This window comes from Stenella coeruleoalba, assembly GCF_951394435.1.
Source record: "Stenella coeruleoalba genome assembly, chromosome: 15".
Taxonomy (NCBI): domain Eukaryota; kingdom Metazoa; phylum Chordata; class Mammalia; order Artiodactyla; family Delphinidae; genus Stenella; species Stenella coeruleoalba.
In genome coordinates, this window is record NC_137161.1 from 49,015,648 (window position 1) to 49,146,746 (window position 131,099).

At 54.6% G+C, this 131,099-nt stretch overlaps 11 protein-coding genes across 19 annotated transcripts; 7 read left to right on the top strand and 4 right to left on the bottom strand.

Annotated features, from left to right (window-relative positions):
- Nucleotides 1-9,932: 9,932 nt before the first annotated feature.
- IL9R (interleukin 9 receptor) lies at nucleotides 9,933-19,690 on the bottom strand (the record flags this gene model as incomplete). The annotated part of the gene is made up of 9 exons (XM_079945442.1): nucleotides 9,933-10,720; nucleotides 13,646-13,730; nucleotides 15,046-15,151; nucleotides 15,628-15,829; nucleotides 16,154-16,299; nucleotides 16,772-16,950; nucleotides 17,045-17,183; nucleotides 17,453-17,589; nucleotides 19,494-19,690. 9 exons carry the CDS (start codon nucleotides 19,688-19,690, stop codon nucleotides 10,223-10,225), a joined length of 1,689 nt encoding a protein of 562 aa, XP_079801568.1. The 3' UTR covers nucleotides 9,933-10,222.
- A 6,743-nt stretch (nucleotides 19,691-26,433) lies between these two features.
- POLR3K (RNA polymerase III subunit K) lies at nucleotides 26,434-30,005 on the bottom strand. The gene is made up of 3 exons (XM_079899116.1): nucleotides 29,721-30,005; nucleotides 28,575-28,662; nucleotides 26,434-27,375 (listed from the first exon to the last, which is right to left on the bottom strand). Exons 1-3 carry the CDS (start codon nucleotides 29,913-29,915, stop codon nucleotides 27,248-27,250), a joined length of 411 nt encoding a protein of 136 aa, XP_079755242.1. The 5' UTR covers nucleotides 29,916-30,005; the 3' UTR covers nucleotides 26,434-27,247.
- An 86-nt stretch (nucleotides 30,006-30,091) lies between these two features.
- SNRNP25 (small nuclear ribonucleoprotein U11/U12 subunit 25) lies at nucleotides 30,092-32,892 on the top strand. The gene is made up of 5 exons (XM_079899117.1): nucleotides 30,092-30,289; nucleotides 31,071-31,161; nucleotides 31,387-31,492; nucleotides 32,106-32,180; nucleotides 32,629-32,892. Exons 1-5 carry the CDS (start codon nucleotides 30,248-30,250, stop codon nucleotides 32,684-32,686), a joined length of 372 nt encoding a protein of 123 aa, XP_079755243.1. The 5' UTR covers nucleotides 30,092-30,247; the 3' UTR covers nucleotides 32,687-32,892.
- A 502-nt stretch (nucleotides 32,893-33,394) lies between these two features.
- On the bottom strand, nucleotides 33,395-49,579 carry RHBDF1 (rhomboid 5 homolog 1). 6 transcript variants are annotated; one of them, XM_079899106.1, is made up of 19 exons: nucleotides 49,297-49,399; nucleotides 40,803-40,943; nucleotides 40,603-40,733; nucleotides 40,231-40,335; nucleotides 39,440-39,653; nucleotides 38,793-39,002; nucleotides 38,597-38,719; nucleotides 38,367-38,524; nucleotides 37,623-37,880; nucleotides 37,412-37,523; nucleotides 37,225-37,299; nucleotides 36,983-37,144; nucleotides 35,810-35,910; nucleotides 35,586-35,649; nucleotides 35,108-35,202; nucleotides 34,817-34,892; nucleotides 34,644-34,744; nucleotides 34,383-34,536; nucleotides 33,395-34,179 (listed from the first exon to the last, which is right to left on the bottom strand). In XM_079899106.1, exons 2-19 carry the CDS (start codon nucleotides 40,917-40,919, stop codon nucleotides 33,760-33,762), a joined length of 2,676 nt encoding a protein of 891 aa, XP_079755232.1. In that variant the 5' UTR covers nucleotides 40,920-40,943; nucleotides 49,297-49,399; the 3' UTR covers nucleotides 33,395-33,759. The 6 variants fall into 6 exon arrangements, with proteins under 6 accessions (XP_079755232.1, XP_079755230.1, XP_079755229.1 ...); XM_079899104.1 differs by lacking the exon at nucleotides 40,231-40,335 and having other exon boundaries at nucleotides 40,603-40,658; nucleotides 49,297-49,579; XM_079899103.1 differs by lacking the exon at nucleotides 40,231-40,335 and having other exon boundaries at nucleotides 49,297-49,579.
- A 3-nt stretch (nucleotides 49,580-49,582) lies between these two features.
- MPG (N-methylpurine DNA glycosylase) lies at nucleotides 49,583-62,626 on the top strand. Of its 2 annotated transcripts, none has more exons than XM_079899111.1 (4): nucleotides 49,583-49,636; nucleotides 56,541-56,774; nucleotides 59,477-59,681; nucleotides 62,078-62,626. In XM_079899111.1, exons 2-4 carry the CDS (start codon nucleotides 56,553-56,555, stop codon nucleotides 62,482-62,484), a joined length of 834 nt encoding a protein of 277 aa, XP_079755237.1. In that variant the 5' UTR covers nucleotides 49,583-49,636; nucleotides 56,541-56,552; the 3' UTR covers nucleotides 62,485-62,626. The 2 variants fall into 2 exon arrangements, with proteins under 2 accessions (XP_079755237.1, XP_079755236.1); XM_079899110.1 differs by lacking the exon at nucleotides 49,583-49,636 and adding an exon at nucleotides 54,183-54,533.
- Nucleotides 62,627-63,162: 536 nt separating this feature from the next.
- NPRL3 (NPR3 like, GATOR1 complex subunit) lies at nucleotides 63,163-94,639 on the bottom strand (the record flags this gene model as incomplete). 3 transcript variants are annotated; one of them, XM_079899108.1, is made up of 13 exons in its annotated part: nucleotides 94,358-94,639; nucleotides 89,959-90,028; nucleotides 85,479-85,608; nucleotides 84,133-84,207; nucleotides 79,389-79,542; nucleotides 78,138-78,219; nucleotides 71,640-71,777; nucleotides 70,590-70,746; nucleotides 67,884-67,990; nucleotides 67,317-67,446; nucleotides 64,765-64,918; nucleotides 63,874-64,066; nucleotides 63,163-63,328 (listed from the first exon to the last, which is right to left on the bottom strand). In XM_079899108.1, exons 1-13 carry the CDS (start codon nucleotides 94,473-94,475, stop codon nucleotides 63,163-63,165), a joined length of 1,674 nt encoding a protein of 557 aa, XP_079755234.1. In that variant the 5' UTR covers nucleotides 94,476-94,639. The 3 variants fall into 3 exon arrangements, with proteins under 3 accessions (XP_079755234.1, XP_079755233.1, XP_079755235.1); XM_079899107.1 differs by having other exon boundaries at nucleotides 64,765-64,954; XM_079899109.1 differs by lacking the exons at nucleotides 85,479-85,608; nucleotides 89,959-90,028; nucleotides 94,358-94,639 and adding an exon at nucleotides 85,189-85,262 and having other exon boundaries at nucleotides 64,765-64,954.
- Nucleotides 94,640-106,238: 11,599 nt separating this feature from the next.
- Nucleotides 106,239-107,739, top strand: HBZ (hemoglobin subunit zeta; the record flags this gene model as incomplete). Its single annotated transcript, XM_079943899.1, has 3 exons — nucleotides 106,239-106,333; nucleotides 107,149-107,353; nucleotides 107,454-107,739. 3 exons carry the CDS (start codon nucleotides 106,239-106,241, stop codon nucleotides 107,580-107,582), a joined length of 429 nt encoding a protein of 142 aa, XP_079800025.1. The 3' UTR covers nucleotides 107,583-107,739.
- Nucleotides 107,740-108,353: 614 nt separating this feature from the next.
- HBM (hemoglobin subunit mu) lies at nucleotides 108,354-109,047 on the top strand (the record flags this gene model as incomplete). The annotated part of the gene is made up of 3 exons (XM_079944983.1): nucleotides 108,354-108,448; nucleotides 108,604-108,808; nucleotides 108,919-109,047. Exons 1-3 carry the CDS (start codon nucleotides 108,357-108,359, stop codon nucleotides 109,045-109,047), a joined length of 426 nt encoding a protein of 141 aa, XP_079801109.1. The 5' UTR covers nucleotides 108,354-108,356.
- A 1,724-nt stretch (nucleotides 109,048-110,771) lies between these two features.
- On the top strand, nucleotides 110,772-111,553 carry LOC307198222 (hemoglobin subunit alpha). Its single transcript, XM_079944982.1, has 3 exons — nucleotides 110,772-110,890; nucleotides 110,998-111,202; nucleotides 111,329-111,553. The coding sequence occupies exons 1-3, from the start codon at nucleotides 110,796-110,798 to the stop codon at nucleotides 111,455-111,457; spliced, it is 429 nt and encodes a 142-aa protein (XP_079801108.1). The 5' UTR covers nucleotides 110,772-110,795; the 3' UTR covers nucleotides 111,458-111,553.
- A 2,054-nt stretch (nucleotides 111,554-113,607) lies between these two features.
- Nucleotides 113,608-114,387, top strand: LOC307198362 (hemoglobin subunit alpha). The gene is made up of 3 exons (XM_079945221.1): nucleotides 113,608-113,725; nucleotides 113,832-114,036; nucleotides 114,163-114,387. The coding sequence occupies exons 1-3, from the start codon at nucleotides 113,631-113,633 to the stop codon at nucleotides 114,289-114,291; spliced, it is 429 nt and encodes a 142-aa protein (XP_079801347.1). The 5' UTR covers nucleotides 113,608-113,630; the 3' UTR covers nucleotides 114,292-114,387.
- Nucleotides 114,388-116,327: 1,940 nt separating this feature from the next.
- Nucleotides 116,328-117,127, top strand: HBQ1 (hemoglobin subunit theta 1; the record flags this gene model as incomplete). The annotated part of the gene is made up of 3 exons (XM_079945542.1): nucleotides 116,328-116,422; nucleotides 116,513-116,717; nucleotides 116,816-117,127. The coding sequence occupies 3 exons, from the start codon at nucleotides 116,328-116,330 to the stop codon at nucleotides 116,942-116,944; spliced, it is 429 nt and encodes a 142-aa protein (XP_079801668.1). The 3' UTR covers nucleotides 116,945-117,127.
- Between the last annotated feature and the right edge of the window lie 13,972 nt (nucleotides 117,128-131,099).

Genomic DNA, 131,099 nt, shown 5'->3' on the forward strand with positions numbered 1-131,099 from the left:
CCCGGGCGTCCCGGCCGAAGCCCCGGCGGTGCCTGAGGAGACCCAACTGCTCTCAGCTGGGCGCAGAGTCGAGCCCGCGGGGAACGCGTGTGCGCAAGCTCAGGAAGTCTCCTCACTTTCTCCTCACAATTTCCTCCCGCGTCGGCACCTCCGGGCAGGTCCTGAGGAGACTGGACTCCTGTCAGCGAGGACACGGCCCCGCGTTGTCCCGAAGCCCTGGCGGGTCCCGAGGAGGCCGAGCTCCCGCCAGCCGGCCGCAAACCGAAGTCCGGGGGCGGAACTCGCACGCACGGTGGGGTCAGCCGGGTGGGTTGCGCGCCCCCTGCGGGACGCCCAGGAAGTGCAGGCCCCGCAGCGCTCCGCTTTCAGCCAGGCCGCACTCCCTGCGGGCCCTTGGGCTGCTCCCACTAAATTTTGGAAATTCAAATTGAAATCGAGCTGAATATCCTGGCGCGTCTTCTCAAAACATAGTTAAGGAGCAACTAATTGGAAACCATATGGAATGAAATGAATGCAGACAGAAGCTTTACAACTGACACCGAAAGGCACTCAAAATTATCCACAGGGTTTCCCTGGTGGCGCAGTGGTTGAGAGTCCCCCTGCCGATGCAGGGGACACGGGTTCGTGCCCCGGTCCAGGAAGATCCCACATGCCGCGGAGCGGCTGGGCCCGTGAGCCGTGGCCGCTGAGCCTGCGCGTCCGGAGCCTGTGCTCCGCAACGGGAGAGGCCACAACAGTGAGAGGCCCGCGAACCACCAAAAAAAAAAAAAAAAAAAAAAAATTGTCCACAAATTTAAATCGCAAAACTAACAATTCTAGAGGAGGGACTTCACTGGAGGCCCAGTGGTTAGGACTCCGCACTTCCAATGCGAGGGGCGCAGATTCATCCCTGGTCGGGGAACGAAGATCCTACATGCCCTGCAGCACAGCCAAAATAATAATAATAATAAAATTTTAATTAAAAAATACGAGCTAGTGGACTAGACAGTGATGGCGGGTGGCCTCGGCCTGCAGCGGCTTGAAGCAGTGTTTCAGTTCCCTGCCAGAGATTGAAGTCAGGCCGTGGCAGTGAGAGCGCTGAATCCTAGCCACTAGACCACCAGGGACCAGTGGCCAGTGACAAGGCCCTGGCCTATCAGCTGTGTAGAAATGAATTTCCACATAGAGATGGAAAATAGTGAAACAAGTAAAGTGTTTATTAGGAGGAAAAAGGGTACGTGTAGATTGACACAAGGGCAGGCTCAGAGAGAGATTTTGCGCCCTCATGGTAGTTTGAATCACTTTTATGGGGCATTTCTTCCAGGTTTCCTTTGGCCAATCATCTTGCTTTGTCTGGTTCTAAGTCTGTATTTGGTTTATCTCAGGGTCCTCCCATGTGTGCGCGTGCATCTCTTAGCCAAGATGTAGTCTAGAGAAGAGGCCTATGGGTAGGTTGGCATCACTTACTGTGGGGTGTCGCCCCCTCCCTATTTGACCCCCAGGAGGCTTTCTGCACCTGTGTAGTCGGAGAGGTCTCCTTGACCTTGAGAATGAGGAATCTGTGGTCTTTTATCTCTAATCTGGGCGGGGCTCAGCCTCTCCTATTAGCCTCCTGCTATTATCTCTATCTTGGAGTATCTGTCCACACGGGACAAACTCCAGCTGCTCAGCCTGGGGCCCATCTATCTCCTGCCTCAGGAACTCTCCTTCCTTGCTGGTGGGATGCACATACAGCCACGCTGGAGGTCAATTTGGCAGTTTCTTCCAAATCTAAACAAATCTCACTTTAGGATCCAACAATCACACCTCCAGTATTTAGACGACTGCTTTGAGAAACCGTATTCAAACAAAAACTAACATAAAATTATGCACAGCCCAAGACTGTTGTTTTGGGTCTGTGTAGGGATTTTTGGTTGTTTTTTTGTTTGTTTTCTTCTTAACTCCATAGACATTATAACTGTACATACAATCAATGTTTGTATTTACCACTGTTTTTGTTATTCATTCTTTCTTACAGCTCAGACTTCTGAAATATATCCTTCAGTAGAGTGAGGACAGGGTGGGACTAGTGAGGCACCAGGGGCACGACATTCAAGGAGGAGCTCCTGGGACTTCCCTGGTGGTCCAGCGGTTAAGACTCCGCGCTCCCAATGCAGGGGGCCCAGGTTCTATCTCTGGTCAGAGAACTAGATCCTGCATGCCGCCGCAACGAAGATCCCACGTGCCGCAACTAAGAACCGGCGCAGCTAAATAAATAAATATTTTTTAAAAATTATGCACAGCACATTCCTAATGGCTAAAAACTTAAAGATATCAGGATGTCCTTCTGTAGATGAATACATAAGGAAATTGGGGCACATACATGTCAAGGGGAGCAGAATGTGCCACCCCAAAATATGTCTCTTTGGCATAAGGATTATTGTGAGCTCATTTTTTTTTTAAATATTTATTTATTTGCCTGCTTCAGGTCTTAGTTGTGGACCGCAGGATCTTCATTGCAGTGCCCAGGCTCCAGAGCACATGGGCCTAGTTGCCCTGCGGCATGTGGGATCTTAGTACCCTGACCAGGGATCGAACCCACGTCCCCTGCATTGGAAGGCGGATTCTGAACCACTGGATCACCAGGGAAGTCCCTGAGCTCATTTATTTTTAATTAATTAATTTAATTATTTTTAATTAATTAATTTTAATTTAATTAATTAATTTGGGTGTGTCAAGTCTCAGTTGAGGCACACGGGATCTTTGTTGAGGCCTGCAGGATCTTTTTTTTTTTTTAAGTTGTGGCATGCGGACTTTAGTTGCAGCCAGCGGGCTTCTTAGTTGCTGCATGCGGACTGTTGGTTGCAGCATGCGGGATCTAGTTCCCCAACCAGGGATCGAACCTGAGCCCCCTGTATTGGGAGCTCAGACTCTTACCCACTGGACCACCAGGGAAGTCCCTCATTTATTTATTTATTTGTTTGTTTGTTTGTTTAATTTATTTATTTTTGACTGCACTGGGTCTTCGTTGTTATGCGCGGGCTTTCTCTAGTTGTGGCGCTACTCTTCATTGCAGTGCGCTCCCTTATTTATTTTTAAAAACAGCAGACACAGGAGAATCTCTGAAAAATGAGTAGAATTTGCCCTTTTGGGAGGGAAATTTACATTTATGCAAATCTCCATTTGAAATAAATCACATGAAACTGTTGTCAGTGGAGAAGGCCCGAACTTAAATCTGCATAAGAATCATACCCTTGTTCACTGTGCTTTGCCTGATAAGCTCCCTTACTGGCTCCCCCCCAACCCCATCATCTTTCTTTTGGTTTTAGCTGAAGATGGCATTTAAGGAAATAACTTGGGTCATTTAAGGGAGTTACTCAGTTTCCTGGGTATCTCCCATGTATACAATAGGTATACATGTTATCAAACTTCTATTTTTTTTTTGCCTATTAATCTGTCTTTTATTGGTGGGGGGTAAGGGGATCTCAAGCAAACCTAGAAGGGTAGAGGGAAAATTAGTTTTCCTCCCATACACATGCAATGGAATTTACCGACAGAAAGAAATGAACCATCAACCCATGCAAAAACATGGACGAATCTTACATATGTCACCGTGCAACTCGGATTGGGACTTGAACCCACGAAGGAGTGGAAGTTACAGATAAGCAAGGGGAAAACCTTTGCCCTCATAATCCTGGCTCTGGGCTTCCTGGGAGGACGGTGTGGGGAGTCGACTGGCTGGGGGAAACACACAAATCTTCACGCTTGGAAGACCCTGCCGACATAGGAACCTCACACCCCATCTTTCCACCCACACCTGCAGCACACACTCAGCCCTCCATAATCAGCCAGTTGCAGTTTTTAAGACATTCTTGGGACTTCTCTGGTGGAGCACTGGATGGGAGTCAACCTGCCAATGCAAGGGACGCAGGTTTGATCCCTGGTCTGGGAGGATCCCACGTGCCACGGAGCAACTAAGTCCGTGTGCCACAACTGCTGAGCCTGTGCTCTAGAGCCCGCAAGCCACAACTACTGAAGCCAGCACACCCTAAAGCCCACATGCCGCAACTGCTGAGCCCACATGCCACAACTACTGAAGCCCACATTCTCTAGGGCCCGTGTACTACAACTACTGAGCCTGAATGCTGCAACTACTGAAGCCCGCAGGCCTAGAGCCCGTGCTCCACAACAAGAGAAGCCACCGGAATGAGAAGCCCACGCACCGCAACGAGGAGTAGCCCCCCGCTCACCGCAACTAGAGAAAGCCCACGCGCAGCAACGAAGACCCAATGCAGCCAAAATAAATGAATAATTTTAAAATCTTAAAAAAAAAAAAAAAATTCTCATCCCCAGGCAGATAAAGGAGTGTGAGGCTCTTGAATTACCCCAAAGCTGTCCCAGGGGGCTGGAGCCAAGGTGGGGATGCCTGGGCTTCTGACCAGCAGGTGAGAGGAAGGAGGAAAGCCAGTCCCAAAGGCAGGGGTCCCCTTAAGTCTGTGAGCCCTGGTGCCCTGATGGGGTTCATTCCCAGTGGGGACATCGGCGGGGCTGCAGTGGTTCTGTGTTCCACCCAAGCCCCTTTGATGAAGCCACAGCAGTGCCAGGCTCAGGGGTCTCCTGGTGGTACCTCAAACTCTGACACAGCAGCTTGACAAAGGAACGAGAGAATGTGCTTCAGAACCTTCCGAAATGAGGGAGAGCAGAGTGAAATTGAAAGAGAAGAATCTGAGGAGCTTTTCCTATAAGGGCCCCTGTTGGGAGAGGCAGGGATGGAAAAGCAGGGAACTGGTGGACAGCAGCCCTCACCAAGCACCTCCCTCACACATGGGCAGTTTTGAAACACAGAGGACCTCATGCCCTCCTGGAGGAGAGCAGTCCCAAGACCCACATGCATCTCCTGGTTTGGGATGGGGATCAGGGTGGGGGACCCCTCACCCAGCATGTGTCTCTAGGTGACACTCTGGTCACCTGACACATCAAAGGCCACCTACGAGGGGACCCTCCCATGAAGACCTCTGAGAGGTGAGTCTGAGCAGGGTAAAGTGGGCTGGAAGGAGGGGGTGCAGGCCTTACCAGGGATGTCATCTCGAGGCCCCTCCAAGTGTCAAGGTCTCAGGGGGTTCCAGCTGCTGGACCTCATCCCTTCCCCTGGTCACACTGACCCCACCCCCCGCTCCCCACCAACCATCTCCTCAGCCTCCACACTGGGATAAGCGGACATCCTAACCATGGGGGCATCTCTTCTAAGGAACACAGGCCTGCGGGTGCTCTGCCCCCTCTGTGGCCCCGAAGTGCCCCTAGATCACACATGTTCTGGTGGACAGGTTGTCACCCTGAACAGGTGAGCATCTGCAGGCTGCAGGGGGATAAGCCAAGAAAATCATACCCAGTGGTGGAGATGATGAAGAGACACCCAGACCTTCGGAAGCAGCTCTCCTCCCCAACCCCATGAATCCTCCTCCTGGAACCCTGGACCCTAGAGCACCAGCCAGGGCTGGTGTGAAGCGCCGGGCTGACAGCTGCTCTTTGCTTGTGGTTGATCTTTCCTTTCTCAGATGTGACTTGGAGTCTTGGAAAGAAATGCTGATTCTGTGAGATTGGCTTTTTCAAGTGGTCTCCTTCCATCTGGTCCTGAAGCAGGTGGTTGGGGCCGAAGATGACTTGATGCTGCCAGGGATGGGCCAGAAGGGGGAGAAATCGGACCTGGGACAGTTTGCTGCTCTCCACCTCCCAGGGCTAATAGCCCCTCACTCACCTAGAACTGGAATTTCTAGTCAACCGTTTATGGCAGGAGGAGGTGGGGTAGGGGGAGGCCAGGGGGTCATTTCAGCACCATGGATGTCTGTGTCAGAGCCATATGCCCAGGTAGCTCTGTTCTGAGGGCTGGATCCCCTTGGACGTTAGATCTGGGCTCAGAGATTGTTAGTCTCCATTCCAGCTTCCATGCCAGTGGCCCATCTGGTTGTGCTGAGGCGTGTATGTACCATGGATGGAGGCCAGCCCTGGGGTTGACCGCCACCTGGCAGCAGCAGGAAATGTGGCATGAGCCACGGAGAGGAGTTTATAGGAAGGCCTCAGCTACAAGCCAAGTCACTGGGCTGTGAGTTGCTGCTCCATAAATCGTGGCTTATTTTCTGGAAAACTTCCTTGCGGGGGTAGCCTTGTCAACTCAGATTTTCAAAAATGTCTAATTTGATTTGCTGTGAACTAATGTAATATGATAGAACCTAATTTGATCTTATTGACATTGATGAGGCTGAATTAGCTAATGTCAGGCCCATTTCCAAAGTGCACAAAGGTTGCCGAGGAGGGGGCCCCGTGAGGTCAGACATCGCTGCATTGGAGGCCTCGTCTTTACTGCAGTTCCTGAGACCTGGAGGCCTGGGGTGCAGCTCGCAAAGACCACTGATGCTCTTGTTCCTTGGACAGCAAGAAAGACACCAGCTTGAGTCATGACTGCAAAGCACCTGCTACAGAGCCTGGGAAATCCCTTGCCCACCGGGGCCATGGCATGCACATCTGCAAGATCAGGCATTGCACATGGGACCTAGTTCCCTGACCAGGGATTGAACCTGGGCCCTCTGCATTGGGAGTGTGGAGTCTTAACTGCTGGACCACCAGGGATGTCCCCAGAAAAGTACATTTTTAATAAATTCTGGTTTGGGTCTAAATGTTAAATTTAAACTTAAATAATGCTGCAAGTTTTAATACACCTACTTTTCAGCATGTCAATTAATTTTTGCAACTGTGTTAACACTGTAACAAAAAAGGACCATTATAACACTCTTGAGGGCAAGAATACAGGGGCATCTGGCCCTCAGGTGGACGCAGGACTGCCATCCCCATGGCCCAAGAGTTTCTCCTCTTTCTCTGCAGGGACTTCTCTCCGTAACGCCCTGAATCTTTAAGAACCACAGGGTGCCATGAGTAAGAGTGCCCAAAGCCTTCATGCAGGGATGCTTTTATGAAATAAGTCCTGCTGAAATACTCCAGGAGAAACAGAGATACACCATGTGGCAGAGTCCAAGAGACAAGCGTAGAAGACTAACATCCCTGGGAGGACACCACACATCCCCACTGCGAACTCAGGGCTGCCAACACGATCCCAGCTGTGTCCTCCGGGATGCAGCGCCCAACACGCCCCACTCACAGTTTAGCAGTGGCCAGTTCATCCCCTCCAACAGTCCTGGTGAATCTCTGAAATTCAGTGTTCTGATTATTCAATGCCGTAATTTAGAAATTCCAAGTGAGGTAGAGCCCACCAGTCCTGTGCCTTGATCAGAAAATATACAGGTAAGGAAAAGCAAAGTAGAAGGTCAACCAAAGTCAACTGATTTTCTATATCACAGTGCTATGGTCGGAATGTTTGTGTTCCCCCGAAATCCACAGGTGGGAATCCTAACACCCATGTGATCGTGGTAGGAGGGGCAGCCTTTGGGAGGTGATTAGGTCATGAGGGTGGAATACTCAGGAATGGGATTAGTGCCCTTGTAAAGGAGACCCTAGCCCCTTTCCTCCATGTGAGATACAAGGAGAAGTCTGCCACCAGAAAGTGAGCCCTCACCCTACCAGGCTGGCAGCTGATCTCAGACTTTCGGCCTCCAGGACTGGAAGACATAAATTGCTATTGCTTATGAGCCACCCCGTCTGTGGTAGTTTGTGATAGCAGCCCAGATGGACTAAGGCAATCAGCAATGATGTAGGGGACAAATTGGAATTCGAAATGAAAAAAAAAAAAATTACAATAGCGCCCAGCAACAAAGAGTAGACCCCGCTCGCCGCAACTAGAGAAAGCTCGCGTGCAGCAACAAAGACCCAACACAGCCAAAAATAATAAATAAATAAAATAAATAAATTTATTTAAAAAAAAACACTACGCTAGGAGAAAAAAATGAACACGAAAGGCCATGCATTATATGACTCCATTTATATGAAATATCCACAGTAGGTAAATCCAGAGACAGAAAGTGGACTCGTAGTGGCGAGAGGTCAGAGAGAGGGTGGGGAGGAGGGTGACCGCTTAAGGGGCAGGGGATTTCCCTTTGGAGGGTGAAAATGTTTTGGAACTAGATAGAGGTGATAGTTGCAAATATTACAGACGTACTAAATGTCACTGAATTGTACACTTTAAAATGGTTACTTTCGTACTATGTAAACTTCACCTCATCAAAAGCCAAAGAAAGAGAAAGCGTCCCGCAGCCTCCCCTGAGCAGGGTGAGTTTGCTCCCCTCACCCTGCCCTGGCCTGGCCTCCAAGGTCTTCCCCGGTCCAGCTACATTTTGGACCTTTGTGCTCCAGCCACACCGTGCACTCAGCTCCTCCACCAGCAGCTTCCTCATCGAGTCCCAGGCCACCTTCTCTGACTCCTTCCTAGATACCTGGGGATCAGCGACCCCTCACCAGGGCTCACGGGGTCTTTCAAACGTTGCGATCTCCGCGTGCAGTTTCCAAGGGTCGTCTCGTCGGATAAGTGGAAATTAGCATTTTCTGAGCCCCACGACATGCAGGCACCTGGCTCAGGTACTGCCAGGCCTGTGTCCTGAGGGGCGGGCGCGGCTCACCTACAACCACCGGCCTCTGAGTAGCTCCTCACTCAGGCGCCACCAGGACCGAGTGTGTTAGTCAAACGAACACTGTCCCCGGGTGTGGAATCCCATGGGGGCCCAAGTCCACGTGAAGCCACAGGAGCCATGCAGCTGCTGTCATATACACAGGCTCCAGGAAGTGGAGTCACGCTGGTATTTTTACCCTTGGTTAGAGCGGATGGCGCCTGTGCCTCATTTCCATCTACACCCCTCCGCTCTCTGGATACTGAAGATACATGCGGGGTCCTCTTCATCCCTGCTGACCAGGATCTGGCTCTGCTGCGGCCCCCGCAAAACCTCAGGGCTCCACAGGCACACAGAGGGGACCTTTGCCTTCGGGGGCCTGGGGCTGCATGTGCTCCTCTCTGCTCAGGCTGCAGGGGACCCTGGACCCCCAGAGAGGTGCCCCCTCTGGTTCAGCACCCAGGGAGACAAACCTCCATCTATCCCACATTCAGTACTTCAGCACCTCCAACGCCAGGACAGTCTTGGTCCAGCCCTCACTGGGTGGAGGATCCCAGCACCAGACCCAAGTCCCGCAGCCCGGCGGTGGGATAGGGTCTCCTGCCTGAGGCCCCGAGTAAGAGTGACGGGGCTGCCCTGGGAGGGACCACGGCGCCTCAGGCCAGCAGAGAGGTGGACATGGCTGGCAGGGGCACTGCCCAGAAATTCATATGTTGAAGTCCTAACCCCCAGTACATGTGAACCTGACCATATATGGAAATAGGGTCTTTACAGATAATCCAGCCAAAATAAAGTTATTCAGGTTGGCCCTAATCCACTATGATTACATTGGTATAAAAAGAGGGGCTTTGGACAGGAACACACAGAGGGAAAACACCTTGTGAGGACTGGAGCTGCGCTGTCCCAAGCCAGAAATTACCAGAGGTGCAGGGAACCCTGAATCAGATCCTCCCTGGTGCCTTTTAAGCCACCTAGTTTGTGGGACTTCGTTATGGCAGCCCTAAGGGACGGACACAGGCGCCCTCTGCTCTGTCCCCCTCTCTCCAGACCACGGGGGTGGGGTAGAAGCAGGGCCCTTCAGAGGCCAAGACCACTGCTGGATGGTTACTCTGGCCACAGCACTCAGCCCCGGGGGCCGACAAGGAGGGGCGGGGAGGCGGCCTCCCTGGAGCTGGTCGCTGAGCCTCCCCCTGCTATTCGTGGAGCCCAGAAAGCCCAGGAATAGCCAGACGCCACCCTTCCTATGTCATCTGGGCCCCTCTCCCAGCCAACAGCAGTTTGAAACAGCTGCTATGTCCCTTTTAATCTCAGTAGGGGAGAGACCTCAGGAAGGCACAGAAACAGGACACTAGGCCTGGTCACGGTGTCTCACCTGTGTCCACGGGGCCCAGGCTGGCCCTTTAAGGGAGTGAGGGCAGAACTGGCTGTGGGCCCTGGGGTTAAGCCAGGAAGCGGGGAGGGAAGTGGTGGACGGGGGGCCAGGATGGCAGGATGCTGAGGGCAGAGCCCCCTCCCGACAGATGCAGAGGGAGGGGAGGAGGGGAGAGCCTCCTGCCTCCACCCGGACCGGACATGTGACCGCTGCATGGGTGGCCCTCCGCAGGTCCAGTGCCAGTCAAGTGTTGGCTCCAGGGACTTTGCTTCATGTTCCCCAGGATGGACGTGCTGCAGCACTGTGGGGACGGAGCCCACGGCCTGCCGAGAGCAGGAGAGCCTCATGCGGCCCATCCACCAGCGTCCTGCCTCTGACTGTGACCAACGCCTGCACAGTTACCTCCTGGCCGGGCATCCAGGCTCTGCTGGTCACAGAAAGGGCCACAGGCCAAGGCAGCGTCGGGCTCAGAGCTCTGCGCGCTTCCTGTGAAGGTGGAGGGGCAGCCCCACCTGGAGCAGCCCAGGGCACAGTAGTCGCTGCTGCTGCCCTGGGACTGCAGGGGAGCCAGCCTGGTAGGGCCTGCGGGGGCCCAGGCCTCCTGTGGCAGGTAGGCGGGCAGCGGCCCCCCCTCCTCCACACATCCTGCGGGCAGCGCATCTGCTGGGAGGCCGGTGCCAGTGCTCCCCTCCTCCTCCAGGCCCGCTAACGGCCCCACGTCCACCGGGTCATAGGTGAGCAAAGCGATGGCCTCCCGGACACGGGTCTCCCAGGCTCCTCGTGCAGGGCCTGTGCAGTCCGGGCTTGGCTCTGGACCAGCTCTGTGGGCCCCTATCCAGGTCTGGAACAGAGCACCGAGAGGAGGGAAGGCCTCAGGCAGTGTGTTCAGGACTCACTGTGGGAGCAGCCTCCCCTCCTCCAGGAAGCTCTCCAGAAATCCACTCCCAGAGACCAAGAGCACCTGTGCCCAGAACATTCTGTCTTCCCCCCATGGGCCAGCCCAGCCTCAACACAGAACCCCCATTCCCTTCAGGACCCTCCCCTGGCTCCCAGCACAGGCCTGTGCTCAAAGAGGCCTGAACCAGGGTACAGATGGTGACAGGGCTGAAGACACTGCTGCCTCACACACTGCCAGCAGCTGCAGAGCCCAGGCACCCTCACCCAAACCCCACTACACGCACGCACGCACGCACACACAGGAGGTGCTGTTGGGCCTGGCACCTTGGGGCCAAGGCCAGCAGACCTGGACCCTCTGTGGGGCCACAGGAGGCCCACTACCTCCAAAAGGAAGATGTTCCTGCATGTAAATCAATGACGTTAGAACACACCCTCACACCATACACAAAAATAAACTCAAAATGGCTTAAAGACTTCAGCATAAGACAGGACACCATAAAACTCCTAGAAAAGAGCACAGGCAAAACATTCTCTGACATAAATCATACCAGTGTTTTCACAGGTTGGTCTCCCAAGGCAACAGAAATAAAAACAAAATAAACAAATGGGACCTAATCAAACTTATAAGCTTTTGCACAGCAAAGGAAACCATAAACAAAACGAAAAGACAACCTACAGAATGGGAGAAAATATTTGCAAATGATGCGACTGACGAGGGCTTAATTTCCAAAATATACAAACAGTTCATACAACTCAATAACAAAAAGAAATCCAATCGAAAAATGGGCAGAAGACCTAAATAGGCATTTCTCCAAAGAAGAAATACAAATGGCCAAGAGGCACGTGAAAAGATCAACATCACTAATTATTAGAGAAATGCAAATCAAAACTACAATGAGTGGGCTTCCCTGGTGGCGCAGTGGTTGAGAGTCCGCCTGCCGATGCAGGGGACACGGGTTCGTGCCCCGGTCCGGGAAGATCCCACATGCCGTGGAGCGGCTGCGCCCGTGAGCCATGGCCGCTGAGCCTGCGCGTCCGGAGCCTGTGCTCCGCAACGGGAGAGGCCACAACAGTGAGAGGCCTGAGTATCGCAAAAAAAAAAAAAAAAAAAACTATAATGAGCTACCACCTCACACCAGTCAGAATGGCCATCACTAAAAACTCTACAAATAACAAATGCTGGAGAGGGTGTGGAGAAAAGGGAACCATCCTTTACTGTTGGTGGGACTGTAAGTTGGTGCAGCCACTATGGAAAACAGTATGGATGTTTCTTAAAAAATTTAAAAATAGAGCTACCATATGACCCAGCAATCCCACTCCTGGGCATACATCCAGACAAAATTCTAATGCAAAAAGATACATGCACCCCCATGTTCATAGCAGCACAATTCACAATAGCCAAGACATGGAAACAACCTAAATGTCCATCAACAGATGAATGGTTAAAGAAGATGTGGTACATACATACAATGGAATACTACTCAGCCATAAAAAAGAATGAAATAATGCCATTTGCAGCAACATGGATGCAACTAGAGATTATCATACTAAGTGAGGTGAGTCAGAAAGAGAAAGACAAACACCATATGATATCACTTACATGTGGAATCTAAAATATGACACAAATGAACTTATCTACAAAACAGAAAGAGACCCACATACATAGATAACAGGCTTGTGGTTGTCAAGGGGGTGGGGGTGGGATGAACTGGGAGTTTGGGGTTAGTAGATGCAAACTAGTGTGTATAGGATGGATAAACAACAAGGTCCTACTGTATAGCACAGGGAACTATATTCAATATCCTATGATAAATCATAATGGAAAAGAATTTAAAAAAAAAAAAAAAGGAAGCTGTTTCCTAGGTGGGACCAGGAGTCTCCATCGAGTGCACCACACACCACACCTTCCATCATTGTCCTGCCCCCGGAGAGCCAGCCCGTGGCTCCAGACCACCTCCCAAGGGGCTAACTAAGCCCTGACAGGTGCTATGGTTCTACAGAGAAGGGGCTGGGTGCCTGCAGCCCGGAAGATGAGTGCAGGCATCAGAACATTTACTCCCCATGCAGCCCTGACAAAGTGCTCGGCTTTAAGCTTCAAATTATATTTTTGGATGACAAGCTTGAAAACTAGACTCCCTGTTAAGAGAGAAAAGAGCCAGGCGGAAGGCAGCCACGCAAAGCTGGTGTGGGAGAACCTGGGCAGCACCACCTCCATCCTCTGCCCAAAGTGAGGGGCCCGAGAGGGTGGGGACCAGAGACCACCCATTGGAGCTCCTCCTCCCCTCCTCCTGCCTGTGGAGCAGGAACTACCAGGCCAGCAGGGAGGGTCCAACGGGGCCTCCAGGCTGTTCTCAGCGTCGCGGCCTGTGAGAGCCCACCAGGGCACCACGATGGGGGGGTGGTGTAGGGTCAACTCATCGCTACCCCAGGGGCCGGGAGGGGCCGGGCACTCCATGACGGCCACCAGAGTAGCCCAGGGACCAGGGAGGGCCCCAGAGGCAGCACAAGACACAGATGCCTTCAGGTGCACACAGCCCCCTGAGCTGGCACCTTAAACTGACCATTTACCTCCAAGGGCTGCTGCAAACCAGAAGAGGCAGAGATAATGTCATGAGAAACTTGACATTTTTTCCCATCAGCAATGGAATCAGAGACATGAGAAGAAAAAGAACTCGGCAATAGAGAATAAAGCTAATTTGTCTTTGGCCCCTTTGAGTCACAGTGCGTACATATACTACCTATATACTATATATACCACTATATATAGCAAAAAAGCTCAAAGCACTGACAGAGGCCCCCAACCTCACCCAGAGCCCACAGCCTGGGCGGTCCAGACATCTGGGCACCCCAGGCCCACCGGGTCACGAACCTGAAAGTCCCCGTTGTGCACACTGTACAGGGACTGGAAGAACGGGCCTGGGGACGGCACGTCCTGGTACAAGGCTGTCTTCATCCTGAGGTCAGGAGACAGTAATCAGAGGCCCAACTCCAGGAGGTCACTGCCAGGAACACGGCTCCTTCCACGCAGCAGGGACCAGCCCTGCCCCGTTAGTGCTGCTGTCGCCCTCTCCTCTCGTTGGGTCCAGGCCTGACACCTGGCACCTGCGGCCCCCTCGCTAATGACCCCACAGAACTGATTTATACCAAGACATGGGTCCCTTTAAGGTGAGTGGTGATGGCGGGTTCAGGGGTGGGGGTGACCAGCTGTGTCTTCAGCCGGAGGGGGAGACAGTACTTCCGGGAACCCCATCAGACTTCTCCCCGAGCACCGGATCTACCCACCCAAGACCCACTGCTCCTCCCCTGAGAACGGCGCCCCAGACTCTGACCCAGCAAGTCCAGATCAACCTCGCCAGCCTCCCTGGGGGCCTGTCCCGATTCCCCACCCCAGGGTGGCATCAGGGGCCACGAGTCACATCGCATCCACCCAATGTCCCCTCACTTTCCCGTCCTGAGACCCTGTCACACCCTGCACTTAGCTCTAGCTCTGCCTCTCCCGCCAGCTCACACACAATTGCCTCCCTCTGGACCCCACCCCTGGCCACCCTACAGGTTCTCCTCCTCACTTGTACCACAGAACTCCATTCTCAAAACATAAACCAGATCCCATCCCACGTGACCAGGCTTCAGGCGCTCTCCTGGGACCCGAGGGCAAGCCTGAGCCCTCCCTGGTCCTCTTGGCCACCCATCGGGCCCAGCACCCCGTCCCTCCCTCACCCTGGCTGCCTCTGTCCAACCTCCTCCCATCCTCTCTGCTACCCGTCCACGCCTGGCCGGTCTCCTGCGGGACGAGGCCCCATGTGTGATGGCTTGTTTCAGGAGGGCTTTTGTTCATCTGGTTGTCCGTGGCACCCATCAGGGCGGGAAACAGGGCCCCGTGAAAACCAGATGCCCAACACTGTCTGCATAAAACCACTGTGCAAATGAGCCAGTGCCAAGCACCTCCACAGGCAGGAGACAAGGGCCTCAGGCGACTCGGCCCCAGGGACTTTGGGTCCCTCCAGAGCTCTTTTGGGCCACACTGCCCACCACCCACATGCACCTGGCAACTGGGGACATCCCCACTGGTCCGGGTCAGAGGCCTGAAAACCCCTCCCCACCCAGGAGCATTGTGGGAGGGGGTGTGGGTTTGGGCCCTCAATGCACCGCCTACCCCACACCCACAAACGCACACACACGCTCATGCACATACGAATTCTCACACCCACATGTACAATAACACATTCACTTACATGCACACACTCCCACACACACTCCTTGGCTACAGACCTGGGTGACAGCTTGAACAGCAGGTAGGTCAGGCTGGTCAGCAGGAGAAAGATGGACACAGAGACCAGGGTGCTGTCGCGCTGCCCCAAAGCTGGGACCAGGAGACCTATAGCAGGAAGGGCCCAGGGCTGTGTTCCTCCAAACTCACCTGGCAAAGGCACCTGGATGGGCGCCTCAGGCCAAAATGGAAGGTTTATGTCGCGCCTCCGAGAGTACCCTGGGTGAATCACGCACCCCTGGGCCTTGCCTTTCCCATCCATAAGATCACCAGGGTCCGAGATCCTTTCCAGTACCTCTGTGCACAAGAGTCAGCCCAGCCCCCTAAGCAGACGAGGCCCTGCCCGGGCTCCAGAGACAGCAGCACCAGCCTGCTGTGCAGCTGGGGCCACACTCGCTCCAAGGAGACCGGGAGCTGCAGCTCCCTGGGAGGCCCAGCACTTGGCAGGTGTTTCCCCTTCACACAGACCTCCAGGGGAAGGCAGTCAACTGGGCCACGAGGGAGGGGGTCCCAGGAGGGGTAAGGGGTGGGACGCAAGGGGGCGGGGAGGCCCCACCCAGGCCCCTGAAGGCAGCAGCGCCCACCTTGTCTCTGGGGGGAGTGGAAGCGGGTGGGCTGGCTCCAGTCACTCCATGGGCCCTCATAGCGCTCCTCCTCCGCCACCGCGTCCTCTAGTGTGGCCATCTGGACACGCAGCCGGGCCTCATAGGTGGAACCAGGGTCCAATTCAGTGGCTTCAAGTTTCAACCAGGTCACCCCAACAATGTGATCCTTGTGCCGAGCCCGCTGTGGGGTGAACAGTTAGGAGGTGCTGGGGGTGAGACTGGGCCCATCAGCCCTCGAGGACGTGTACACACACACGTGGGCACACTTACACGTGTCCACACACTTACATGTATCCACGTGCATGCACACTCATCCACACAGGCACGCCCTGTGAACGCTCACACGTACACACAGGCACACTCACCACACCTGCACTCACTTACCCTTGTCTCTGGTCACTTCCCTCCTCACAATTCCAAGGTGACACCACCCTAGATGGGACGAGGAGTGACCCTGGCTGCTGCTCCCAGGAGAGGCCCCCACGGTAGGCAGACCCAGCCTTACCTCCCAGGTCTCCTCCTGCCTCTTGAAGGCCAGCTCGTAGCTGAGGAGTGAGGCCAGCGGCTCCAAGGCAGGATTGATGCTCCAGGTCAGGACACAGTGGTCAGAAGTGATGTTGCTCAGCAAGTCTGAGGGAGGGTCCAGCTTCACTGAAACAGAATGAAGCTGTGTGACGGTGTGGGGGCCAGCACGCCCAGGACTGGGGATCGCAAAGATTCCCGGGAAGGACGGGGCACGTGGCCAAGGCCTTCTCAGAGCAGAGGCCTCACTGGAAAACTGGTCCAGAGAAGCCCCAGGTGGGACAAGACAGCAGTGACTTCCTCCAGCCTCTGCAGACAGACAAGGTGAGTTTCAGATCTAAGCTGCTGCTGGAAGTTCTTCCTAGTGTCTTACTGAAGTCCTTCCTGCTGTGACTGAAGTAGATCGCAAGTGACTCAAACTGCAGCTCCTGCCCCAACTCAAAGCCCTGCACCTTCATCCTCCTCCAAAACCCTCCCCCTCCCCGGGGGCCCCGCCTGATGCTAGCCCTGGATCCGTCAGCAGGGACCGGGAGCACTGACTGGGCCGTGGGGGGTGATGTAGCCAGGATGCTCCCGGACAACGCACTGGCCCAGGCCTCACCATGTCTCCGGGGCAGGTACTGTGGATCCACCAGGCTGACCTGCTCCTTCCCAGAGACGTGACGGTGGAAGGTGATGGTGAAGTTGTCAGAAGGCACGAGCACCTCCTCGGGTGGCAGCTCCACTGTGCACACGCTGGCCCGGAAGACGCACCTGTGCTTGCTGCCTGGAGCGTGGTTGCTGGAAAGGGCACGTGTCGGCACCAAAGGGCCACTGCACCAGCCCGGCTCCCTACCCCCACCCCTGCCCTCTACCCCCTGCCCTCCGGCCTCACCTGGTGAAGAGCAGCCAGGGGCCGGCCCCCTGGCCCAGCTCTGGGGCAGACCAGTGGCAGTCAATCCTGAGGATGTTGTTGGTGTGGCACGTGAAAGTCCCAGGCCCTGGGAACAGTGACCCTTGCAAGCCCACAGTGGCTGCTTCAGGGCAGGGCTGGGGGAGGGGGAGGGCGTGGCAGCTGACCCCTCGGACAGGCAGGCCCCAGAGAACGAGCCCAGGAGAAGTTACCGCGGGCAAGGCTGGGAGACCCCAAGGGGATGGGCTCTGAGCGTGCAACCTGGGTGGGGCTGAAGCCCCGGTCCCGCACAGCCCAAACCCAACCCTTCCCCGTGGAGCCTGACGGGGGCACCCCTGTCCCCAGCTCTGCCCCCACAGCCCCCCCCACACACACAGTGCCAGTCCTTACCTCCTCTGTGCCCTGGGACAGAGACGCCCAAGCCGACCCAGGCGCAGATGCAGGTGCAGGTCAGGAGCCAGGTGCCCACCTCTCGCATCAGGACCGCGCTCTGCAATGTCCAACCTGGAAGAGGCTGGGCTGAGGGGCTGTGTGTGGAGTGCCCCAGTGGGTGCTCCCGTGAGGGGCACTCCGAGTGGGTCACCACCTACACCCTCACCCTGTCCCGTGAAGGAGGCTGAGCACGCTGTCCAAGGAGCACCGGCAAGAACCTCCAGCTCAGGCCTCCTGGCGTCACTGGACTCTGACTCAGCCACGTGTCCAGGTCTGCCCAGCGGGCACCTCTCTGGGCCCAGGTCCCCTCCCGCAGGGGAGGCACGGTTGGGGGAATGGGGTCGCGGACAACCACCACAGGGAAGCTCTGCTGGACCCCCTGGTCCCACACCTGGGCCGACTGTGTGAGGCGCGTCACCCACGCGAATTCCCACCAGAGCCACATGAGGTGGGGGACAGTCCCTGATCACTGACAAGGGAGCGGACCCCAGGGTCACACCGCTAGCTGCTCCCATCCTGGTGCTCTGCCCCAGGAAAGTGGAGGAGGATGGCAGCGGGGTGTCCATGCGACAGCCAACACCTCCCACATGCTGTCTGTCACACGCCTGTCCCCAGGTGCCCTGCAGAGGACAGCGCCCCCGGGAGCAGGGCTCAGTGCAGGGGTGTCAGCCCCAGGATCCCTGGAGACAGGGGCTGGGTGCTGGGAAGCGCCTGGGGGTGAACAGGCCGCTAACACCCTGTCACCCCATTTGCAGCTCCAGATGGTACACTGATAGCTCCTCTGCAGGAAGCAGGACCAGCCTGGTTATGCAAGCCTGATGAGTGATAAGGAAGCAGAAGAGAAGCAGACGTGCACAGACCGCAGCACGGAAGCGCTCCAGGAGCCCGCACACACTCACCCGGTAGCAGACACCCTCCCACCCCGCCCCCTGCAGCCTCTCTGTGGACCCACAGGATGGACCCCTGTCAAGGCCAACAGTCAAGAAGACCCCATCCTTCCCTAGACTGAAGCATCACCTGCTACAACCAGCCACAGCAGGAGAGGCTGCAGCGGCCACTGGATGGAGACAGGCAGCCTGGCAGCAGCTGGCTCTCAGGGCGCATGAGGACAGGATCAGATGGGGGCGGCTCAGGCACAGCCACCACTGCCTGGCTAAGAGCTGACCCAGGCCACAGTGGGGATGGCCACTGCCCCAGCGGTGGAGGGACACCTGCATCTGTGAGACTTGGGCCGGCACGGCCACAGGCTGACTCAGGAGCGTGGACTGGGGCGCTCCAAGCTCAGCCGGCCCCAGGGGCAAGCATGGGGAGGACAGGACCCACACGGGACACTCGTGCGAAGTAGCAGGCCAGGCCCACCCTGGGGAGAGGTGGGCAGGGCACACGGCAACTCGGCCATCTAGGGGGAGGGTCCCTGCTTTTCCTCTGCACAACGATTCTGTCCAAACATAGTGAGCCGAGCAGGGCCACCACCCTCCTATGGACGAGGAGGCTGAGGCCCAGAGACACCAGACTTGCAGGATTGGGGGCACTGGTCACCTGGCTTGGGCACTTGCCCCACCAGCTCCCACGCAAGCCTGTGAGCTTCCCCCACCCCGGGGCATCAGTCTCTCTCCTCAGGGAGCCTCGATACTGAGGCAGGGCTGCCCCCATCCTTGGCAACAGACACCGGGCCAGGTGGGGCAGAAACCCCACCTGACTACTCCCTGGTCCTGGAAGAGGCACTGGGATGGCCCCAGGGAGGCCTAATCACAGCTCAGACAAGACCAGGTCACGGGACGGCTGTGATGGCAGGAGGATGGGACCCAGAATCTGGGCCCTCGGGCAGAGCCGCCCACTACACCTCCCATCCTGCTGGGAGCCTGGCTGACATGTCCACCCAGCACTGTCCCTTTCCATCAGGACCTTCAGCACACAACCACTCTGGCCCCTTCTCAGGACCCCATCTCCTCCCTGGCCTCTGGGTCAAGTTCTGGCCCAAATGACCACTGGTCCCCACAGCTTGCCTGCCCTGGTTTCCCGGCCCAACATGAAGGCATGGGCCGCCGTGCACTGGACCCCTGCCTCGGGGCCCACAGACGCTGCCAGCCCAGGGCCAGGTCTCCAGAAGGACTCAGCCCCCCGCTCCCCTGAGCGCTCACCTGCTGCCAGGCGAACTGCCCGGCCAGAGCAGGCCTCTGTCGGGGGCTGGTGCATCGCAGCGCGCCCTCCGCACTGGCTTCATGGCAATTACCGCACCCACTTTCTGTCCCCTTTCACAGTCTGTATTTTTAATGGAGAGCGAGGGGTACCCTGTTACTCTCCCTGCCCACCCCAGAAGCTGGCAGACACAGAGGGGGTGAAATGGAGGCTGCCGCTTATCCACCACTGTCCTCTCTGCTGGGGCAGGAGGAAGAAATCCAGGTCCTGGCTCCCCAGAAGCAGCTGGAACCTGGGGGAGGCGGGGACTAGCCAGGAAATGAGGCTGGAAATGGGAGCAGGCGGCTCCTGCTCTGGGCCCCACGTGCGCAGGTGGGCGACTCCAGCACCCTCGGACCTGATGCTGTGGGGCAGAAGTGCTGGAGGACTCTGCTTCCCATGGTGGTGCCAACCCTGCTGGGGAAGGGCAGGGAGCAGAAGAGGTCAAGGCCAGCTGGGGAGAGTGCGGAGAAGGCGCAGAGGGCAGAAGAGGGAGGAGGCTCCACGGCGCACTTGCCACCTGCCTTCCTAGAGAGCTGAGCTGGAGGGGCGCCCGCCTCAGTGGGGTGGATGTCCGGGAGATGTGGAAAGGCCAGGCTTGAGCCAGGGGCGGCCTCGGGTGGACAGGGGCACAGAGGGCGGGGCCCAGAGCAGAGGGAGGAGGAGGTCCAAAGATGGAAGTCGGAGGAGCACAGAGAGGACCTGAGGTCCCTCAGGACGAGCCCTCACTGTCCCCTCTGCCCGGCTGCCTTCTGCGTGATGAGCCTTCATGAAGCCCCCGAGTCCCCTGGCTGTCTCCCCAGCCAGAGCAGACACCCCTGAGCCAGGCCCAGCCTGCTTAGGACAGGGGCGGGGACAGGGCAGGTAGTGGCTATGGGCACGGGCTGGAAGGACACTGACACAGGCCTGGGGCTAAATGGGGGGAAACGATGCCCCTGCTCTTCCCGTGCTGCCCCTGCAGCCCTGGCAGCGAGGCTCAGCCGGCATCGCCCCTGCATCTGGCTCCTCCAGGGCAAGAACCTGTCTGATTTATGCTGCATCCCCTGCACCCAGCCCCTCACTGTTGAAGAAGCACATCCTGAACCTCCCCACAGGCCCACCCTTGCCTGGGGTAGACAGTGTTATTAACGCCTTAGGTCCCCTGGGGGCTCTGAAACATTATTCAAGCAGAACCCTCTACTCCCCTCCCTTGCTCAGCTGAGTAACCCTCCCAGAATCCCACCCTCACCCACTGCCTCGTCCACAGCTCCAAGGGGAGTCCACAGACTCGCAGCTCCTCTTCTGTCCTAAAGCCCCCCAAAGGTGCCGTGGAGAGAAGGGGCTTTACCAAACTCAGGACTGGGCCTCAGCTCCACTTGTGGTTGTCATGGCTGAGACCACCTGGCCCCAGAACTCCCGCTCACTTGTCCCCACAAAGGTCAGGACCTACAAACTGCCTGACAAGCTCAGAGCCCTTCTGCCCAGAGGCACCCATGACCCCTACAGGCCTGGGAATGGCAGCCCAGCATCCTGTGATCACCACTGCAATCCTGCTGTCTCTGGGAGATGCCCGAGGCCAGGACATCAAAGGCGGTAAGATAAGGGTGGCCGCCCAAACGCCCTCCGCCCTTCTCGTCCAAGTGTGGTCCCCAGGCTCTTCCTGGGGCCTGGGATGGCAGGCCACCAGTCTCTCTGTCCCACAAAGTTCACGCTGACCTGAGTGGTTGAGAAGCCCAGATTACAGACTCACCTTCCCAGACGCATCTGCTAGGTCCCATGGCAAGTCTGACTGGCCCCCAACCCTGCAGCCCTGGAGGTGACTTGTCGCCCTACCACCCCTGCATCTGCAGCAAGTCCCTCAGCCTGATTCAGGAGATAACTGCACCGCCCGGTGACGTGAGCCTCTCACGGCAGGCTGACATAGGCCACCCACAACTGAAACCACGAGCGCAGAGCCGAGCAGCTGTCCCAAGTGGGGATGACAGGCGACCATCACCCCAATCATAAATCCTACCTTTCACTCCTCAGGAACAGAAAAGTTGCTGAACGTGGACTTTGGTGACCCATCCACTGATTGGCGGATGACTGTCCACCATGTTCCTCTCAAGAAACACCAGTGAGATATATTAAATTAGCAACGGGAGGTGAGAACCCTGACCAGGCACAGAGCAGGTCTCCTTTCCTAGGCTTTCTGGGAGGTGCAGCTCAGGCGATCCATGAGCACTGGGGTGGGTGGAGGGGGTGTTAAACATAAAAGTACTGCAGTCTCAGTTCAGGAAGGAAATAAAAAATGGGAGTCCCCTTTGACCTCGGAGAGGCAGCCCCTGTATGAAGCCAGGCACAAGCCCCTCCAGACCACGTCTAAGCCCCAACAAATGCACATTTAATGGCCTCGTTCCTCACTCTGAGCTTTGCGGCCTCCTTGCTGCTCTGGCTCTTTTCAAAATCTTTCTAGGGAACTACATAAAAACCTACCTCACGCCTTTACTGGTGGTGCAGGCCATGGTTAATAATCCTGCTGATGGACATTTGGATTGTTACCTACATACGCTATTTCAATTTAATTGTCATATATATAACTGACGTTATCATATTAGTTTCAGGTATATATATGCTACATGCTATTCTAAATGAAGGTAGGGACTTCCCTGGTGGTGCACTGGTTAAGAATCCGCCTGTCAATGCAGGGGACATGGGTTCGAGCTGTGGTCTGGGAGGATCCCACATGCCACAAAGCAACTAAGCCCATGCTTGGCCCACAACTACTGAGCCTGTGCTCTACAGCCAGTGAGCCACAACTACTGAGCCTGGGTGCCTAGAGCCCATGCTCTGCAACAAGAGAAGTCACTGCAGTGAGAAGCCTGGGCACTGTAACGAGGAGTAGCCCCCGCGCACCGCAAGTAGAGAAAGCCTGCATGCTGCAACAAAGACCCAAGGCAGCCAAAAATAAATAAATAAACTTTTAAGAAATTAAATGAAGGTTGTGAACAATTCCAGGCCTGGATCTTTAATCACCAGGATGAGTACTATACAAAAAATGGCTAGGGGGCTTCCCTGGTGGCACAGTGGTTAAGAATCCACCTGTCAATGCAGGGGACACGGGTTTGAGCCCTGCTCTGGGAAGATCCCACATGCCGCGGAGCAACTAAGCCCAGGCACAACTACTGAGCCTGTGCTCTAGAGCCCGCGAGCCACAACTACTGAGCCCACGTGCCAAACTACTGAAGCCCGCGTGCCTAGTGCCGGTGCTCTGCAACAAAAGAAGCCACCACAATGAGAAGCCCGTGCACCGCAATGAAGAGTAGCCCCTGCTCGCCATAACTAGAGAAAGCCCGCGTGCAGCAACGAAGACCCAATGCAGCCAAAAATAAATAGATAAATTTATTTTTTTTAAAAATGGCTAGGTGTGGAACTGTTGTGTCTAAGGTTGACCGTTGTAAAATACTGATAGATATTGCCAAGTGGCCCCCCGAAAATGTACCAACTTCTACTCCCACTAGATGTGTAAGAAAGACTGTAGCCCTCACCAACTGTATACATTATCAGTCTTTTAAATCTTTGTCAATCTAAAAAAAAAAAATCTTTGTCAATCTGATAGGCAAAGACATTTCAATGTTGTCTTAATTTGCACTTGATTATCAGTGAAGATAAGCATCTTTTCATACACTTATTGGCTATGTGTTCTTTGGGGCACCAAATAAGGTCACATTTCAGTGTGTCCTTGTGCCTACGTTTAGGTGTGAGTGTGCATGTCTGTATTCTGTGCATCAAAACAACTGAGGCACAGACTAGAGACCCCAGAGCTGGTTTCCAGTTTCTCTGGAGTCTGAGAAACCAGGACCCATGGAGAGATGGAATCAAAGGCTCAAGTCCATGAAACACCTTAAGAATGACCAGGGGCGTAATCATACTTCTTTCTAATATTTCAATTTCAATTAGCTTGGCCCCTATCTTACCTATTATAAGCACGTACTTTCATACTTACTGGTGCCATCCCTTCCCTAGTATCCCATCAAAAGAGCTTCCTTCTCTCTGTCAGGTTAGAACTTACTACCTTGAGACCAGCAGACCACACACCACCCACACCACAACCCCACAAGGAGACACCACCAAGGCTACAAAGGTGGGTTATCATGGACACTTAGATGTGGGAAGAAGGCCAGTGCCTCTGCCCAGAAGTGTTCTGACGGCACAACCTGACACCCCACCCCCTCCCATAACAAATGGAGATAAAAAGAAAAACATCCATAGATGGAGGGTAAAAGACCATACAACCAGAGTCGCCAAATACCTGCTGAAATCCAGCCCCTTGAAAGAAAGGAACAGCCAATAACAAACACCATTGGTCAGACATGTCCTAAGGATGTTATATGTGAAGCTACATAAATCCTCACAACCCTATGAGGTAGACCAGAGGTTAGCAAACTACAGCCCACAGGCCAAATCCACCCCACCCTTTAAAAAAAAAACCTGTGAGCTGGGTTTCCCTGGTGGCTCAGTGGTTGAGAGTCCGCCCGCCGGTACAGGGGACATGGGTTCGTGCCCCAGTCTGGAAGGATCCCACATGCCGCGGGGCGGCTGGGCCCGTGAGCCATGGCTGCTGAGCCTGCGCATCCGGAGCCTGTGCTCCGCAGCGGGAGAGACCGCAACAGTGAGAGGCCCGTATACCGCAAAAAAAAAAAAAAAAAAAAAAACACCTGTGAGCTAAAAATAGTTTATACGGAGAATTCCCTGGCAATCCAGTGGTTAGGAATCTGTGGGCAGTCCAGTGGTTAAGGCTTTCACGGCCGTGGGCCCAGGTTCAATCCCTTGTGGGAGACTTCCCTGGCAGTCCAGTGGTTAAGGCTTTGCCTTCTAACGCAGGGGGTGCAGGTTCGATCCCTGGTCGGGGAGCTAAGATCCCACATGCCTTGCGGCCAAAAACCCAAAACATAAAACAGAAGCAATATTGTAACAAATTCAATAAAGACTTTAAAAATGGTCCACATCAAAAAAATCTTAAAAAAATGAAAAATAAATAAAGTCCCAATCCCTGGTCAGGGAAATGAGACCCTGCAAGCCGTGCCTCACAGAAATTAATTAATTAATTAAGATAGTTTATACATTTTTAAATAGTTGGGGGGGAAAAGCTTAAAGAATTATACGACATGTGGAATTACTATGAAATTCAGATGTCAGCATCCAGCTTCACTGGAAGACAGCCATACCACCCACTCGTGTTATCTGCAGCTGCTCTCATGTGCTGACAGCGAAGTACTGGTGACAGGGCTTCCAGCCCTTGCTCTGCCGGCTCACAACTCAGCAGTGACCTTAACAGCATTTCAAGGGCCACCATACGGTTGTATCCATTCTCTTTATTCTTTTTTTTTTTTTTTTTTTGCTTACTATGAGTGCACACCCAGCATGTCAAAATAAGAAAAGTGGGCACAGAATGTCATGTTTTTAAGGCACAGGGCAGTGCAGACTATCTTGTCAGCAAACTGGATAGCAGAGCAGTTTATCACGCAACGATACCACAATGGTCGACGTTGCCAGACCGAGCACTCGTCACTGGCACGAATCTCAACACAAAACAGAATTCCTGGACTTCCCTGGTGGCGCAGTGGTTAAGAATCCGCCTGCCAATGCAGGGGACACGGGTTCAAGCCCTGGTCCGGGAAGATCCCACGTGCCACGAAGCAACTAAGCCCGTGCACCACAACTACTGAGCCTGCGCTCTAGAGCCCGCGAGCCACAGCTACTGAGCCGGCATGCCACAGCTACTGAAGCCCACGCGACTAGAGCCCGTGCTCCACAACAAGAGAAGCCACTGCAATGAGAGGCCCGAGCACCGCAACGAAGAGCAGCCCCCGCTTGCTGCAACTAGAGAAAGCCCGCGCGCAGCAACGCAACACAGCCAAAAATAAATTAATTAATTTAAAAAAAAAAGAGAGAGAGAAAGTGCTCACAGGCTGTGAGTCTGCACTGCACTATTCACCTACAAATATGCTGAGGAAAACATCTGCATCTCTCACCACACTGCATCTACTGAATCCATCAGCAATGTCAACAGTGAACTTCCCCTGCTCTCATGGCCTGAACCACTATGAGATACATGTTTGCAACGCTGATGACGAGGAACACTAACTCTGAACCTCAATTATGCAAAATGGTATCCATTCCTTTCATCAGTGGACTTGCATTACAAAATATTGTAGGATTATATTTTGAATTTCTTTATAAGACTTTGTTTTCCTAGATTTTGACTCTTGACCCACAAAACCCAAAATACTTACTATCTGGCTCTTTACAGGAAAAGTTGTAAACTCCTGAAATAGACTATTATTATCTCCATTTTACACAGGAGGAAACGAACTTGACAGGCAGGCAGGCTGACTTCAGAGGGCACGACCTTCGCCACTGATCCACGCTGCCTCCAACAACAAAAACGAGAACAGGCATCTGAGGAAACATAACTAACTAATGGCACAGAAAGAAGACACTGAAGATAACAGCCACAGGATAAAACCACATTTGCAAATCCAGCACAAACTGCTCTGAAACAGAAAAAATTGGACACAGTGAGCTCAGGACCTGGTCAACCATCATGTGACCCATACAGATTAATAGTTTCTTGGAAAGATAACAAGTTTCAAAAAAGTAAAAATCTGTATCAGAGGCATAAATTTAAGTCCCATTATTTCATAAGTGAGACTTCATTATGAAGAGAATAGATACAGGGAACTACATTCAATATCCTGTAATAAACCATAATGAAAAATAATGTGAAAAAGAATACATGTACACATAACTGAATCACTTTGCTGTACACCAGAAATTAACACAGCGTTGTAAGTCAACTATACTTCAATAACTAAAAAAAGAGAGAGATCTGAAAAAGCAATTAAGTCTGAGCAAGAAACCAATCCATCAATAACCAAGATCCTGTCCCCTGCTAGCCCAGGGTGTCCTTTTTCTCTTTAGAGTAGAAAGATAGACACAGAAAATATAAAGTGTAAAAAAAAATACTACCTATTAAGTTTATTGCAATCATAGGAAAAAAGAATATAAATCATAAAGAAATAGAAATCCATGTTACTCACAATTTTGTAACTAGTTTGGCCCTAAGTATAGTAGTCAGTTTTGGAATCCTGTTTTGGGGTTTGATGTCTACTTCTTCAGGCGTTTAAAACACTGAGAAGGTGATATTAGAATTTTAACTTTAATTAAATTTTCAGAATACATTTTGATTAAATAAGTTTGCAATTAACAGTTTAAATACTGAGAGACATCTAATGTACTAAACTACTAAGTTTTACTTTATTAGTCGTGCAAACAATGTAAATGTTTAAGAGTGTCGGCTGATGGTGAGAGAATGTCAACTGCCCAATAAATGTAAAAGATGCAGAACAGGACCTTAAAGTTATGGATACTCCTCTCCACACACACAGTCTCCTGGACATTAATGAGTTAATCCACTGACTGGGAGATGGGCTACATTTCCTCAGCCCCTGGCCAGCCACCCTAAAAGGGTTAGCTTTCCGCCACACTCGCAGCTGGGAATCCACCCTGGGGAATACGGTAAGCAGACGCTGACACAGCTGGGCCAGCCTGGCCCTAGTCCCGCCAGCGATGTCCACACTGAGCATTGCAGCACTTGTAGAAGGTGGTCATGGGCTCGTCTGCAGAGCGGGTCTGAAGCTGCATGAAATAGGCACGAGGGTGTTCGCATTTGGGACACGGCTCTGGCAATGAGAAAAACAAACAAGTGACCCACGTTTACTTAAAAAAGTGATGCTTGTGACCAACACACTTGTTAGAAGTAGGTGTTACGTGAAAGACAGCTCATCTGGAATCCCTTGCCCAGGGTGCCCTGCACCAAGATTTAAGGTTACCAACAGCGTTATCATTCCCACTGCGCTCTCACACTGAGGGAATGAGACCTGTGATCTTGGAAACAGTCCTCCTTTCCCTGGGTCCCTTTTCTTCAACTCTGGCTGAAGACTGGCTAGAAACACCATGTGAAAGGTGACACGGCTGCCGTGTGCATTACAGGGTCCATGCCCTGCAAATTCCCCTAAAAAGTGCATCTCCACCACCTGGTAATGGACAGGCCCTCTCATCTTCCCAAAGGAAATCCCAACGCACGACCAATCCACTTCCCCTTGAATTTAAGGATCCGTCTCGGCAGAAGTTGTCCAGGCTGTTCTTATCAAGATCTCAACATACATCCCACGCCTTTTCAAAGTGTCCCAAGGCACGTATTTACTTTCACTGAGATTTCAATTTGAGAACCTTGCTTTTGATGGAAATGCCTTCAAACACTCTCAAACACCATTTTGGTAAGTAATTCATCTCCTAATGACAAATTCTGCCAGTGCTGGATTTTTAACATAGCAGATCTGGATGTTCCCTGGGGGAAAAATACAGCAGTGATCATGTGCTAGCTCTTCCTCCTCTCAATACAAGTAATGTCTAGGGCTCTCCTTCCTTCTTTGGTCACATCTAATCTCTACCAGAAATGAATCAAAACTTGGAATAAATATTTATTTTACTGAATGTTTAGTGCAGTTTAATACTCTGTATCATTAACTTTTAGAAATCTGTATTAGAACAAAATCCTTAAACTGTTTTTTTATTACTCCAATCACATCTGCTAAGTGCCTGCTATATGCCAAACGCTCATTTGTGCTCTCACAATCTATGACTATGGATTAGCCCAGACAAATCAAGGACACCCTGAGACTCTTAAGTCAGGTCTGAAGGACTCCAAAGCTTGTGCCAATATTGTTTGCCTAACAAATACATTATTAGAGAAGAAAACACTTTCTAGTTTTAGAAGCCCACTTCACACAAGTACATCACAGACTCTGCCGCAGAGTGGCACAGCCAGCAGCCTCATCCTTACCCACAGCTCTGGAACAGAAAAGGTTTTCCCTCTCACCTGCAGTAGAGTCAACATTCTCCCAGGCAGCTGCTCCACCGAGCACATCATCCACTTCTTTCAGCTTTGGATACTTCCGATTTGTTACCTAATAAACAACAGCAGGTCTTCAGACTCTACAAGTAAGTGAATGGTACAAACCTGGGTCACCAAACCATACCCGTCCTCAAGTGTCTCCCCAGCCTTCGCTTCCTTCCTTCAACACAAGACTGGAGGAATACTAAATGAAAGCAGAGTTCCTGCTGTCACAGAGCAGGATGCTCCGTCAGAATTTAGAGGATCCGCAATTGGGATGTCCCCAAAAGAAGTGAGAAGATCTCTGCAAGGATTGGATGAAGCAACAGAGCAGGAGGAAAAAAATGGCTTAGGTGTGACCCTCTTCTTTTCCCACACCTCTAAAATACTTGGTAATCCAAGATAAGAGAACCAAATACAACTGAAGCCAAAAAGGAGTCCAGCCACTCTCCCCAGGCAGAGAGTTTTCTGTTTTCCAAGTTTTACCAGACGTCCTTGAAATGTCACCTTTTGCATAGTTTCAGACTCTAAACTCCTACAACACAGCTATACGGTGGAATAGTATACAAACATTAAGAATGAGGTAGTACCAACGTGCTCTACTTCTAAAAATTAAAGGTGTTCTAAAAAGGAAAGATGCACTACTGAGGGAGAGTAATAAAGTGTGCATCACTCACGTAATGAACATCCAATACATTCCAGTTGTTCAGACTAGAACATAAGAGGGAACAAGACTGAAAAATCCCTGCCCTCCCACAGCTTATGCCCTAGTATTAATAAACAAAGCGCATAAGTAAATTGCAAGGCGTATTGGAAGGCAAATGAGTCTTACGGAAAAAATAAAATTAGGGGAAGGAGCATAAAATTTAGAAAGAGGCTGCAATTTTAAATAATCCTTTAAGCAAAGACACGAGCAACGACTGACATGGGTACCTAGGGGAGAAGAGCGACCCAGGCGGAAAAGTCGTGCACAGGCTACAGGAGTAGTGCCCGTGCCGGGCGGGAGCGCCTCGGAGAGGCTGGCGTTGCGGGCAGAGGGCCCGCTGGACGCGAAATCTGCGCAGAGGATGGGCGGGGAAGGTTAGGGTCGGCCTCCGCGCTGTGCGCGCCGCGCGGCCGGCCGGGGCCCACCTTGCGGGTGACGTTGTGCACATAGGGGCAGGTGTTGCAGGCGAAGCGGTGGCAGCGCTGCCCCTCCTCCACGATCAGCCCGTTCCCGCAGCCCGGGCAGAAAAGCAGCATCGCGGCGACTAGCCCGGTTCTCCCGGCAGCTCTCGCGACCGTTCGGCGCCGGCGCGCCGACGCTCCGACGCTCCGAACTCCCATTGGTCCCGGCAGCCTCCCCGCCCCAACCAGCCCACCAATAGTCACGCCGACTTCGCGCTCCCAGGGAGCATTGCGGCGGGCCGACTCCCAGTAACTCACTTCTCATTGGTCCTCGAGGTAGCCCCGCCCCTCAACGCCCCGAGGGAGCGTCTGCGGCGGCGGTCCCCGCGCATGCGTGCCGCACCACGGTCGCGCGGCCGCTCCGCGGGAGGCTAGGCAGCCTGGAGGAGGCGGGGGCCGCGGCGCGGCGGGAGTCGCAGGAGGACGAGGAGGACGAGGAGGAGGCGCTGCCGCACTCCGAGGCGGTGGACGTGTTCCAGGAGGGTCTGGCCATGGTAGTGCAGGACCCGCTGCTCTGCGACCTTCCGATCCAGGTGCGCATGGGCCGGGGGCCGTCGGGGCGCGGACGGACCCCGGAGTGTCGATGGGGGCTGCGGCCAGAGGCCTTGGGATGGCGTCTCCGGTCGTAAACGAGGGTCTAGGCTCCGGCCCGGCCTGGGGGCGAGCGAGGCTCTCGCCTCTGGCGCGGAATTTAAAGGGGCGCCAAAAACCCCCACTAGTTAACACACATGACTTTTCATCAGTGTTTTTAAAACGCAAAGTTGGTTTACAAAAGCCTACGGCAAACAAAATAATATCATTTTCAAATAAAAGATCACTGTTACCGGTTTTTCCTTTCTCCTCAATCTTCAGTGAGTTTTGGCACTGTCATGTTTTAAAGTCCTTGTTATTTTGCCCATCGTGGAATTTTTAAATTAACTTCTGTTTTGTTAACGGTTGTATTGACATGTTTATCTTTTACCGTTTTTTGGTGCCCCAGCCTTGCCGGAGGCCCTGGATCCTGATGATCGGGGGCTCTCAGGCCGGAAGGTGGGGCCCAGTGTTCCTCCTCCCACCCAGCACCTGGCCCGGAGGAGCCAGGGGCTGTTCCTCAAGGCGATTCATTCTCCTTGCCCATTTCTCCCGAGCGTCCATCCACTTCATAGAAAACGTGGATAAGACATGAGATTAAAGTGCTGAAAAACCGGGAAATCCTAACATATATGCAAGAACCTCCCAAAAATGTGGCACCACTTTTTGAAGACTATCAGCTGTTTTTCTTTGTTGTTTGGAGTGGTGAAGAGAGCTCCCACCTCCAGCCTTGGTCTTTTCTAGGTTACTTTGGAAGAGGTCAATTCCCAAATAGCACTAGAATACGGCCAAGCAATGACAGTCCGAGTGTGCAAGATGGATGGAGAAGTTATGCGTAAGTGCTGCCCTCCCCCTCAGGCCGTGCAGTCTGAACCTTCACGGGAGAAGATGTTAGCAGGGCTGGACAGTGGAAACTCAGGGCCGTGCCCAGGGTTGTTGGGGCAGCCACAAGCTCCCCCTGCCCAGCCTTGAGCCTCAGGAAGAAGCTTCTGGGTTCCTCTCCTGCAATCTGAGGCTGTGGCTGTGGATTCCCACCACGGATCTTCTCCCATCTGTGCAGCTGTGGTTGTAGTCCAGAACGCCACAGTCCTGGACCTGAAGAAGGCCATCCAGAGATACGTGCAGCTCAGGCAGGAGCGCGAAGGGGGCATTCAGCACATCAGCTGGTGAGTGCAGCCACAGCTCCTCCTTGCAGCCCTTCCTAGGAGCTGGACTTCACAGGACCTCTTGCTGGACATGAGCCTTTTCATCACCTGGGCTCTGCTCCAGAGTGTGGCCTGGAGCAACGAGCTCCCTGTCCCAAGCCTCGGCCAGGGCAGGTGCTTCTGTGCCACGAGCCCTGCCTCAGCTGCTCTTCACTGACATCACCCCACCCAGGCAGCTGGGTATCTTCACGTGAGGACACCTTAGGGCACTTGCGGTGTGCCTGGAGGTGGTTTCCCTGGTTACAGATGGTGCAGCTGCCAGCTCCTCGCCTGGGTGCTCTCAGCTCTGTCTCCTTCTGGATCAAGTGTCCCGTTAACTGTGTCTTGGTACAGCCACCCGTTTCATTAGCAACGTGGGTTTGGCCCCCAGCCACCCCATGCATCCCTTTGAGAGCAGTGCGTCCTTGAACCTGCCTCAGGCCTGGTACACACAAGGTACAGGGAAAGAGCCCAAGGAGGAGGCAGGTGGCCTCAGGCCCCGCAGAGCTAAGCGCCTTGAGCCCTCCTCAGGCACAGTTGCATCCCAGCTGCCCTGCTCACCCTGCTCGTGGTTGACTGAATTCCCATCTTGCAGGTCCTATGTGTGGAGGACGTACCACCTGACCTCTGCAGGAGAGAAGCTCGCAGAGGACCAGAGGAAGCTCCGAGAGTAAGTTCAAGCTATGCCTTGAGCTGCAGGGAAGTATCTGGTCTGTGGCCCTCTGATTCCCCATGCCCTGCCATTCGGCTGGGGTCCTCTCCAGAGGCTCGTAAGGGAAGGAGGGATCTTAAATCAGTTCCTGGGGAATGTGTGAGACCAGCAGAGTCCCTGTTTGGACTGAGGTCCTCCTGCAAGGAGCTCCCTGGAGGCCTCCCTGCCAGGACGGGAGACAGAGAAGCAGTGGAAGGGGCCCTGCAGCTCCTCTCCAGCAGCGGTTCAGGGCTGCACAGAACCAGGAGGAGAGAATTAAGAGTGTGCATGGCCCTTGCCACCTCCTCACCTTCCCGGACACCATGCTCTTCCCACCTGGTCTCTGTTATCCCTCACAAGCCTCAGGTGAGGAGTCACAAATGTGCCCTTCGGTAGATCGGACGCTCTGTGCTTTTACTTCTTTCAGTTATGGTATCCGGAATCGGGATGAGGTGTCCTTCATCAAAAAGCTGAGACAAAAGTGAATCTCCAGACATGGAAAACCCTCTGTGCTGGTGGCCGAGCTTTTCCCCGAGAGGAGGAAGCCTTGGCCCCTGTGCCATTTTCCCAGAAGAGTGTTGAGATAGCCTCACCCCAGCTGGACCCACCTGGACTCTCAACGTGAACCCCGATCCCATGGCGGATCCCACAGGGCTGTGGGCCTGACCCTGTATACAGAATAAACCTATTTGCTTCTGAGTTTGGAAAGTCAAGCCACTGTACGGGGGCAGGCGGGACTGGCGCTGCCCCTCACAGTGAGGAGGCGAGGGCAGAGAACGTGCAGGCACGTCACATGGTCTGAATGCTGCACCTGAGCCCTTGGCCACCCCATTCCCCAAGCCATACACACCTGTCCCTGTAATCTCTGCAGCGAGGAGAAGGTGAAAGCTGAGCGGCTGGCTCTCTGTTTCTGCTTGTGGGGAAACAAAGGCCTGTGTCTGAGCCCAGCCATGGACAGGGCCTCCAGCTTCAGCCTAAGGGCTCACCTACAGCAGTGCCTTCACCAGCTCCTGGAAAGGGTGGTGGCTCGGGGCTGGAATTGGAGCTGCCAGCTGGGCAGGGAGGGCTGGGGTGGGGCACCTCTCAGTGTGGATGGGGAAGTGTGACTGCATTCATAGGTCCTTGTCCCTTTGTCGCCTACCAGTCCTTCTATAGAACGGGGACAGGGTGTGTGCACTTGGCTGAGGACTTCCCTGGGAGGCGTACGTGACACTGAGTTCCCTGTTCTGGGGACTTGTGAGTGGGAGGCCTGGGCACTGAAGGACCTCCCTCCACAGCCTCCAGCCAGAACCCGGAAAGGAGGAGGCAGCTCTGGTCAAGTTAGTGGCAGCTAAAACGCTCCCGGTCCATTTATTGGCCACATGAGGTGGTCGTCGAGAGGCTAGTTAGAAGGCAACCTCGGGAACTACTGTGATAAATGCCCGGAAGTACAAGGGGTTCAACAGCAGTGAACACGGCACAAGGGGTCTGTGCAAGGGGAGCAGGGCTCGCAGGCGGAGTCCCGAGCCTCAGGCCTGGCCCCGGCCCACAGGGCACACGGCCCCAGCACCCCACCAGCTCAGTGGAGCTGAGCGTCCAGCTCGTACTTCTCACAGAACTTGTCAGTGAAGGGGATGCAGGTGAGGAACTCGCACCACTCACAGCGCACAGGGTAGAAGTAGAAGAGGACCACCAGGCCAGCCAGGAGGCCCAGGAAGACCACCTGAAAGATGATGATCTGACAGCGCTTGCGGTACAGGTCAAACTTGCCAAAGCTGATGTAGGGCAAGAAGGCAAAGGAGAGGAAGAGCCCGCTGACGAAGCCCGAGATGTGGGCGAAGTTGTCGATCCAGGGCAGCAGCCCGAAGGTGAACAGGAAGAGCACCACAGCCAGCAGCTTGAAGAAGGCACGCCAGGGCCGCGCCAGGACCTGCCAGCTCTGGAAGAGCTCCACGAAGAGGCAGGCCAGGATGCCGAACTGCGAGCCGGCGGGGCCCACCTGGGGGCGTGTGGGTGCCTGTGAGCCGGTGGGCCTGAGCGGGTCGCTCCGTCCCACCTCCCTCCGCCCAGAGTGTATCGGGACAGGAGCCAAGTGGAGCTGCTCCCAGGCGGGGCACTGTAGGAACTAGACTCTGTGGTGGAACCAGTTCATGCTGGGCAGCAGGTGCACGTAGGAGGGCCCCACCCTGGGGGCAGCCTTACCTCTGCCCGGTATGGCAGGAAAATGGCACTGGCCAGGTTACCAGTGATGCCACTCAGCAGGTAGATGATGGCTATGCGGTGCCAGCCTGCCAGCTTCTCCAGGTCCCGCAGGACAGTCATCTGGAAGCAGACAGACACCAGGCAGTGCAGGATCCTGTGGGGAGGGGGGGCATTCAGCGGGGAAGGCTCACCAGCTACTCCTGGGGTCCCTGGGACCACCCACTCCACCCAACCCCGCTCAGCCCACATGGTGTCACTTGCCCAGCGTGCAAGAATAGGGACAGCCACAGGCGGTAGAACTGGTCGGGCACCTCGGGGTTGAGGAAGGGCAACAGGCCACACACGTCGTCCATGCAGTGCACCTGTGCAGAGTGGCCTGTCAGCACCCGCCGTGGTTGCGGGGACGGGGAGGGACCCTTACCCCGGAGGCCTACCTGAGAGCAGAGTGTGGCCTCCTCGTGGAAGTAGCCCCTCATGAAGTCACAGTACTCCCGGGAGGTGATCTCACACCTGGAAGGTCAGGCCAGAGTTGGGAGGGCTTCCAGGCCCAGGTTTCAGCCCCACTTGCCCACCTTTGTTGGCCCTGGATAGGCCTAGCCCCTTCCTCACCCCATGCCCCTTGGTATCTTGAGTTATTTGGGGACTGGGGAGGGGAAGAGGGCATAGCCCCAGGGCAACACTTTGTGCCCAGGACCAGCTGCACATGCCCACACAGGCAGCCCTACCTGCCCTTGGTGCCAATGCAGCAGGGCCGGCCTGTGATGACACAGTCCATGTGCGGGTGGTTGGTGTAGTTCCCAGCGCTGTTTTTGGTGCAGATCTGTGTCACAAACGGGGGTGAGTTGGGTCAGGGTCTCCCCTAACCTTGGGCCCCACGCTATGCTTGGTTGGGGCAAAGATGGACAGGCTCCTAGGATGGGACATAGGCTTCCTTTGACTTCAAGCAGGTACTACACCCTAAGCCTCAGTTTGACCATCTGTCAAATTGGAATAATGTCATTTGACCTCCCAAGGCTCCACGTGGTTCTGCTCAGAGAGGTAGGCTGTGGTGGATGGACAGGCTGGCTAACAGCCAGGGCAAAGCATCTGGAAGCACAGGGTGGTCCCCCAACGGGGACCTCTGGCATCGCTGATAGATGAGGTGTGGATTCCTCCCCCACACGATAAGGGTGACTCCCAAACAACCCCTCCACCCCGGCTCACCGGCCACTTGGTGATGTCATCTGGCCACTCATGGGGGTCCTCGGAGGAAGGCTCATCACACACCCTGCACGAGCCCAGGATGTGGTCAGTCCTTGCTTTGTGCCCTTGGCTTAGCCCCCTCCTGCCCGACTGGACAACAAGGAGAGCCATTGTACCTCTCTCCACCCGCACTCCCAAGGGAGACGTGGACAAAGGAAAGTAAGGGAGGGGCCAGCAGGACTGACCTGGGGTCCTGGTGACAGACAGAGCCAAAGTGCCTCTTGTGGTCAGCAAGGTCTGGGGCGCTGGGATGGAAGGGCCACTTCACCCACACTGCCAGCGTGGACTGTGGGAGGACACGGGCTCAGCCCTGGTCAGAGCCCACGTCCCGGTACAGTTCCCAGACGGGAGGAATCAGAAGCACTGATTCTGAGCTCTTCCCTCTGGCTCTACACCCCCACCGCTCTGATCTTAAAGTCTGGAAATTGCTCGCGTGTTGGGAGATGGTTATAAGGAATTCAACAGCATAGTTCCTATTAGCTTAAAAATAGAAACCACCAGCGTCCAAAATCAGAGAACTGGTACAAACTGCGGCACCTCCAAATAAGATGATAAAAACGTGGATAAAGTTTTTAAAATTCAGGGACTTCCCTGGTGGTCCAGTGGTAATGAATCTGCCTTCCAATGCAGGGGACACGGGTTCGATCCCTGGTCGGGGAACTGGGATCCCACATGCCGCGGGGCAACTGAGCCCTCGCGCCACAACTACTGAGCTCGTGCTCCTCAATGAGAGCCCGCGTGCCACAAACTACAGAGCCCACGCACTCTGGAGCCCGCGCACCACAACTGGAGAAGAGAAAAAACCCACATGCCACAACTAGAGAGAAGCCCACTTGCCACAACAAAGATCCCGCCTGCCGCAAATAAGACCCGATGCAGCCAAAAAAGTATTCAAAAAAAAATTTTTTTTTAATTTAGTGGGAAAAGGCAATACCATTTATAGAAACTTAAGACACGTGCACAAAAAACAAGATGGACACGTGTGGAAAGAGCACACCCAAATTAAGGACACATGCGTAATTCCCTGGCGGTCCAGTTAGGACTTGGCGCTTTCAATGCCGGGCCTGGGTTTGATCCCTGGCCGGGGAACTAGGATCCCACAAGCCTTGCAGCGCGGTCATTAAAAAAAAAAGAAAAAAAGAAAAAATTAAGGACACAGGGTCTACAGGGTGAGCGGCATGAGATGGAAGAGGTGCGGGAAAAAAGGAAAATGTTATGCAAGGGGCCTGGCACAGACGGACGGCATCATGTGCTGAGAACTAGGGGTTTAGGATAACCAGCTGGCTCTGAAGTCCCAAGGTAACCACAAACACAAGGTGCAGACAAGGGTGCGAGCTGAGCTGCGGGCAGGCACTCACCGAGCACTCCTCTTCTGAGGTCTGCACGCAGCCAGACCGGTCGTTGCGCACACAGCAGGCCGAGTGCTTCTCACGCTCGCGCGCAGCGTGGATGAAACTATGTACCTGCGGATCCTGGCGCATGCAGGGCGAGAACTTGGCACCCAGGTGAATGAGAGCCTCCTGCAGGAAAGAGGATGTGCAGCTGCGGCCGGGCCCTCGGCCAGCCCAGGGGCCCCGCCCCCCCCAGGCCCCACCCTCACCGAGCTGGGCCCGATCCAGAAGTTCTCCTGCTGAACGTACTTGACATTCTCATAGACCCCTCGGTTGCGCAGCACCTGGAAGTTTGGGGAGAAAGATCAGACGGAGCTCAGCCGAGCCCTCTCCTCCCAGAATGGGTGGGAGGGAGCCCAGAGCCCAGGGCTCGCCAGGGAAGGCGCCGAGGCTCACCGAGTCTACGGTCTCGTGCTGTGAGAAGCCTACGGGCGCCACGCCATAGATGCAAACGGCTAGAATGGTGACGAGCGAGTGCACGAAGGTGAGCCAGTAGGTGAAGAAGGGCCTGCGGGGCAAAGCGTCAGCAGAGGCGGCATCCCCAACCCGGAGCCCCACGCCCACCTGGAGCCTTGCCTCCCCGAAGCCGCATCCCCTCCACGCCTACCTGTGGTCGTCCATGTCTTCAATCTGGCGTTTGACATAGCTGTCGATTCGCTTGCGGTAAGTGCGGTTGGTTAGCCGGCCCACCATGCCCAGCCCATACGGCCGCTTCTCCCTGGCGAAGAACTTGCGCACCGGCATCGCGATGCGCTGGCCCCGCCGCTGACCCGCGGCGCTCACCACCTCCTGCCGCAGCCGCACCTTGGGCTGCGGGGCCGCTGCACCGCCCTCCTTCTGCTTGCGCCAGCCACGTTCCAGGGGCCTGGGGGAAGGGGTGCCGTCACTCCCAGCCCCAGACCTCCCACCTGCCGCAGTCCATCCCCGGCGGGACATGGGCGACACTCCGTGTCTGTCTTGCTCCCCACTATGTGACAGGCTGATGTCAGCCCACACCTCACCAGTAAAAGCATGATCCCCGGCTGCTCCTGGCATGGCAGGGAGGTGGGTTCGGACCTACATGAGGTTCCCTGGCTAATCTGCAAGTGTTAACTACGTCACCTCCTCCTTCCCCCGAGATTCTCTCCAGCCTGTGGGCTCTGGGACTGAGATCCTCTTCCAGGTGTGGGCAGTCCAGACTCGAATGGTGCCCACCCCTGGGTCCCCCAAACACAGTTGCCAAGCTGGGCTCCCAGTCCACAAGATGACCTCCTCCCGGGGCCCTCTAGGGTCGTGCCTTTGGGGCCAGCTGCTCCTGAGAGCCGCAGGACCTGCCCCCCGGCCCCCTCGGAGCCCGCCAGGAAGCACTCACAACATCAGGTGGCTGCGCTCCAGCTCGCTGCGGTCCAGGGCCCCACCCGTGAGGTCCGCCTGCTCTGGGGCTCTCTCCCAGTCCTTAAGCGCTGCCTCCGATGGGGACTCGAACACCTCATCTGGGTATGTGGACAGCTCCTCGTGGAGGACACCTTCCTGAGCAAACACGCGTGGTCAGTGTGGGAAGCATAGGCACAGGGGTCATGGGTGATGGTGCCAGGCTCTTACCCGGGCAAAGAAGGATGTGTCCAGCTCGTCGGGGAAGTCAGCCGTGTCTTCCTCCAGGAAGCTGGCAGGAGTGAAGCTTCGGCGCTGGACCCGGCGCAGTGTGCCATCCCTAACCGAGCGGCCCTGCCAGCGAGGGGGTGAGGACGCAGCGTGGTACTGGCTCAGCCCCCGCCCCCACCCCGGCCCCCGCACCCACCTTCACCAGCGCAGCGGCTGCCCGGAAGCTCATCTTGGCCACCGACTCGCGCTTGCGCCGCCGCGGGAGCCGGTTGAAACCCGAACGGGAGCTGGAGAAGGAGCAGAGGGAGGCGGCACCCGGCGTGACCGGCGTGTGCGGGGCACTCAGGCCATCGGCGGCATCATCCGCCAAGCGGAAGGCCCGGCCCCGGGCCAGGGGGTCTATGATCTGGAGGAGGGGAGGAGATGCAGGAGTCGGGGGCTGGGTCATAGCCAAGGGGGCTCCTCCCCCACCCGGCCCCGCCATGGAGAACACAGCTGCTGCTCGTCCCGCTGCCCAGAGGCTCCCTGGACAGCTGAGTGGGTACCACCCCACCCCACTGCACCAGAGGGGTCCCGTTCTCCGCCTGTATTTCCTTTACGCTGCTGTTCATCCTGGGATGCTCTCCCACCCAGAGGCTGGCCTGTGGTACAATCCCAGGACTTGTCCTCTCCCCCAAGCCCCGCTTCCCAGAGAGTATCTTAGGTGCCTTTACGGGACCATCTGACCACCCGCCCAGACCGTGAGCTCCAAGCAACCTCTGTGCTTAGACTGGCTGTGTCCCCAGCCCCAGCTCAGGGCAGCAGAGTGAGGGAACTGTGGGAGGCAGCAGCGGGAGGGCATACCTTCTGCATGCCCAGCTGGCATGGCCCCACGTACAGAGGAGGGGGCGTCTCAGTGCTGGTCAGCGACACGTTGTCCTGGCTGGGCAGGTCTAGCTCCCGGATGACCTGGGGCTTCAGCTTCCCGTAGCGCTGGCTGCAGTGACGGATGCTCTTGCGCTGCCACTTCTGGGTGCTGTCACTGTCCTTGCTCACTCCAAACCAGTCAGCAGTGCCCCTGCCAGGGGAGGGACTCAGCAAGGGGAGGCCAGCTGTCCCCTCTCCCCAGCAGGGGCCTCAGAGGCACTCCACCTGGGCAGCATGCCCGCCCCAAGCCTCCGGACATTCCAGGGTCTGGGGTCCAGGTGGGCTGGGTCTGATTAAGAGGATAGGTGGGTTTCGGCCCTGGCCACCCGCTAAACAATTAGCCAGCTCCAAGCTGCCACCAGCACCAGAGATGGCAGGCCTTGGTGAAATAGGTGAGTATTTCACACAGGCCCTCACTCCATCCCTGAGACGGGCATTTGTGGGGAGACACTGAGTCTGGAGACAGAGGTCAGAGTTCAGCCCTTAGCTCAGCCAGAGAAAGCGTGGCCCTGGGCAGCAGCTTGACCTTGGACACCACAGAAGTCAGGCAGGGGGCGCCGCACACCCAGGCAGGCTGCCCATAGTCCTTGGACATGCAAGCAAAAACACTGCCAGCACCTGCCGTCAGGAGCCCCCGGGGAACACCAACCACGCTGGCAGCTCCCGAGAGGTCACAAGCCATGCACACGCCAGCTGACGCCAACACACTCATGCCCTGCCCAAGGTACCTGAGCAGGGACCAAGAGAGAGACGAGCGCTGTGTGAGGGCCCTGCGGGCAGCAGGGGCACCCAACAGGGGCAGAGTGTGGACACGCCCAAAGCGCACCTGTCGGCTGTTCAGGGGGGACCAGAGCATTGGGTGGGGGGGGCGGGCGAGAGAGAGAGGAGAGAGCAAGTTCTGGGGGGAGCAGAGAAAGGCAGTAGGTGACAGCAGTCAGTCCCCAGAGCAGGAGGAGGACAGGGTGATGAGGGGACGGGATGGAGGAGAAAGCCCTTGCCCCACTTCCAGCCCCAGTGCCCGAAGGGGACCCTGTGTGCCTGCTTCTGTCCCACCGGCCCAGCCCCCAACCTGCCGCGGAGCAGCCGGGACAGCGAAGTACCTGCGGATGGTCTGTGTGATGGACATCTGGCGCTGCAGCGCCGGCCGCCGGGGCTCCTGGTGGGGTGAGGGGACGCGGGTGGGCTCGGCCGGCATGCTCACACTCCGCAGGAACGCCTGGCGTCTCAGGGGCTGGGCAACGGGGACCCAGTGAGGCGGCTGGATGGGCTGCACCTGCAGCCCCCGCTGGCCAGGGCCTACCTGCAGGAAGCTGGACTCCTCTGCTGCCGGGGGCACCACGGCCGGGATATCCAGCTTCAGCCACGGCGGCTTCTTGCGCTGCAGGCTGCTGGTGCTGTCCCTGCGGGCCTCACCCATGGTTCCAGGCAGAGCTAGGGGGGCCTAGGGGGCGTGGTGTGTTATTCAATAACAGCGCTGACAGGCACTTCCCTGGCATCCCAGTGGTTAGGACTCCACACTTTCACTGCCGGGGGCCCGGGTTCAATCCCTGGTCGGGGAACTAAGATGCTGCAAGCTGCATGGCGCAGCCAAAAAACAGCACTGGCAGATCTCTGAGGGTCCACGGGGCCCAGACACAGGAGGAGGGAGAAGGAGGGACAGCCCAACAGGCGTGGGCACGGCTCCGCTGCCAGAGTCCCAGCATGGGCTCAGCACCCACGCGCTTGGTTCCTGCCTCTGTCGTCCCGAAAGACACGGCTAGGCACACACTAGGTCCTCAAACAACATGCATTCCTGTGACGAATAGCTGAGGACCTACTATGAGCCACTCCTAGGTGCTTGGGACATGTTGGTGGAGAAGCAGGGAAACCGAAACAGACAAAATCCCTGCACTCCTCAAGCTTAGAGTCCAGACAAACAATAAGCTCACGTGTAGATACACTGTGCTAAAGGCTGCAACGTGTGACAGGGATAAAACAGCACATTAGGACTTTCCTGGTGGTGCAGTGGTTAAGAATCCGCCTGCCAATGCAGGGGACATGGGTTCGATCCCTGGTCCAGGAAGATCCCACATGCCACAGAGCAACTAAGCCCGTGCACCACAACTACTGAGCCTGCGTGCCACAACTACGGAAGCCCACACACCTAGAGCCCATGCTCCGCAATGAGAGAAGCCACCGCAATGAGAGGCCCGCGCACAACGAAGAGTAGCCCCTGCTCTCTGCAACCAGAGACAGCCCGCGTGCAGCAATGAAGACCCAACGCAGCCAAAAATAAGTAAAATTTTTTTAAAAGTTAATTAAAAGATAAAGCAAAAACCAGCACATTACAGTCGTCAGAGGAGCGATGCCTCTCTGTGCAGTGACGTCTGAGCAAAGGCTTTCGAGTTGATCTAGTGAGCAAGGTTAGGTGGCAGGGTGTTCCCCACACTGGCAATGGCCAGTGCAGAGGTATGAATAAGCACGAGGGCAGAGGCAAGCCTAGGGGCTGGCCCGGTCTGTACACGGGGCAAATCTCAAGCCTATTGGACACAGACCTCAGCTTCTTAACCACCATGACAGCTGCTCCAGAGACAGAGGGCTCACTATGCCCACGACAGGGTGCATGGTCCCTCCATCTCTCAGATGAGGGACCACCTGGCTTCCCAGGGGCCAAGGGCTCCTATAGCCAAGGGACCTCCTGGAAACTACCTGGTGAAAAGGCCGCTGTGACCACAAGGGGGCGCCACAGGCCCAGAAACAGCAGCAAAGCCCCACAGTGCTCCGAGACGCCTTGCTCTGTGCCACCTTAAGCATCTGAGACCCCTGTCCCACATTACCTGGGCACAGGGGGAGGGCCCAGGGCCCAGAGCAGAGAGGCCAGGGCTTGATTTGGGCCACCCCAGCCTGGCCACGTGACCGGGAGGCAGTGGCCACATAAGCATGGCTCCTTGGCACTTAATTCTTCCTTTACGAAATGGCAGTTTCAGGGCGTATCTGCTTCCCTGGCCCCAGAGAAGGATCACAGGGCCTGGAAACAGGATATCCAAGACTAGAAGGGTTCCTAGAACTACGGGGGCAAGGATAGCAGGGGCGTGGTGGAGACTCCAAAATTCCGCAGCCTCTCAGAGCTCCAGACCCTGAAGATTCTGACCTGCGGGGTCTGTGACCCATCCACTGAGGCCGCTAGAAACAGCTTCTACTTCGGAGCCTCCCTCTCAACTGCCTGGAGAGATACAGAGAAAATACTTTACAAACAGGGAAACTGAGGCCTAGAAAGAGAGGCCTGTCTTGCCCAAGGCCACATATTCAGGCGGCACAACTAAGGACACAGTTGCTACTGGCCCTTTACAGATCAGGGAAGGTCCAGGGGTCCAGAACCCTGCTCAGAGCCACCATCACCCCCAGCTCTCTATGGACCTGGGAACGGCCAAGGATGTTGCTCATCCCGCCCCCCCCCACCCCCCACCCCCGGCCCCATGACACAGACGCGCGATGGCACAGAACACTGCTATGCTGCTCACAAAACACGGAGAGCCCAGGATGCTGCTCCCAGCTCCTAGCGGCCCTCTGCCACCCAGGGGTAGGCCCAGGACAACACTCACAGCTTCTATTGGCCCTATGACAATCGGGGACCGGCCCGGGACCCAGCACACAGGTCCTACTGGCCCTATATTGACTGGAGACCAGGCCAGGATGCAGCTGGCAGCGCCTACTGGCCCTGTACCAAATGGGGCTGAGCCTGAACACTAATCACGGTTCCCACTGGCCCTACCCCAACCAGGAACAGGCCTGGAGGGAGGCAGTCCGGGGATGCCTTCTGACTCTTGGCCCATCCCTCACGTTCCAGGAGTCTTTCCATCACAACATAGCTCCCAGGGCCAAGCCTCTCTCCCCTGCCCTCACCTGCTCTGGTCTCAGGAAAAGGGCTGAGGGCAGCATTTGTTCCCACATCTCTGGAAATCCCTTCCTGGCCCCGCCTACACTGAGCCCCACAAGCTGCGGTCAGATGGAGGGTCCCTGGAGGGGATGGAGGCAGCGTCTGACATGAGGGCATCCTGACTGAGAACTGGGTCCCTCTGGAACCAGCACTCGGCATCCAACTCGCACCACAACCCAGCCCAGCCCTGCACGGCTGTGGCTGACCAGGCCACAGGTCAGCACCCTGGGAGGGCAGCGTCTTCCTTGTCATCCGCCAGCCGCCCCTTCACAGACCAAGGTGATTGTAAGCTCTCCCTGCTGGTAAGGAAATGACTGGGCAGGACAGCTCCAGGTCTCAAGCACTAATGGTGGAACCTCAGACGGTGTTAGGCTTATCGAGAAGGCAGAAGGTGCTGAGAGGCGCGTCCAGAACCTGCAGGGCTGGGACAGCACCCTGGGTGCACCCTCTGAGCCACGGCGGGCCGGGCCTGCCAGGTGGAGATCCGGGCGATCGGACTCCTCAGATGGTGCTGTGCCCATGCGGCCTTGTTGGGAAGGGGCCAGACAGGATGGGGACCCCCTTAGCATTTCAGATGGGGGAGGCTATGGTACCTTAAGTCTGCCCCTGCCACCCGAGCACCCCATGCCTCACAGAGTTTCATACGCTCCTGGTAAAGCTATTGTGAGGTCTAGAGAGGCCAAGTGTGGACCTGGGATCACTGCTGGTACCCGGCAGGCTGGGTGCCAGGGACGAGCCCCTACAGGAGCCTGCGCACGCCCAGCACCTCTAGGTGACAGAAGCTGGTTCTCCACTCAGGAGTGCCGGAACCGTTGCCAGCTGACTGGCTCAGCGCCACACACACACTTGCGACCCTCCCTGGCTCCCACTGTGCTCCCACAGCCTCTCCTCACACCTGGCTCTCCCAGTACACGCATTCTGCCCACGTGTTCAAGGATCCCCCGCCTCAGTCAGGCGGCCCCTCCCTGACAGGCCCTGGATTCCCTTGGCACAGTCGGGAGCACACCCACGTGTGTGCGGTCCGGTCCTGTCATGCCGGGTCCACAGTGCCTAGGACAGGGCTGCTCCAGAGCCACTGCTGAATGATCACTGTCATTTCAGAGCACGAGCTAGCAGGGGCCAGTCCCCATGAAGTGGGGTGACGGCAAATTCCCAAAGATGCCCCTTCACTTGGCTCTGGGAGGAGGAGCTACCACATGACCGGTGGGAACAGAAACAGCACAAGCGAGGAGGTGGGAAGCGGGTGGTGAGCACACACAGGAGCCAGATGCCCCCCCAACCCCCGCTGGCCTGGGCCCACCAGACACAGGAGCCGCTCACCTCACGAGGGAGGCACCAGCTCCCTGCCTGGACATACAGACCTCCCGGTGGCCCTTACCCCACCAGATCCCTCCTGTGTCTGGGGCAGAGGCTGGAGGGTGCCCCATAACCCCCACAGCTCCCTGCCCTCAGTGCTATGGGTTCCCGGCCTGACCCACCCCTGTGTGCCCAATCCCCCAGCGCCCCTGCGGCAATCTGGGCATCAAGGGGGTGGGATTTACAAGCAGGGTCGGGGGTGGCTCCACAGTGGACCCTGAGGGTGTGGGGGAGGGTCGGGTCCAGACCGGACAAAGAGTCTGGGCTGGGAAGGGGCACAGCGCCCGCCCAGAGGAGACAGTGGCTCAGTGTCTGGGTCTCCCCCAGGCGCACAGTGGGCTCTTGTTCCTAGACGGTCCCTGAGGGGGAATCCCAACAGCATCTCTGCTCTGCTGCCCCTCAGTGCGGGGAGAGACCACAGCCCAGGGAGGGCCTGCCTGCCGTCTGAGTCACTCTGGTGACATTCGTGGCTGCCCACCCGGGGCCCAGACCCACCAGGAGACACCCAAACAGGCAACTAGAAGCGCAGTGGGGAGGCTGACGAAGCAAAAGCTAACTGTGAGGACGGAGCTCTGAGCAGCTCAGGAGTGTGTGGTGAGGCTGGAGGGGATGCAGAGGGAGGGCCCGCAGGGTACCGGGACCACCAGGGCTGCTTTAAGCGGGAGCGAGGGGAGGGGGAGCCGCTGCAGCCAGCAGGGTGGAGGGCTGTGGGGCAGCCCTGAGAAGCAGCCATGCCTGCTCTGGGGATGATGGGGGACCCTGGGCAGGGGTCCAGGGGGGTCCAGAAGCAGGAGCCAGTGCAGGCAGGCCGGTGTCGGGGAGCCTGGCCTGAGACACTGTGCACTGACCCAGCTCCCCTCTACCACCTGCAACCCTGAGATAGCCTGAATTTTCCCCTCTGAAAATCAGGGGCCACAGCAGTGCTGGGCACACAGTAGGTGCTCGAGAAGCAGCAGCTGAATCAAAAAAAAAACAGGCTGGACCTAAAACGAATATAATATTGTAAGTCATCTATCCTTCAACTAAAAAGAAACAAACAAACAAACAAACGAGCAGGCTGGTGATGCCTGCCGGCTGTGGGGAGCTCCCCAACGAGGGCCTGGGAGCGCGTTCAATCAGAGCACAAGGCGTGGGAGGACCCAGGCCACACCCTTTGGGGAGGCCCAGTTTGGGAAGGTGTAGCCAAGAGGCAGGAGGAGACCGGGGAGAAGTTCTGGCCCACCCAGGCCTGGACAGGCTGTGGCCGGGGTTAAGCTGGACCCTCTATTTCTGCACTTAGGCCTGCCCCACACACTTGAGGGACAACACAGACCAAGGGCAGCTGGAGGTCAAGCAAGCGGCCCGGCCCCAGGACCAGACCCACCAAGCCTGGGGCCTACCCTGCCCAGGGGACCACTGGCCACCCATGTCAGTTGGAGCAGTTGGGCCCACCCCAGGACACCTGCCCAGACGTGTGCCCAGCTCACCTGAGCATGGTCCCAGGATGCGCCAGCTCCTCTGACCTCCCCACGTGAACCCTGACCTCTGACCCTCAGTGTCCTGTCTGACCCCTAGTCTGATGCCCAGCCCCAGGTCTCCCTTGGGAGGGGGGAATCACCAGCTGTCTGGCAGCCTAGAATTCAGTCCTCCACTACGTGCTACCATGTGGCAAAGCGAAAGTGAGCTGGCTGCTCTGTGCCTCTTGACCTCACCATCAGTAACCGGCATCTTGTCGGGAATGATCCTGGCCAGGCCCCCACCCCTCCCAGAGACCCCTCCACTTTCCTGTGGAAGATATGAGGTTCAGAAGGGAGCAGGGCAGACCTGACACCTGGCCAATGGCTTGCTGGGTGCCCCGTGCTGTCCCCAGGAGGACACATCGGATCCCTGCCCCCCCAAGGCGCCCATCACCAGCTGTCACCCCAGATGATAGGAATGCAGGGATCCAAAAACAGAACCACAGGAGGCTCTCTGCACAGGAGGCCCTGAAGGTAACTGCCCTGGGAGGGTGGTGCAGGAAAGGGAGCGCTGGCCCTGTGGACTGGGCGCTGCCCAAAGCCTCAGCAGACTATGACCCAGAGGGTCACTGGCCACCAGAATTAAAGCCTACGACCCGGCTGGGTCTGGCAGGGTGGACGCACCCTGGGGTCGGGGTGCCCCAGGCTCAGAAAGGTCAGAGGACCCGTCCGTGCCACAGTGGAGTAGGGCAGGGGCTCAGCTATAGCTTCTGGGTGGGACAATCTGGGATCTAGCTGGACCTCGGGAGTTAGGTGCAAGCCTGTCTCAAGCTACACAGTGAAAAGACCCACATCCCAGCAACAGGCCTGGACAGAAGGCAGATGAGCAGCCTAGTCACCAGTCAGAGGCCCCACAAGTGCCCCTGACCAACCCCCACCCCCACACGAGCTCCCGGTGCCCACATACCCTCTGGCTTAGCAACCCTTCTCAGGACACGTCAGCTGCTGGATAGTATCTGTAAGGCCGCGGGAGGGGACACCAAGCCCCTGAAGTCGATTATCGGAGCAGAAATGGCTTCAGTCAGCAGAAGCCTGGCACACCTGCCTCAAACCTGATTCTGGCTAGCCCCACTGACCTGTCACCACCCCTGCAGGAGTCCTCTGTGCCCATCTTACAGATCAGGAAACTGAGGCTCAGAGAGGCCTGTCACCACCTGTGGTCACCAAGCCTCCAGGGGGGTTCAAAGCCTGGGGCCATGTCTGCCCAGGAGCTGGGGAGGTGGCCACAGCCCCCCAGGGGAGGGGCAGACCATCTGGGCTCCTCAGGCTGGGGAGGGCTAACAGGCCCCTCTGGGCCACCACTCCACCCCGCCTCCACCCAGAGCATCTCAGTTCAGGGAGGAAGGAGTCACCCTCAAACACACCTAACCCAGAAAACAGGCAGAAGCTAAGGAATCTGATCCTTGGGCTGAAAGTCGATCCTGCCACAGACACCGATGACATGGAGGGACTGGAGCTGGGGAGGTGCGGGCGGGGGGAGCCCCTCACATCTGGGGAGAGGAGCTACAGGAGGTGCCCTGAGCAGCAGCTTGAGTCTAGAGGCCCTGAGGGTGGGCCCAGGAAGGCAGGCGAGGCCTGGGTGACTCCCTCTGAACCAAGGGCTCCCCTAGAATTGGAGCTCCCAAGGGCAGTGGTTTGCCGGCCGGCCCACTAACGCTGGACGGGGGATGCTGTCACTGCAGTGCTCCAGCTCTGGTGCTCTCAGTCAGCTCCCTGTGCAATGGGCAGAGATTGCTTGGAGGGTTTGGGAAGCAGCCTGGGGCCTGGCACATACCATCCAGGGCCACTCAACTCTTATGCCCCACTAGTAGCCCCTGCTTTTCTCAAGGAAAAGGACCCAGAATAACCCCTGGTTGCAGGGGGCTCAGCCTCAGGGACCCCTTGGGCCCCCACCATCTGCTGGGTGGCCGAGCTTCCTCCCAGCCTCTGGGTGGGGGCTCAGGGGGCTAGGGCTGGCTCCACAGGGGTGGGGAGAACCCAGCATCTGGCTGGGCCAAACCTGAAAAGCCAGTTTCATCCTTGAATCTTCTCTGCCAGGAAGTCCCCAGGTGGGGGTGGGGGGGCCTTTCCCAGCACAGGGCTAGGGCCTCCAGACGCAGACCTCGCCCACCCAGAGAGACACACAGACGCACCACCCCAAACTGCACACACAGAAGAAGGAACTCTGCTCAGGACCGTCTGGCTCCCCTGCCCATTCCCCACCCAGCCCCACAGACATGCCCCCAGCAGGGCAGACAGCCAGGCCCTCCCCCAGTGCCCTGAGCACCTGGGGTCCAGCAATCTCCCCAGCCAAGAGCAGGCCTGCTTTGAGGCACCGTGTGGTGGCCACAGGCTCAGCCCTGGCCTGCTCCTCTTGGCCACTGAGCACAGGGTAGGGAAAGTGTCCGGCAGCCTCCAGTGTTTAGAGCCGGGGAGATTGGGTTGTGAAGCGGAAGGTGGGGTCACTCCCTCCTCGCACCGCCCACCGCCCCCCCTCCAGTTCCACAGCTACTGCTATTATTGCTGAAATTATTCCCATCCCCAGGGAACACGGCTGGGACAGGGATGATCCGGAGAAGTCCCACCCTCTGAGCTGGAGTTTCGACTTGGAGACACCACCCACTGGTGGTGGCCGGGAAGGAAAGCGTAAGGGGGGGAGGGTACAGCTCAGAGGCGCCTGGGGACACCCCCGGACTCCGAGCCCTCCCGCTCCCGGGACCCTCAGCTGTCGGGCGGGGGATGGAGCCGAGATGTCCGGCCGGGTCAGGCCGCCGGGACGCGCTAATCCGGCCACGGGCTATTTTTGCGGCGCGCCGGGTTAGGAATCCGGGGCTGGGCCGCCTCCTCGGGCGGCTCGGGAAACTCCGGGAAGGAAAGTCCGGCCGCCTCGGGCGGAGAGTCGCCCGAAGCCGGGACGCAGCCAGACTCCGGCCGCTCCGAGCGGCTTCGGCCGTGGAGGGGTGGGGACGGGCCCCGCGCGCGGCGGACGCAGCCCCGGAACCCACCCGGCCCGCGCCCCGCGCCCCCAGCCCCGCGCGCTCACTCACCGCCGCCGCCGGCACCGGGGCCTCGGGGGTCCTGAGGGCTTCGGGGAGGGGCTGCCGCCGCCGGCCCGAGGGCACCCGCGCCGAGTCCCCGCCCGCCCGCCCGGGAATGCCATGGAGCGAGGGGCGTGCGCGCCGGGGGCGGGCCCGGCCGGAGGGGGCGGCCGCGCTGACTCAAGGCTCAGGAATGCGCGCGGCCCGCCCGGCCCGAGTCACCTCCTCCGGGAGGGCGGCGGGGACACCTGCGGCTGGGGGGTCGAAAGCGCCTTGGTCGGGGAGGGAGGACCTGGTGGCCCAGCTGGACCGAACCTGATGGTCAGCGTCAGCCGCTCCCGGACTCCGAGTGAGTCCTGACCTTATTCTGCTTTGACTTGTGCTTGAGAAGTGGGCGGGGGGCGCTGTGCGGAGGGGGAGGGGGCAGGCGGCCCTGGATCTACCGTAAACCGAACCGCCAGCCTCCTCCGAAGGCCGCGCTGCCCAGTCTCTCACCCTAAGCCGCACGGGGGCCTCACTCGCACACACATGCCCCTGCGTTCATGCACTTAAACACACACGCTCTGTACGCACTCACACTCATGCTCGCCCACGTGTTCCTTTACCCACACCTGTTTACACAGACTCACATACACACACCTCTGCATATACACACTGTAACACCTCCATGCTCACTCTCACCCATTTACACACGTGCACACAACCACTGATGCACACTCAGTCGCACCCGCACCAAAGGCAGGATCAGAGCAGTGACCTCCTCCCGGGGCCCCTGTGCTCCCCACCCGCTGAATCCCTGCTCCCCCAACAGGCACTCCCAGGCCAGGCTGGAACCCCTGGAGCAGAGGCGCAGAGGCGGCAGCACCATTTCCGGCGACCACTCTGTGCTCCTCCCTCTTTCAGGGCTCACCCACCAGCCCTGTGGGCCCATCCCTGCACTCCCTGAATCGAACACAAAATGGCCCATCTGCTGTAGGCTGAGGCCGCTGGTGGGAGTTTTCCAACATTCCTCTCCCTCTCTCCTGACATTGCAGGAGTCGGTGGGGCACAATCACCAGAGAAAGACCCGGGAATGGGGGAGGGGGTGCCAATAGCAGGGCAGGGCTGACCAGGAGCTGTGAGTGGTGGAGGGGCACAGACTTCCACCCCGTAGGGAGCAGAACTGGGACCATGGGTGTCCTAAGGACCCTTCTGCTGGGAACCAGAATACTGAGGCACATGAGGCCCAGCCCCTCCAGCTTTGGAGGGTCCACAAGTGTGTCTTCACAGGCCCTTTGCTGGTCTGGGACCAGGAGGCAGTGGTCCTCTCTGAACAGAGGTGCTGCCACGGTCAGGTCAGCAAGCTATGCCCAGGGTATGACCGCAGACAAAGCCCTGGTCCTTGGCTACACAGAAAGTAGACAACTTGCGGTGGCAGCCAATTCACAGTTGGCCCAGGAGCCTGGGAAAGGGACAGAATCCTCCAACTGTCTCCTCATCCATCCTCAGGGCAGAGTGGTGCCTGCACACTCCGGGTCATTTACGAACTCAGTATATCAACACAGTTCCTAGGTAGAGGGAGACAATGGAAGCTTTGGAGGGGCTGCAAGAGGACTCCTTCACTGCGGGGTGGGGTGGTGACTACAAGTGCCTTGGGGACACAAGGCAAGAAGAAGGCTGAAGGCTGCCCAGTGCCGATGCTCAGGGCTCTGGCTGCCCACACTGCCACCCCTCCCATGCCAGGCTCTCACCCACAGACAGGACAGTCTCTCCATGCCTGGCATTCTCGACCCCCGCCAGGAATAAGCATGCCGCGTCCACCTGGACGCTCAGCCTGGGCTGGCAGGGCCAGCGGCAGTGGTGTCATCTCTGGAGTCCAGGGCCTGGGCTCACCTCCAAAGCTTGCCGTGGCCAGGCATCCAGTGCCGCCAGGTCTCCTGCAGTGGGTACTGCAGGGTACCCAGGCCCCCTCCATGACCCAGACACTCATTCCCAGCTGCCAGCAGCATAGCCGTAGCTGGCTCACAGCTGAGACAGGTGCCCATCCCGCAGTCCCCCCCTACCTCAACCCCCGCCCCACCTGGAGTCACCTTCAGTGAATGAGAGCTGCCTTGCCCCAAGTAACATCCCCTCCCCAGAGAGGGTGGTCTGTGTGTCCAGTCACAGGTAAGTGGCTTCCCCCTGGTTCATTTGTTCAGGTTACCTCCAAAGGACCCTCTCAGCTCCAGTGGGACCCCAGCAGCCTCTGTTGCAAACCCTTGCCCCTTACAGGTGTGGCTCCCAAGTACACCTTGGCAGGCAAACCCAGGAATCCCCAGGTTCTGAGCCCACCGAGTCTCCTGAGCGAGGACCCGGGTATCAGAAGGACAGTATGAGCAGAGGCCTGGACCCAGTCCACAGGGACACGTGTGTGCACACACATGTGCTCTGTCTCACACCTGGCCCACTGCCCTGTGTTCTGGTGGAGGAGGGCCTGACACGGAAACCCCAGAAATCAGCTGCAATTGCCTAGTATGTGTGCAGGTGACTGGGGATGGGCAAGTATCTGGAGCACCCCCTGACTACACTTCACTCTAGGACCTGAGGGGGTGGCAGTCCTGACCACTGAGAGCAATCCCCACCAGCCACTCTGGAATCAGCTCAGCAGGCCAGCCTGAGCTTTGGGGGGCCTGAATGGGGCCGGGACCAGCCCCTGGCTATTTGGGGAAGAGGCAGAAGTGGGCCAGACCAGCCAGGGCCTGAAGTCACTGTCTATTTGAGGCAGCTGCCCCTCCCCATGTCTTGGGGCCTGGCAAGGGGGGCCCTTAAGTACCTGGCCTCAGGGCCCGGCAGCACTGGCAGCACAGCCCCAGGAAAGGAAGATGCAGCCCACTGCAGTCACTGCTCTGATCCTCTGCCCAAGGAGCCTCCGAGCCCCCAGGACCCGTCAGCTGCAGAGGGCCCCAGAGGCCGCCCTACTGAGATGTCACCCCCAGAAGGTGCTGCCCCTTCATGGTGTTAGCTGTCCCTACATAGAGAGAAGGACAGTGAACAGTGTGCTGGGTAGGAACAGTGCCGGCCTCTGTGGCTGGTGGAGCCGCTGTCCTTTCTCTCAAGGCTCCAGGGTCTGACGGCTCCTCCAGAGGCCATGGCAGGCCTGGCAGGGCACAGAGCAACTCACCCCAGTACTGGCCCCTTTCAAAGCATTGAGGGTGTCCTCACCTTCATCCTCCATGGACATCCTCCAAAGAGCCTCTCCCAGCCCAGAAGCAGGGCACTCTGGGGCTGAGAAGAGAAGGCCCCAGGTCCCTCCTCCCACCGAGACCACCTTCTTACCCCCAGCCTGCCTGCCCTGTAGGCCACAGTGGGAATGCTCAGCCCACCGCTTCCAGCCTGTGGTGGAGCCTCAGACCACAAACCAGGAAGTGGGGGGGGGTGGGGGGAAGGGGGGGCAGAGGTTGTGCAAGGCCCTGCACTCAGGCTGGAACATCTGGAGAAGGGGTTGCTGGCTCCAGCCCTGCCTCCTCCTCCTGGGCTGTCCTCCAAGCCTCTCTTTCCTCATCTTCAAGTTGGGAAAAAGATGTCCCTTTGGGAATGCGTGGACTCCCCATGATTTCTACAAGGACCATGCACTATTTGTGAAATGAAAATGAATACAAAACTGCACCCACCCTGCCCCTGCCCCCACCAGGGAGAGTGGCCCAACTGTAGCCTCAGTTTCCCTCCCAGAGCAGGGAGAGGGGGAAGGGAGGAGGGAAGGGAGGCTGGGCACACAGGAAGGCAGGAGGGGGAGTCATTGTTCGGGCAGAATGGCTGCAGCGGGTAAGGAGGAAAGAAAGGGGTGGGAGTCACATCCAGGCCCGCCTCACAAGCACTCATTGACGACACACCGCCCAGCCCCGGAAGGAAGCGGCACAAAGTGCCGCAGACAGCTGGGTGGCTTCCGGCAGGAGCTGAAAGGCTGTTGCCCCTCCCTCCGCAGGAAGTTCTGGTTGGGGCCCTGGGCGGAGCGGGGAGTACAGCTGGGCCTGGGCCTGGGCTGGAGTTGAGCTCCTGGGCTGGTCCAAGGAGGAGGAGGAGGAGTTGGAGACCAGGGTTCCCCCAGCTGGACTTGCCCTGAGACCAGGTGCCACACTCGCTCATCCCAGGGCCCCATTCACGTGGCCCGTCCAGCACCCCCCCCCCCACACACACACACACCATCCTTTGCCCAACTGTTCTCCAAGGCCCCACGGGTACCCCTCACAGGGCCAGGGTGACACAAGTCAGACAGCTCAGGACATGGTCCAGGGCAGGGGCGTTCCCCCTGCTGCCCCAAAGGGCAGTGGCATACCTCACACTGCCCCCAGCCACTGCCCTGCAGGAGGGGTGTTCCTGGGTCCCCACAGCCCTCCTGCTCACCTCAGCCTCTTCAGGAGGCTGGCCATGCTCCAGCAGGCCCACCCCTGGACCTGGGCAGGCTCCTCTCCGCATCCTTCCGTGGTGGGAAAGGTGGGGGCCCCACTGCAGACACAGAATCCCAGGACCCATCCATATTGTGGTGGGAGTGGTGGTGCTTCCAGAAAGGCCTGGGTCCACTTCCAGGACAAAGTCTTCCTGGCCCACTCCCCCGCCCTATCTGTCCCCTCCACCCAAATGCTCCGCAGGTATGGAGCAAGTAATGCCCCTCCGCAGTCCCAAGGACCAGGGGCTCCGACACCACCTCCCTCACGCACACTCCACGCGCACCCCACCCAACCGTCTGGGGCACCCCCAAACCACTACACCCCCAGCCGGGGCCCCTCTAGGGCCCAGTCAAGATTCACAGGGACCAAGCCTCTTTCTTGGTGGTCTGACCACCAGCTGGAGGTCACCAGGTGGAGTGAGCGCTGCGGCTGCGGCGGGACCAGGGTGCAAGTGGGGCGGGGGGCATGTCACTGGGAGGGGCGCGGGGCGGAGCGCTTCCCTCCACCCCAGCTGCCTGCTCCCCCTCCTCACACCACAACTGTCGCGGCAGCCCCGGGCCTTTGTCCCGGATGGGAGGTAGGGCGCGGGTCAGGGGCGACAGCGGGGAACTCCGATCGCTAGCCCGGCCCCACCCCCGGGGCGGATCCACGCCTGCGCCCGCCCCCTACCCCCGCCGGGCTTCCGTCCTTCTCCGCGCAGGCGCCGGCTCCAGCCCCGGACCCGGCGGCGCTTCCGGGTGGGCGGTGGGGTGCCTTCCGCGCCGGGCTGGGCTCCGCGCCGGCAGGTACAAGTTTCGAGATCCCTGACGGAACTGCCGGTTGCCCGCGCGCCGCGGGGCTCAGGTGAGTGCGCGCCTAGGTGAGCGTGCTCCTCGCCGGACGCACGGCCGAAGGACTGGCTCGGGGGCAGAACCCCCGGAGTCGCACCGCCACCGCAGTGAGCCCTGAGTGGGAGCCAGTAATGTGCGCACGGGCCGCCCCAAGGCGTCTGCAGTTCCCAGACGGGCGCCTGACGGCGGGGTGGGGCTGGCTCGGCTGCTCCATTTGCCAGAAACAAAGCCGAGGCCCTGCCCGTGGTCGCCAGTGAGGTCTGAGAGGAGCGCCCGCCACCGGTTTCCTGCTTACGTGCTGGGCGCTCAACCTGGCTCAGACGCTCCCTGCCCGAGCCCGCCTGCCGCAGAAATGACCATAGGGTTGCCTCGAGGGGCCACTTCCCCACACTCCTCCCTTCAGTGTCTGTCCCACACGGATAAATGCTCTCCCTTTATTTACTAACCCACTGTTTGCCCAGGTTTTGATGGAGGGCTGGCGGGTCCCTTGGGTGTCCCCATCCAGGCTGCTGTTTTCTGCCCTCCACTGGCTGGGCCCAGCCTGGGAAGTGACCCTTGTCCCCAGGTTTTGCGTTTCTTCCTAACATTGGTGAGCGCTCGCTGTACCCAGACAAGTGCTTACCCGGCTTCTCATTTTATTCTCGGAACCATCTTGTATGACAATGTTGGTTCCCTTTCTGCAGATGAAACAGAGGCACAGACACCCTTAGGTCACTTTCTGGGGCAGTGGTCACCCTTGGGTGCAACGGCAGGGTCACCCCACTCTTCAGCCTGAGGCTCTGAGGCAGGTTCAAATCCTAGGTCTGCAGAGGGGGAGACAAGGCCTCTCTGAGCCTCAGTCCCAGGGCATCTGCATGAGCCGACCCCCACTGCCCACGGTGGGTCAGGGCAGAGACCCAGCGCCACCCCAGAGCCTCGCGGCAGGCCGGGGGCCAAACCTGGGTGGAGAACAGGGGCCGCAGCGTCCTGGAGTCAGCCTGTGGTGGGTGTTGGCAAATGCGCCTGGCTGCAGACAGGGTCATATCAACATCCATTCTCAGCAGGCTTGCGGCTCCGGACAACATAGAATGTCAGCACTTACGCTAAAAATAACGGGTCTGTCACATGCCAGGGAGGTATGGGAATCAGCCCCTAAGGAGAGTGTTTCCAGGCCCCAGTGCTCACCTGCTGCTCCTTTCCTTGGAGAGCAGCTGGTCCCCGAACGCCCAAGGGTGTGTGGTCAGATTTCCCAGGCCCTGTGGCAGCAGGTGGGAGGCAGACAGTGTGCCGGTCTCGGCAGATCCTCCTCATTCCTCACACCTTACTTTTGCCTCACTTAGCCTTATTCTGACATCCTGGGTCATGAGACAGAGGACAGCTGGGGACTCATTGGGGGTCATACCCTGAGCGCTTGGGATGGGGCCAAGTAGACAGTCTGCCTGGTGCTCACCCATGTGCGTGTGTCAGGCCTTCTGGGCCATTCTAGGAGGGGTCTGGCACAGTGGGAGCCCTGCCAGCATTGGGGAGGGGTGTGGATGACACAGTGACCCACAATCCGTTCCTCGGCCAGGCCCCACTGAGGTCACAGCTGTTTTAAAATTCCTGGTTAGGGGCAGGTGCAAAGGGAAGGGTTCCAGAAAGAAGCTCAGAAGTTCATTTGGAGACCACGTGATGAGTGGCAATCAGAGGGCAGCAGCCCTCCTGTCCCAGGCTTGGGTGCCACTGTCCCCTCCCCAGGCCCTGCAGCCCTTTGCCACTCCTGCTTGTGGATGGCACGTGCAGCAGAGTGGCTACCAGTCACTGCTGCCACCAGCCTGCCTTCACGTGCCGTCATTTCCCAAGTCTTCCTGGGTCCCAGCGCAGGGCTGAGCATGCCAGGTATGGCTCAAGTATGGCATTCTGTTTGCACAGGCTGGTTGCCCTCTTTTTGCATATGAGGAGACAGGCAGGCAGTTGAATGAGTCCTTGAGCTCCCGACTTCACTGCACAACCATCTGTCCTCTCCTCTTCAGACCCTTTATCTTGTCCTTTCCCGTTTCAGCTTTCCTGAAGAATGGGGCAAAAAAAGCAGCGACTGTTGGAGGCCAAGCGGCATCAGAGCCCGCCAGATGGGACCCGGACATCTTCCCCCAAGGAGCCCCGCTTGGAGCCACCCACGACCCTCGGCCCCCAGCGCAGCATCTATTTCTCAAGCCTAAAGGGCCGCCCTGGTCGCCTGGGATCAGAGTTTTTCGACCAGCCTGCCGTCTCCCTGGCACGGGCATTTCTGGGACAGGTAATGGAAATGTAGCGGCGTGGCCTCTGCTGAAGGATCATCACCGTGCAGCGTCTGTGGGCCCCAGCCCTCTCCCCGCTGGGCTCACATCCCTGACTTGGCCCTGTGTGGGCCAAGTGTGCAGTCACTTGGGCACTTGGGCCCTGCGTGGCCGCATGCAGTCAGCCGCTTTGCCCACATTTGCTCCTGGGTAGCTTCACCTCAGTCATCTGGGGCAGCCTCTGGGTCCAGGGTCAGCTGGGAAGAATGCCGAGGTTTTTAGGGGTGCCTGCCTGCTCTGGGCAGTGAGGACGGGGCAGCTACAACATTAGACTTCCCCTGGGGCTGTGGGAGCATTACCCCTGGTCCACCTGGGATTGCCCTCAGGGCAGGTTTCTTACAAGGACCACGGTCAATGCTGGCCCCCCTGTCTGTGAGGGGCTGCTTTTGCCTGCCCCGTCCCCTGACACAGTCAGTGCCCCTGCTGGAGCTTGTCTATGTGTGTAGCAGCTTTAGACACATGGCAGCTGAGGCCATGGCCTATGGGCTGCCCAGCATCGGGATTGTCTTGATGAAGGACAGCCTCCTTCTCCCCACAGTGGCTCGCAGTGCCGAAGCTGGCTTCCCAGCAGCCCCTGCAGCTCCAAGTTCTGGGGTGGGAAGCAGGACTGCCCAGGGCCCTTGGGGGTGGAGCCCGTCACCATGTTGTGTGTACATGGCATGTGGCGCAGCAGCAGAGTTTTGGCCACATCCATCTGGAGTACCATCTGGCTAGGCCTGGCTTTCTGGTCCTCCTGGAGGTTCCATGGCTACCCTGTGTCCTTTAGTGAGCCTACTTTTAGGTTAAAATGGCCAAGGAGAGTCAGCTTCTGTGGCTAATAGAAAATTGGTGCCAGGAACAGATCCTAAAATGTGAGCTAGTGGAGTGTGACCTAAAGTGTGACCTCATTGAGAAGCGACCAGAGTCTGTTACATGAGGATGCTTTCAGCTGCAAGGGCCAGAAGGTCCTTGTAAAAGCACCTTAAGTCAGGAGAGGTTATGATCTCATGTGCAAAGGCACATGGGGCAGGTGGGTCCAGCATCAGGTAGAGGGCCCAAGGGCCTCAGTGTGTCACAGTCTCCCCCTAGGCTCCCCTAGGCTCGCATCACGCCTGTTTGAGCCTGAGGGTAGACAGGGCGATGTCCAGCAGAGAAGGGCGGGTCTCACCCTGTATGTGCCTTTGGTTAGGGTGGAGAGCCTTTTTCATTACCCCTCAGTGGACGTCCTCACAGACCTCTTGACCAGCCTTGGTCATGCACTCATCCTTAAGCAGGTCACTGCAAGGAGCAGTGAGTTGCCATGACAACCCAGACCACTCTCGTGTCACCCTCTCAGCTGAGAAGGGTCTTGCCTCTCTCGGGACCCTCCACCAGCAAGGAGGAGATGTGTATAATTGGGGTGAGGGGCAACCACCATCTGCTATCTGGAAATGATATCAGTGAAATTCAGGACAGGAAAGAAGACAGTGAGGAAAGGGCTGTGGGGGGCTCCTCCCCAGGCCCCATGGAGGTGTCAGGCTGACAGGGAATGCTCCCTCTCGTCTCCTGGGAAGATGGGAGGGAGGCCCCATCTGAGGTGCTCTGACCAAGCCCACCTGTGCACACATATAGGGATTTGTGGGCTTTGTCTCCAGGAAGGCCTCCTCTAACCCTTACCCCGAGTCCAGCCTCCAGCACACCCCTCCCTGCCCCCACAACACTGACCCTGGCCGCAGACACATTGAGCTCCGTGGGCTAAGGCATGGTGGCCTGGCCGTCCAACTTGCCTGAGGCTCTGGCCTAAGGACAAGGCAGGTGCTAGGGACAGCCCTGGTGAGGTGGCTGGCCCCTGAAACTCCACTGTGAACCCTGGTTGAGTCAGACCTGGGGCTCCGGACACTGGGCATGACTGCTGGCCATTCCTGGGGCCGTACCATGGTGATGCGTGGTGAAGGGCAGAGGGGCTCCAGGCGGGGGAGGACTCAGCTCCCGGGGTACTCAGTGCTCCGCAGGCCCTGCCTGGCTCTCCTGTGGCCTACTCTGTTCTCCTAGGTGCTCTGCTGGCCTGAGAGCACCCACCCCTCTGGGGACAGCCCCTGACAACTGCCCCCTGCCCTGTCCTCGGCTGGGCCCTCTGTCCCCTCCTGTACCCACCCTGCCCAGGGTGCTGTCCGAGGCAACCATCGCCAGGCTTGCCTTCCTGGCCTGCTGCCTGCGCTGACCCACTCCTTGTGGAGCTCGTTACCCCCAGGGCTGTGGGCCAGGCATGGGGCACTGCTGGGCAGCTGGTCCTGCTGCTTTCAGAGTTGGCTGGGTGGGGGCTGAGTGTGACGGTCCTTCGCAGTTAGTCCAGGGGGAGGGGGCTCCACAGGCTCTGGAATCCCAGGCAGGGCCCTGTGCCCTTCACACTGCTCGGCCCCAGGCTAAGCTTTAAGTCCAAGGGGACCCTGCTGAGAGGAAGTGTGAGAATTCACTAGTGCTGGTGCCCAGCCCAGCCCTGGTCGGCCTGAGATGGCTGCACCCTGTGGACAGGACACTTGGTGAGCAGGGCCTGTGGTCCAGTGGTCCAGCAGGATGGAGGGGATGGTGGGGAAGAGCCAGCTGTACCTGGGTTCCTGTACCTGTACACCCTGAGCTGGGGAGATGAGTCCAGGCTGTGGACTGTCAGGGTGGAACGAACCCGGCTCCTTCCTATGCTGAGCAGGTCTTGGTCCGACGGCTGGATGATGGCACAGAGCTCCGTGGCCGCGTCGTGGAGACTGAGGCATACTTGGGGCCAGAGGATGAAGCTGCCCATTCGAGGGGCGGCCGGCAGACCCCCCGCAACCGCGGCATGTTCATGAAGCCAGGGACACTGTATGTGTACCTCATCTATGGCATTTACTTCTGCATGAATGTCTCCAGCCAAGGTGAGCGGTGCTGGGGCTTGGGGAAGCAGGAGGCCTGGGCAGAGCCGCCTCAGCTGGCAGACCCCGGGAGGACCGGGTTGGCTAGGTGATTGAGCAGGGGGTTCCCTTGCTAGGCTAGGCGAGGGTTTCAGGAACTTTGGCTGCACGGATGGTGGTTAGAGGTGCCAGGGGCCCCACAGAATAGAGGTCATGGGTTGACTTGAACACAGAGCCCATGGGTTCACGAGCCCACCGCTGGCCCCAGAGCTCAGTGCTGGTGTCACTGCCGGCCCAGAGAGGACTCGGGAGGGGCTGATGTGGGGAAACAAGAGTGAGATCGATTTGGGGTGAGCTGGGCTCAGGCAGGAGCCTCGCCAGGCGGCCAGTTATGGGGTCTGGGCCAGTTCTCAACTGGGGATGATACTGCCACCCTGGGGAACATTAGGCAACGTCTGGAGACATTTTTGGTCATCACATCTGTGGGGATGCTCCTGGCCTCTAGTGGGTGGAGGCCAGGGAGGATGCTCAGCAGTTCACAATGCACAGGATGGCCAACTCCACAGAATCATGGCCCCAAAGGTCAGTGGTGCCGGTGGGAGGGATGCTGGTCTAAAGCTCCCGGGAGGGTCCACGCACCTTGGGGGACCCACTGGGTCTTTCGTGGGTAGGCAGCTGTGTTTTCTGAGTGCTCTGTGCTGGGAAGGAAGTGCCCAGCACCGTCTTGCCAGAGCCGCTGCTGACCAGCAGCGGCAGGGGGGGGTGGGGGGGTGGTCTGCCCAGCCCACTCTGGCTAGCCGGTCCTAGCGTCCATCTGCCAAGCCTCCCGTTGCCGACGCAAGTGAATGAAGGCTCGAGGACAATAAGGGGCTGCCGGTCACACACGTGGAAGGATTCCATTAACGTGTGAGTTGTGATTGCCCAGAATAGACAGCTGGGGATGCCTGATGCCAGAGCCACAGGGCCAGAGGACACAGGGAATCCACGACTGGCCCTGTGCCCAGCAGAAGGCAGGTGCTGTGTGAAACTGAGTGACAGGGACTGCCCCTGAGGGCCCTGTTATCAGGCGCAGAGCTTATTCCGGTCGCTGAGCTTTTCTTTGGCGTTAGAACCAACCCCTCACGTGAGAGGAGACTGCACTTGGACAAGGGGCTGCAGTCAGTGAGGAAAGGGAGGAGCCCAAGTTTCTGCGGGTACAGTGGACAGAGCAGATGTGGGAGGTGGTGAGTTACTTTCTCGTTACGTGACCAGGATGCCCCAGGAATGTCGAGGTTAGGGGAGTTGAAAACCACATGGGTACAGACAGGGCCAAGGGTCATCCAGGTGGAGTGAGGGAGAGGGGCAGCTGAGACAGTCCTTGCCTGTGGGGTGGAGGCCGTGCAGAGACCGGGACTTGGGGCTGCGCGGTTGGTGCAGGCAGACAGGGTTGGCGGGGGGTGATGGGGAGGCCTGGTGCGATGAGGTAGGGGTGTTCTGTTCGTCAGGAGTCTGGACTCAGGTGCATCCCAGGAGAGGAGGGGTCAGCTACTCCTCCAGACCTGTCTGCAGGTGGTACCCACTATGTTCAGGATGGAACCAGAGAGAGCTTTGAGGCCAGTGAGGGGAGATACCCGGGAATCACAAAGGGACTAAAACTCAAGGCTTTAGGTGCCCTTGGGCACATCCTGAAGTGCTTTGAAAGCTGGCTGGTTAAGGGACATCTGGTCGAACACACCCCCACACTTGCTGGCTGTGCAGGAGGCCAGCTCCTGGGTGCTGATGGGAAGGCCTATGCGGCTGAGGCCTGAGAGAGGGACTGGCCTGGCCACGCCTCAGGCTGAGCCCCTCAGACTCCCAGCTAGTGAGTGGGCTGAGAGTCAGGGGAGCAGGTGTCCCAGGACAGTGGCCTTGCTGGAGGGTCAGGGCGCCTCTGTCCAGGGCGCAGGGAGTAATCACTGTCCCCAGCCAGGAATCCAAGGGGGTCTGGACAGAGATGTCTTCTCGAGGGAATCCCTGGGCCTGGGTGTCTGCTTGCCGTCCCACAAGTGGCCTGAACTGGTTGGGGAGGGGACCCCACGGAGGTGGGGGGCTATTCCTGCTCTGTCAGTTTCCGCACTGGATCCTAGGGTGGGGCTCACCTGCGTCCTGTGCACACTGGTGGCTGCTCCAAGCCAGGCTTCCAGCTTCCCCAACAGCCAGTGCGGGGGGTGGTTGGGGGACCCTGGGGTTTTCTTTGCTGACCTCACAGAGGGAGCTAGGGAGCTCCATGCCTCCCCAGCTGGTGCCCATAGGAAGCACAGGTGCCTTGGGGGTACAGGTGTGCGGGAGGGGGAGGCAGGCAGAGGGTCTGGATGGTGAGTGAGTACAGGTGTCACCCCCAAAGCTTTGGTCGGGCCTTGGGTAGTGGGGCGACAACCTGGGAGGCTTCATCTCTTCCACAGGGGATGGGGCATGTGTCCTGCTCCGAGCGCTGGAGCCCCTGGGGGGCCTGGAGGCCATGCGGCAGCTTCGCCACACCCTCCGCAAAGGTGTTGCTGGACGAGCCCTCAAAGACCTTGAGCTCTGCAACGGTCCCTCCAAGCTGTGCCAGGCCCTGGCCATCGACAAGAGCTTCGACCAGCGGGACCTGGCCACAGACGAGGCTGTGTGGCTGGAGCGGGGCCCCCTGGGGCCCAGTGAGCCAGCTGTGGTGGCAGCAGCCCGAGTGGGCGTCGGCTCTGCAGGAGAGTGGGCCCTGAAGCCCCTGCGCTTCTATGTGCAGGGCAGCCCCTGGGTCAGTGTGGTAGACAGAGCGGCCAAGCGGAACACACAGGCCAGAGCAAAGGCCAGCCGGGATGAGGATTTTTAATTGTTTAAAAATGAAATAAATGCTGTGTTTATAGAAAACAGTGTCATTTGTGTCTCGGCCGGAGCCCTGTCTGTGGCCAGCTCGTCTCTTTGGGAGGACCCGGGGCCAGCAGGTGCACTTCCTCCTCAGGCCTGAGGCAGCCATGTGTGGGGAGCAGCGGTGCAGTCACTCCTCCCCACCCCACCCCACCCCCGCCCCGGCCAAGGGGAAGCTAAGACAGCTGCGGGACACCGTTAGCCCAGGTCCTCATGCCTCAGGTGGCACGGGGGCGACCGCTTGGCCATGGCCTCCTGGTGGCTAACACAGGACTGTGGGGGGCGGGGAGGGGCCGGGCCAGGCACCGGCAAGCTGGAGGGAAGGGTGCCTGCAGGCGGCCAGTGCTGGCCATACAGGCCAGGCCAGGCCCTCGGACCTGAAGCTCTGGACAGCCCAGGCCCGGGGAACACGGGAGGGGGAGCGAGGCTCTGAGAGAAATACGAGCCAAGTTGGTGTGGGCAGCATGCAAGCCTCACTCCGAGGCAAGAGTCCTGGACGCTCTCCCAGCTCGAGCCTCACCTTCTCAGCTCAGAGCCCCTGAGGCTGTTTCCAGGACTGGAGGCGGGTGAGGATGTGGAGAGCAGGGGCCCCATGGGGAGGGAAGGAGCCTGGGGTTGGGGAGGCTCCCTCTGGTGCCCCAGCTCAGGTGAGCAGGGCCTGGAAGACAGTGATGACCGGATCCTCGTGGGTGGTCACCACCAGGACACTGCGGAACTTGTCCACCAGCGCGAGCAGCTGGGAGCGCCGCGTGTTCTCGTTGTACATGATCTCCTCCAGGTGGTGGCGGCCGCGGAAGTAGTGCAGGAGCCTGGGGGGTGGAGGGTGGGTATGAGCACAACTACGGAGCTGGCGGGAGGAGGGGGTCCTCAGACAGGCCCCTGCTCCAAGCAGTGCCCTGGATCCGCTGCCCACCGTGGCCCCTGAAATGTCACCCTGCCTCAGTGCCCTGACGGAGGTGAGGGCAGTGCAGGGTCAGCTGGCAGCGTCTCTGCTTCATGCTGCTGTGGCTCTTAGGGAACCTCGGCTGGGGGCTCCGTCCCTGACAACCCGACGCTCCCAGAACACCATACACCCAGTGCACCCAACTCAGGGTTGGGTGTGACAAGTCTGTGTCACCTATGGCGTGGACACCAAGGGCCCCACCCGATCCCCATGAGGACAAGAACTTGCTGCTGCTTCCCAAGACGTGACAAGAAACACCCAGGAAGTACAGAAGAGACCCCAACATGCAGGTGCCAGGTAGCGACGGCTGTGTACTGGAGATGCCACCTCAACCAGTGAGGGCTGTTTGCCATCGGGATTTAAGCTGAGATCCACTTTCTGTCCTGTCCCTAGATGTGGCCCCTGCTCTACCTGGCAAACATGCGGAGGTCCTCAGGGTTCTGTGCCGCGGGCACGCTGAGGATGGCTGCCCGTTCATGCTCGGACAGGCTGGCCAGCAGGTTCTCCGTCATCCTCCTGTTGAGTGGCGAGTCCCCACTGGGGAGCAGCTCTGCACTGGAGTTGTCCATGCTGGGGCTGGTGAGGGTCATGTCATCACTGCTGGCTGAGGACGGGTATAGTCAGGGAGCGGCTGCCCCCAACCCCACGAGTCACCTGCGCCCACCTGGGAAATAACTGCTGTGCCCTTGGGGAGCAGCCCCTCACCCCAAGGCCAGCCTGGTCATCCAACCCGTCCCACCCACTCAGAAGACAGGAGCCCTGAGCAGGCAGGTCCAGCACTGAGCCTGATGTCCAAGGCCCCATCTTAGCCTGGGGAGGTGCCTCCCCCTAAGCCTTCCAGCCCCTCGTCTTCCCCAAGCCAGGGACCTGGGGCTCGGGGCTGCTGCCTTAGGGGGCACACCGTGGCCGAAACACCTCCTTCGAAAAGGGACTATGACAGTCACTGTCTCCTCAGGCCCTGAGCATGGAGGTTTCAACGGTCCTCCCAGGGACGGGGTGTGGTCTGCTCTGACCCCAGGCTGGGCCAGGCTGCTCCTGACTCAGCAAGGTAGAACCTCGTCCTCAGGGAGGCGGGGGAGGGGACCTCCCCGAGGGAGAGCTGCCCAGCTGGGCGAAGTGGCGTCCTCGCGGACACAGCTGCCCACGGACACTGTGTGTGCACGTTTTCGAGTGCAGCCCTGTGAAGGTGCTGTGGTCATTCCCTGAGGCGCCCAAACTGGGCCTCCTGGCCGCCTGCCTCTTCCAAGGGCGCCCAAGGTGCTCACCCCCCACCAGACAGATGCCCTGGGCAGGGGGTCCTACTTGGGGAGCCAAAGCTGAGGGCGTTGGGCGTGCTGAGGCTGCGGCCGCCAACCCTGGTGGTGAGGGGCACGTCATCCTCCCGGGGGCGGGGCTCGTCCTCACTGGGCGAGGCCATCAGGCAAACGTAGGTGTGCAGCTGGACCAGGAGCCTGCGCTGCAGCATCCACACCACCATCTGGATGAGCTGTGTCTGCAGGACGGGCAAGCCTGAGACATGACCCCCAGGTCACCCCGGAGGTCAGGGTGAGGCCCCACACCTCAAGAGAGGGAGCGCCCAGCCGCCAGCCGCTCTGCAACCCCAACTCCCGTCCAGAGGAGGCAGCGGGGCCACACCTGCCCTTGCTCCATCACACGCCCGGGCTGCCCACGGCTGTCCTTTCTTGCCCAGAGCTGAGGAGCAGGACCTGTGACGCGGAGGACCTGCTCTGCCTCCTCTTCCCCAGCCCACTGGCCTCTGTGGGGACCCTGGACACTGTTGAGAAAGAGGCTGCTGGCAGCCGCCCTGACAGCAAAAAAGTCCTCCCCTTGGGTCAACCTGAAAGCCTGCCCAGGGACCGGGAAGCCTGTGCAGGTGGTGCTCCAGCAGCCGTTGAGTGGGGGTGTGTGTGCACATGGCGTCCACATCCTCAGACCCACACACCCACCTGCTCATCCCTGGGGGTCCCTTGCTGGGAGGGGCTGGCTGACCGGGCGTGGAAATAGGGGCATATGTGACCCAGTCACACCAAAGAAAATTGAAAAGGATTGTAAAATAATTAATTAAATTATGAGGGACTTCCCTGGTGGTCCAGTGGTTAAGACTCCTTGCTCCCGGACTTCCCTGGTGGTGCAGTGGTTGGGGGTCCGCCTGCCGATGCGGGGGATGTGGGTTCGTGCCCCGGTCCAGGAGGATCCCACGTGCCGTGGAGCGGCTGTGCCCGTGGGCCATGGCCGCTGAGCCTGCGCGTCCGGAGCCTGTTGCTCCACGATGGGACAGGCCACAGCAGTGAGAGGCCCGCATACCGCAAAAAAAAAAAAAAAAAAAAAAAAAAGACTCCTTGCTCCCAATGCAGGGGGCCCAGGTTCGATCCCTGGTTGGGGAACTAAGATCCTACATACCACAACTAAGCCTGCGTGCCGCAACAAAGACCCAGCGCAGCCAAAATAAATAAATCAATCAATTTAAATAAATAAAAATTATATTAAGAGACTTCATCAGCACTTGAGCACATTCTGAATGGGCCTGAAGTAGTAGGTATGGAAGGCAGGTGGCCTCACCCTGGGACTGAGCAGAACCAGAACTGGCTCCATCCGGGCCCCTCGGGCTTGGCCTAGAAAAGCCACCCGCCATCCGGACCATTGGGAAGTTTCCGCTGGGGAGGGGAGAGGGTGAACATGCAAAGTGTGTCTTTTATTCAGCTGGCACGACCTGGCACAGTTCCTGGAAACCAAAGGTGCCATGAAAGACAGCATTCAGAATAGTCACGCTTGGCATCTAAATGAGCGGACCAACAGGGTCTCCTCCTCATTCACAACTTGAGGAGGAAAAGGGTTTCCTTTTAAGCTTTTTTTTGGCGGTACGCGGGCCTCTCACTGTTGTGGCCTCTCCCGTTGCGGAGCACAGGCTCCGGACGCGCAGGCTCAGCAGCCATGACTCACGGGCCCAGCCGCTCCGCGGCATGTGGGATCTTCCCAGACCAGGGCATGAACCCGTGTCCCCTGCATCGGCAGGTGGACTCTCAACCACTGCGCCACCAGGGAAGCCCCCTTTTAAGCTTTTAAGGACTGGTTTTGCCTAACAGACCTGGCACTTATTAAAGCAAATACTTTACTTTTGAAGACAAAGCCTTGAGAACACCCAGACCCATATCTGACACCTGTCCCACCTGGCCCTGCCCAGAGCCCCAAAGCCCCAGGTTTGCAGTGGAGGGGAGGAGGCAAAGCCTCTCGGATCCAGGCTACACTCAACCCTGCCACAAACGCAGAACTCACCAGTTTGCTCCACACGTCTCACCCCTCCCTGGGGGCCAGCCCACCACACCCAGCACCCTGCCTGCCTCTCGCCCTGACCAAGACCCAGGACCCCTTGGATGAGGAGATTCTGGGGATCAGTGAGCCCAGGACTTATACCCACAGACCCTGTGGCCACCTGGACCGTGGCAGGCAGGGGAGGGAGTAGGAGTGTAGGGACCAGACTCAGTGAAAACAAAATCCCCTCTGCGTCCCCCAACTATGGGATCCCCAGGCCCAGAAGGGGGCACCAAGTGGCTCTGTCCTCCCAGGAGAGGTCACCGATCTCCTGCCAGTTGGGCCTCTTACCTGCGTTCTAACCCTAAGAAGTGCCCACCAGGGGCAGGGGGGGCTCCATGGGGGGAGGGACTTGCAATGCTCAAGTGTCTGCAGGCGGCCTAGCCAGGGACACGGCTTCTGGTCACCCTGGCAGGGCAGGTACCACATACACAGCAAGCACCTCCCCCCAAACCAAGGCTAAAAGCACGGCAGCACCGAGAGCCTGGGATCAGGGACTGACCCAGGTGGGTGGTTCCTGGGCTCCCTGAGCTCCTGAGACTCACCTCCTGCACAGCGGGGGCCAGGGGGTTCCTAAATTCTGACAAGGAGACCGGCAAGGAGAACTTAGCGAGGACAGACGGCAGGTCGTGAGATGGAAACTGGCGTGAGAACTGCTCAGCCAGCGGAGAGTACCTGGGGACGGGGGTGAGGGTCCGTGAGCTCAGCAGACCTCCCCACCATTCAGGCGTCTGCACCCTCGCCATGAGCCTGTGGTGGGCAGGAGGGGGCGCAGCCTGGTGGGTGGGCCAGGATGGGTGCAATGAGGACAGAACCCAGATGCTTTCCCCACACCACAGCCCCTATGAGCCCCTTAGTCAAGGCCAAGGCTCCTGACCTCCCACCAGGTGCCCCGTGCAGCACCCACTGGCTGGCAGGCACGGGCAGGCGCAGACCCTTCCTGGAGGCCGTAGGTGCTGGAAGAGCACAGGCTAGGGGTGCCATGCAGGGCTAGACCAGGCCAGAACTGGAACGTGGGCCCAGCTGCCCTGGGGAGCACCGCCTGGCCGGCCCTGCCAGCCACTCCCCTGCCCACTCGGGGGCCCTGGGCTCTGGCAGCCAGGGGGACTCACAGACACACACTGGCGTTGGGAGAAAGCATGTAGACGTTGTTCTCACACAGCGGGTAGATGATGATGGCCTTGCCCCAGTACACCAGGTGCGCCGCAAGCTGGAAAACCTGCGGGCAGAGGGCCGGGAGGACAATGCTGGGGAGGCCAACCCACGCAGCCCCCTGGCTCATGGCCACAAGCCTCTCCGTCACTGGTCCCTGAGCCGTCCTGGCTGGCACCAGCACAGGGACGCTGGGGCACCCGAGATGAGGCCAGTCCAGCTGATCAAGGGGCTTGGCTGCACATCCCAGCAGAGGCCAGCCCACAGCCCAGCCGGCGCCCAGCACGGAGACGGGGCTCCACGTGACAGTGGATATGGGTCACTGCACCTGCCCCCTCCACACACTCATCCCTGGAGAACATCCCACTGTCCTGCTGCCCTGACTCTCAAGACACACACACCATGAAGACAGGACAGGGAGCCAGGGTGAGACCACGGCAACGGGCACCGCTCATCCTGCAGCACCACGGCCAAGCGCCTCTGAGGGTGCATGCACACCTGTGACAGTGCCGGGGACACCTCTACCTCGTCTCGGCAAACAGGGCCTCCAGTGCCACAGCCAAATCAAACACAGAAGAAATTTCAGTTCCATCGCTGACCCTCTTCTTTCTCAGCCCAAGTCCCAGTGCTGATGGCTCTAAAGGACACAGGCCCCCTTCCTTCCATCTCTGCCACCACCCTCGCCCAGTGGGCTCCACCTCCCACCTCTCTGCAGCCAGAGCGCCCTCTGCAGGCCACAAGTCTGAAATCAGGATCACCCGGCTGGAGTCAAGCTGTCAGCAGGGAGACTGTTCTTTGCTTCCAAGTTGCTGTGACCACACGTCTCATCTCTGCCTCATGGTCACATCCCCGCCTCCCTCTCAGAAGGGCCCACCCAGATCATCCAGGATCATCATCCTGTCTCAAGGGCGTTATTCCCATCTGCAAAGTCCCACATAAGGAAGGTCACACTCACAGGTCCCAGGGATTAGGTCTACGGGGCCACTGTTCACCCAATCACAAGTAATGTGTGATCCTAATTTTGTTATTCAGAGATTATGTGTTAATATGTATATAAAAAGCTTAGAGGAATCTAGGTTACTACTAGGATATGGGATTATGGGGACTTTCTCTTCTTCTGTTTATAATTTGTACGATATTTGAATTTTTATAGGAATATATTAATTTCATCATGACAAAAAACCCTCAAAATACTTGCAGAGCTTTTTTGCCTAGGATGGAACATGAGTGATTTTAAATCATCTGGTGACATTCACACCTGTGCTTGAGGTTCCAGCTGGGCTCGCTGGCCTCCCTCCCCATGGGGGCCTCCGCTAGGTGGTCTGCTGCAGGAAGCAGCAGTCCCAGAGGCTGGTAAGGTCAACCACCAGGGCTGGGCCCCAGGGGGCGTCTGCACGACCACACCAGTGGCAAACCCTGATTTGCACCAGGTTCAGCGGGAAGGGGCATGGAAGGAAACAGCAAGGGGACCCCATGGCAAGGCCGGGGAGAGGCGAAGGGGACATCATCAGAGCTTTGTCTGTGTCTGGGGGAACTGTGAGGCACAGTGTCCAAACAGGCTCCGCGTTGGGCAGCCTCAGGGGACAGTGAGGGTCACCCCCTCAGAGCTGCACACCCACAGGCATCTGCTGATCAGCCAGTACTGGTCAGAACACAAACTCCGCAGTACACACACAACAGCTAGCGTGTTAAATGTTCTGTGTCTCGTGGGTGCTAGGAAGGCAGTCCAGGAGCCCATGTGAAACACGAAGGCAGCGTCCGATAAACACTTTCAGATGGGGTGGACAAAGGTCATGGGGCAGAGATAGGGGAAGGGCTTATTTGGGACGAAAGAATCCAGAAAGGCTGCTTTGGGGAACATGGCCCGAGAGTCAGGCCTGGTAGACAAGCTCCCCTAACGTGCTAAGGAGCAAAGGCCAAGGGCTCCCTGGAGGTGCCTCGCAGGGGCCTAGGTGGCCTGCCTCATGGTGCTCCACCCTTGGCCTTTGTAGGAGCCGCTGGTCCCTGGGCCAGGCCCTGCTGCCCCCTGGCGGTCACACAGTGCCCCGTTCCAGACCCTGAGTCCACCCTCAGGCTGTCGCTTGGAAGGCCCCCTGCCCCTGGCCTTCAACTTCTCCCTGTGCTTTTCCTTGGCCCCAGCCCCTGCCCAGGTTCAAACCAGATCCACAGCCAGGGAGAAGGGGCCCCCATCTGATCAGAAAGGGCAGCTCATGAGCACGTGGCTCGGCAAGGAGGTGGCACCTTGCACAGTAACACAGGCCTGTGTGCCCGTGGGGCGTGGCGTGGGGAATCAAGGCCACTGGGTTTGGTGCTGGCTCTGCATGGCTCCCACGTGGGCTAAGGCACTCTGCGTACCCCTGCTTCAACCCTGCAAGCCCCCAGCCCTGGCTGTGGTCCTGTGCGGCCCCGTCACCTGGCACCACAATGGCCTCACTCCTCTGCCACAGTTTCACTGCCCGCTCCCCTCCACAGAGGAGGAAGTCAATCCCGAGGCCTGATCCCAGGTCAGACTCCAGATCCACCCACCACCACAGCAGGCCACGCAGCAGCCCTCGGCTGGATGGAGGCCCTAGGGAGGCGACTTGAGGTGCCAGCTGTGATGCGTCCAGCCCCTCCCTGCTGCCCATCCTGCCCACCCAGGGTGTCTCCTCAAGCCCCCAGGGTACCTGCAGCAAGGCCAGGTCTGCGTCCTGGGCCAGCTGCTGCAGGTTCTTCACAGCAGACGTGGTCTTGATCACACGCACCAGGGCTGGGGAGCAGTCAATCGGGAGCTCGCCCAGCAGGGACTTCTCGTCGCTGAGCAGCAGAAGGGCGTGGTACGGGCTGTGGGGCAGAGACACGGGTCATCACAACCAGCGAGCCACAGGCCCTTGCCCTGGGTGTGCATCTGTAGAGAAGAGGCCGGGGAGGAAGCGGAAGACAGTGCTGTGCCCTGAGGCCTTTAAAAACCTGCAAGGATCACCCACAGAAAAAACTGAGGAAGGCCTGACGGGTGACCTGGCTCCATCCCACCTCTGGGATTGCCCAGCAAATGTTCGTTCGAAAACGAGTGAATCTTTCCTAAGGAAAGAGTCCCAAATATGGGAAAAGCATAATCCCCACTGCAGACTATGAACAGAACTACCTAGAAATACGCTTAGCAAGGAAGCCCGGGGCCTGGGGAGGGAGGAGGGACCAGGCAGTGCTTTGCTTTCTGTCGTCTCAACATTTTCTGTTATGTACCCAGATTTCCTTTTCTGGTTAAAAAACATTTAAGGAAACAAAGGACTTGATGGAGGAGGGAGAGGCAGAAGATTGGGCTCAGCGCTTTCCTTGAAGGAAATCAGTGACATGAAGAAACAGATCTCACAAGTTCTGATCTGAGCAGGAGGTCCGGTGAGTAACACCATGAAGACACAACGTCTCCCGTGGTTGGCTCCTGGCCCCTGCCATGATGCTCAGCCCCACAGCCCTGCCCAGGTCCTCGTCTGGGACCGCAGCACAGCGCCCCGCTTGGCCAGGCAGTGCTGACAGGGCCCGTGGGGAACCTGGGGTGGTCATCTCTAGATAAAACTGAACACAAGAGCGTGTATTTTTACTCTGTAAACAGCAGCGCCCTACCTGCCAATTTCTGTGGCAGGAAGAGGAAAAGACGATTTTTGGAACCAAGTACTTGGTAAACCTCAGGACACAGGAGAGCAGGGCCCCGGCAGGGTGTGCGTGGGGCTGGCACTCACCGGATGGCCTTCAGGCTCCGCTCGATGGCCTCGGGGGGAATAAGGCTCGTGGCCGCGTAGTGGATCTTATGGGGCAGGCAGAAGCTCACCTCCAGCCAGCTGTTGACATGGAGCCGCACCACGCCAGATGTGCACAGGCTGCAGAGAGCGGGCCGTCAGCCACCCACATAGCAGCTCCCAGCCGTGCACACAAGCCACACAGCCACACAGACACCCCTGAGGGCGCCTCCTCCCAGCACACGGAGGAAACTGCAGGGGGAGACTTCCAGAGCAAGAAAGCATCTTGTCCCGGACCTCAGTATGTGTAAGAGAAGAAAAAGTATTAGGAACACCCACAAAAACTGTATTCCTGGCCAGCCCTGGAATCTCTAGTCCAACTAGAGAGCCAGGGCTCCCATCTCTGTCCCACAGGCTCAGTGCACCAGGGGTATCCTGAGGCCGCCTCTGCACACCTGAGGAAGGCTCCATCACAGCGGGCTGCCTGGCAGGGCAGGGCCTGTCACCAAAAGGGAGAGGTGAGCAGGAGAGCAAGGTCCTGCCGGGGAGGGGCCCATTCCCCTGCAGACACCAGCAGCCCCAGGGGCTCCACGGCCACCGCCAATGCCAGCCTCGGCTCAAACCTTCGGCTTCCCTCGTCTCCGTGATGGAACTTTGGTTCTTTCAAGCCCTGGCCTTGCTCAGGCCAGACATGGCAACTCTGTGTCTGACCCTCATTTCTCACATCCCACCTCAAACCATCTGTCAATCCTATCTGCTTCATAGCAGGGACAAAGTCCAGACCTTCTCCATTCCGGCCCCCTCTGTCCGCCCTCTCCACTCAGACCCCCAGGGCTCCCACGTAAGCAGTCCCAACCAAGACCCCAGAGTGCCGGAGCCCTGTGGGACCTGCCCACTCTTCTCCGACCCTGTCTCCTCCCCACCTCCCATGGGTCCAGCAAAATAGGCTGCCCTGCGGCTCTCCAGGCCCATGTAATTGCCCTGGCCACACACTCTCCCCCAGGTGCCCCGGGGTTCCTTCCCCCCTTTTCAGATCTCAACTCAAGCGCCACCTTCTCAGTGGCTCAACCATGAGCCAGGCCCCACAGGCTGCTCACAGTTCCCGTGTGTCCTGTGCACTGGGCAGCAGCACGACCTGCCGTCTCCTGGTCAGTGCTGTTTCCCGACCAGAATTCAGTCACAAGGTGCACTGCTCACCGTACAACCGGTAATGGTGGGGTACGTGGGGGCACTGAGGGCATTTCCTGAATGGAGGAAGGAAAAGGCCCGAGGAACATGTGTCTGCTCTGGGGGGACCATCTCTCAGGAAGACCCTGCCAGGAGAACAGTCTCCTAGCGGCGCCGTGCAGGGGGACCACACACAAAGCTGGGGCCATGGCTCCGTGGCATGGCACCTGGTGTGGACGTGGGGGGAGCGACTGCTGGAGCAGAGGGCAAGGGGGTCTGTGCCCAGCTGAGGCCCGCCTGCCCTGCCCGGGGTACCCTCCCCGTCACACTCCAGCCCCACTCTGCTGGCCCCGCTGGCGCCCAGGTCTCAGGGCTCTCAGGCACACAGATGCAGGGTGCTGGGAGGTGGCCTCACGGCGCCCCCGCCCCCCCCGCACCCACAGGCCGTTCTTACAGCCTCTCCCCACAGCTCCGCCCAGACGGACGACAGAATCCATGGTCAGCAGTTTCAAATGTAAAAATAAGCCTTCATTGTCTCCAGCAGGGAATGGGCAACAGGCAAAGGACCGTGGGAAGAACACAGAGCACGTCTGTGACCTCAACTGCCCCAGGACTCCTGCCAACACCGGCGTCTGCTCCCTCTGCCTGTCCTGCCACCAGGGCGTCAGGAGAACTAGGCCCCCAAGAGCCCCCCTCAAGGGACGGTCTTAGGTTCTGAGCTGCAGGCTGTAGCTGAGTCTGGAGGGCAAAGGTTTGGCCATTGCTGATGACACAGCCCCTTAAGGTGAAACCCAGGCACAGGTTTGGTGACTGTCACAATTTGGGGAAGAGACCCCGGGTCCTTCCCCAGGTCCCAGTGGAGGACACCGCTCTTGGCTTCTTCCAGAAGGAAGCAAGTACACCTGAGCAGACAGAGGCTCCTGGAGCCTCCCCACTCCTTGGCCAAGGGCCTTTGTGGGCTGGACGGCTCACGTCAAACCCTGGGAAACAGCGTCTTCAGGGATCAAAAGTCACACGAAGGGGACCCAGGGTAGTGGCTCCACTTGCCTGGGCAACATTTATGCTCTGAGCATCTGTGTATGAGGGAAGCAGGCAGGGGAAACTGGGCGCCAGCTCCTCCTCCATTCACTTCACCCCTGCTCGGAAAGGCTGGTGGATTCAAAATCAAGGTCTTCCTGTCTCTGAGCTCCCCTCTAGGACACGGCTCAAAGTGCCTGCTAGAATGAATGCCGCAGAGTCAGAAGTAAACACTGAGAGGCCTCTCATTTCAGAGGTAGCCGTGTGGGCTCCTCAAGGAGCCCAGGGATGCCACGCGCAGGTTGTCGAGCCACACGGCACATGCAGAGGCCCCAAGCACTGGTTCGGGCTCCTGGGGCACAATTTACAGCCCTGCACTTGGGGGCTCCCACTCAGCGGTGCCGAGAAAGACACAGGGAATCGTAAGCAAACTGTGTGAACACGAGAAGCCCAAGAGAGTGGTAAGAAAAGGGATGGGGGGAGGGTGCAGGGGTGTGTATGGGCTGGGAGGGGGCTTGGGACAGGCCTCATGGAGACTCAGCTGCAAGTGCCGAATCTGGGTACCAGGGAAACGAAGAGTCAAGGCCTGTGCAGACTCTCCACCATGTCACTGTCCCCAGAGCCCTGGCCACACAGTCTGGGCACATGCTGGCATGGGGTCCTCTTCTCTGGGGGGAGACACGCCCTCCCTGGGTCCCTAGTTTCCACGTGGACTTTACTCCGTGTTCCCAACACTGGCGACCGCCTCCCGTGGGGCACTTGGCACTGAGGCCGGTGCCTCTTTACAAACAAACGGAGCTCTGTAGCGTGCGGACCCTGAGCACCATCTCCAGCAGCACCCGAGGGCCAGCTGCAGGCCCAGGCGAACCCCGGGACACCCTGGAACAAGCCAGGAGGGAGGGCGCCGCACTGGGAATGTCCTATAAACCCCACCGCCATCAAGAGGTGAGCCCGGAGCTGTGCTGAGGTCTGTCAGGAGGAGGAAAGAGAGATGTTTGCCCTTGTTTCTCAAGTGTGTGCGGCTTTAAGACAAGACTAGCAGAGTAGAAGTTGGGCCCGAAATGGGTCCTGGGAAGCTCTCACTTCCATTTGCCAGCAGTTAACGGTTGGGTCTGAGAACTCTGAGGAAAAACACTGCCCCCGTGTGAGGCTTATCCGGCCCCTCACACAGCTCCGAGACGCCGCCCCGCCTGCGACTTGAGATAGATGCTCCTCCAGAGCCCGCGTCCTGAGGCGGCCACACCGGCCTTCCAACAAGCTCTTATCTTTCACACCCCAGACGACTGTGCACCAGCTCATTTCATCAGCTCACACCTCAGCATCCTAGAAAGAATTTCAATTCCTAACCTAACGTCCTCCTCTAGCCTCGGACCGGTCACCCTTCTTCCTGCCCCAGGCCAGAGACCTTCGAAGCCAGCCCTACACCCTTTGGTCCAAACACAACATGCACTGGGACGAAACTGCACATGACCCACGAGGTCTGGGTGGGCTCCAAAAGGCCAACCTTGAAATGTTTAAGTTTAGGTTTAAGTGCGTTTCATGGCAACAGGGACTGAAATGCCCAGGATACTTGCAGACGTGTCTGTGGGCCCACCCCTGCTCTGGATGGGCAGCAGTGAGGCAGCATCCCCAGCGCACACAGCACCGCCCGCAGGCCCGGACCTGGGTGGCTTCCCCAGGCTCCCAGCCTCCCGGGCCCACGACAGGCCCTGTCAGCTCTGAGAACTCTTCAACAAGCACTCCTTTGAGCCCCACGGAATCCACATCAAGGGGACTCGTGTTTACTCATCCCTTCAACCACATGCCGAGCACGAGGGCTGTGTCACAGAAAGCGAGAGGATGTCCCTGACCTCATGGGGTGCTGTCACTCAAGTCACGAAGCTGCACAGGCAGACACAGGTGCTGGGCAAGTTGAGGCGGCCACAGGCGCCTAAGTCCCGGGGCACAGGACCGCCAGGCCACACCACAAACCCGGATTTTAATTAAAGCAGCCAATCCAGAGCCATTCCTTTGCAAAGTCCCACCCCAACCCCTAACCTCAACCAGTTCTCACAGCTTCCAGCCTCTCACTTCTGCTCTGAGAACACCCTTCCCAGGGGTCAGCCAGCAAGTCTCCACCAGGAAAGAGCTGTATGTTCCCCACCGCCTGCGCAGCCTCCCCTTCTTAGCTCCAAGGTGCAGTCCACCCTGCAAGAGCAGAGTGGGCCAGGCCAGACCCTCGAGGCCAACATGGACCTGGTGGGTCAGAGGGAAGGCCACAGACCACGGGGCTCCTGGGAAGTCTCAGAGCCGCTGCTGTTGCCAGGCGGGGACAGGGGACGGGGAGGACACAGATGCCCCCGGGACTCCTGCGGGAGAAGCACCGCCGGTTTCCCTGGGGCCGGACCCAGGACCTAGGAGCCTGTTTCCAGACCCCACTTGGTCAGAGTGAGGTCTGGAAATAGGAAGGATGGGGTGGTTTCACCTGGAGGAAACTGACACACCTCGGTTCTGGAAGGAATCTAAGTGCTGAATGGTGGACCCTGGCAGCTGTTTTTGCCGCAAACGCTGACTCCTGTCCTTGGAACTAGTGCCACTAGAGGGTGCTGGGCTGCCCCAAGCCCCAGCTCGGCCGGCCCAGCAGGTCACCAAGGAAGCAGCCAACTCTCCAGGGCCTCATTCCCTCCAACTTTCCAACACAATTCAAACCTAAGAAATCACAGCTCATTATTCACTTAGAAATATAAAGTCTGGTTCTGGTTTGCTTTTTATTGTAATTCCACGTTAGCGTGAACTTAGCTTGTAGTCTAATCCTACTTGAGGCATGCAAACTCCCACTCAGAAAATGGCAACAGTTTCCAAGGAAGGGGTTTCTCATACCAGCCCACCCAGACCAGAGGGCAGTAATTCTCTTACTGCAGGAAAAACTGTCATGTGATCATGTGGATCCTTCCAGGAAGGAAACCTGGCGAGGGTGCAACGGGAAAGAAACTCTGTGCTCTGACTTTCAAACTCAAAGGACAGGTGACCTTTTCAAAGGCTTAAGTTAAAAAAAAGGAAACTTACCAAAAGGTCATAGTGATTATCACTGGGTATGGGATTATAGATGATTTTTATTTCCTTTATATTTTTTTATATTTCCCAAATGTCTATAATAAACACATATCATTGGTGAAATCAGAAAAAATATTAACATTAAAAAAAAAAGAAAGGGACTTCCTTGGTGGTCCAGTGGCTAAGACTCCACGTTCCCAGTGCAGGGGGCCCAGCTTCAATCCCTGGTTGGGGAACTAGATCCCGCATGCCGCAACTAAAGGTCCCACACGCTGCAGTGAAGATCCCCGATGGTGCTGTGGCCCCAGCTCTCAGATCAGGTCCACCTCCAGCAGGGAATGTGGGTCCACTGGACAGAACGAAGCCCCGAGAAAGCCGGGGTGGGGGAGGTGCGGGAGCAGAGGAGAATGTGGGGAAGTTGGGGGTGGTGGAGAGGAGAGAGGCCTGCACCTACACACTATCTGTCCAGCAACATGCCTGGTGCTGCAAGGTCCCCTCAGCCCTGAGAGGCCCCTGGTGAGCCAACTGGCCAGGTGCACTTGGGCAGACAGCCCCCCACCCCCATTCCCCATCCCATCCCCACTGCAGACCCAGGGCCAGGGAGCAGTGGTCAGAGCCACACGGACGCTCTTTAAAAAGAAGAGAAGTGGGGCTTCCCTGGTGGCGCAGTGGTTGAGAGTCCGCCTGCCGATGCAGGGGACACGGGTTCGTGCCCCAGTCCGGGAAGATCCCACATGCCACGGAGCAGCTGGGCCCGTGAGCCATGGCCGCTGAGCCTGTGCGTCCGGGGCCTGTGCTCCGCAACAGGAGAGGCCACAGCAGTGAGAGGCCCGCGTACCGCAAAAAAAAGAAAAAAAAAGAAGAGAAGTGCCTTGCTGGTCCACGTTTAAGAGAGTTGGTGCTGAGCCACTAATATGAGCAGTGTCTCCAACGCCTGCTGCCCTCACACACTCAGGGTCCCAAACCCCCACGACCCCAGTGCGGGGGAAGCAGAGCCAACCCCAGCCCCAGCCCCTGAGCCTCAGTCTCCTCGTGGGTGAGGTGGCGACCGTGACCGCGCCTAACGAAGGTGGGCCTGGAACTTGGCACAGTGTTGCGCTCAGTCAGCATCACCGTGCATTTCAGGTCCCATGCTCAGCTTTCTTCAGCTTCATTTTCTGGCTAAAGACAAGTCTGGAGGTGACCGTCCCAGCGGGGCTCCTCCCCAGCCTCCCCCCATCTCAGGCACAGCAGGGAAATGGCACTAGCCCGGGGAGGCCCATGGGAAGCAGACCACCGTCTCACCTGTCGTAAGCGTCCTTGAGGTCCCTGGCCAGCTTGCACTTGGGCAGGATGTGATGGAACGGGGACTGAGGCCCATCATTTGCTGCAAGAATTGTAACACAGAGGACTCAGAGTCTGCACAGCGAGGAGCTTGCACAGGCCAGAAGACAAGCTTAACCTAAAAAGAATTTTAAGTGGCTGTAAACCAAACATCAGGAAATTCTCCACTGGTGTGCTCAACCGTCTTTATACGGGATGTCTGGATTTACCCTTCACCAGTGGCCCAACCTGACCCTGTAGCCACAGCCCTCACAGGAAGAAACCCTTCTGCAGCTACCCTGCAGGCTCCCCGCAGGCTGCCAGAGCCACCCCCACCTCAGACCAATCACTCCCTGCCTCACCCCACTCCTTCCCCCACACACTTACACCAGTGCAATTTATTTTCATGATCCAAAGTCTCTTGTTAATCTTTTCTCATAAATGTCTAACAAAAAATATATGTACTTAAATTGAACTTTTAAAAATTTCCTGTGAAAAAGTCACAGATTCTAAAGAGAATGTTTAAAAAACAAAACTTCTGGATTGTTATTAGCTAGTACATAACTGGGCAAAACAAATATATTACACATTTTGACAACTAACTGTCAAACAACAGAAGATAACTTTTACTGAAAAAATGCACCCAAGTGACAGAGTTCATGTACACTTCTACTTATTGCTAAAATTAGCCCAGGTTCACTGGCAAATCTGTTCCTAGTTTTCTCTTCTGTTATGGAGGTGCTGATCCGAGAAGACGGAGGTGAACAGGCTGTGACAGGTGGGCATCTCTCTGCTCTGAAATGTTGACAGTACACCAAAGCCTCATGGGGATCTATCATCAGACACTACTTTTAATAACTGGTCAGCTGATAACTCAGTTGGGTCCCCCTTCAATTTAGGTGAAAGCAAAGAACTACCCCCCCCCCGCCAGCTCAATCTTCCTGCTGCCCCTCTGCATGTCCCCTGCTTCAGGGGACTGTCCAGCAGGACCAGGGCGGGGCAGGCGGTGCCTGACCTGCAGGAAGAGCCACCGTGCAGGGGCCTGGGGGGAGGGGAATGTTTTGGGCTGGGAAGCCACTCCTGGAACATCAGTTCAGGAATCTGGGTCTAGCTGTGTCCCTTGGGGATCTTCCTGTGCACCCAGGGCTGCTCAGCCCACCATACAGACCATTAGTTTCCACATCGGCCCACCCAATGGGGTCCCTACCCAGAGAAGCCGCCCGCCGCCCTCACCGTCAGCCATGGCAGACACCTCGTCCTGCAGCGCCAGGATCAGCTTGGCCTCCCGCGTGAGGTACTGGCAGCGGCGCTCCTCGTGCTGCAGCACGGTGGCAATGCGGCGGGAGAGGTTGTGCAGACAGTTTATCACCGATGGGTCAGCGTTGGCCTGCAGGAGAGAGGCCACAGCCAACCCGATCATAGCACATGCACTCGGGGAGGACATACAGCAACACTCAGAGCCCCTCTCTGGGTGCCACCACTGTCCCCAGTCCCGGGTCCCCTCTAGGGCCTGTCCCAGCAACGTGGGCATGGACCGGCCGCCTGGACGGAACACAGATGGCTCCATGGGGGTCCCCGGTGGGGAGGGAGGGGGGACACAGGCATTTCTAACAAGCAGAGAGAGGTGCCCATGCTCAGGGCCCCAGGCCAGGGCCATGCAGGAAGGCAGAAGATGTTCAGGCATCCACTCTGGACGTGACAGAGGCAGCCCAGTGGCACAATGGAAGGCACACATCCCATCAGCCACCTGCTGTGCGACCCCGGATCACAGGCTCTCATCTGAGAAAGGAGAACAGTGGCCCCTCTCTCAGCAATCAGTCAACATGTCAAGTGCTCAGAACACAGCAAAACCCCTGGCAGTGTCTGCGGTCACCAATGTGCCACTGAGTGCTAGTGGACAGGATCGGCTGTGTGAGAATTTGGTCACACAGCCCATGTTACAACAAGGACACAGTGTGAGAAACAGAAGCACCAGGCCCACTGTTCAGTGAAGACCTGTCCTCAGTGTAAACAGCTCTTCCTGAGACCCTGGCTAACAGAGAAGCCAGGAGGCGCCAGGCCATCCCCTTCCCTCCGCGTCCATGCTCACTCTGGGACCTATCAGGGGCCACAGCCAGGCCAGGCGGGCGCATCCACCCAGGCCAAGGGTGGGGCAGGCAGCTGTGGGGTCTGTGAAGATGGGACACGGAGCAGATAACCAGCCACAGTGACTCAGCGCTCCAGGAGGCCGCCAGAACAGCTGAGTCATCCCGTGGGTGGAGGTGGGAGCAGTGGTGCCCATGATTAGAACCTCTGGTCGCCCTGCCCCCGGTTATCTACAGGCAGGGCCCTGTGGTGAGTGTCCACAGCCAGGCTCCTGGGCCAGACCCTGACCTGACTCAGTAAACCCGTTCACCACCTGGAGCTGGAGACACTTTCTGAGCTCCTACAGACCCATGTTCGCAAACAGAACACACCCCAGGCATCACACCTGTGCGGGGACCGGGCCCACCTACGGGCAGCAGCCCTGCCCCAAGCCCAGGACAGCCCCTCAAGTGTCCCCGCAAGGTCACGGGACGGAGGGTCTGGGGTATAGGGTGTACACAACTGCCTCAGAACAAAATGTTCTGCTTTAGATTTTAGAGAAATCTGTGTAAAATTCCTCCCCGCAGCAAAGCAGAGAGAGGAGAATGACCTGGGCGCGTGGTTACTCCCTTGAAGAAGTAGCCCAGTCACACCTGAGAGCCTCATCCCCCATCACGCTCCTCCTGGCTAGGGCACAACGGTGTCGCAAGTCAGGCGTCTGGGGCCGCTCGCTCACACTCCGGGATGAGCGAGGATGGAGCGAGCCTGGGTGTCCCAACCGGCTGCACAGGCCAGGCTTGGCTCAGGGTGCCCACAGAGCCTGGGCTACGTGGGGCCACAGTGAGAAAGCGACCACCCAGGATGTGCCAGCCCTGAATGGAGCTCTGAGAAACACCCACTCTCCCCACACCCAACGTGAAGCAACAGTGAAGTGTAGGGATTTGCCTGCGAGATTTTCTCACCCTGAAACTTGTACCCAAATCCAGTCAGGCCTTCAGAGCTAACGTTCAGCTTGCGGGAAACACACGGACATGGAGCAAGCCTGACTGCACACTGAGATGGGTCCGACCGTGGACCCTTCACAGGACAAAGGAGGGGCGAGTCAGAGACCTGGAGACACAAGCCCCAAGCTTGTGTGGGCTGGCTTCTGGTTTTCACCCAGGTTCAGACAGGTCAACGGGAAAAAACGCTGTGGCAACTAGGGCACGTTTCCATGGACCAGGTACTAGCTGATACCAGCTTACGGTGAGCTCTGTCAGGTATGGTATAAAATAGCTGCCCCCCTTTTCCAGAGATGCCTCCTGAAGTGTGTGGGGTGAGCAGACATGAGGTCTGAGGCTTGTCTCGAAATACTTGAGCGATGGGTTGGGGGCAGATGGAGCCAGGGTGCAAGGCAGCAGCTGTGGGATCTCAGAGACAGGTGTGCAAGGACCATCAATCTATTGTCACTAGCTCAGGGTTTGTTTACAACTTTTCAAAGTAAAAAGGGTGCACATTTTTTTTTTAGCATGCACATTTTAAAATAACTACAGAAAAGAAGAAAAAAACTGGCCCACCCTTTATGCTATTTTAAATTCCTCCCACTGTTCACCTCATGGCCTCTGTGCTCTGAAATCCTACACTACCCTGTTCCCACTGCTTTAACCTGGCAGTGAGCCACCCACCCGCTCCAGGGTCTGGCCTCGCCCCCATTTCTCATCTTCAGGGGCCACAGGACGTTCCAGTGTGTAAAACCACTATCCTGTCTAATCATTCCCCAACTACTGGATACCAGGATTATTTCCAGCCTACTTATTATAAAAATCTTCATACAACTTTAAAATCTGCCTGTTTTCTTGACTGTCGTGTCCATGGGTGTCATACACTCCGCTATCACACCCTGCTCCCCAGAGATGAGGGCTTGCCAGCAACATCCAGGGTGGGGCCGAGGCTGCTTCTCATGGCCCACCCCACAGGGGCTATCAGTGCTGACGGGCGGAGAGCACTGGTCATGGTTTTGGTTTGTCTGTCTTTAACTTGAGTTCTCTTTGTGGATGTCTGTATTACGTAATGATATAAGTAATAAAGGGACACTGTGAAAATGCAAACGCTATGGAAGTGCACAAAGCAGAAAGTAAGAGTCTCCTCTCGGAACCTCAAGCCCCGGGACAGCCACCAGGAACAGCTGGCTTTGTTTTAACTTGCAGCTCTTTCTTTATCAACAAGGTGGGCCAGTTTTAAGGATTACGCTCCCTTCAGAGAGGAGGAAGCTCCATTTAGGAGCTCTTCCCTAGCGTTATTCTGATTCTGAACTCTTCAGTGAGACCTGTGGTCTCCACAACAGAAAAGCCTCAGTGGGAAAAACACTCTGAGACTAAGGCACCTGATATGACAGGCTCCCTCCTGCTCAGGCTCACCCGCGCCACAGCAAAGGGTACAGAGCACACTGCTCCTTGTCACCAAGATCTAGCCACTTTCTCACTGACACTTCTGTACAAAAGCCGTTGTGCAGCTCACATGTGCCCAGCCAGAAAGAACTACTGGATTCTTTGGTGAAAACCGATAGTGGGATATGTCTGAGGAATGCCATTATCTAACAGTATGGAATATATACATTTCCTAAATTTCAAAGTCCCTTCATAGTAATACCAGCCAGTCCTTACCCAGGGGTGCTTTTTATATTTATTTAGATCCCTTGTATTTTGACAGCTTTATTGAAAAGAAATTCCCTGTAACTAGTGAAAACACAACTTCAGACAGTGCTGGGAACTGCCAAAAGAAATAATTACACTTAATTATAAAACATCAGAAAATAACAAGTGTTGGCAAGGATGTAGAGAAATTGGAACCCTCGTACATGGCTGGTGGGGATGTAGAACGGTGCGGCTGGTGGGGATGTAAAACGGTGCAGCTGCTGTGGAAAACAGCCTGGCAGCTCCTCAAATGGTTAAACATAGAGTCACCACGTGACCCAGCACTCCACTCCTAGCTATCGACCCCAAGGGAAAGGAAAACCTTCCTACACAAAACTTGTACACAAATGTCCTTAACAGCATTGTTCTTATAGCCAAAAGGTAGAAACAAACCAAAAGTTCACCAGTAGATAAACAGATAAAGTATGGTCTATCGTACAATGGAATATGATTGGGCCACAAAAAGGAATAAAGTACTGATATACATTATAACATGGATGATTCAATTAAAAGATTTTTTTTTAAAAAACTAAAAATAATTTTTAAAAACCCACAAGGACCTGCTACATATCCCTACTGTATAGTAGTAGAGATATATACGTATCTATAGATATACATGTATATTCTTTTTCAGATTCTATTCCATTATAGATTATTACAAGATACTGAAGATAGTTCATATATATACCTAACTGAATCACTTTGCTGTACACCTGAAACATTGTAAATCAACCACACTTCAATTAAAAAAAAAAAGATTATAAAAAAATGGATGAATCTCAAAATTATTATGTTAAGTGAAAGAAGTCAGACACCAGAGATCCTATTGTAGGATCCCTTTTATATGAAACATGCAGAACAGGTACATCCACAGAAAGAGAAAACACATTAGTTGTTTCTGGGGGCTGGGGGAGGGGAGAGAATGAGGAATAACTGGTGTCCTTTTGGGGCAACAAAAACTGGATAGTGGTGATAGTTACACAACACTGCTACCAGATGCCACCAAAATGTCTCTTTAAAATGGTTAAAATGGTAAATTTGATGTTATGTATATTTTACTTAAAAAAAAAAAGAAAAAAGAGGGAACAATGAAGTTAGACTCTTCCAGCCCCCAGGAGGGCCAGTGCCGTGCCCACAGCGGTCTGAGCTCTAAGTCAACAACACGGTCACTGGAAATGAGCTCTGCCCTCTCACCCCCTCCCCACCGCCCTGATCTGCTCTTCAGCCATTTATACACTCACCCTCAGTGCAAATACCACATTAAAAAGAATCATGGTGGGAGCTTCCCTCTTCGGAGATGGATCTGTTTTGGAGACCTGTGAAAGAGGCACAGTTCTAGTGAATGAGAGCCACCACCTCCCAAGAAAAGCACTTAGAGCTATTACTTCAGGCAGGGAAAGTGTTCCAGAATACAGCAGAACCAGAGAAAAACAGAGCCCTAGGTCTCTGATAAGCGACCAGCGCCTTTGCACAGGCAAGTGCTGGCTGCATGGACAGACAGTCACAGTGGAGAAAGGAGCAGGAAGGTGCTGTGACCCAAAGTGACACGACTGTCCCAGTCACCTCGAGTGAGCTGAGGTGCCCAGAGGAGAAAAGGTGGAGAGGTGCTCAAGTGGCTGGAGTGCTCCCTGAGCAGACCCTCCCTTCCCCTCGCCAACCCCCGTGCCCACTTGAGTCCTCCCAGGCGGGACAAGTACTCAGGACAATGCTCCCACCCAGGAGAGACAGGGCTGCCGCTGGGGCACCCAGCCAGCCCAGGGCCCAAACACCAAGCTGCCTACAAGTGTTGCCACCAGAGGGCAGAGGAGTCCCTGGGCCATCTCAATCGGGCCTGTCACCATCCCTGTCCCTCCATGTCTCCAGGCCGGTACTGCCAAAGCTCCCCTCCGTCACCCACAGGCCATCAGTGGGGCTGAGCCTGCCTGAGCAGCATAGGTGCCACCACAGCCGTCTCCTCAGCCATGGTCCCCTGCCCTGGTGCCTCCATGTCTCAGAAGCTCCTCCTGTGGGCTTAGTCATGGAGAAGATCTGAGGACCACAACCCAGACCCTCACGGGATTTCTGGATTGTGTAAGTGGAGCTAAGTCTTGTGCTGTCACATCAAAACCCTTCAGAATCTAAGTGACACTGTGTGCAAAGGACTGACTGGCAGCTTCTGGTGTGCAAATTCCCTTGGGTAACAACAGTGCATTCAGGCCCCATCAGAGAACGCATAGAGAGGGTGTGGCACAACAGTAAGAGCTAAATTAATAACAATATTGGCTATGATATCACTTAATAAGAAGAAATGCTTGTACCACTTTATATAAAGTTCAAGAATCTGACAAACGCTGCTTAACTCGTTCTCTTGGCCTCCCCGCAGAAACCGGCATCATATCTACAAAGTAGAAGGCCACAGTCAGGAGAAAGGCTGGACGCAAACAGCAAAAGCTAAGAGCAGGGGCTGAGACACCAGGGCAAGGACGCCTGTGTCCTTCTCTGCCAGGCCCTCAGGGCCCAGGAGGAGGTGCAGCTAGGCAAGCACCTGATGGGATCTGCTGCACGGGGCTGCCTTCTACAGGCCCGCGTCAGCCCAGGGAGGGCGTACCTGGCCCAGCGCGTGCTGCAGCAGCGTCGGGTGCCCAACAAAACGCACGTTATCAATCTTCAGTTCAAACTTCTGCCCACACATTTCAGACTTGGTTGCCAAAATTGTTGCCAGAATGACATCTGAAAACCTTAAAATTAAAAAAAGGTAGAGTGGAAGAGAGTTAACCAAGTGCCACAGCACCAGACCTGCTGCCCCAGGGGTAGGGGGTAGCTGCGCGCAGGGTGGCTCTGCCCCCACTGCTGACCTGGAAGCTTCTGACAGTCTCCCTTCTTTTTTTTGGACATTGGAGATTTTTCCTTTATTTTTTATTTATTTATTTTTTGATGTGGACCATTTTTAAAGTCTTTATTGAATTTGTTACAATATTACTTCTGTTTTATGTTTTTGGTTTTTTGGCCCCAAGGCATGTGGGATCTTAGTTCCCCGACCAGGGATCAAACACGCACCCCCTGCATTGGAAGGCGAAGTCTTAACCACTGGACCACCAAGAAGTCCCTATATTTTAATTTATTTTTGGCTGCATTGGGTCTTTGCTGCTGTGCGTGGGCTTTCTCTAGTTGTGGCGAGTGGGGGCCACTCCTCGTTGCAGTGTATGGGCTTCTCATTGCAGTGGCCTCTCCTGTTGCGGAGCACTGGCCCTAGGTGCGCGGCCTTCAGTAGTTGCAGCACGTGGGCTCAGCAGTTGTGGCACGTGGGCCCTAGAGTGCAAGCTCAGTAGCTGTGATTCACGGGCTTAGCTGCTCCGCGGCATGTGGGATCTTCCCAGACCAGGGACCAAACCCACGTCCCCCACACTGGCAGGCGGATTCTCAACGACTGCGTCACCAGGGAAGTCCCCCGACAGTCTCCCTTCTGAAGCAATCCCCAAGACTAGGGTCGCAAAGTCACCAAAACTACAAGGCGGAAGGTGCGTGCTGCCACCCTGGCCCCCGCCCGCCTGGGAAGGCAGGAGGAGCAAGGCACCTGCCCGGAGAGGAGGAAGCTGCGGGAGCCTGCGTGGCTTGTCAGGCTGGGGGCCTCCCCAACGGCCCAGGCGTGCTGGGCTGCTCCCCTCAGCTCCCGGGACCCCCACCCCTCAGTGCTGTGCGAAGGCCGAGGGGAAGCACGAATTGCAGCGTATTGATCACTCTCCTCACAGCTCAGCTGCCGGGCCCTTCCCTTACCCTCAACACTTAAACCTTCCAGCTTTTATTAGGAAAGAAAGGTTCCAGACGCACTAGATGTGCAGACCCACTGACTGACATGGACGGAGGGATGGACAGGGCTGGACACCATGGAGGAGGAATGACTGGGTGCAGGTAAGAGCAGTTTGGATATGATCCCTGTAAAACTGCCCCTTTTCCAGGCTCTTCTGCACCTTTACGTCTCCTTCCTGCCTGGGGGGTGGGGGTGGGGGATCAGATAAGGGAGAGTCACTGCAGGGAGGAGAGGACAGTGCAGACTCTTATCTCAGAGCCCAGGCTCGGGGCCTCCACTCTGGAAACTCGGATGCACCGTGTCTAACCTGGAGCCAGAAGGCAGACAAGTCCTGTGCTCATTTCTCCACCTGGGAAAGCATCTCCATCATGCAGGTCGGAGGACAGGCTGTGCTGAGAGGGGCTCCAGCCTCCCTGGGGCCGCATGCTGTCCTAAAGAGCCCATCAAGGACAAACACTCAGCGTTGAGTCCTGGGCTTTCCCGAGGAGCTGTGGTGAACGGGCACCACACCAGATACTTCTCTCCAGGAGGCCCTTGCTCTAGGGGGAGGGAAGCACTTCACACCAGAACCCTCGTCTTCAGAGAAGGGAAGGGTGCTGCACACCGCTGCAACTCCAAAACAGCAAACACCTCCAGGATAAACAGATCTAGGAGAGGGACCACTGGCTCCTGGCTCCTCGCACATTGCAGGGCTCACCAACCGATGCAGGAGTGACTCGGAGCCACCTGCAGCAAGGGCCTGGCTACGCTCGACCTGCACCGAGCAAGACAAAGCCCGGGACTTCCCAAGCCTCTCCCCTCCAGAGGGTGGGGAGCCTGGGGGGGGTCACGCTGGTGTCCAGCCTTCCTCCAGGACTGACGTGGTCTTCTAGGCGTCCTAAGTCGCCCTGTGGCTCCCAAACAAACCAGAGGCAGAGGGTCTGTCAGAATGGGCTGCCATTCCACTTGCACAGTCTGGGCTGCGGTCAGACCTTCTGACACCGATACCATCAAAGACATTCTGGGACACGCGGCCCCCACAGCCAGAGCCCTTGGCCTCCCTTGTGGGTGTCTCCTCCCTGGAATACTGCTCCCTGGAGTGATTAAACCAGAGATGGAAGATTCCAGTGTCTTAGACCAGAATCATTACATGCTTTCTTCAAAAGCCCCCAGTGGCTCACTCTGCCCAGGAAGCCGCATCTGAGGGCCCAGTTAGGGTGACGGAGGGCCCAGCGTGGTGGAACCTAACAAACACTGCTGCCCTAGAGCCTGACCCAGTGCCAACACTACCCGCCCTATCTGAACAAACACCTCCCTCTACTCTGCCACCCACTGACTCAGGACACACCAATAACAGATAGAAAAACAACCTCCCGCCACCCCAGAGACTTCACTTTTTACTGTGATATCCAAAAATCTCCACCAAAAACCTCTGCTCTGCCACAAAGAGCCTCAGATGGGCCTGAGCCCTGGCCCTCAGCCACCATTCCAGGAACCTAAGTTAGCCGGGCTGTGGGATGGGGACTGAGATTCAGAGGCAAGAAGTGGTGGCCTAGCTCACGACTATAAATGTCCAAATCCAAAGGCCAAACAGAAAGCGCTTTCCCCGCTTGGGCCCAGAGAGGCCGGGGTCTCCAAAAGCAGCCAACCAGAAAGCCAGGTGCTGCTCAAGTTAAAAGCCACACTGCCCTAAGTGGCCACTCAGGGAGGTCCCTCTGCTGTTTGGCCACTCTGCTTGTCTGAGCAAGTCTGGCCCACAGAGAAATCCACTCACCAGAGCTTAATATTACACACTGATGACAGAAAAAACACTTGAGTGGCTTTATACTTTATACAGCATCTGCTGACATAACATGCACAAAGACAGAGCTATGTCCATCATGACCTAACTGCCATGAATAGCAAATTGAAACAAAAACAAGTGTCAATGTTTGTTTGTTTGTTTTGGCCACACCACATGCCTTGAGGGGTCTTAGTTCCCTGACCAGGGATTGAGCCTGGGCCCTGGCAGTGAAAGCACCAAGTCCTAACCACTGGACCGCCAGGGAATTCCCTCAATATTTGTTTGTTGTTTCCAAAATTTAGAAAAATACTTTTCCCTTGTTTTGATGGTGAAAGGTCTGGTAAATATACTGTAACACAATAAAATCGCTGCTACAAAAACTAACATTTAGAGATTAAGAAAGAAAACACATTTAGAAAGATGAATCAGCCTAGCTGGAAGACAAGTCAAGACCTTCCATTCCTGCTGAGACACTTGGGAACAGGGCTTTTTCTCTGACCTGGCCAAAAAAAGAAGGGACAGCACGGAAGAGAGCTCGACTCTGCCCCCTCCCGTTCTGGGGGCTCCCAGATGCTCTGTGCACCTCCAACACCCAGGAGGTACGCCCTGTCGGGGATGGGAGGGCCCCACTGTATCCCTGCCTCCCAGAGAAGTGTCATATAAACCCCATGGGAACATTTTTGCCTCTAATGGGCGCACACAACAGCATCCAAGCCCAAGCATCACATGGATGTTAGACAGTCACTGGTCATGCCAGAGGTCCCTGACACCCTTACACAAAGGGGTACAATCCCCTCTTGGAAGTACACAGCACTATGGCAGGCATGGTGCCATGTCAGAGAACTGAGGGAAACCATACTAACGCACTGCATGGCGAGGGCCCAGCATGGGGACCTCAGCTACTTTCCCACAGACGTTACCTCACGCAGGACTGGCAATTTACAATCTTTTCTCCTTCATCTGGGCCTGAGTTACAATTCATTAAGCTTTAAAATGAACATAAGAAGGCAGAAGTGGTCATTTCTCAAGGCTGCCACCCAGAAAGTACTTCCCAGAGAGAAGAGGGGTAGCATGCACAGGAAGGAACAGGACCTGCCTTTCATCCGGGCCCTAAAAAGCAAGGGTCACGACTGCCCTGGCTCTCAGGCCACCTCACCACCTGGACAGGCTGTGCTGCACCCAAGCACCTACATTTGACCTCTGGACACGTGCTTGACGACTAGGGTCTGAGGACAGCACTGCAATCTGCTGTCCTGCACGTTCCTCTCATGGGAGATAAATGTCCTGCAGGGACACGGCTTCATCTGTTCTCCAACCTGCCCTACCAACCACACAGCCCACAGCAGGACCATAAAGCCAAACTAGGCAGAAAGCCAGAGACTGGCAACACAATCCCCACCTCTGTCTGCCTGAAACCCCCGACCAAGTGGAAAAGAGAACACGGGGTTCCTCAGGGGAAAAAACATCTGGGTCAATGGGAGGACCAGGCCCGCCACGGAGTGAATGCAGAGCCCGTACCTGGAGTCGCCGTCCTGGTCCTCGGCATGCTCTCTGGTGCTGTTGACAGCATATCTGCTACGAGGCTTACCTGAGTGAAGGCAAAAAGGGGAAAATAGCTAAGAAAACAGGATCCATCCACATACAGGAAGGTTGTTGAACCATTAAAAGTGATGGCTTCTGCTCTTGGATTGGAAGAACTAATATTGTTAAAATGGCCATACTACTCAAAGCAATCTACAGATTCAATGCAATCTCTATCAAATTACCCATGATATTTTTCACAGAACTAGAACATATAATCCTAAAATTTATATGGAACCATAAAAGACCCAGAATTGCCAAAGCAATCCTGAGTAAAAAGAATGGAGCTGGAGGCATAACCCTCCCAGACTTCAGACAATACTACAAAGCTACAGTAATCAAAACAGCATGGTACTGGGACTTCCCTGGTGGCCCAGTGGTTAAGACTCCATGCTTCCACTGCAGGGGGTGTGGGTTCAATCCCTGGTCAGGGAACCAAGATCCTGCATGTCACATGGCACGGTCACAAAAAAAAAGTTTTAAATTATAGTTTCCAAGAAGCTGTGATAACATGGGAAATGTTCTTGCTACTATGTTAAGTTAAAAAAAAAAGGGATTTTATATATATACGCACACATGCGCACACACATGCTCTCAGTGTATGCTGGCAACTAGGCTGGAAAAAGCACAGGTAAAAGAAAGAATTTTTAAATGTCCATACAGCAATATCCTTCATATACAAAAACAACAATATCTTACCCAAATAATAACATTTAAAGACTTAAGGACAGGGACTTCCCTGGTGGCACAGTGGTTAAGAATCCGCCTGCTAATGCTGGGGATACAGGTTCAAGCCCACATGACGTGGAGCAACTAAGCCCGTGCACCACAACTACTGAGCCTGCGCTCTAGAGCCCGTGAGCCACAACTACTGAGCCTGCATGCCACAACCACTGAAGCCCGCGCACCTAGAGCCCGTGCTCTGCAACAAGAGAAGCCACTGCAATGAGAAGCCCGTGCACCGCAACGAAGAGTAGCCCCTGCTCGCCTCAACTAGAGAAAGCCCGCACGGAGCAACGAAGACCCAATGCAGCCAAAAAATAAAGAAAAAAAAAAAAAGAGACTTAAGGACATTTATCACAGGCAAGTTTTTCACGTACAAGAGGCCCAAGAAGAAAACAGAAATGCTAACAAGGGTGATGAGGATGAAAAGAGGACAGACTATGTTCCTGAATGAGAAGATTCAACATAAAGATCCCGTTTTCCCCATTTAATCACCATGTTTAATGTGACCCCCAAAACAATAGCAATGGCTTGGGAGTGGGATCTAACACAGTCACTGCTAATGTTTACAAGGAAAGCAAGCAGAAACACCAGGATGATGCTGAAGAAGAAAGGTGATGATAAATGACTAATCCTACCTGATGGTATAACACACTATAAAGTTACAATAATTCATCTGTGTGGAACCCACACATAGATAGATTATTGGGAGAGGTAAGAAAAGTCAGAAAACAAACTCAAATAAACATGGGAATTTAGTATGCCATGAAGGCAGCGAAACTAATCAGGAGGGCAACGTGAATGAGTCCATAAAATGATGCTGGGACTAGGCAGCCACACGGAAGAGAAAATTATACTGATTCTGAGCCAACCCCTCTCTAGCCGTGTGTGGGCCACATGTTCCCACATCTTTCTTCATCCATCTCAGCGCCTGCCCCACAAGGCTCCAGGAGGCAAATGGGGGCATACACACAGCTCTCAGCAAGTGCCCAGAAAATACCAGCTCCAGGGAGGAGCCTTCACCTTACACCAAAAGAAACACATTTTTAAAACAAGAAGATAAACATTCCACGGGAAAACATGAGAGACTCCTTTCGTTAATAATCTTGGAGAGCAGAAGCCTTTTCTATGTGTAACAAAACTCAGAAACCACTAAAGAACAGACTGAAAACTTGACTCCATAAAAATCAAAACTCAGAGGCACAGCTTCCCTGGTGGCGCAGTGGTTAAGAATCTGCCTGCCAATGTAGGGGACACGGGTTCGAGCCCTGGTCTGGGAAGATCCCACACGCCACGGAGCAACTAAGCCCGTGAGGCACAACTACTGAGCCTGCGTGTCTAGAGCCTGTGCTCCGCAACAAGAGAAGCCACGACAATGAGAAGCCCGCGCACCGCAATGAAGAGTAGCCCCCACTCGTCGCAACTAGAGAAAGCCCGCGCACAGAAACGAAAACCCAACACAGCCAAAAATAAATAAATAAATAAATAAATTTATTATTAAAAAAAAAAACTCACAGGCAAACTGGCTAAATATGTACAGCTTTGTCAAAAAGGTCTATTTTTATCCTAAGTATATAAAAAATTCCTTCAAATCTGTAAAGAAAAAAAATCAAGCAATCCAAGAGGAAATTAGGCAAAGGTTATGAATAGGTGGTTCACTAAAAAGGAAATCCAAATGGCTTTGAAAACAGGAAAACATGATCACTCTCAGCTGGAAGGCAAATGCCCATTAAAACTACTATCAGATACAATTTTTCACCTATCTCATTAACAAACATAGAAAAATCTGATCTATTAAAAATACATAGCGGAGGGGCTTCCCTAGTGGCACAGTGGTTGGGAATCCGGCTGCCAGTGCAGGGGACACAGGTTCGAGCCCTGGTCTGGGAGGATCCCACATGCCACGGAGCAACTAAGCCCGTGCACCACAACTACTGAGCCTGCGCTCTGGAGCCCACGAGCCACAACTACTGAAGCTGGCATGCCTAGAGCCCGTGCTCCACAACAAGAGAAGCCACCGCAATGAGAGGCCAATGCACCGCAGCAAAGAGTAGCCCCTGCTCGCCACAGCTAGAGAAAAGCCCGCGTGCAGCAACAAAAGACCCAACACAGCCAAAAATAAAATAAATTAAATAAATTAAAACAAAAAAACACAGCCGATCATCCCTTGGATATGAACACCCCATTTCTGTGAATTGATCATATATTCTGCAGAATGAAAATATATATCCATAAAGGACATTCACATTGTATTAGCAAAAGATTGGAAACAACTTAAATGCCCATCAACAGAAGACTGGATGACTAAATCACAGCAAATTCCTCCCATGATTCTGATAATTCTGAATCTATATCCAAGATGTAAAGTGAAAATGAAAACAGGGCAGAACAGTGTGAATTGTGTGCTCACTTGTGTTTAGAAAATAAAACAATGCATGTATATGCTTGTATTTACACAGAAGGTTTCGCAAAGATGCACAAGAAAATGGTAACAGCACCTGACCCTACAAGGGGATGTGGGTGGCTAGGATCGATGAAAGAACTTTCCTTTCATAATCTAAATCCATTTGTACCTTTAAAACTTTGTACCACAGTTAGAAATTTAAAAGTAATTTTTAGGGCTTCCCTGGTGGCACAGTGGTTAAGAATCCGCCTGCCACTGCAGGGGACACGGGTTCGAGCCCTGGTCCAGGAAGATCCCACATGCCACGGAGCAACTAAGCCCTCGCGCTGCAACTACTGAGCCTGCGCTCTAGAGCCCACGAGCCACAACTACTGAGCCCACGTGCCACAACTACTGAAGCCCGCGTGCCTAGAGACCGTGCTCCACAAGAGAAGCCACCACAATGAGAAGCCCGCGCACCGCAACGAAGAGCAGCCCCCGCTCGCCGTGACTAGATAAAGCCGGTGTGCAGCAACGAAGACCCAACACAGCCAAAAATGAAATGTATTTTTTTAAAAAGTAATTTTTTAAATCACATAAATTACAAATTGAACATTCATGATAGTGAAAAACTGCAAGTAACCTACACGTCCACCCATAGGGAAAGGGCATGTTCTTACCAGGCAGCTGTGTACAACCAAAAAGGGAGGTGATCTGTTTACTAGGTTGGAAAATGCTCCAAGGCAGATGGCCCAATGGAAATAGAGCGACTGAGAACAATACAGCTATGTGAGAGGGGGAAAAAACCCAAAGCAATAAACTATTTTTCTATGGAGGTATATTTGGTGTCTATGTACAGGAGGAACAATTATGAACATGGTAAGTGGTGATCCCTGCAAGCGAGGGAGGAGCAGCAGAACTGGGGGGAAGAGGTCAAAGAAAACTTCCGATGTACCTGGATTTCGTACTTAATCCAAGCTGAATACATTCATACGGTGCTTTAGCTCTTTTAAAAGGCCAGAGACACCGATGAAACGTTAGCAGGAGTGGCTTTGGCATGCTAAAACTATGAGTGATTTTTTTTTTCCCTGCTTCTTTTTACTTTTCTATCCTTCCCCAACACTCTGTGATGAGAAGGCACCGCCCGTACGATAAGAAGGAAAAAGGAAACGACTTCTCCGCTAACGGCGAGGGAGGCGGCGCCAGGCCCTCCGCCCGGCGCCCACTTACTTGTCTGGGACGCCGGGTGCTCCTGGCTCCTCTGGAAGGGGTACCTGAACAGCAGCTTATTGCCCCGGCTCCCCGAGCTCACCAGAATCACGCTGATGGGGCTGGTGTTGTCCCCCATCCCGCCGGGGGCCTGGGGAGGGGTCGGGCCGGGGCCAAGGCCGGGACGGGACGGGGGTGGGGGGCGGTGGGGACCCCCAGGTGGACGGGCCGGGGACGCGGAACAGAGCGCTCTAAGGACTGGTTGGGGGCGGGGGCCGAGGGGAGCCAAGCAGACGTCTCCCGCGCGACAGTGACGCAAACCAGGCTACCCCTAACGCGGCCGGCAACGCTCGCGAGATTCGCGCAACAGCACGGGGCAAACGCGCATAAAATGCTTGCGCGCGGACCGAAGGCGTTTGCGCAGGCGCAGGCTGCCGTGTGCGCAGGCGCGAGGCCGTCTCTGGGTGTTGTGCTCGTGCGCATGCGGGAGGCGGCCCCTTTGTGGAGTGGGGAGAAGAGCCAGCGGGAAGGCTAGCGGGACTGTGTGGCTGGGTTAGTCGTACGGTTCAAGGAATCTTTCTCTAAATGTTGCTTTATTCGTTATAAAAGGAACACTTGCTTTGGGCAGAAAGTTCTTTCTTAGAAACATAAAGGACTAAAATAAAAAAGTAAAAAAAAAAAATTACTTCAGTGGATCACGGACCTAAATGTAAGAGCTGACTCTGTAAAACTCTTAGGAGAAAACACGGGGGTTAAGTCCTCGTGACCTGGGGCTAGGCAGAGGTTTCTTAAATACGACACCAAGTGCACGAGCAACCGAAGAAGAAGTTAATTGTCCTGAATAGAGTTGCGAAATTTTGTGCTTCAAAGGACAAGACCAACAAAGTTAAAACAGCGCTCACGAACCGTGAGAAAATGTTTGCAAGTCATATATCTGATGAGGGAATTGTATCCAGAATATATATATTTTAAACTCTTACAACTCTACAAGAAAAAGACAAGTAGCCAACTGAGAAGTGAGCAAAAGATGTGAATAGATATTTCCCCAAGGAATATAGACAAGTAGCCTGGAAGTACGTGAAAAGATGCTCAAACATCATTCCTCGTTAGACAAACGCAAATCAAAACCAGAAAGAGAACACATCACACCCACTAGGATGGCTATAATCCAAAAGAAAAATGACAAGTGTTGGTGAAATTGGTATCTTGAGACACTGCTGGTGGGAATGTAAAATGATGCAGCTACTGTGGAAGACAGCCTAGCAGTTCCTCAAAAGGTTAAACATAGAGTACCCAATAAAATTAAAACATACATCCACTCAAAAACTTGTACTGTGTTCATAGCACCACTATTCATAATAGCCAAAAAGTGCAAACAACCCAACTGTCCTCCAACTGATGAATAGGTGAATCCAATAAGGTATAATCTATGCAATGGAACAGTATTCAGTCATAAAAAGGAACAAAGTACGATACATGAGTGAGCCTTGAAAAAATAGATACTGTATGATTCCATTTATATAAATGTCCAGAATAGGCAAATCCTTAGAGACAGAAAGTAGATTAGGTTGTCTGGGGCTGGGGTAGTTGGGGGGGTGTGACTGCTAATGGGGATGGGGTTTCTTTTGGGTGATGAAAGTGTTCTAACATTGTGGTGATGGTCACATAACTCTCTGAATATACTAAAACCCGCTGAACTGCACACTTTGAATGGGTGGAATGTATGATACGTGAATTCTATCTCACAGTACAGCTGTTTTTAAAAAGTAAAAAAAAATCACCCCACCCACCCCATCCCAGTCTTCCCCCGGAGATTACTGTAGTGAACAGTCTACTGCAACTGTTTCCAAATCTTTTCAAGCACATCAGATGCATGAGAAAGTAACCAATGGGCTAAGGAATGAGATTTTCATTGCCAAAGTAACCTCTTGCACTGAAGATGACACAAACGTGTATTTTGCAGGACAGATTCATGGGTTGAATCTGCCAGGATAACGGGTACATGCATCTGAAATGTCTCAGACGTTGCCCACCAACATATTGCCCTGCCCAGGGCTGCATAGCATGGACTTTATTTTTTCCCAAAATTTCAAAAAAAAGGAAATAGTGTGTTATGTTGCATTTTTTTGTTACTGAGGAGAAGAACTAACTGTATCACTTGATTATTTGCCAGAGCCTAAGAATTGCCTTCATGTTTCCTTTTGGGTTGTTTGTCCTTCTTTGATGTATTTTTATTTTGTGAGGGTTAGTTACCCTCTGTTACAGATTCTGCAAGCCTTTTTCCCAGTCTAGAATATATTGATTTTATGTATCATCAAAAGTTTTCTGAGTTCTCCCCCAGTTCCCATGAATGTCCCCAGAATGGAGACAAGGGCAAAGGAGCAGGATGTGAGGTTGGGAGAGCTGGGTAGATGGGCTAGCTGTGGTAATGGGGGCCTCCCCACAGGGGTGCTGGGAATCTGCGGGTGCCCAGACATAAGAACCAGGACTCTGACTCAGGCCTCCTTCCTCCAACTTCCCTGGACATGCTGCTGCCCCATTGGATGGTCCTATGGCCCCAGAACCTGGCTGTCCTTGGGCTGGGGGAAGGCCCAGACATGGAGAAACCATCATTCCTCAATTACCCACTCAGAGCCCTCTCCCCACTAGCAACCTTCACAAAAGTATCCATCGTTTATTTTTCTGGCTGTGTGGCTAATGTCTTTTTATTGTAACAAGCACTGGAATCCATGAATGGTGATGGGAGCTCACCAGGATCCCCGCTCCCAGGGGTCCTAGATACAACCCTTCCCAAGGCCCAGGTGCAGGGCTGCCGGAGGACTGGACTGGAGGAAGCGGGGTCCGAGTCCCACATCACCTTCACTGGCAGCATCTCAGTCCATGTCTGTCTGTCTGTCTGCCTCACTGGGCTGTTAGGGAAACCAGGGCTCACGGTCACTCCCTGGCCAATCCAGCCTGGTGCCGGCAGCCAGAGGGACCGAGGGTAGGCTGGCCCTACTTTGGGCCTCAGGTTCCCCACCAGTAACAGCAGTGGGAACAAATGGTCTCCTGAACAATGATGTGCCCAGGCCCAGCCTCTGCTCACTGCAGGGTATGTCCTCAGACTCCTCCCTGCCAGCACCCCACACCTCTAAGTCCTCATTTTAAATTTAAATAACTCTCTTTAGTAACCTGCTTTTTGGAAGGTAAGTGGATTCTTGGAAACAGAAACTCTTGACCTTTCCTCCCAGCCTGGGTTCTCCCCCCACTCCCCGGGGCAGGGCAAAGAGGCTCCTTGGACGGCCAGGCCTTATCAGTCCTGCCACTTGGTCTGGGCCTGATAGAGCCACCACAGACTGCCAGAGGGCCAGGCGGGGCTCACAGACCCTATCTCAGACCCACGTTGACATCTCCACCATCTCTGCCCAGAAAGAATCATTCACCTACAATAGGAACCACAATAATCTTGAATTCATGCTGCTGTGTCCCAAGGTCACATGGTGACAGCTCATCCCTCTTAGGAGTGTGGTGGAGGCTATTCTAACCCCCACCCGAGGTTAAACCAGGGAAAATGGGGCTCACAAGGTACCTGACCCTGCCCAGGGTCACCCGGGGCTGCTTTTGGGTGAGGGTATGCAGATCCCTCCTCCGTCTTCTGCTGAGACCAGGGCCCTCTGAACTCAGGCCCAACTGCACAAGCTCAGAACAAGCCTGGGGCTTGGAATTCGGCCCAGAGGCCAGGAGGTTTCAGCACCCTGAAGTCCTGCACAAGCTCAGGCTCCTCTTGTTTCAGGCGGGGAATGCAAGGCCCAGAGACAGAAGACCTTGCCCACAACAAACCTTGGTCTCCTCTGCCCACTGGGGCTGGTCCCCCTCTACTGAAACTGAACGTGTTTCATAACCTTCCCGAGCCTCTGTTTCCTTACCTTAAAATATGTCATGATAATAAAATAAAACTTCTCTCACAGAGCTGTGAGGGTCAAATACCCAACAGGAAGAGTATCGGTCTATGCCCAGGACTTAGAAAGCACTTGGTAAATGTTAGCTAGGGCCACACAACAGACCTTACCTCACACCACACAAAATCAGTCCAAGGTGGACTGTTGCCCAGCTCAAAGGACCAAACAGTAAAGTTCTTAGAAACGTAATACAGAAGGTTCACTTCACGGAAGCCTTCAGTCCAACGCTTATTCCACTTGCTTAAAAACTTGAGGTAAAATTTGCACAACGTAAAATTAACCATTTGAAAGTGAACAGTTAATTCGGTGACGTTTCGTATATTCGTAATGGACGCAACCATCATCACTAACTAGTTCCAGAATATTTTCATCATTCCCCATCCTCCCCACTGCCCTCCCCGCAGCCCCTGGCACCCACTCATCCACTTCCTGTCTCTTTGGATTTGCCCGTTCTGGATGCTTCATATAAGTAGAATCACACAATATGTGGCCTTTCACGTCTGGCCTCTTTCACTTAATATCATGTTCTCAAGGTTCATCCATGTCAGGGTGTGTTGGTGCTTCATTTTTATGGCTGAATAATATCTCATTGTACGGAAGTATCATGATTTGTTGATCCATTCCTCCACTGATGGACATTTGGGTTGTTTCCACCTTTTGGCTGTTGTGTATAGAAAGGTACAACACTTTTTTTTTTTTTTGCGGTACGCGGGCCTCTCACTGTTGTGGCCTCTCCCGTTGCGGAGCACAGGCTCCGGACGCGCAGGCTCAGTGAGTGGCCATGGCCCACGGGCCCAGCCGCTCCGTGGCATGTGGGATCCTCCCAGACTGGGGCACGACCCCGTGTCCCCTGCATCGGCAGGCGGACTCTCAACCACTGCGCCACCAGGGAAGCCCGAAAGGTACAACATTTTTAAACCCAATTTTAAAAATCACTAAATTTTATTGCATTAAAATTATAAACTTCCATTCAAAAACAGTGCTAAGAGCGTGCAGGCAAGGTACAGACCTGGGGGATATAAGACACGTGAAACTGACAAGAACTTATATCCAGAATATTTTTAAAATTCCTATAAATCAATAAGACTGGCAACACAGTAGAAAAATGGCCATGACTTGGAAACTTCAAAAAAGAGGAAATCCAGGGCTTCCCTGGTGGCGCGGTGGTTGGGAGTCTGCCTGCTGATGCAGGGGACACGGGTTCGTGCCCCGGTCCGGGAAGATCCCGCATGCCGCGGAGCGGCTAGGCCCGTGACCCATAGGCCCGCGTACCGCAAAAAAAAAAAAAAAAAAAAAGAGGAAATCCAAAGGACAGCAAATATGTGAACAGGGGCCCAAGCTCATCAGCGTTAGGAAAGTGCAAATTAAGACCATGTGAGAAACTAATACACACCCACCAGAATAGCTAAAATTTGAGACCAGGAAACCTACCACAGCAAACGTTTGTAAGGATGTGAAGAACGAGGAACTCAACCATCACTAGGGGAATGCAAGGTGGTACAGCTGCTCCAGAAAGCGGTCTGGCATTAACTACTGAAGCTGAGAATTCCCATGCCCTAGACCCAGCAGCCCCGCCCCTAGGAATATATCTGACAGAACGTTCACTGCAGCATCATTCACAGCAACCAAGAACTAAAAAACCCCAATGTCCATTCCCCAGTACCCTGTGTAACTTTGTGATATATTCCTACAAGGAAATACAACACAGAGATGACAATGAACACCCACAGCATCTCTGGCATGTCACAAACATGGCTGACAGAAGACACTGTACTGTTTCATGTACCTGAAGGCCAAAATCAGGCAAAACCAACTAAAGTGCCTAAGGACACATATTTGGGTAGTAAAAAGTTATTGAGGGACTTCCCTGGTGGCACAGTGGTTAAGAATCCGCCTGGGCTTCCCTGGTGGCACAGTGGTTAAGAATTCGCCTGCCAATGCAGGGGACACGGGTTCGAGCTCTGGTCCAGGAAGATCCCACATACCGCAGAGCAACTAAGCCCGTGTGCCACAACTACTGAAGCCTGCGTGCCTTAGAGCTTGTGCTCCACAACAAGAGAAGCCACTGCAATGAAAAGCCCTCGCACCGCAACGAAGAGTAGCCCCCGCATGCTGCAACTAGAGAAAGCCAGCGCACAGCAACGGAAGACCCAACGCAGCCAATAAAATAAATAAATAAATAAATAAATAAATAAATAAAATCTTAAAAAAAAAAAAGAAAGTACTAAAAAAAAGAAAAAGAATCTGCCTGCCAATGCAGGGGACCCAGGTTCGAGCCCTGGTCCGGGAAGATCTCACCTGCCGCAGAGCAACTAAGCCCGTGCGCCACAACTACTGAGCCTGTGCTCTAGAGCCCATGAGCCACAACTACTGAAGCTCGTGAGCCTAGAGTCTGTACTCCTCAACAAGAGAAGCCACCGCAGTGAGAAGCCCACACACTGCAACAAAGACCCAACGCAGCCAAAACTAAATAAATAAGTAAATAATTTTTTTTTAAGTTATTGAAAAGCAAGAAGCTAAGTCAGGGTAGGGGTCACCTTTGGGGAGGATTGGGTTGCTGAATATGTGCCTTATAATAATTAATTAGGCTATGACATAATTCATTAGGCTATGATGTAATCTTGTGCTATATTTTACAATGAAAAAAGTAAAAAAAGAAAAGGGCTCCTGCCCACACCAATGCTTTGCAGGGCTTGGTAGTTTCAGAAGCAAAGTGGCTTCCTGTGGCTCCCTCTCTTATGGAGGCCAAGGATGGGGGGAGGTGCTGCCGGGAGAGAAACAGGAGGCCCTGAGGCCAGAGAGGAGGGGAGGACCGGCCCCATAGTGGGAGGCCTAGAGTCCACACTCATTACCTCCCACACTGGCTCCTGGCCACAGACGCCAGACACTGCAGCTGGGGGGCTTCTCCCAGACACATCCCTCACTGAGACCCTACTGTGCCTCCCCCTCTGGCAGACTTAATACCTTCACCTGGCAGGCCAGCTCCAGCCTCACCCAGGACCTCCAGACTCCCTCCCTCTGCGTGACCTTCCACCTGGCGCTCAGCCTCCTCTGTCTCCCTCGCTCAGTCTGTTTTCTCTGCCAGTCTGTCCATCTGTCTCTGCCGGTCTCCCTGCTGACACTTCTGCTTTCTAGGAGCTGAAGCCTCAGGATCAGGCTTACATACCCTTACGGAAGGCCCATATGCTGGTGGTGGCCCTGGAGTTTCCTTCTGAACCAAGCAACAGCCAGAGGTGACTGGGGAGGACCAGGCTCATCCCATTCTGGAACGAACCCAGAGAGACAAAGCCACACTCCCTGTGAACACCTGGGGCCCTGGAGTCAGCACTGCCAGGAGAGGTAGCAAGAAGCCTAAGGCCAGTGGAGGGTGGGCACCTCCCTGGGAGAGGGTGACCCTGTCACAGGAGAAGAGGGGCACAGCTGTGAAATGTAAGTAGGGAGAGACCGGGAAGGGGCTTCCATGAAGGCAGACTCTACCTCCAGGCCACAGACAGGCACCAACAGCCCAGGTGAGATCCCCGCCCTCTCTGCTCAGCAGTGGGGAGGTATCCATCGGACTCAGCTCCTGCATTCAAACCTCCACACTCCCATCAAGCCCGGCTTGGACGTAGAAGAGACCAACATCGTGGCACAATAACGTGCTAAGCACAGTGTCTGGCATACAGAAGGTGCTCAATCCTTGCTTATTCTTGTACACATTTTCCAATCAGAGGGCTTGTCTGAGCCTCACAATTTTCTCTAAGAATAGTTCAGCAAAATATCTGTGATCAGAACTCTCCACGTGGGAAACGTTTACCCATTCTGTAAAAAGTCTAATAGGCTTTTGTGCAGATAACTCTTTGACTAACTCCAAAATTCATACGGAAAGGCAAAGGAACCAGAATCACCAAAACCATTTTGGAAAAGAATAATGAGGGAGGAATGACATCACCCAGTCTTTTAACACCTTTATTGAGATAAAATTCACATACCATATATTCCACCCATTTAAAGTGTGCAATTCCGCGGGTTTTAGTATATTCAGAGAGTTTTGCAGCCATCAGCACAATTTTAGAACGTTTGCATCACCCCAAAAGGAAACCCATCCGCATTAGCAGTCACACCCCCCAACTACCCCGGCCCCAGACAACCTAATCTACTTTCTGTCTCTAAGGATTTGCCTGTCCTTGACATATATATAAATGGAATCATACAATATGTATTTTTAATTTTTTTTTTTTTTTTGTCTGTGGTGGGTCTTTGTTGCTGCATTCGGGCTTTCTCTAGTTGCAGCAAGTAGAGGCTACTCTTCGTTGTGGTGCGCGGGCTTCTCATTGTGGTGGCTTCTCTTGTTGTGGAGCACTGGCTCTAGGCCTGCGGGCTTCAGTAGTTGCAGCACTCAGGCTCAGTAGTTGCAGTACACGGGACCTAGAGAACGTGGGCTTCAGTAGTTGTGGCAGGTAGGCTCAGCAGTTGCGGCATGTGGGCTTTAGGGTGTGTGGGCTTCAGTAGTTGTGGCTCGTGGGCTCTAGAGCACAGGCTCAGGAGTTGTGGCACATGGGCTTAGCTCCACGGCATGTGGGATCTTCCCAGACCAGGGATCAAACCTGTGTCCCCTGCATTGGCAGGTGGATTCTTAACCACTGTGCCACCAGGGAAGTCCCACAATATGTATTTTTTCAAGGTTCATTCATGTACCAGCTTTGTTCCTTTTTTTGATGGAATACTATTCCATTGCATAGATTATACCATGTTTGATTCAGCCATTCATCAGTTGAAGGACATTTGGGTTTTTTGCACTTTTTGGCTATTATAAATAGTGGTTGGTGCTACGAACACAGTACAAGTTTTTGAGTGGATGTATGTTTTCATTTTATTGGGTATATACTAAGGAATGGAATTGCTGGGTCATATGGGAACTCTATGTTTAACCTTTTGAGGAGCTGCCAGGCTGTCTTCTACAGTAGCTGCACCATTTTACATTCCCACCAGCAGTGTCTAAAGATTCCAATTTCACCACCTCCTCACCAACACTTGTTATTTGTCTTTTAAATATAGCCATTCTAATAGGTGTAGGTAAGGTTAGGGTTAGAGTTCAGGGTTAGGGGTTTTGATTATAGCCATCTTAGTGAGTGTGCTCTGTTTGGTTTTGATTTGCATTTCCCTAATGAGTAACGATGCTGAGCATCTCTTCATGTGCTTATTGGACATCTGTATGTTTTCTTTAGAGTATTGTCTATTAAAGTCCTTTGCCCAGTTTTCAATTAGTTTTTTGTCTCTATTTTTCAGTTGTAAGTTTTTTTATATTGTGGATCAGTCGCTTATCAGATGTATGATTTGCAAATGTTTTCTCCCATTCTTGGGACAGGATCTAATTTTAAGACCGAACATAAAGTTTACAGTAATAAACACAGTGTGATTTTGGTGAAGGATAGACACATAGATCAATGGAACAAAATAGAGAGTACAGAAATAGACCTGTAGAAATATGTCAAATTAATCTTTTACAAATGAATTAGAGAAGGCAATTCAATAGAGAAAGTATAGTGTTTTCAACAAAAGGTGCTAGAAAAATTGAACACTCATAGGCAAAGAAAAAAAACCTGGACATAAACCTCACACTTCATACAAAAATTATCTCAAAATGGATCATGGATCTAAGTGTAAAATATAAACTATGAAACATTTAGAAGAAACCATAGATAAAAGTCTCTGTGACCTGGGATTAGGCAAAGAATTCTCAGGCATGACTCTAAAAACATGAATCTTAAGAGGAAAACTTGATAAATTAGACTTCATCAAAAATAAAACTTTGGGGCTTCCCTGGTGGCGCAGTGGTTGAGAGTGCGCCTGCTGATGCAGGGGACATGGGTTCGTGCCCCGGTCCGGGGAGATCCCACATGCCGCGGAGTGGCTGGGCCCGTGAGCCATGGCCGCTGAGCCTGTGCGTCCGGAGCCTGTGCTCTGCAACGGGAGAGGCCACAACAGTGAGAGGCCCACGTACCGCAAAAAAATTAATTAATTAATTAATAAAAAATAAAACTTCGGCTCCGCAAATGACACTATTAAGAAAATGAAGTGACAAGCTACAAACTAGGAGGAAATATTTGCAAATTGCATATCTGACAAATGATTGCACCCAGAATATATACAGAACTCTCAAAATTCAACAATAAGAAAACAAACAACCCAATTTTAAAATGGTCAAAAGACCAGAAGAGATATTTCACCAAAGAGAATATATGGGACTTCCCTGGTGGTGCGGTGGTTAAGAATCCGCCTGCCAATGCAGGGGACACAGGTTCGAGCCCTGGTCCGGGAAGATCCCACATGCAGCGGAGCAACTAAGCCCATGCGCCACAACTACTGAGCCTGCGCTCTAGAGCCTGCGAGCCACAACTACTGAAGCCTGCATGCCTAGAGCCAGTGCTCCGCAACAAGAGAAGCCACCGCAATGAGAAGCCCGTGCACCGCAATGAAGAGTAGCCCCTGCTCACCACAACTAGAGAAAGCCTGTGCACAGCAGCAAAGACCTAACGCAGCCAAAAATAAATAAATAAATAAATAAATAAATAAATTAAAAAGAGAATACATGGATGGCAAATAAGCCCATGAAAAGATGCTGCACATCACTGGCCATCAGGGAAACACAAATTGAAGTCACAATGATATATTTTCTCACAACCATCAGAACGACTAACATGTAAAGATTCTGACAAAGATGCACGGACACTAGGACTTCCCTTCATTGCTGAGTGGAATGCAAAACGGTAAAGCCACTCTGGAAAACAGTTTAGTGGTTTCTTACAAAGTTAAACATACAGTTAGTACATGAACCAACAATCCTACTCCTAGATATGGTATCATCCTAGAGAAATAAAAACTTATGTTCACATAAAGACCTACACAAGAATGTTCATAGCAGCTTTATTTGTAATAGCCCCAAACTGGAAAAAGCCCACATGTTTGAGTGGGAGAATGAATGAACATTAGTACCGTGGAGTACTACTCTGCAATAAAAGGAAGCCAACTACTGATACCGGCAATAACATGCATGGATCTCAAGGGTATTATTCTAAGTAAAAGAAGCCAGTCCTACAAGATGACATGCCGTATGGTTCCATTTATAGGATATTCTTGAAAAAGACAGAATTATAGTGGTTGTCTGGGTTTAGGGGACAGAGGAAGGTGAGACTGCAAAGGGGCAGCCTGTGGGAGTTTTGGGGCTGATAGAACTGTTGTGTGTCCTGACCGTGGTGGGGTTACACAAATCTACACACATGTCAAAATTCACAGAGCAGTACATTTAAAAAAATCAACTGTATTGTATGTTGAAATAATAACGTGGTGAACAACAGAGTAGTCCCCAAAAGCACATGATATTAGGATTCTCTTATTGACCAGCCACCTCCTCCAGCTTTTCAGGAACAGAACCAGTCAGTACCTCCCTCCTCAGGGCCCACTTGGCAAAACCATTGCTTTCTTGGAGGAAACCCAGGGATCCTAGAGCCAGTGTCTGTGGGGGAGGGGGGTGCGGGGGGGATGCTGGCATGTGGGTCCAGCCACAGGACCCACCGAGGAGCAATGCAGGCAGCACGGGCACAGGCCAGCCGAGGAGGGTGTGTGGGCACTGCTCCTCTGGCTTCTCCCATTTTGTGATTCTGAAATGGACAAGGGCAGTGCAGCACTGGGCTGCCTGGGCCCCTATCTCCCCTGGAGTCTGGTCAGGCTGCGGCCAACGCCCCCTTTAAGGCCCAGCAAGGGCAGCCGGAGTGATAGCCCCTCACCCCACCAGGCCCACCGGGCCCTGACTGCCCACTGTCACTGGATCTGATAAGAGACCCACCCCCCATGGCCCCCTCCCCTCTCCCAGCGATGACCACAGCCTGGCCCCCACCCTGGCTCCACATATATAAGGGGACCCTGGGGGCTGAGCACCACGGACACCAGTTCTCAGCATACCCAGCTCCCACTCAGCCGCCACCATGTCTCTGACCAGGGCTGAGAGGACCATCATCGTGTCCATGTGGGGCAAGATCTCCACACAGGCAGACATCATCGGCACCGAGGCCCTGGAGAGGTGAGCACCAGTTGGGCTGGGATGGAGCCTGGTAGGGGACAGTGTGGGTCACTGAGGACAGGGGTCAGTAGGAGGGGTCAGGGAGGATAGGTCAGCAAGGAGCGTCAGTGAGGAGGGTCAGTGAGGAGGGGGCAGTGAGGAGGGGACAGTGAGGAGGGTCAGTGAGGAGGGTCAGTGAGGAGGGGACAGTGAGGAGGGACAGTGAGGAGGGGACAGTGAAGAGGGTCAGTGAGGAGGGGTCAGTGAGGAGGGACAGTGAGGAGGGGACAGTGAGGAGGGTCAGTGAGGAGGGTCAGTGAGGAGGGACAGTGAGGAGGGTCAGTGAGGAGGGGACAGTGAGGAGGGTCAGTGAGGAGGGGGCAGTGAGGAGGGTCAGTGAGGAGGGGACAGTGAGGAGGGACAGTGAGGAGGGGGCAGTGAGGAGGGTCAGTGAGGAGGGCACATATGCAGGTTCAGTGAGCACGAGCAGCGGTGAGGCGGGTGCTCGGCGGTCAGCGAGCAAGAGAAGGGGCATGGGGAGGGTAACGAGGGTCGATCGTGTCCCTCCCTCAGCGCCCAGCACCCAGGTCTCCACAATCATTGTTGATTGAATGAGTGAGTGAAGGATGGAACGAATGACTGGAGGACAGGGCGGTGAGGGTGAGGTGGGCCGGGCCATACTGGAGCTGGGGCAACAGCTGAAGTCCGCGATACCGATCCTGTGTGTCTTTAAAATGTTCATATTGGGGTCAAGTTGCACTTTTTGCCCTAATATTTACGTTTTAACTCCCGCGTGCAAACGTGACGTGTCCCGGCCCGGCCCGCCCCGCCCGCAGGCTCTTCTCCAGCTACCCCCAGACCAAGACCTACTTCCCGCACTTCGACCTGCACGCGGGCTCCGCGCAGCTGCGCGCGCACGGCTCCAAGGTGGTGGCCGCCGTGGGCGACGCGGTCAAGAGCATCGACAACGTGGCGGGCGCCCTCTCCAAGCTGAGCGAGCTGCACGCCTACGTGCTGCGCGTGGACCCGGTCAACTTCAAGGTGGGCGCGGGGCGGGGCCCGGGGCGGGGCGGGGTCCGGGGACGGGGCTGGGTGCCCGCCGCTCGCGCCGCGCCCGCCCTGAGCCACCCTGTCGCCCCAGCTGCTGTCCCACTGCCTGCTGGTCACGGTGGCCTCGCACTTCCCCGCTGACTTCACGGCCGACGCGCACGCCGCCTGGGACAAGTTCCTGTCCATCGTGTCCCGCGTCCTGACCGAGAAGTACCGCTGAGGATGCCTCCCGACCCCCAGGGCAGGCTTCGAGCCCTCCCCTTCCCCTGCACCCTCTTACGATTCCACCCGGGACCCCCAATAAATGGATGAGGATGGAGGGAGCCTGGTTGTGCGTCTCAGTATTGGGGGAAGCGGAGGAGAATGAAGGGAGGGAATGGAGGCTTCGCAGGAACACTGCCCACCCTAGTGTCACCCCCGGCCTGGAGGTCACTCCCAGGGTGCTTTGGGGGCGGTCCTTGGTCCTGAGGACCCCAGAGTCGCGACCGGAGGGAGCAGAACAGCCCAGGACCGCCCACGCCGTTTTCTCGGGTCAGACCTGAGTTTGTGCCTCTTTCCCGCCTCCCAAATCACCCAGTCTGTCGCTTCAGTCAGCGTATTGTGTGTATGTGTAGGGTATGTGTAGGGACTCAGGGGCCTTTCCTCAAAGCTTGTTGTCACAGCTCAGGCACTGAGAGGACCCTTGACACCTCCTGGCCCTCCGCGCTCTTTCTCCCAATCCCTCCATCAGCTCCCTGTGGAATAATTGTAGATCCCCCTGAAGTCTGCAGCCAAGACACACACACACACACACACACACACACACACGCGCGCGCGCGCGCGCGCGCGGCGTGATTCAGTTCCTCCGCGGTGACAGGGACCTGGGTTGGCAACCAGGGTCCCCAGGTTCCCGCCGCGCTCCTGAAGATAAGGGCGGGCAGGGCGCCGGGGGGCAGGGCCGCTATAAGGAGGCCGGGACTGCGGGCGCGGCACCCAGAGCAGCCACGCCAACGCCATGCTCAGCGCCCAGGAGCGCGCCCAAGTAGCACAGGTCTGGGACCTGATCGCCGGCCACGAGGCGCCCTTCGGGGCGGAGCTTCTGCTCAGGTGGGTTGGGGCTGGGTCTCCAGAATCGTAGCGAGGCGGAGACTGGGGTGTTGGGCCTGAGTCGGGAGGGGGGCGGGCCTGACCGGGGGTTCGCGGGGTCTGGGCGGCGCAGACGCTGGAGGGACCGCCCTCCCTCTTCACCCTTGCTCCCGCAGGCTCTTCACGGTGTACCCCAGCACCAAGACCTACTTTAAGCACCTGGGCGACCGCCCTGACGAGGTGCAGCTGCTGAGCCACGGACAACGTGTGCTCGAGGCGGTGGGAGTGGCCGTCCGGCACATGGACAACCTGCGCGCGGCCCTGAGCCCGCTTGCCGACCTGCACGCACATGTGCTGCGCGTGGACCCCACCAACTTCCCAGTGAGCCACCCCGGGACGTAGCAGGGTTCGCGCGCGCAGCCGAGGTGGGGAGGCATTCGGCAAGGAATTGGCGAGGACAGAGCTCTTCTCACCGGCCTTTTCTCCCGCAGCTGCTGATCCAGTGTTTCCAGGTGGTGCTGGCCTCCCACCTGCAGGGCGAGTTCACGGTGGAGATGCAGGTGGTGTGGGATAAGTTCCTGACGGGCCTGGCGGTAGTGCTGACAGAAAAGTACCGCTGAGTTCTGTGCCCCGGGTCTAGGTCTGCGCATGTCAATAAACAAGCCTCAAAAGTCTGGACCCCGCGCAGGTGTGGTCTTTGGGGAGCAGGCGGACTGACGTCACAGTTGCGGGCAGAGAAGCTCCGGGTCCTGAGGGGAGCCTCGCGGAATCTTAGGGCAGGATCCCCAACCTTTGCTGACAATGGAACCAGGGGCACAGGAACGGGACCTTGGGCACTCAACAAACCCTGAACGAGGACAGTTCCCGGTCTGACAGTCTGGGGGTCCAGGCTGGGTGTGTACACCCAGAGGCTTGCACAGAACAGTTGCCCTCCCGGGGCAGGGGAATGTGGTGGGGCCGAGCGCGTGCTCGGATGGGGGAAGGGTCTTCGGCTTCACCTCGCATCTGGCACCCGTGCGGTGCCATACCATTTGCAAAGCACGTTCTCATTCACACACTAATTCGTCTCCGTCCCTACCTCACTCCAGGAGCCGCAAGCCTGAATCTTCGCCTCTTTAACAGATAGGCGGGGCACCGAGGCCTAGGGGGCAAGTTCCTGGCCTGAGGCCAAACAGACTTCGTGGCCTAGGGCTCCACAGACCCTCATCTCTGTTCTTTCCCATCTTCTCCCCTACTTCCAGCACTCACTCTGTAGTTGCCTTGCCCTGGTCCAAGTTAGTCCCTTCCTCTGAATCTCCTGGGGCAGGGGGTGGGGGTAGGACGGAAGACCTCTACGGCCACAACCCATGTCACGTCAACATGAGGTGGGATACTAGGCTTGTCCCTAAGCGAGCTGAGCCTGATGCATCCGACGGAAAATCCCCAACTGCGCTGGGTCTTTTAAATAATTTAGAAGATCCTAATGCAGGGTGGGTGCCTGGCAGGCCCACGGCCACCCAAACCCCACCCCAGCTCCAGCCGCCCCGCTCAGTCTCTGGGGTCCCTGGGCCATGGCGCCCACCTTACACACACACACACACACACACACACACACACACACGTGCCCTGTCAATCTCTCTTCCCTCTGCAGCACTGGTGCAGGGATCTTAGTGCTCCATTTAGAGCCTTTGCAAATGCAGGAGCCTGACCCTGGGAGCTCTCCAAACTCTGAATGAGAATGGTTCCCCGGCTGATAATCTCACATCTGTGCAGGGCTGGGAAGTGGGGGACCAAGTCCAAAGCAGGGGGTGGGGAGGGGCTGCTGGATGCCAAGCCCTGACCCTGGCTGAGTGGAATGCCCCCACTGTCCATGACAACACCTGCTAACCCGCGCTGTGCCAGGGCCTGCCCACCATTGTGGGTACGATGCTTAAAGGACTTCCCCCCTGTTACATTCTGCACCCACATTATTTACATGGGCAGTTTACAGCTCTTCATCCTGGGGAAAAGTTTAGTGCGAAAGCAGCTTGTTTCACTTCGGAAAAGACTGTGCTCCTCTCCAAGACTGGCAAATAGACACCTCGAGGCTACACCAGCTGGGGACAAACTCGGGTGCCAGTGGGTTTGCGTGGCTCGGAAATGTGTGTGAGCTCCCAGACCCACAGGAGCGGGAAAAGAGTGGGCCCCAGGACTGGGTGGGGCCCACTTGGGACTCCAGCACTCCCGCACCCTCTCGAGACCGAGCTTGCCAGGCTGGCACCTCCTGGCCCTGTGCCAGCCAATGAGCACGGCACGATCGGGCGTGCCCCTCGCACCCCAGGCATAAAGGCTCGTGCACTCCCAGCCCTGCACGCTTCTGGTCCTGACCCAGACTCAGAGAGAATCCACCATGGTGCTGTCTCCCGCCGACAAGACCAACGTCAAGGGCACCTGGTCTAAGATTGGCAACCACAGTGCAGAATATGGCGCAGAGGCCCTGGAGAGGTGAGCAGCCCACCTGCCCGGCTGGGACTGGGGCCGGTCGCCCCCGTCACATCCTGGTCCTGGGCCGACCGGCCTAAGCCCGGCTCTCCCGTCTCTTCTCCACTCAGGATGTTCATAAACTTCCCCAGCACCAAGACTTACTTCTCCCACTTCGACCTGGGACACGGCTCCGCCCAGATCAAGGGGCACGGCAAGAAGGTGGCCGATGCGCTGACCAAAGCCGTGGGCCACATAGACAACCTGCCCGATGCCTTGTCTGAGCTGAGCGACCTGCACGCCCACAAGCTGCGTGTGGACCCGGTCAACTTCAAGGTGAGCTCGCGGGCCGGGTCGGAAGAGATCTGAGCTAGCAAGGCAGAGAGTGCGGTGGGGTTCCAGAGGTGGAGCACGGCGGCATTCCCCCAACCCCGCGGCCCCTGACACCCCCTCTCTCCGCAGCTCCTGAGCCACTGCCTGCTGGTGACCTTGGCTCTCCACCTCCCCGCCGATTTCACGCCCTCGGTCCATGCCTCCCTGGACAAGTTCTTGGCCAGTGTGAGCACCGTGCTGACCTCCAAATACCGTTAAGCTGGAGCCTCCGCGATTCCTACCCTGGCCTGGGGCCCTCTGGCGCTCTGGGCACCCTCACTTCCCGATCTTTGAATAAAGTCTGAGTGGGCTGCAGCCTCTGTAGCCTCAGTTCTCTGTGTCCACAAACCGTGCCGGGGTCGGGGTGGTTCCCAGCAACGAGGAATGGGAGGGCTGAGGAGGGATGGGAGCTAAGGCTGAGGCCTCCCAGAATCTGCTGAACCAAGCTCTGACTTGCAAGGGCTCTGCCCGAGGTGGGTAGTCCTAAAATGGCACCCTGTTTTGCAGTTTCTCTGATCCCCCTTAAAGATACAGTTAGGGGCTTCCCTGGTGGCGCAGTGGTTGGGAATCCGCCTGCCGATGCAGGGGACGCGGGTTCGTGCCCCGGTGCGGGAGGATCCCACATGCCGTGGAGCGGCTGGGCCCGTGAGCCATGGTCGCTGGGCCTGCGCGTCCGGAGCCTGTGCTCTGCAACGGGAGAGGCCACAGCGGTGAGAGGCCCGCGTACCGCAAAAAAAAAAAAAAAAAAAGATACAGTTAGATACAAACAACAAACCACACAAATAGGCTTTTTGTGGGGTCTCCCGGCAGTTCTGCCTTGGTGCTGTGAGCAACCTTCACAAAGGCCCCCGTCCCGCGCGCCAGTGCCCTGGACTCCACGCTGGAACCTTGCACACCCCACCCACCTTGTAGCCCTTAGGGACCCTATCAGCACCTCCAGCCAAGCCCCCATCTTCAGGGCAACACCCAGCGCTGGATAAAAGTTTGGGGAGAGTGGTGGGGCCCCTGCTCACCACTTTCTTTCTGGACAAGGACCTCTTCGAACAGCTGGGGAGTGGCTTCCCCCTCTCCACCACACACTCTTCCTCTGCCCCACAGCCCAATTCGCTTTCATTTAAATATAGAAAAACACTGAAGAATTAAATTAAAATCCACCCATGTTTTTTTTCACACACACACGCACACCCTTTTTGTGTGATTCAAAGGAGAGAGAGAATCCCTCTGTCCTGTCCACCTAACCCCCGCAGAAAGAGCCAAGGCTCACAGTTTGGGACTGACCCCACTGGCTCCTATCCTGCGCTGAGGGGACACAGCTACATCTACAACTGTACTTTTTTTTTTTTTTGGTCAAAAATACTATTCTACCTTAGGCATATTTTTCTTCAACCTGCTCTTCTCACTGAACTGTGCCTCCTCTACCTGTCTTCTGGCCAATTCATTCAGCTCTGTCTCACTTCATATATTTGTTGGTCATTTTGATATTTCCATTAATTTCCTGTTAAAATCCTCTGTCAATCGTTCTCATAAGTCATTTGTCTTTTCCTTATATCTTTGTGGGAGGTCTTCCCATATTGTGAATGTAAGACATCAGCTGAGAAATGTTCCTCAAATCTTGCCTTAAAAGGGCCGGGGTGGGGACTTCCCTGGCGATTCAGTGGTTAAGACGCCGCACTTCCAGTGCAGGGTGCACGGATTCGATCCCTGGTCGAGGGACTAAGATCCTGCATGCCCCGCGGCTCACCACCACCCCCCAAAAAAAGGCTGGGGTGCAGCAACTACCACCCTGGAAGAAGAAACTTGAACCCGGAGCCCCCCAGCCGGAGGGATTCCAGTAGAGATTTGTTGAGGACATGTCAGCGATGCGCACACGTCTTGTGTGCATCCGTCTCTGGCCTGAACTAGACTCACCGAATCGCCCATTCATTCACTGATTCTGCCCAAATTTAAAATGCCTAGTGTGTGCCAAGCCTAGGTCCAGGGTGGGTGGGACGGGCTGACCTACTCCCTTCTTCCATCCCTCAGGGGTTCTAAAGGGTGGAAGAGCGGACATCCACCCCGCTCCACAAACCGGCCCCCGCCAGCTGGGACCAGGATAGCACTTCCGGGGAAGGTGGACGCAGCGGGCGGGAAGCAGCCGGTGGGAGGGCGAATACCCTGGCCAGAGTCTCCAGGTCCCTCCCCAAACTGGGAGCGAAGCACGCACCGCCCAGCCAGGCGCAGACATTGCGCCGCGCGCCCCCTGCTGTCCAGGTCCATAGGCGCATCCCGGCCCCGCGCCAGCCAATGAGCGCGCCCGCGATCGGGCGTGCCCCTCGCGCCCCAGGCATAAAGGCTCGCGCACTCCCAGCCCTGCACGCTTCTGGTCCTGACCCAGACTCAGAGAGAACCCACCATGGTGCTGTCTCCCGCCGACAAGACCAACGTCAAGGGCACCTGGTCTAAGATTGGCAACCACAGTGCAGAATATGGCGCAGAGGCCCTGGAGAGGTGAGCAGCCCATCTGCCCGGCTGGGACTGGGGCCGGTCGCCCCGTCGCATCCTGGTCCTGGGCCGACCGGCCTAAGCCCGGCTCTCCCGTCTCTTCTCCACTCAGGATGTTCATAAACTTCCCCAGCACCAAGACTTACTTCTCCCACTTCGACCTGGGACACGGCTCCGCCCAGATCAAGGGGCACGGCAAGAAGGTGGCCGACGCGCTGACCAAAGCCGTGGGCCACATAGACAACCTGCCCGATGCCTTGTCTGAGCTGAGCGACCTGCACGCCCACAAGCTGCGTGTGGACCCGGTCAACTTCAAGGTGAGCTCGCGGGCCGGGCCGGGAGAGATCTGAGCTAGCAAGGCAGAGAGTGCGGTGGGGTTCCAGAGGTGGAGCACGGCGGCATTCCCCCAACCCCGCGGCCCCTGACACCCCCTCTCTCCGCAGCTCCTGAGCCACTGCCTGCTGGTGACCTTGGCTCTCCACCTCCCCGCCGATTTCACGCCCTCGGTCCATGCCTCCCTGGACAAGTTCTTGGCCAGTGTGAGCACCGTGCTGACCTCCAAATACCGTTAAGCTGGAGCCTCCGCGATTCCTACCCTGGCCTGGGGCCCTCTGGCGCTCTGGGCACCCTCACTTCCCGATCTTTGAATAAAGTCTGAGTGGGCTGCAGCCTCTGTAGCCTCGGTTCTTTGTGTCCACGAACCGTGCCAGGAGTCGGGGTGGCTCTCTTTGCCTTGGACCAAGCAACTCTCCGAGGCAGGTAAAGAGAGGGAAGGGGAAAACAGTACAGAAGAGGGACGGAGCCGGTCCCACTGCCACTGCCTGGGATTCTCTGGGCAGCCCTCACCCTCACCCTGGAGTGACTTGCTGAGTACATCCGCCCTTTACCGAATTCCAGAGACTTGCGTATTCATCGCGGGTTTGCTCAAATAATGGGTTTGTTTCCTGTCTTTACATTTTATGGCACATACACTTGTGCTGAGAGTTGGTGGACCTCCAGCCTAGGACCTTGGAGCTCTCCCAGGGCTCTTCCCAGAGTTGGGTGGTGGGGAGAACACAGAGATCACACTTCTTCAGAGGCTCACTGAGTACCCCCTCTCCATCAAGTGCCTCCCAAGTACATGCACAGTCTAGAGGAAATTGGGGTGAGCAGTGCCATTGCAGAGCCAGGCAATTTCCTGCATATGCCCCTTTCACCTGGTACACCCCCCAGGACACTCACAGGGTCTAAAGGACTGATTTGGGGGGCCCAGCTCAGGATCCACTGCATCACCCTGAGGCCCACTGACTCACCCCAGTGCAGCAGTGGAGAAGAGAGCCCGGGGGGTGGGGTGGGGGTGTGGGCGCCTGCACTCCGATGTGCTTCCTTCCCATGGAGAATGCCCCTAGTGCCCAGTCCTGGTAGTCGTCCAGCCCTGAGCCCCCGACTGAGAGCAGTGTCCTTTCTTCCCTGGGCCCAAGTGTCATCCTCAGAAAATGCGATGGCAGGTTCCCTGACTCAGCGTGTCATGCTTTTAGCACAGCTGGCGGCACAGTATGAGCTCTGTAAGAGGCAGTCTTCCTTATTTTACTATTAGGAAAAATGAGGGCCTGGGCTAAAAGTGGAAACAACCCAGATGTTCATCAACAGATGAGTGTACAAAATGTGATCTATCTATCCATAAAATGGAATGTTATCCGTCCATAAAAAGCAACGAAGTGTCAATACATGCTACAACATGGATAAACCTTGGAAACGTGCTAAGTGAAAGAAACCAGACACAAAAGACCATATATTGCATGATTCTATTCACATGAAATGTCCAGAATACGCAGATGCACAGAGACAGAAAGACTGGTAATGGCCAGGGGCTGGAGGGCAGGGGTTATGGACTGACGGCTAATGGGGACAGAGTTTCTATTTGGGACGATGAAAACGTTCTGGAACTGGACAGTGGTAATGGTTGCACACACTCTGAATGTAATTAAAGACACTGAATTGTACACCTTAAAATAGCTAAGACAGTAAATTTTATGTTACATGAATTTCAACTTAATTTAAAAAAACAAAAGGATGTATAGTGATGCCTGGCACAGCATGAGTGCTGCATAGGTATTAGCTATTATTTTGGGATATATCCTAGGCACCATTATAAATGCTCATTGTCAGAAAGGGGCGTCTGTTATGAACCAGGCACAACCTTGGAAAGAAGAAATTGTTACCTTCCTTATATTCCATAAATGAGAAAATAGACTCAGAAAGGTGTCATAATAGATTCGGGAGGGAGGTAGAATAAGCTGACGTTCAATGCCAAAATCCACGCAAAATCCACGCTAAAATCCACGCCAAAATCCACGCTAAAATTCAGGGCAACCTAATATTAATGATACATACTAAATATTAGTTTCCATAGAGTAAACCTTCAAAAATACGGGCCTCAGGGTCCAGGGCGATTAGGAAGGCCCCAGGTCGGAGCAGACGCTCCGTGGAGCGCTCCGGGCCCCTGGGGCCAGATTCTGCGACCAGAGGCACGGCGAACCCAGGAGGCCAAGGGGACCGCGGGCCGATACGCGCAGGCGCAACCCGGACTTCATCAAGGCTCCGAGCGCGCGGCCGGGCGGGCTCCACGATGGTGCTGGAGGCGGCGGACCGGGCTGCGGTGCGCGCGCTGTGGCTGAAGCTGGGTAGTAACGTCGGCGTCTACACGACCGAGGCCCTGGAGAGGTGCGCACAGGCCCCGGGCTCCCCTGCCTTCAGCCCTCTCGGGAAAGCGTCCTCCTTCCTCCCCAGCCTGACTCGCCGTTCCTCCCGCAGGACCTTCCTGGCCTTCCCTTCCACCAAGACCTACTTCCTCCACCTGGACCTGAGCCCCGGCTCCGCCCAGGTCAGAGCGCACGGCCAGAAAGTGGCCGACGCGCTGACCCTCGCCGTGGACCACCTGGACGACCTGCCCAGCGCCCTGTCGGCTCTGCGTGAGCTGCACGCGCATAAGCTGCGCGTGGACCCCGTCAAGTTCCAGGTGAGCTCGCCGGCGGGGTCTGACCCCTGTCGCGGGGGGAGGGGGCTCCCGTCAGGGAAGGGGGGTGCACCCGCGTGGAAACGACTCCCTCTCCGCAGCTGCTGGTCCACTGCCTGCTGGTGACCCTCGCCCGGCACTACCCCGGAGACTTCAGCCCCTCCCTGCAGGCCTCGCTCAACAAGTTTCTGAGCCACGTGATCTCGGCGCTGGCCCCCAACTGTCACTAAACTGAAAGGGTGGTCGCGTGGGGCTTGTGTTTGAGTAAAGTCCGCGGACAAAGCCTCGGGTGCGCGAGTGTTCTCTCTAGGCGAGCGCGCCCTGGGCCTGACAGGGGGCGGGGGCGCCCCTCCTAAATGAAGTAGGGGTCTGAGGAAGCCCGAGTCTCACACTACCAATTGTCAGATCCCAGCAGGACGCCCCCCGAACCCCGGCAGCCTGAGGCAAGTCTGGACAGCGGGTCCCAAATCCCAAGTGGTAAACCCCGACTAGCCATGCCCTTGGGCGCGACCACTTAGCGGTGCAGACCCGGGGCTTCGGCCACTCGGGAAGGGGTGGCAGGTGGCGGTCATGGTCGCAAGCTGGCGAGGCCGGACCCTCCTCCGGGCTGCCCACTTCGGACACCTCAGATCCACCTAGAAGCGCGCGGCACAGCCTGGGAGAAAATTAGGGACCGGCGCCCCTGCCGGCGCGGACCGGAACTGCGCCGGTAGCCTTGGGGTCAAAGGCACCTTTGCCAGACTCTGGACCTGGTGGAAGGAGGTGGCTCCTGCAGCGGACAGGGCGGACCAGGGAGCCGGCAGAGAGCCCTGCCCACATGCCACACTTCTCAGGAAGCAGACCTCAGAGCGTCTTCCTTTAAAAAATTCGGAGAACTACTCCACTTGCTGCACCTGTCTGTGTATCCCAGTGGGCTCAGCACATCCATTATTCCTTCACTCCCCACTTGACACATGGGGAAACTGTGTGAACAATGGAGGGCATGGGAGTCCCATCCAAGAGTACATGTGTGACATGCACAGACAGAAGTCCCCTCTTATCCTGAGGGATATATTCCAAGACCCCCAGTGGATGCCTGAAACCTCAGTACTGAACCCGAAGCATGCTATGTTTTGTCCCATATGTACACACCTATAGTAAATTTAATTTATAATTAGGTACAGTAAGAGAATAACAGCAATAACTAATAAGACAACGACAACAATGTACTGTAATAAAAGCTATGTGAATGTGGTCTCTCTCTTTCAAAATATCTTGCCGTGCAAATTTGATACCTTTTCCATCTCAATACCAGAGCAGTTACCACGCACTGCAGCTGTAACTTTTGCAGTTTGAAGTGCGACAGCAAAACAGCATGAATTTTTTTCCTTCTTCACAATTTCACAGATAGAAGATTCGTTCTTACCACAGATCTTCGCAACCTCAGCATACGATTTTTTTCTTTCCTTATTGTCTGGAACTTTTAGCTTTTATAAAAAAGTTAATTTTTGGCTGTGTTGGCTCTTTGTTGCTGTGTGCGGGCTTTCTCTAGTTGCAGAGAGCGGGGGCTACTCTTCGTTGCGTTACACAGGCTTCTCATTGCGGTGGCTTCTCTTGTTGTGGAGCACAGGCTCTAAGCATGCGGGCTTCAGTAGTTGTGGCGTGCAGGCTCAGTAGTTGTGGCACGCAGGCTCAGTAGCTGTAGCGTGCACAGGCTTAGCTGCTCTGCAGCATGTGGGATCTTCCCCGCCCAGGGCTAGAACCCGTGTCCCCAGCATTGGCAGGCAGATTCTTAACCACTGCGCCACCAGGGAAGCCCTAGCTTTTCATTTAAAGGAAGCACTTGAGGTCTTCTCTTTGGCACATCACTCCTCTTGTGCTTTGAGGCCATTATTAAGTAAAATAAGGGTCACTTTGAACACAAGCACTGAGATGCTGGGACAGTCCATCTGATAACAGAGAGGGCTATTCAGTGACAAATGGGTGGTACACAGCGGACAAAGGGATGGTTCACAGCCCAGGCGAGATGCAGTGCGACACCCGGAGATTTCATCACAATACTAGAATGCACATTTTAAAACTTATGAATTGTTTATTTCTGGAATTTTCCATTTAACATTTTTGGACTTGGGTGGACTGTGGATAACTGAAAGCATGGAAAGTGACACAGTGGATAAGAAGGGAATAGAGGGCTTCCCTGGCAGCAAAGTGATTAAGAATCCACCTGCCAATGCAGGGGACACGGGTTGTTTGAGCCCTGGTCTGGGAAGATCCCACATGCCTCGGAGCAACTAAGCCCGTGCGCCACAACTACTGAGCCTGCGCGCTAGAGCCCACGAACCACAACTACTGAGTCCACGTGCCACAACTACTGAAGCCCGCACACCTAGAGCCCATGCTCCGCAACAAGAAGCCGCCACAATGAGAAGCCCGCGCACTGCAACGAAGAGTAGCCCCTGCTCACTGCAACTAGAGAAAGCCCATGTGCAGCAAGGAAGACCCAACACAGCAAAAAATTAATTTAAAAAAAAAATAAAAAGGGAATAGACATACCACACACACACACAGATGCAAACACCCACAGGCAGAACAGCCCCACAGAGACATGTGACAAGGTAGCATGTAATGTAAGTCTTCCAGGTCCTTCTAGGCACATTTGCAGAGATTTTCTTTTTTTTCTTTTGGCCGTGCAGTACAGCATGTGGGATATTAGTTCCTCAACCAGGGATTGAACTCATGCTTCCTGCAGTGGAAGAACAGAGTCTTAACCACTGGACCATCAGGGAAGTTCCTTGGAGAGATTTTCTTAAGAAATGGTATCCTCAAAGTGTCACTGGAAAAAATGAACACACTGGATGATATAAAGAGCAAAAACTTGGTATGGGAGGAAAAGACACCATAAACAGAGTTAAAAGAGGAACTGGGAGAAAAATATTTGCCACAAATAGCAAAGGGTTATTATTTTTTTCTTTACAAGATCCAAATTCTTCTTTCCCACCCCCTCAACTTTTTTTTTTTTTTTTTAAACACCAGTCAACCCAATAGAAAAATAAGCCAAAGGACAAACAGGCAACTCATAGTATACCAATGACCAAGAGACATTTGCAAAGATACATAAAGACATGCAAATTAAAATGCTCATTAACAAGACACCTGTCATGGAAATATTTAAAAAGGCAAGATCAAATACACTCCTGGTGGAAGTTTTAGTATAACCTCTTGGGAGGGTAATTCAGTTGTATACAGTTGTGGGCTGGTAAATATTTAAATAACTGGCACTCAGAAAGAACGGAATGGGAACTGATTTGTAGCATATGCCAATTTCCGTGATGTAACTACTGCCATCATGGTTGATTCAGGCTATCAAACAGGTTATCACTGAATGGGAAATGAGGAAGAGCTATATAGGGACTTCCCTGGCGGACCAGTGGTTAAAACTTTGTGCTTCCACTGCAGCGGGGTGCCGGTTCAATCCCTGGTCAAGGAAGTAAGATCCCACATGCTGCATGGCTTGGCAAAAAAAAAAAAAAAAAAGAGTGATTCGGTTTCACCTTTAAAAAAAAAAAAAAAAAGGAAGATGTATAGTAACTGCCATTGTGTCATATTTCCACTGTCCAGATACAAGAGATGTAAACATAGATGACAGTAAACTGTAGTAACATAATTAGGAAGTAATTGGCTTTCAGTATTTATTACCTGTTTTTCACATGACCTATTTAATTGTAAATTACTATAACTTAATTTTTAATAGTGGTTGTGTTTAACAACAAGCTCTCAAAATTCCTACAACTTAACCTGAGCCAATACAAGCAGGTTCCAGCACACCGCTGGCTGTATCCTTTATTTATTTTTTTAAAAATATTAAATTTCTTTTGGACTTCCCTGGTGGCACAGTGGTTAAGAATCCGACTGCCAATGCAGGGGACACGGGTTCAAGCCCTGGTCTGGGAAGATCGCACATGCTGCAGAGCAACTAAGCCCATGCGCCACAACTACTGAGCCTGTGCTCTAGAGGCCGCGAGCCATAACTGTTGAACCCATGTGCCGCTACTGAAGGCCATGCGCCTAGAGTTCATGCCCCACAAAAAAGAGAAGCCACCGCAATGAAAAGCCCGCACACTGCAACAGAGAGTAGCCCCCACTCACCACAACTAGAGAAAGCCCGCGCGCAGCAACAAAGACCCAACACAGCCAAAAATAAAATAAAAAATAATAAATTTACAAAAAATATATATTAAATTTCTTTTATTTCTTTACCTAGGAATAAATCTACATCAAATATCAGTATATAGGGACTCCCTGGTGGTTCAGTGGTAAAGAATCCACCTTCCAATGCAGGGGACGCAGGTTTGATCCCTGGGCGGGGAACTAAGATCCCACATGCCATGGGGCAACTAAGTTCACACACTGCAACTACCGAGCTCGCATGCGCCTCAATTAGAGAAGAGAAAACCCTCACAGCACTAGAGAGAAGCCTGTGCGCTACAATGAAAGATCCCGCATGCCTCAATGAAGATCCTGTGTGCCACAACTAAGATCTGACACAGAAAAAAAAAAAAATCAGTATATAATTTATCATTATCACAAAAAGTTATTCTGGAATAAGAGGGAAAGACAATCTCAAAATTCACCCATCATCAGGATGTTCCAATGACCAAATCAACCTCATGTTCACCTTGTTCATCTACAGAACTCATTAATATAACCAAATTTGCCTCACAACTACATATATATATACATATTTTGGTAGGCCCTTCTTAGTTATCTATCTATCTATATTTATTTATTTTTGGCTGTATTGGGTTTTTGCTGCTGTGCACGGGCTTTCTCTAGTTGTGGCAAGCAGGGGCTACTCTTCGCTGCAGTGCCGGGCTTCTCATTGTGGTGGCTTCTCCTGTTGTGGAGCACGGGCTCTAGGTGTGCAGGCTTCAGTATTTGCGGCACTCGGGCTCTGGAGCACAGGCTCAGTAGTTGTGGCACATGGGCTTAGTTGCTCCACGGCATGTGGGATCTTCCCGGACCAGGGATCGATGCCGTGTCCCCTGCAATGGCAGGTGGATTCTTTTTTTTTTTTAATGTGGACCATTTTTTTGTCTTTATTGAATTTGTTACAATATTGCATCTGTTTTATGTTTTGGTTTTTTGGCCACGAGGCATGTGGGATCTTAGGTCCCTGACCAGGCATCGAATCCGCACCCCCTGCATTGGAAGACAAAGTCTTAACCACTGGACCACCACGGAAGTCCCGGTTATTTATTTTAAATACAGCAGTGTGTACATGTCAATCCCAAACTCCCAATCTATCCCCCCACCACCAACCTTACCACTGGTAATCATGTTCTCTAAGTCTGTGAGTCTGCTTCTGTTTTGTAAGTTTATTTGTATCATTTTAAGATTCCGCACATAAGCGATATCATATGACATTTGTCTTTCTCTGTCTGATTTACTTCACTTAGTACGATAACCTCCAGGTCCATCCATGTTGTTGCTAATAGCATTATTTCATTCTTTTTAATAGCTGAGTAATATTCCATTGTATATAGGTACCACATCTTCTTTAACCATTCATCTTTTGATGGACATTTAGGATGCTTCCATGTCTTGGCTATTGTGAATTGTGCTGCTATGAACACTGGGGTACATGTATACTTTCGAACCAAGTGTTTCTCCAGATATATGCCCAGGAGTGGGACTGCTGGATCATATGGTAGCTCTACTTTTAGTTTTTCAAGGAACCTCCATAGCGGCTGCACCATCTTACATTCCCACCAACAGTGTAAAGTTCCCTTCTCTCCACACCCTCTCCAGGATTTACTGTTTGTAGATTTTTTGGTGATGGCCATTCTGACTGGTGTGAAGTGATATCTCATTGTAGTTTTCATTTGCATTTCTACAATAATTAGCGATTTTGAACACCTTTTCATGTGCCTCTTGGCCATCTGTATGGCCAAGAGAAATGTCTATTTAGGTCTTCTGTCAATTTTTTTTTTTTTTTTTTTTTTTTTTTTTTGCGGTACGTGAGCCTCTCACTGTTGTGGCCTCTCCCGTTGTGGAGCACAGGCTCCGGACGCACAGGCTCAGTGGCCATGGCTCACAGGCCCAGCCGCTCCGTGGCATGTGGGATCTTCCCGGACCCGGGCACGAACCCGTGTCCCCTGCATCGGCAGGCGGACTCTCAACCACTGCGCCACCAGGGAAGCCTGGCTTGTTTGTTTTTATGATATTGAACCACATGAGCTGTTTGTAAATTAGAAGACTAATCCTTTGTCGGTATAAATAATCCCCAACTCATTCTATGAGGCCACCATCATCCTAATATGAAAACCAGACAAAGATACCACAAAAAAAGAAAATTACAGGCCAATATCACTGATGAACATAGATGCAAAAATCCTCAACAAAATATTCGCAATCCAAATCCAACAATACACTGAAAGGATCATACACGATCAAGTGGCGTTTATCCCAGGGATGCAAGGATTTTTCAGTATCCACAAATCAATCAGTATAACACACCACATCAACAAACTGAAGAATAAAAACCATATGATCATCTCACTAGATGCAGAAAAAGCTTTTGATAAAATTCAACACCCATTTATGATAAAAACTCTCCAGAAAGTGGGCAAAAAGGAACTCACCTCAACATAATAAAGGCCATTTATGACAAACCCACAGCTAACATCACACTCAACAGTGAAAAGCTGAAAGCGTTTCCTCTAAGATCAGGAACAAGACAAGCAGGATGTCCACTCTCACCACTTTTATTCAACATAGTTTTGGAAGTCCTAGCCGCAGCAACCAGAAGAAAAAGAAATAAAAGGAATCCCAACTGGAAGAGAAGAAGTAAAATTGTTATTGTTTGCAGGCAACATGATACTATACATAGAAAATCCTAAAGATACCACCAGAAAACTACTAGAGCTCATCGATGAATTCGGTAAAGTGGCAGGATACAAAATTAATACACAGAAATCTGTTGCATTTCTATACACTAACAACAAAATATCAGAAAGAGAATTAAAGAAACAATCCATTTACCATTGCATCAAAAAGAATAAAATACCTAGGAATAAACCCTACCTAAGGAGACAAGACCTGTACTCTGGAAACTATAAGACACTGATGAAAGAAATCGAAGACTATGCAAACAGATGGAAAGATATATCATGTTCTTGGACTGGAAGAATCAATACTGTCAAAATGAATATACTACCCAAGGCAATCTACTATCAAATTATCAATGGCATTTTTTACAGAACTAGAACAAAGAAATCTTAAAATTTGTATGGAGACACTAAAGACCCCAAATAGCCAAAGCAATCTTGAGAAAGAAAAACAGAGCTGGAGGAATCAGGCTCCCTGACTTCAGACTCTCCTACAAAGCTATAGTCATCAAAACAGTATGGTACCAGCACAAAAAGAAATACAGATCAATGGAACAGGACAGAAAGCCCAAGATAAACCCACCTACCTGTGGGCACCTAATCTATGACAAAGGAGGCAAGAATATACAATGGAGAAAAGACAGTCTCTTCAGTAAATGGTGCTGGGAAAACTGGACAGCTACACGTCAAAGAATGAAGTTAGAACACTCTCTAACACTATATGCAAAAATGAACTCAAAATGGATTAAAGACCTAAACGTAAGGCTAGATACTATAAAACTATTAGAGAAAAACATAGGCAGAACACTCTGACATAAATTGCAGCAATATCTTTTTCAATCCATCTCCCAGAGTAATGGAAATTAAAACAAAAATAAACAAATGGGACCTAATTAAACTCAAAAGCTTTCGCAAAGAAAACCATAAACAAAATGAAAAGACAACCCACGGAATGGTAGAAAATATCTGCAAATGATGGTTGTATCCTTTAAATCCAAAAAGTGCAAATTCTCTAGGCCTGCGGTCCTGATTCTGGGATTTATCCTGCAGAAAACAGGCACACACATGAAGATGTATGCACAGTGACGTTCTTTGCAGATCTGTTTATCAGAGCAGAGAAATAAAAAGAAAATAAGAAAAAAATATGGTGCACAACCAACACATTCATCAATAGGAGAAAAGTTTAAAAATTATGGTAGATGACACCATAAAACTAGAAGAGAACAAAGGCAAAACATTCTCTGACATAAATCATGCCAATGTTTTCTTAGGTCAGTCTCCCAAGGCAATAGAAATAAAGGGAAAAATAAACAAATGGAACCTAATCAAACTTACAAGCTTTTGTACAGCAAAGGAAACCATAAACAACGAAAAGACAACCTACGGACCAGGAAAAAATATTTGCAAATGATGTGACTAACAACAGCTTAATTTCCAAAATGTACAAACAGCTCATACAACTCAATAACAAAAAAACTAACAACCCAATCAAAAAATAGGCAAAAGACCTATATAGACATTTCTCTTTTGATGGCCAGATGGCCAACAGGCACATGAAAAGATACTCAAAATCTCGAATTAGAGAAATGCAAATCAAAACTACAATGAGGTATCACCTCACACCAGTTAGAATGGCCATTATAAAAAAGTCTAAAAATAACATGCGAATTCCCTGGCGGTGAGGTGGTTAGTACTCAGTGTTTTCACTGCTGTGGCCCGGGTTCAATCCCTGGTCAGGGATCATCCCAAGAGCCGCGAGGTATGGAGAAAAAAAAAAGAAAAAAGCCTATAAATAACATATGCTGGAGAGGATGCGGAGAAAAGGAAACCCTCTTACACTGTTGGTGGGAATGTAAATTGGTGCAGCCACTGTGGAAAACAGTCTAGAGGTTCCTAAAAAAACTAAAAATAGAGTTTCCATATGAACCAGCAATCCCGCTCCTGGGCATATATCTGGACAATACTATAATTCAAAAAGATAAATGAACACCAATGTTCATAGCAGCACTATTTACAACAGCCGAGACACAGAAACAACCTAAATGTCCATCAACAGAGGAATGGATAAAGATGATGTGGTACATATATACAATGGAATATTACTCAACTATAAAAAAAAATGAAATAATGCCATTTGCAGCAACCTGGATGGACCTAGAGATTATACTAAGTGAAGTAAATCAGAAAGAGAAAGACAAATGCCATATAATATCACTTATATGTGGATTCGAAAATATGACACAAATAATTTATCTGTGAAAGAAAAACAGATGCACAGACATAGAAAACAAACTTATAGTTACCAAAGGGGAAAGCAGGGATGGGGGAGGGATGGATTGGGAGTTTGGGGTTAGTAGATGCAAACTACTATATACAGGATGGATAAACAATAAGGACCTACTGCATAGCACAGGGAATTACATTCAATATCCTGTTAAACCATAATGGAAAAGAATATGAAAAAAATGTATATGTACACATAACTAAGTCACTTTGTCGTATAGTAGAAATCAACATGTAAGTCAACTATACTTCAATAAAGTAAATTTTAAAAAAAATTATGGTAGAGGCACACAGGGAGGTCAGCCTCTGGGCACAAACAGTGAACAATGCCAAAACGATCATGGAACAAAATACACAGCAGGTCACTGTAGAGAATAAATCCAGGTTCATATTGACATAATCACAAGAAAACTGAAAACAACACACACTAAGTGATGGCAGCAGTTCATGGGCATGGGACTAGGAAGGCAGAGAAGACAGCTGTCAGTATACCTGATCTAATCCCAGAAAAGGAAAGTGGTGGCGGTATGAGTGATTATTCATTGATGTGTATGTGTTTCGCCCTTTCACAATTAATTTGCAGAAAACCTTGCCCTGAGCATTTGTAGCAAAAATTCTATGCACAAACATAATTTTCCTTGGGGGATTTTTATAGAAGTGGAATTTCTGGTATGCCCATTGCTATGGCTTTTTGATAAAATTTCCAAAACTGCCCTCCTGAGTTTCGTGAGCAGGAGGCGAGAGCCTGCACCCCCCACCCCGCAGCCCTCATTTAGCTCATTACTTGTGAAGGTGAACGCTGCTTGCTCCATCTTGACTTCTCTGTAGAATCACCCACTTTCCCAGGGTGGTGTTTGTTCTTTGTCAGGTCTGTGGACCTGACGCCTTTGCCCATTTTTTTCTGTCTTTCTTGGGGGGAGTCTCTCCTCGAAATATACCCAACCCTTCCTTCAGGCCTCTGGGCCCTGTCATGCTCCAAGGCTTTGCCTGCTCAGTGCTGCCATTTCCAACCTGGCAAGAAAAGAGGCTACAGCTTTATTTATGACAATTTAAAATACTGGATAAGATGCCTTTCATCTTCTCAACAGTACAAAGGGCAAGCAAGATGATAAGGAATTTTCAGACCAAAAACCAAGTAAATGTGAGAATTCAGAAATGTCACAGCACCTATACCACCTGCGTTCTGATGTACTTGCTGAAACTAGCAAACTTGAGCTGGGATTTTTTTTCCTTACAGGCTCATAGGTTAAAAGGGCCAGTATAAGGTGACGTACCCAAAAGGTGACTCCTCCCCATAAACATGGGGCCCTAAAAGGATACCCCACTGGGTATCCTCTCCCCAAACACAGGGACTAGGAAAAACGAGCAAAGAAAGAAAAAAAAAAGCAAAAACAAAAAAACCCTTAAGTTCAGCAGAAAAGGGAAAACAATGCCCTGATAAATTGAAATCACATGCTGATACCTGTGGCTTTGCAGACCAAGTTCATATCACCAGAGGGGTCCTCCCCTTAACCAAAATCCCCAGGCTGTGAATTTTGTGTAAAATGATCCTGGACTCCCTCATCGACCCCTGGCAAACAAATCCTCCCTTGAAGAAATCACCATAGGCCACAAAGGGCCAGGACTAGCAAACTCACCAGGCACAGGGGGAAAGAAGACATCGTGTGTGAAAGCCAGCAGATACATGAGTCAGCAGAATGGACCTGCCGAAGTGTCAGATTCAATTACAACTTTGCTTGTTCAGAAAATTAAAGACAAGATTTCAAATATCTGCAGGGAACCATAAAATATAATAAGTCACACAGCACATGTGAAAAAGAACTTTTAGAAATGAAAAATATAACCATCAAAAATTAAAATGGGGCTTCCCTGGTGGCACAGTGGTTGAGAGTCCGCCTGCCGATGCAGGGGACACGGCTTCGTGCCCCGGTCCGGGAAGATCCCACATGCATCGGAGCGGCTGGGCCCGTGAGCCATGGCCGCTGAGCCTGCGCGTCTGGAGCCTGTGCTCCGTAACGGGAGAGGCCACAACAGTGAGAGGCCCGCGTACCGCAAAAAAAAAAAAAAAAAAAAAAAAAATGCAATGGATAACCTTAACAAAACACAGTCATAGAATTAGTGAACTTAAAAATTAAGTCAAAATCAATTATCAAGACCGTAAGACCCTGCACAACACCAAGCAGGAGCTCTTCCTTTTTTAAAATTTTTAATACTTATTTGGCTGCACCGGGTCTTCGTTGCAGCACGCAGGCTCTTAGTTGTGGCATACAGGATCTAGTTCCCTGACCAAGGATAGAACCCATTGCCCTGCACTAGGAGCTCAGAGTCTTAACCTCTGGACCACCAGGGAAGTAGCTTCCCAGCTCTTCCCTGAATATCATGCCTCGGGTGCCTCACTTGCCCCACCCTGTCCTGACTCTACTGAAGGATATATTTCAGGAGAAGTCTGAACTGTAAGAAGAGTGAATAACAAAAACACTGATAAATACAAACACTGATTGTATGTAAAGTTATAATGTCTATGGAGTTAAGAAAAAAAAAACACCAAAAAGCCCTATACAGACGTGGAACACCCGCCGATACTAAGCAAGAAGGGGTTCAGAGCCCTCAAGTCCTCTTAAGTCCTTGTACCATCTGTCATGCAAACAATGTCTTCATTAACTTTAGACTCAGTTTCCTATTGCTGGTATAACAAAAACTCAGTGACTTAAAACAACGCAAGTTTATTCTCTTACAGTTCTAGAGAGCAGACAATCAAAATCAGTTTCTCTACGCTGAAATCAAGATGTCCGCAGGCCATGCCCCTCGAGAGGCTTTGGGGGAAAATCCTCTCAGCTTTTCAGCTTCTAGAATTGCATTCCTTGGTTCTTGGACACTTCCTCCAGTTTTAAAGCCAGGAGCACCCAGCCTTCTTTGGTGGCCAAATCTCCATCTCCCATTTGTGATTGCATTAGGACTACCTGGATAATCCAGAATCACCTCCATCTCATAATCTTTCACTTAATCACATCTTCAAAATCCCCTTGCCATATAAAGGAATATTCACAGGTCCCAGGGATTAAGACCTGTATATATTTGGAGGCTATCATTCAGCCAACCACAACATATCAAGTATGCATGTTGTAAAATTCTAGGGGAAGAATAGAAAGAATAGAAATAGAGCATATGACTTCCAATCTAACAGAGTGAAAAACACTGTTAAAATAAAACAATCCCCCCAAAAAGGGGCAAAAATGGAAAGAGAATGGGTATGACAAATGGAAAGCCCCCCACAAAAGACAGTGTCAACAAAACCAAGAACATTGTTAACTACACCGACTATGACTTAACTAATCCAAAGGATAAAGATCCGACAAAGGACTTTCAGACAAAAGGCACAAATAGAGTAAAAACAAGTGTCACTAATAACAATGATGGAGACAGACTCTAGAGTGGAGCCTGTAACCCCACCTCTTGGTGTTCTCCCCCTGTGCTGTCACCTCCCTTTGAGTGTGGCTTTGCTTTTTGTTTATTTGAAATTTATTTTATTGGAGTATAGTTGATTTACAACGTTGTGTTAGTTTCTGGTGTACAGCAGTGACTCAGTTATACATACATATAATAGTTTGCATTTACTAACCCCAAACTCCCAATCCATCCCTCCCCCAAGCTTTTTATTTTTAATATGGTGAAATACACATAACATTTACCATTTCAACCATTTTAAAGTGTACAATTCAGTGGTGCTTAGTACATTCACAATGGTGTGCAATCATCACCTCTATCTAGTTCCAGAACTTTCTCATCCTCTGAAAGAAAACCCTGTGTCCATTACCAGTCACCCTCCATGCCTCTCCCCCCTCAGCCCCTGAAAGTCACTCACCTACTGTCTGTGTGAATTTACTGATCCTGGACTTTTCATGGAAATGGATACAGTACATGGTCTTTTGTGTCCAGCTTGTTACCCAGCATAAGGTTTTCAAGGCTCATTCATGTTAGACATGCATCAGAATTCCAGTCCCTTTTAGGCCGAGCAATATCTCATTGTAGGAACAGACATTTTGGGTTTTGTTTGCCCCTGTATCTGTTACATATGGGTTGTTTCCACCTTCTGGCTACTGTGAATACCATAAACACGCTTGTACAAGGATTTCTGAGTCTCTTTCAGCTCTCCCAAGTGTGTCTCAAGGAGTGGACCTCTGCTGGGCTCTGTGGTAACTGTTCCCCACACCCTCTCCAGCACTTGCTGTCTCCATGTCTCTCTTGCCCGCGCTCCCCCACCCCCACCCCCACCCCCCGACCACTTGTCTTGTTTTTAACCCACAGGATTTGGGGCGGGAATGGGAAGGCACTCCCAGGACTGAGGTGCTGCCTGTCTGGCTAGGAGACCCTCTCCCTCACCCGCTGCCCTGAGCCACCCTGTGCAGGGCCTCCTGCCAAAGCTGGAAAGCCGCTGACTGCTGCCACGACCAGGTGAGCTGGGGAGGACCCTTCCCCAGTACAGCCTCAGATGACAGCCCTTGCAGCTCTGGGAACCCTGATGCTAAGAAGCGGTGGGACAATAAATGTGTGTTGTTTGTGGTAAGTGATTTTCAAAGAGAGCAGAGACCTCTGACAGGGATTGTGGGGGAAGATGGGGGCTCCCAGGAGCTGGAGATGTCCTATCTCTGGACCTGGGTGCACATGCAGGGCCTGCTCCTCATTCTCTAAACAAAGTGTTTTGTGCTTTCTTCTGTACAGAGCCTGGGCCTGGCCTGGGGCTGACTGGCCTGGATTCCCAGGCAGGCTGAACTTCGGTGGGGCTCCAAAGGAGGCACTAGCAGCTTCAGAAGGAGGCCCGGGACAATACAATACTGTATTATAATATATCACATTATTATGTAATTATAAGCATCATACTTTATATACAATGATACTGTGTTATATGTTTGAAGTTGCTGAGTAGAGGTTAAAAGTTCTCACCACAAGAAAAAAATCATGTCACAATATATACATATATCAAATCATTACACCTGAAACATAACATTTGTCAATTACATCTCAATAAAAATTAAAATATGAAGGTGGTCGGCATCCAGGTGGGGGAAGTCACCTTGGCTGGCCGCTCGCGACTTCTCTCCTGGACAGTGAGGACAGTGCTCCTCGCACAACCTCCTTGGGAGGGCACCCCCAGGCCCATGGGCAAGGAAATCAGGCAGGCCAGGCTGTGGGGATGACATGGGGAAGGGAGCCAGCCACGGAGGGCGGGGAGCAGGTG

What these genes read in the sequence shown, in the direction of transcription:
- RHBDF1 (XM_079899106.1), bottom strand. Translation starts at nt 40,919, where the DNA reads ATGGGTGAGGCCCGCAGGGACAGCACCAGCAGCCTGCAGCGCAAGAAG. An exon ending in GCCAGCTGGGCATGCAGAAG is followed by an intron (nt 39,003 to 39,439) that starts GTATGCCCTCCC and finishes CCCCTCCTCCAG; the next exon opens with ATCATAGACCCCCTGGCCCG. An exon ending in TCTGGATCGGGCCCAGCTCG is followed by an intron (nt 37,145 to 37,224) that starts GTGAGGGTGGGG and finishes TCTTTCCTGCAG; the next exon opens with GAGGCTCTCATTCACCTGGG.
- LOC307198222 (XM_079944982.1), top strand. Translation starts at nt 110,796, where the DNA reads ATGGTGCTGTCTCCCGCCGACAAGACCAACGTCAAGGGCACCTGGTCT. An exon ending in GGCGCAGAGGCCCTGGAGAG is followed by an intron (nt 110,891 to 110,997) that starts GTGAGCAGCCCA and finishes TTCTCCACTCAG; the next exon opens with GATGTTCATAAACTTCCCCA. An exon ending in TGGACCCGGTCAACTTCAAG is followed by an intron (nt 111,203 to 111,328) that starts GTGAGCTCGCGG and finishes CTCTCTCCGCAG; the next exon opens with CTCCTGAGCCACTGCCTGCT.
- LOC307198362 (XM_079945221.1), top strand. Translation starts at nt 113,631, where the DNA reads ATGGTGCTGTCTCCCGCCGACAAGACCAACGTCAAGGGCACCTGGTCT. An exon ending in GGCGCAGAGGCCCTGGAGAG is followed by an intron (nt 113,726 to 113,831) that starts GTGAGCAGCCCA and finishes TTCTCCACTCAG; the next exon opens with GATGTTCATAAACTTCCCCA. An exon ending in TGGACCCGGTCAACTTCAAG is followed by an intron (nt 114,037 to 114,162) that starts GTGAGCTCGCGG and finishes CTCTCTCCGCAG; the next exon opens with CTCCTGAGCCACTGCCTGCT.
- MPG (XM_079899111.1), top strand. Translation starts at nt 56,553, where the DNA reads ATGGGGCAAAAAAAGCAGCGACTGTTGGAGGCCAAGCGGCATCAGAGC. An exon ending in CACGGGCATTTCTGGGACAG is followed by an intron (nt 56,775 to 59,476) that starts GTAATGGAAATG and finishes TATGCTGAGCAG; the next exon opens with GTCTTGGTCCGACGGCTGGA. An exon ending in CATGAATGTCTCCAGCCAAG is followed by an intron (nt 59,682 to 62,077) that starts GTGAGCGGTGCT and finishes TCTCTTCCACAG; the next exon opens with GGGATGGGGCATGTGTCCTG.
- SNRNP25 (XM_079899117.1), top strand. Translation starts at nt 30,248, where the DNA reads ATGGTAGTGCAGGACCCGCTGCTCTGCGACCTTCCGATCCAG. An exon ending in TCTGCGACCTTCCGATCCAG is followed by an intron (nt 30,290 to 31,070) that starts GTGCGCATGGGC and finishes GGTCTTTTCTAG; the next exon opens with GTTACTTTGGAAGAGGTCAA. An exon ending in GGCATTCAGCACATCAGCTG is followed by an intron (nt 31,493 to 32,105) that starts GTGAGTGCAGCC and finishes CCCATCTTGCAG; the next exon opens with GTCCTATGTGTGGAGGACGT.
- POLR3K (XM_079899116.1), bottom strand. Translation starts at nt 29,915, where the DNA reads ATGGGAGTTCGGAGCGTCGGAGCGTCGGCGCGCCGGCGCCGAACGGTC. An exon ending in TGCACAACGTCACCCGCAAG is followed by an intron (nt 28,663 to 29,720) that starts GTGGGCCCCGGC and finishes GTTGTTTATTAG; the next exon opens with GTAACAAATCGGAAGTATCC. An exon ending in GAATGTTGACTCTACTGCAG is followed by an intron (nt 27,376 to 28,574) that starts GTGAGAGGGAAA and finishes TCTCATTGCCAG; the next exon opens with AGCCGTGTCCCAAATGCGAA.